The sequence below is a fragment of the Schistocerca piceifrons genome, chromosome 9, assembly GCF_021461385.2.
Source record: "Schistocerca piceifrons isolate TAMUIC-IGC-003096 chromosome 9, iqSchPice1.1, whole genome shotgun sequence".
Lineage (NCBI taxonomy): Eukaryota > Metazoa > Arthropoda > Insecta > Orthoptera > Acrididae > Schistocerca > Schistocerca piceifrons.
In genome coordinates, this window is record NC_060146.1 from 11,403,084 (window position 1) to 11,547,262 (window position 144,179).

The 144,179-nt window shown below is 38.8% G+C and overlaps 1 protein-coding gene across 1 annotated transcript; it reads left to right on the forward strand.

The window, feature by feature from the left end:
* The first annotated feature begins 39,804 nt into the window (after positions 1 to 39,804).
* LOC124717199 (piggyBac transposable element-derived protein 4-like) lies at positions 39,805 to 42,017 on the forward strand. The gene is made up of 3 exons (XM_047243977.1): positions 39,805 to 40,442; positions 40,596 to 41,462; positions 41,906 to 42,017. The coding sequence occupies exons 1-3, from the start codon at positions 39,805 to 39,807 to the stop codon at positions 42,015 to 42,017; spliced, it is 1,617 nt and encodes a 538-aa protein (XP_047099933.1).
* The last annotated feature ends 102,162 nt before the right edge of the window (positions 42,018 to 144,179 follow it).

Consider the following 144,179-nt stretch of genomic DNA (forward strand, 5'->3'; position numbering starts at 1 on the left):
GTCGGCATTGTGCATTTTTCTATTTAATTCCGATGCAATTTCTATGTTTCGTAGTCAATAAGAAGGTCCAGGGGATAGAGTAAACCTGAAGTGAAGCATCGGAATCTACAACTAGTGTCACATAAATCGTCGAAACATAGACAGTAAGAAGAGTCAGTCTTCTTGTACTTAAGTCGCCATTATGCCTTTTGTATTTAATTCCGATGCAATTTCTGTGCTTCATCGTCAATAAGAAGTTCAACTGGATACAGTAAACCTGAAGTGAAGCATCGGAATCTATAACTAGTGTCACAGGAATGGTTCAAAACATAGACAGTAAGAAGAGCCAGTCTTCTTGTACTTGAGTCGGCATTTTGCCTTTTGTATCCAATTAAGATGCAATATCTGTGTTTCATCGTCAATAAGGAAGTCAGAGGGATACAGTATCCTGGAGTGAAGCATCGGAATCTAAAACTAGAGTCACAGTAATTGTTCAAATCATAGACAGTAAGAAGAGTCAGTCTTCTTGTACTTAAGTTGCCATTGTGCATTTTGTATTTAATTCCGATGCAATATCTGTGTTTCATCGTCAATAAGATGTTCAGCTGGATACAGTAAACCTGAAGTGAAGCATCGGAATCTATAACTAGTGTCACAGGAACGGTTTAAAACATAGACAGGAAGAAGAGCCAGTTTAGTTGCACTTAAGTCGGCATTGTGCCTTTTCTATTTAATTCCAATGCTTATTCTGTGTTTCGTCGTCAATAAGAGGGTCCAATGGATACAGTAAACCTGAAGTCAAGCATCGGAATCTAAAACTTGTCTTACAGGTAACGTTCAAACATAGACAGTAAGAAGAGCCAGTCTACTTGTACATGAGTCGGCATTGTGCCATTTGTATTTAATTCCGATGCAATTTCTGTGTTTCATCGTCAAAAAGATGGTCAGAGGGATAAAGTAAAACTCAAGTGAAGCATTGGAATCTAAAACTAGTGTCGCAGGAATGGTTCAAAACATAGACAGTAAGAAGAGTCAGTCTTCTTGTACTTGAGCCGGCATTGTGCCTTTTGTGTTTAAATAGGATGTATTTTCTGTGTTTCATCGTTAATAAGAAGGTCAGAGGGATACAGTAAACCTGAAGTGAAGCATCGGAATCTATAAGTAGTGTCACAGGAATGGTTCAAAGCATAGACAGTAAGAAAAGTCATTCCTCTTGTACTTAGGTCAGCATTGTGCTTTTTGTATATTATTCCGATGCAATTTCGGTGTTTCGTCGACAATATGAAGGTCAGGGGGATACAGTAAACCTGAAGTGAAGCATCGGAATCTATATCTAGTGTCACAGGAATGGTTCAGAACATAGACAGTAAGAAGCGTCAGTCTTCTTGTACTTAAGTCAGCATTGTGCCTTTTGTATTTGATTAAGATGCAATTTCTGTGTTTCATCGTCAATACGGAGGTCAGAGGTATACAGTAAACCTGAAGAGAAGCATCGGAAACTATAACTAGTGTCACAGGAATGGTTCAAAACATAGACAGAATTAAGAGTCAGTCTTCTTGTACTTAAGTCGGCATTGTGCCCTTTGTATATAATTCCGATGCAATTTCTGTATTTCATCGTCAATAAGAAGGTCAGAGGGATACAGTAAACCTGAAGTGAAGCATCGGAATCCATAACTAGTGTCACAGGAATGGTTCAAAACATAAACAGTAAGGAGAGTCAGTTTTCTTGTACTTAAGCCGGCATTGTGCCTTTTGTATTAAATTCCGGTGCATTTTCTGTGTTTCATCCTCAGTAAGAAGGCCAGAGGGATACAGTAAACCTCAAGTGATGCATCGGAATCTATAACTAGTGTCACAGGAATGGTTCAAAATATAGATATTAAGAAGAGTCTGTTTTCTTTTACTTAAGTCGGCATTGTGCATTGTCTATTTAATTCCGATGCAATTTCTGTGTTTTGTAGTCAATAAGAAGGTGCAAGGGATACGGTAAACCTGAAGTGAAGCATCGGAATCAATAACTAGTGTCACAGGAGTGGATCAAAACATAGAGAGTAAGAACAGTCAGTCTTCTTGTACTTAAGTCGCCATTGTGACTTTTGTATTTAATTCCGATGCAATTTCTGTGTTTCATCGTCAATAAGAAGGTCAGCTGGATACAGTAAACATGAAGTGAAGCATCGGAATTTATAACTAGTGTCACAGGAATGGTGCAAAAATTAGACAGTAAGAAGAGTCGGTTTTCTTGTACGTAAGTCGGCATTGTGCCTTTTATATTTAATTCCGATGCAATTTCTGTGTTTCATCGTCAAAAAGAAGGTCACAGGGATACAGTAGACCTGAAGTGAAGCATCGGAATCTAAAACTAGAGTCACAGTAATTGTTCAAATCATAGATAGTAAGAAGAGTCAGTCTTCTTGTACTTAAGTTGCCATTGTGCATTTTGTATTTAATTCCGATGCAATATCTGTGTTTCATCGTCAATAAGATGTTCAGCTGGATACAGTAAACCTGAAGTGAAGCATCGGAATCTATAACTAGTGTCACAGGAACGGTTTAAAACATAGACAGGAAGAAGAGCCAGTTTTCTTGCACTTAAGTCGGCATTGTGCCTTTTCTATTTAATTCCAATGCTTATTCTGTGTTTCGTCGTCAATAAGAGGGTCCAACGGATACAGTAAACCTGAAGTCAAGCATCGGAATCTAAAACTTGTCTTACAGGTAACGTTCAAACATAGACAGTAAGAAGAGCCAGTCTACTTGTACATGAGTCGGCATTGTGCCATTTGTATTTAATTCCGATGCAATTTCTGTGTTTCATCGTCAAAAAGATGGTCAGAGGGATAAAGTAAAACTGAAGTGAAGCATTGGAATCTATAACTAGTGTCGCAGTAATGGTTCAAAACATAAACAGTAAGAAGAATCAGTCTTCTTGTACTTGAGCCGGCATTGTGCCTTTTGTGTTTAATTAGGATGTATTTTCTGTGTTTCATCGTTAATAAGAAGGTCAGAGGGATACAGTAAACCTGAAGTGAAGCATCGGAATCTATAAGTAGTGTCACAGGAATGGTTCAAAGCATAGACAGTAAGAAAAGTCATTCCTCTTGTACTTAGGTCGGCATTGTGCCTTTTGTATATAATTCCGATGCAATTTCGGTGTTTCGTCGACAATATGAAGGTCAGAGGGATACAGTAAACCTGAAGTGAAGCATCGGAATCTATAACTAGTGTCACAGGAATGGTTCAAAATATAGACAGTAAGAAGAGTCAGTGTTCTTGAACTTAAGTCGGCATTGTGCCTTTTGTTAATAATTCCGATGCAATTTCTGTATTTCATCGTCAATAAGAAGGGCAGAGGGATACACTAAACCTGAAGTGAAGCATCGGAATCCATAACTAGTGTCACAGGAATGGTTAGAAACATAAACAGTAAGGAGAGTCAGTTTTCTTGTACTTAAGTCGGCATTGTGCCTTTTGTATTTAATTACGGTGCATTTTCTGTGTTTCATCCTCAGTAAGAAGGTCAGAGGGACACAGTAAACCTCAAGTGATGCATCGGAATCTATAACTAGTGTCACAGGGATAATTCGAATCATAGATATTAAGAAGAGTCGGTTTTCTTGTACTTAAGTGGGCATTGTGCCTATTCTATTTAGTTCCGATGCAATTTCTGTGTTTCGTCGACAATAAGAAGGTGCAAGGGATACAGTAAACCTGAAGTGAAGCATCGGAATCTAAAACCGGTCTCACAGGAATGGTTCAACACATTAACAGTAAGAAGAGCCAGACCTCTTGTACCTGAGTCGGCATTGTGCCTTATGTATTTAATTCCGATGCAATCTCTGTGTTTCATCATTAATAAGACGGTCAGTGGGATACAGTAAAACTGAAGTGAAGCATCGGCATCGGTAACTAGTGTCACAGGAATGGTTCAAAACATAGACAGGAAGAAGAGTCAGTTTTCTTGTACTTAAGTCGGCATTGTGCCTTTTCTATTTAATTCCAATGCTTATTCTGTGTTTCGTCGTCTATAAGAGGGTCCAGTGGATACAGTAAACCTGAAGTCAAGTATCGGAATCTAAAACTGGTCTTACAGGTAACGTTCAAACATAGACAGTAAGAAGAGCCAGTCTACTTGTACATGAGTCGGCATTGTGCCATTTGTATATAATTCCGATGCAATTTCTGTGTTTCATCGTCAAAGAGACGGTCAGAGGGATAAAGTAAAACTGAAGTGAAGCATTGGAATCTATAACTAGTGTCGCAGGAATGGTTCAAAACAAAGACAGTAAGAAGGGTCAGTCTTCTTGTACTTGAGCCGGCATTGTGCCTTTTGTGTTTAATTAGGATGTATTTTCTGTGTTTCATCGTTAATAAGAAGGTCAGAGGGATACAGTAAACCTGAAGTGAAGCATCGGAATCAATAACTAGTGTCACAGGAGTGGATCAAAACATAGAGAGTAAGAAGAGTCAGTCTTCTTGTACTTAAGTCGCCATTGTGACTTTTGTATTTAATTCCGATGCAATTTCTGTGTTTCGTCGACAATATGAAGGTCAGAGGGATACAGTAAACCTGAAGTGAAGCATCGGAATCCATAACTAGTGTCACAGGAATGGTTCAAAACATAGACAGTAAGAAGAGTCAGTCTTCTTGTACTTAAGTCAGCATTGTGAATTTTGTATTTGATTAAGATGCAATTTCTGTGTTTCATCGTCAATAAGGAGGTCAGAGGGATACAGTACACCTGAAGAGAAGCATCGGAATCTAAAACTAGTGTCACAGGAATGGTTCAAAACATAGACAGTAAGAAGAGTCAGTCTTCTTGTACTTAAGTCGGCATTGTGCCTTTTGTATATAATTCCGATGCAATTTCTGTATTTCGTCGTCAATAAGAAGGTCAGAGGGATACTGTAAACCTGAAGTCAAGCATCGTAATCGAAAACTAGTGTCACAGGAATGGTTCAAAACATAGAAAGTAAGAAGAGCCAGTCCTCTTTTACTCGAGTCGGCATTGTGCCTTTTGTATTTAATTCTGATACAATTTCTGTGTTTCATCGTCATTACGACGGTCAGAGGGATACAGTAAACCTGAAGTGAAGCAACGGAATCAATAACTAGTGTCACAGGAATGGTTCAAAACATAGACAGTAAGAAGAGTCAGTCTTCTTGTACTTAAGTCAGCTTTGTGCCTTTTGTATTTAATTAAGATGCAATTTCTGTGTTTCATCGTCAGTAAGAAGGTCAGAGGGATACAGTATACCTGAAGTGAATCATCGGAATCTATAACTTGTGTCACAGGAATGGTTCAAAACATAGACAGTATGAAGAGTCAGTTTTCTTGTACTTAAGTCGGCATTGTGTCTTTTGTATTTAATTCCGATGCATTTTCGGGGCTTCATCGTCAATAAGAAGGTCAGAGGGATACAGTAAACCTCAAGTGATGCATCGGAATCTATTACTAGTGTCACAGGAATGGTTCAAAACATAGATATTTATAAGAGTCTGTCTTCTTGTACTTAAGTCGGCATTGTGCATTTTTCTATTTAATTCCGATGCAATTTCTATGTTTCGTAGTCAATAAGAAGGTCCAGGGGATACAGTAAACCTGAAGTGAAGCATCGGAAACTACAACTAGTGTCACATAAATGGTCGAAACATAGACAGTAAGAAGAGTCAGTCTTCTTGTACTTAAGTCGCCATTATGCCTTTTGTATTTAATTCCGATGCAATTTCTGTGCTTCATCGTCAATAAGAAGGTCAACTGGATACAGTAAACCTGAAGTGAAGCATCGGAATCTATAACTAGTGTCACAGGAATGGTTCAAAACATAGACAGTAAGAAGAGCCAGTCTTCTTGTACTTGAGTCGGCATTTTGCCTTTTGTATCCAATTAAGATGCAATATCTGTGTTTCATCGTCAATAAGGAAGTCAGAGGGATACAGTATCCTGGAGTGAAGCATCGGAATCTAAAACTAGAGTCACAGTAATTGTTCAAATCATAGACAGTAAGAAGAGTCAGTCTTCTTGTACTTAAGTTGCCATTGTGCATTTTGTATTTAATTCCGATGCAATATCTGTGTTTCATCGTCAATATGATGTTCAGCTGGATACAGTAAACCTGAAGTGAAGCATCGGAATCTATAACTAGTGTCACAGGAACGGTTTAAACATAGACAGGAAGAAGAGCCAGTTTTCTTGCACTTAAGTCGGCATTGTGCCTTTTCTATTTAATTCCAATGCTTATTCTGTGTTTCGTCGTCAATAAGAGGGTCCAATGGATACAGTAAACCTGAAGTCAAGCATCGGAATCTAAAACTTGTCTAACGGGTAACGTTCAAACATAGACAGTAAGAAGAGCCAGTCTACTTGTACATGAGTCGGCATTGTGCATTTGTATTTAATTCCGATGCAATTTCTGTGTTTCATCGTCAAAAAGATGGTCAGAGGGATAAAGTAAAACTGAAGTGAAGCATTAGAATCTATAACTAGTGTCGCAGGAATGGTTCAAAATATAGACAGTAAGAAGAGTCAGTCTTCTTGTACTTGAGCCGGCATTGTGCCTTTTGTGTTTAATTAGGATGTATTTTCTGGGTTTCATCGTTAATAAGAAGGTCAGAGGGATACAGTAAACCTGAAGTGAAGCATCGGAATCTATAACTAGTGTCACAGGAATGGTTCAAAACATAGACAGTAAGAAGAGTCATTCCTCTTGTACTTAGGTCGGCATTGTGCCTTTTGTATATAATTCCGATGCAATTTCGGTGTTTCGTCGACAATAAGAAGGTCAGAGGGATACAGTAAACCTGAAGTGAAGCATCGGAATCGAAAACTAGTGTCACAGGAATGATTCAAAACATAGACAGTAAGAAGAGCCAGGTCTCTTTTACTCGAGTCGGCATTGTGCCTTTTGTATTTAATTCTGATACAATTTCTGTGTTTCATCGTCAATACGACGGTCAGAGGGATACAGTAAACCTGAAGTGAAGCATCGGAATCTATATCTAGTGTCACAGGAATGGTTCAAAACATAGACAGTAAGAAGCGTCAGTCTTCTTGTACTTAAGTCAGCATTGTGCCTTTTGTATTTGATTAAGATGCAATTTCTTTGTTTCATCGTCAATACGGAGGTCAGAGGGATACAGTAAACCTGAAGAGAAGCATCGGAAACTAAAACTAGTGTCACAGGAATGGTTCAAAACATAGACAGTATTAAGAGTCAGTCTTCTTGTACTTAAGTCGGCATTGTGCCCTTTGTATATAATTCCGATGCAATTTCTGTATTTCATCGTCAATTAGAAGGTCAGAGGGATACAGTATCCTGGAGTGAAGCATCGGAATCTAAAACTAGAGTCACAGTAATTGCTCAAATCATAGACAGTAAGAAGAGTCAGTCTTCTTGTACTTAAGTCGCCATTGTGACTTTTGTATTTAATTCCGATGCAATTTCTGTGTTTCATCGTCAATAAGAAGGTCAGCTGGATACAGTAAACATGAAGCGAAGCATCGGAATTTATAACTCGTGTCATAGGAATGGTGCAAAAATTAGACAGTAAGAAGAGTCGGTTTTCTTGTACTTAAGTCGGCATTGTGCCTTTTATATTTAATTCCGATGCAATTTCTGTGTTTCATCGTCAAAAGGAAGGTCACAGGGATACAGTAGACCTGAAGTGAAGCATCGGAATCTATAACTAGTGTCACAGGAATGGTTCAAAACATAAACAGTATGAAGAGTCAGTTTTCTTGTACTTATGTCGGCTTTGTGTCTTTTGTATTTAATTCCGATGCAATTTCTGTGTTTCATCGTCAATAAGAAGTCAGGGGGATACAGTAAACCTGAAGTGAAGCATCGGAATCAATAACTAGTGTCACAGGAATGGTTCAAAACATAGACAGTAAGAAGAGTCAGTCTTCTTGTACTTAAGTCGGCATTGTGCCTTTTGTATTTAATTCCGATGCAATTTCTGTGTTACATCGTCAATAAGAATGTCAGCTGGATACAGTAAACCTGAAGTGAAGCATCGGAATCTATAACTAGTGTCACAGGAATGGTTCAAAACATAGATATTTATGAGAGTCTGTCTTCTTGTACTTAAGTCGGCGTTGTGCCTTTTCTATTTAATTCCAATGCTTATTCTGTGTTTCGTCGTCAATAAGAGGGTCCAATGGATACAGTAAACCTGAAGTCAAGCATCGGAATCTAAAACTTGTCTTACAGGTAACGTTCAAACATAGACAGTAAGAAGAGCCAGTCTACTTGTACATGAGTCGGCATTGTGCCATTTGTATTTAATTCCGATGCAATTTCTGTGTTTCATCGTCAAAAAGATGGTCAGAGGGATAATGTAAAACTGAAGTGAAGCATTGGAATCTAAAACTAGTGTCGCAGGAATGGTTCAAAACATGGACAGTAAGAAGAGTCAGTCTTCTTGTACTTGAGCCGGCATTGTGCCTTTTGTGTTTAATTAGGATGTATTTTCTGTGTTTCATCGTTAATAAGAAGGTCAGAGGGATACAGTAAACCTGAAGTGAAGCATCGGAATCTATAAGTAGTGTCACAGGAATGGTTCAAAGCATAGACAGTAAGAAAAGTCATTCCTCTTGAACTTAGATCAGCATTGTGCTTTTTGTATATAATTCCGATGCAATTTCGGTGTTTCGTCGACAATATGAAGGTCAGAGGGATACAGTAAACCTGAAGTGAAGCATCGGAATCTATATTTAGTGTCACAGGAATGGTTCAAATCATAGACAGTAAGAAGCGTCAGTCTTCTTGTACTGAAGTCAGCATTGTGCCTTTTGTATTTGATTAAGATGCAATTTCTGTGTTTCATCGTCAATACGGAGGTCAGAGGGATACAGTAAACCTGAAGAGAAGCATCGGAAACTAAAACTAGTGTCACAGGAATGGTTCAAAACATAGACACTATTAAAAGTCAGTCTTCTTGTACTTAAGTCGGCATTGTGCCCTTTGTATATAATTCCGATGCAATTTCTGTATTTCATCGTCAATACGAAGGTCAGAGGGATACAGTAAACCTGAAGAGAAGCATCGGAATCCATAACTAGTGTCACAGGAATGGTTCAAAACATAAACAGTAAGGAGAGTCAGTTTTCTTGTACTTAAGCCGGCATTGTGCCTTTTGTATTTAATTCCGGTGCATTTTCTGTGTTTCATCCTCAGTAAGAAGGCCAGAGGGATACAGTAAACCTCAAGTGATGCATCGGAATCTATAACTAGTGTCACAGGAATGGTTCAAAATATAGATATTAAGAAGAGTCCTGTTTTCTTTTACTTAAGTCGGCATTGTGCATTGTCTATTTAATTCCGATGCAATTTCTGTGTTTTGTAGTCAATAAGAAGGTGCAAGGGATACGGTAAACCTGAAGTGAAGCATCGGAATCAATAACTAGTGTCACAGGAGTGGATCAAAACATAGAGAGTAAGAACAGTCAGTCTTCTTGTACTTATGTCACCATTGTGACTTTTGTATTTAATTCCGATGCAATTTCTGTGTTTCATCGTCAATAAGAAGGTCAGCTGGATACAGTAAACATGAAGTGAAGCATCGGAATTTATAACTAGTGTCACAGGAATGGTGCAAAAATTAGACAGTAAGAAGAGTCGGTTTTCTTGTACTTAAGTCGGCATTGTGCCTTTTATATTTAATTCCGATGCAATTTCTGTGTTTCTTCGTCAAAAAGAAGGTCACAGGGATACAGTAGACCTGAAGTGAAGCATCGGAATGTAAAACTAGAGTCACAGTAATTGTTCAAATCATAGACAGTAAGAAGAGTCAGTCTTCTTGTACTTAAGTTGCCATTGTGCATTTTGTATTTAATTCCGATGCAATTTCTGTGTTTCATCGTCAATAAGAAGGTCAGCTGGATACAGTAAACATGAAGTGAAACATCGGAATCTATAACTAGTGTCACAGGAATGGTGCAAAAATTAGACAGTAAGAAGAGTCGGTTTTCTTGTACTTAAGTCGGCATTGTGCCTTTTCTATTTAGTTCCGTTGCAATTTCTGTGTTTCGTCGACAATAAGAAGGTCCAAGGGAAACAGTAAACCTGAAGTGAAGCATCGGAATCTAAAACCGGTCTCACAGGAAAGGTTCAAAACATTGACAGTAAGAAGAGCCAGACTTCTAGTACCTGAGTCGGCATTGTGCCTTATGTATTTAATTCCGATGCAATCTCTGTGTTTCATCATCAATAAGACGGTCAGAGGGATACAGTAGACCTGAAGTGAAACATCGGAATCTATAACTAGTGTCACAGGAATGGTTCAAAACATAAACAGTATGAAGAGTCAGTTTTCCTGTACTTATGTCGGCATTGTGCCTTTTGTATTTAATTCCGATGCAATTTCTGTGTTTCATCGTCAATAAGAAGGTCAGGGGGATACAGTAAAACTGAAGTGAAGCATCGGAATCAATAACTAGTGTCACAGGAATGGTTCAAATAATAGACAGTAAGAAGAGTCAGTCTTCTTGTACTTATGTCGGCATTGTGCCTTTTGTATTTAATTCCGATGCAATTTCTGTGTTACATCGTCAATAGGAAGGTCAGCTGGATACAGTAAACCTGAAGTGAAGCATTGGAATCTATAACTAGTGTCACAGGAATCATTTGAAACATAAATATTAAGAAGAGTCTGTTTTCTTGTACTTAAGTCGGCATTGTGCCTTTTCTATTTAGTTCCGATGCAATTTCTGTGTTTCGTCGACAATAAGAAGGTCGAAGGGAAACAATAAACCTGAAGTGAAGCATCGGAATCTAAAACCGGTCTCACAGGAAAGGTTCAAATCATTGACAGTAAGAAGAGCCAGACTTCTTGTACTTAAGTCGGCATTGTGCCTTTTGTATTTAATTCCGATGCAATTTCTGTGTTTCGTCGTCAATAAGAAAGTCCCAGGGGTACAGTAAACCTGAAGTGAAGCATCGGAATCGAAAACCCGTCTCACAGGAAAGGTTCAAAAATAGACAGTAAGAACAGCCAGTCTACTTGTACTTCAGTCGGCATTGTGCCTTTTGTATTTAATTCCGATGCAATTTCGGTGTTTCATCGGCAATACGACGGTCAGAGGGATACAGTAAACCTGAAGTGAAGCATCGGAATCTATAACTAGTCTCACAGGAATGGTTCAAACATAGACAGTAAGAAGAGTCAGTCTTCTTGTACTTAAGTCAGCTTTGTGCCTTTTGTATTTGATTAAGATGCAATTTCTGTGTTTCATCGTCAGTAAGAAGGTCAGAGGGATACAGTATACCTGAAGTGAAGCATCGGAATCTATAACTAGTGTCACAGGAATGGTTCAAAACATAGACAGTATGAAGAGTCAGTTTTCTTGTACTTAAGTCGGCATTGTGTCTTTTGTATTTAATTCCGATGCATTTTCTGGGCTTCATCGTCAATAAGAAGGTCAGAGGGATACAGTAAACCTCAAGTGATGCATCGGAATCTATAACTAGTGTCACAGGAATGGTTCAAAACATAGATATTTATAAGAGTCTGTCTTCTTGTACTTAAGTCGGCATTGTGCATTTTTCTATTTAATTCCGATGCAATTTCTATGTTTCGTAGTCAATAAGAAGGTCCAGGGGATACAGTAAACCTAAAGTGAAGCATCGGAATCTACAACTAGTGTCACATAAATGGTCGAAACATAGACAGTAAGAAGAGTCAGTCTTCTTGTACTTAAGTCGCCATTATGCCTTTTGTATTTAATTCCGATGCAATTTCTGTGCTTCATCGTCAATAAGAATGTCAACTGGATACAGTAAACCTGAAGTGAAGCATAGGAATCTATAACTAGTGTCACAGGAATGGTTCAAAACATAGACAGTAAGAAGAGCCAGTCTTCTTGTACTTGAGTCGGCATTTTGCCTTTTGTATCCAATTAAGATGCAATATCTGTGTTTCATCGTCAATAAGGAAGTCAGAGGGATACAGTATCCTGGAGTGAAGCATCGGAATCTAAAACTAGAGTCACAGTAATTGTTCAAATCATAGACAGTAAGAAGAGTCAGTCTTCTTGTACTTAAGTTGCCATTGTGCATTTTGTATTTAATTCCGATGCAATATCTGTGTTTCATCGTCAATAAGATGTTCAGCTGGATACAGTAAACCTGAAGTGAAGCATCGGAATCTATAACTAGTGTCACAGGAACGGTTTAAAACATAGACAGGAAGAAGAGCCAGTTTTCTTGCACTTAAGTCGGCATTGTGCCTTTTCTATTTAATTCCAATGCTTATTCTGTGTTTCGTCGTCAATAAGAGGGTCCAATGGATACAGTAAACCTGAAGTCAAGCATCGGAATCTAAAACTTGTCTTACAGGTAACGTTCAAACATAGACAGTAAGAAGAGCCAGTCTACTTGTACATGAGTCGGCATTGTGCCATTTGTATTTAGTTCCGATGCAATTTCTGTGCTTCATCGTCAAAAAGATGGTCAGAGGGATAAAGTAAAACTGAAGTGAAGCATTGGAATCTATAACTAGTGTCGCAGGAATGGTTCAAAACATAGACAGTAAGAAGCGTCAGTCTTCTTGTACTTGAGCCGGCATTGTGCCTTTTGTGTTTAATTAGGATGTATTTTCTGTGTTTCATCGTTAATAAGAAGGTCAGAGGGATACAGTAAACCTGAAGTGAAGCATCGGAATCTATAAGTAGTGTCACAGGAATGGTTCAAACATAGACAGTAAGAAAAGTCATTCCTCTTGTACTTAGGTCGGCATTGTGCCTTTTGTATATAATTCCGATGCAATTTCGGTGTTTCGTCGACAATATGAAGGTCAGAGGGATACAGTAAACCTGAAGTGAAGCATCGGAATCTATAACTATTGTCACAGGAATGGTTCAAAACATAGACAGTAAGAAGAGTCAGTCTTCTTGTACTTAAGTCAGCATTGTGAATTTTGTATTTGATTAAGATGCAATTTCTGTGTTTCATCGTCAATAAGGGGGTCAGAGGGATACAGTAAACCTGAAGAGAAGCATCGGAATCTAAAACTAGTGTCACAGGAATGGTTCAAAACATAGACAGTAAGAAGAGTCAGTCTTCTTGTACTTAAGTCGGCACTGTGCCTTTTGTATATAATTCCGATGCAATTTCTGTATTTCATCGTCAATAAGAAGGTCAGAGGGATACAGTAAACCTGAAGTGAAGCATCGGAATCGAAAACTAGTGTCACAGGAATGTTTCAAAACATAGACAGTAAGAAGAGCCAGGCCTCTTTTACTCGAGTCGGCATTGTGCCTTTTGTATTTAATTCTGATACAATTTCTGTGTTTCATCGTCAATACGACGGTCAGAGGGATACAGTAAACCTGAAGTGAAGCATCGGAATCTATATCTAGTTTCACAGGAATGGTTCAAAACATAGACAGTAAGAAGCGTCAGTCTTCTTGTACTTAAGTCAGCATTGTGCCTTTTGTATTTAATTCCGGTGCATTTTCAGTGTTTCATCCTCAGTAAGCAGGCCAGAGGGATACAGTAAACCTCAAGTGATGCATCGGAATCTATAACTAGTGTCACAGGATTGGTTCAAAAGATAGATATTAAGAAGAGTCTGTTTTCTTTTACTTAAGTCGGCATTGTGCGTTGTCCTATTTAATTCCGATGCAATTTCTGTGTTTTGTAGTCATTAAGAAGGTGCAAGGGATACGCTAAACCTGAAGTGAAGCATCGGAATCAATAACTAGTGTCACAGGAGTGGATCAAAACATAGAGAGTAAGAAGAGTCAGTCTTCTTGTGCTTAAGTCGCCATTGTGACTTTTGTATTTAATTCCGATGCAATTTCTGTGTTTCGTCGTCAATAAGAAGGTCAGCTGGATACAGTAAACATGAGTGAAGCTTCGGAATTTATAACTAGTGTCATGGGAATGGTGCAAAAATTAGACAGTAATAAGAGTCGGTTTTCTTGTACTTAAGTCGGCATTGTGCCTTTTATATTTAATTCCGATGCAATTTCTGTGTTTCATCGTCAAAAGAAGGTCACAGGGATACAATAGACCTGAGGTGAAGCATCGGAATCTAAAACTAGAGTCACAGTAATTGTTCAAATCATAGACAGTAAGAGAGTCAGTCTTCTTGTACTTAAGTTGCCATTGTGCATTTTGTATTTAATTCCGATGCAATATCTGTGTTTCATCGTCAATAAGATGTTCAGCTGGATACAGTAAACCTGAAGTGAAGCATCGGAATCTATAACTAGTGTCACAGGAACGGTTTAAAACATAGACAGTAAGAAGAGCCAGTCGACTAGTACATGAGTCGGCATTGTGCCATTTGTATTTAATTCCGATCCAATTTCTGTGTCTCATCGTCAAAAGATGGTCAGAGGGATAAAGTAAAACTGAAGTGAAGCATTGGAATCTATAACTAGTGTCGCAGGAATGGTTCAAAACATAGACAGTAAGAAGAGTCAGTCTTCTCGTACTTGAGCCGGCATTGTGCCTTTTGTGTTTAATTAGGATGTATTTTCTGTGTTTCATCGTTAATAAGATGGTCAGAGGGATACAGTAAACCTGAAGTGAAGCATCGGAATCTACAAGTAGTGTCACAGGAATGGTTCAAAGCATAGACAGTAAGAAAAAGTCATTCCTCTTGTACTTAGGTCGGCATTGTGCCTTTTGTATATAATTCCGATGCAATTTTGGTGTTTCGTCGACAATATGAAGGTCAGAGGGATACAGTAAACCTGAAGTGAAGCATCGGAATCTATAACTAGTGTCACAGGAATGGTTCAAAACATAGACAGTAAGAAGAGTCAGTCTTCTTGTACTTAAGTCAGCATTGTGAATTTTGTATTTGATTAAGATGCAATTTCTGTGTTTCATCGTCAATAAGGGGGGTCAGAGGGATACAGTAAACCTGAAGAGAAGCATCGGAATCTAAAACTAGTGTCACAGGAATGGTTCAAGACATAGACAGTAAGAAGAGTCAGTCTTCTTGTACTTAAGTCGGCATTGTGCCTTTTGTATATAATTCCGATGCAATTTCTGTATTTCATCGTCAATAAGAAGGTCAGAGGGATACAGTAAACCTGAAGTGAAGCATCGGAATCGAAAACTAGTGTCACAGGAATGATTCAAAACATAGACAGTAAGAAGAGCCAGGCCTCTTTTACTCGAGTCGGCATTGTGCCTTTTGTATTTAATTCTGATACAATTTCTGTATTTCATCGTCAATAAGAAGGTCAGAGGGATACAGTAAACCTGAAGTGAAGCATCGGAATCTACAAGTAGTGTCACAGGAATGGTTCAAAGCATAGACAGTAAGAAAAGTCATTCCTCTTGTACTTAGGTCGGCATTGTTCCTTTTGTATATAATTCCGATGCAATTTTGGTGTTTCGTCGACAATATGAAGGTCAGAGGGATACAGTAAACCTGAAGTGAAGCATCGGAATCCATAACTAGTGTCACAGGAATGGTTCAAAACATAAACAGTAAGGAGAGTCAGTTTTCTTGTACTTAAGCCGGCATTGTGCCTTTTGTATTTAATTCCGGTGCATTTTCTGTGTTTCATCCTCAGTAAGAAGGCCAGAGGGATACAGTAAACCTCAAGTGATGCATCGGAATCTATAACTAGTGTCACAGGAATGGTTCAAAAGATAGATATTAAGAAGAGTCTGTTTTCTTTTACTTAAGTCGGCATTGTGCATTGTCTATTTAATTCCGATGCAATTTCTGTGTTTTGTAGTCAATAAGAAGGTGCAAGGGATACGGTAAACCTGAAGTAATGCATCGGAATCAATAACTAGTGTCACAGGAGTGGATCAAAACATAGAGAGTAAGAAGAGTCAGTCTTCTTGTACTTAAGTCGCCATTGTGACTTTTGTATTTAATTCCGATGCAATTTCTGTGTTTCATCGTCAATAAGAAGGTCAGCTGGATTCAGTAAACATGAAGTGAAGCATCGGAATTTATAACTAGTGTCACAGGAATGGTGCAAAAATTAGACTGTAAGAAGAGTCGGTTTTCTTGTACTTAAGTCGGCATTGTGCCTTTTATATTTAATTCCGATGCAATTTCTGTGTTTCATCGTCAAAAAGAAGGTCACAGGGATACAGTAGACCTGAAGTGAAGCATCGGAATCTAAAACTAGAGTCACAGTAATTGTTCAAATCATAGACGGTAAGAAGAGTCCGTCTTCTTGTACTTAAGTTGCTATTGTGCATTTTGTATTTAATTCCGATGCAATATCTGTGTTTCATCGTCAATAAGATGTTCAGCTGGATACAGTAAACCTGAAGTGAAGCATCGGAATCTATAACTAGTGTCACAGGAACGGTTTAAAACATAGACAGGAACAAGAGCCAGTTTTCTAGCACTTAAGTCGGCATTGTGCCTTTTCTATTTAATTCCAATGCTTATTCTGTGTTTCGTCGTCAATAAGAGGGTCCAACGGATACAGTAAACCTGAAGTCAAGCATCGGAATGTAAAACTTGTCTTACAGGTAACGTTCAAACATAGACAGTAAGAAGAGCCAGTCTACTTGTACATGAGTCGGCATTGTGCCTTTTGTATATAATTCCGATGCAATTTCGGTGTTTCGTCGACAATATGAAGGTCAGAGGGATACAGTAAACCTGAAGTGAAGCATCGGAATCTATAACTAGTGTCACAGTAATGGTTCAAAATATAGACAGGAAGAAGAGTCAGTCTTCTTGTACTTAAGTCGGCATTGTGCCTTTTGTATTTAATTCCGGTGCATTTTCTGTGTTTCATCCTCAGTAAGAAGGCCAAAGGGATACAGTAAACCTCAAGTGATGCATCGGAATCTATAACTAGTGTCACAGGAATGGTTCAAAAGATAGATATTAAGAAGAGTTTGTTTTCTTGTACTTAAGTCGGCATTGTGCATTGTCTATTTAATTCCGATGCAATTTCTGTGTTTTGTAGTCAATAAGAAGGTGCAAGGGATACGGTAAACCTGAAGTGAAGCATCGGAATCAATAACTAGTGTCACAGGAATTTTGCAAAAATTAGACAGTAAGAAGAGTCGGTTTTCTTGTACTTAAGTCGGCATTGTGCCTTTTATATTTAATTCCGATGCAATTTCTGTGTTTCATCGTCAAAAAGAAGGTCACAGGGATACAGTAGACCTGAAGTGAAGCATCGGAATCTATAACTAGTGTCACAGGAATCATTCGAAACATAAATATTAAGAAGAGTCTGTTTTCTTCTACTTAAGTTGGCATTGTGCCTTTTCTATTTAGTTCCGATGCAATTTCTGTGTTTCGTCGACAATAAGAAGTTCCAAGGGAAACAGTAAACCTTAAGTGAAGCATCGGAATCTAAAACCGGTCTCACAGGAAAGGTTCAAAACATTGACAGTAAGAAGAGCCAGACTTCTTGTACCTGAGTCGGCATTGTGCCTTATGTATTTAATTCCGATGCAATCTCTGTGTTTCATCATCAATAAGACGGTCAGAGGGATACAGTAAAACTGAAGCGAAGCATCGGCATCTGTAACTAGTGTCACAGGAATGGTTCAAAACATAGACAGGAAGAAGAGTCAGTTTTCTTGCACTTAAGTCGGCATTGTGCCTTTTCTATTTAATTCCGATGCAATTACTGTGTTTCGTCGTCAATAAGAAAGTCCCAGGGGTACAGTAAACCTGAAGTGAAGCATCGGAATCGAAAACCCGTCTCACAGGAAAGGTTCAAACATAGACAGTAAGAAGAGCCAGTCTACTTGTACTTCAGTCGGCATTGTGCCTTTTGTATTTAATTCCGATGCAATTTCTGTGTTTCATCGTCAATACGACGGTCAGAGGGATACAGTAAACCTGAAGTGAAGCATCGGAATCTATAACTAGTGTTACAGGAACGGTTTAAAACATAGACAGGAAGAAGAGCCGGTTTTCTTGCACTTAAGTCGGCATTGTGCCGTTTCTATTTAATTCCAATGCTTATTCTGTGTTTCGTCGTCAATAAGAGGGTCCAATGGATACAGTAAACCTGAAGTCAAGCATCGGAATCTAAAACTGGTCTTACAGGTAACGGTCAAACATAGACAGTAAGAAGAGCCAGTCTACTTGTACATGAGTCGGCATTGTGGCATTTGTATTTAATTCCGATGCAATTTCTGTGTTTCATCGTCAAAAAGATGGTCAAAGGGATAAAGTAAAACTGATGTGAAGCATTGGAATCTATAACTAGTGCGCCGGAATGGTTCAAAACATAGACCGTAAGAAGAGTCAGTCTTCTTCTACTTAAGTCAGCATTGTGCCTTTTGTATTTGATTAAGATGCAATTTCTGTGTTTCATCGTCAATACGGAGGTCAGAGGGATACAGTAAACCTAAAGAGAAGCATCGGAATCTAAAACTAGTGTCACAGGAATGGTTGAAAACATAGACAGTAAGAAGAGTCAGTGATCTTCTACTTAAGTCAGCATTGTGCCTTTTGTATTTGATTAAGATGCAATTTCTGTGTTTCATCGTCAATACGGAGGTCAGAGGGATACAGTAAACCTGAAGAGAAGCATCGGAATCTAAAACTAGTGTCACAGGAATGGTTCAAAACATAGACAGTAAGAAGAGTAGTCTTCTTGTACTTAAGTCGGCATTGTGCCTTTTGTATTTAATTCCGGTGCATTTTCTGTGTTTCATCCTCAGTAAGAAGGTCAGAGGGATACAGTAAACATCAAGTGATGCATCGGAATCTATAAGTAGTGTCACAGGAATGTTTCAAAAGATAGATATTAAGAAGAGTCTGTTTGCCTGTATTTAAGTCGGCATTGTGCATTTTCTATTTAATTCCGATGCAATTTCTGTGTTTTGTAGTCAATAAGAAGGACAAGGGATACAGTAAAACTGAAGTGAAGCATCGGAATCAATAACTAGTGTCACAGGAGTGGATCAAAACATAAAGAGTAAGAAGAGTCAGTCTTCTTGTACTTAAGTCGACATTGTGACTTTTGTATTTAATTCCGATGCATTTTCTGTGTTTCATCGTCAATACGAAGGTCAGGGGGATACAGTAAACCTGAAGTGAAGCATCGTAATTAAAAACCGGGCTCACAGCAAAGGTTCAAAACATAGACAGTAAGAAGAGCCAGACTTTTTGTACTTGAGTCGGCATTGTGCCTTTTGTATTTAATTCCGATGCAATTTCTGTGTTTCATCGTCAATAAGAAGGTCAGCTGAATACAGTAAACCTGAAGTGGAGCATCGGAATCTATAACTAGTTTCACAGTGAACGGTTCGAAACGTAGACAGGAAGAAGAGCCAGTCTTCTTGTACTTGAGTCGGCATTGTGCCTTTTGTATTTAATTCCGATGCAATTTCTGTGTCCATCGTCAATACGACGGTCAGGTTGATTCAGTAGATCTGAAGTGAAGCATCGGAATCTAAAACCGGTCTCACAGGAAAGGTTCAAAACATATACAGTAAGAAGAGCTAGACTTCTTGTACCTGAGTCGCCATTGTGCCTTTTGTATTTAATTCCGATGCAATCTCTGTGTTTCATCGTCAATAAGACGGTCAGAGAGATACAGTGAACCTGAAGTGCAGCATCAGAATTTATAACTAGTGTCACAGGAATGGTTCAAAACATAGACAGTAGGAAGAGTCAGTCTTCTTGTACTTAAGTCAGCATTTTGCCTTTTGTATTTAATTCCGATGCAATTTCTGTGTTTCATCGTCAATAAGAAGGTCAGCTGGATACAGTAAACCTGAAGTGAAGCATCGGAATCTATAACTAGTGTCACAGGAACGGTTCAAAACATAGACAGTAAGAAGAGCCAGTCTTCTTGTACTTAAGCCGGCATTGTGCCATTTGTATAAAAATTCCGATGAATTTTCTGTGTTTGATCGTCAATAAGAAGGTCAGAGGGATAAAGTAAACCTGAAGTGAAGCATCGGAATCTTTAACTAGTGGCACAGGAATGGTTCAAAACATAAACAGTAAGAAGAGACAGTGTTCTTGTACAGAAGTCGGCATTGTGCCCTTTGTATTTAATTAAGATGCAATTTCATGTGTTTCATCGTCAATAAGAAGGTCAGAGGGATACAGTAAACCTGAAGTGAAGCATCGGAATCTATTCCTAGTGTCACAGGAATGGTTCAAACATGGACAGTAAGAAGAGTCAGTCTTCTTGTACTTAAGTCGGCATTGTGCCTTTTGTATATAATTCCGATGCAATTTCTGTGTTTCATCGTCAATAAGAAGGTCAGCTGGTCAGCTGGATACAGTAAACCTGAAGGGAAGTATCGGAATCTATAACTAGGGCCACAGGAATGGTTCAAAACATAGGCAGTAAGAAGAGCCAGTCTTCTTGTAATTGAGTCGGCATTGTGCCTTTTGTATTTAATTCCGATGAATTTTCTGTGTTTGATCGTCAATAGGAAGGTCAGAGGGATACAGTAACCCTGAAGTGAAGCATCGGAATCTATAACTAGTGTCACAGGAATAGCAGAAAACATTGACAGTAGGAAGAGTCAGTCTTCTTGTACTTAAGTCGGCATTGTGCCTTTTGTATCCAATTAAGATGCAATATCTGTGTTTCATCGTCAATAAGGAAGTCAGAGGGATACAGTATCCTGGAGTGAAGCATCGGAATCTAAAACTAGAGTCACAGTAATTGTTCAAATCATAGACAGTAAGAAGAGTCAGTCTTCTTGTACTTAAGTTGCCATTGTGCATTTTGTATTTAATTCCGATGCAATATCTGTGTTTCATCGTCAATAAGATGTTCAGATGGATACAGTAAACCTGAAGTGAAGCATCGGAATCTATAACTAGTGTCACAGGAACGGTTTAAAACATAGACAGGAAGAAGAGCCAGTTTCCTTGCACTTAAGTCGGCATTGTGCCTTTTCTATTTAATTCCAATGCTTATTCTGTGTTTCGTCGTCAATAAGAGGGTCCAATGGATACAGTAAACCTGAAGTCAAGCATCGGAATCTAAAACTTGTCTTACAGGTAACGTTCAAACATAGACAGTAAGAAGAGCCAGTCTACTTGTACATGAGTCGGCATTGTGCCATTTGTATTTAATTTCCGATGCAATTTCTGTGTTTCATCGTCAAAAGATGGTCAGAGGGATAATGTAAAACTGAAGTGAAGCATTGGAATCTAAAACTAGTGTCGCAGGAATGGTTCAAAACATAGACAGTAAGAAGAGTCAGTCTTCTTGTACTTGAGCCGGGATTGTGCCTTTTGTGTTTAATTAGGATGTATTTTCTGTGTTTCATCGTTAATAAGAACGTCAGAGGGATACAGTAAACCTGAAGTGAAGCATCGGAATCTATAAGTAGTGTCACAGGAATGGTTCAAAGCATAGACAGTAAGAAAAGTCATTCCTCTTGAACTTAGATCAGCATTGTGCTTTTTGTATATAATTCCGATGCAATTTCGGTGTTTCGTCGACAATATGAAGGTCAGAGGGATACAGTAAACCTGAAGTGAAGCATCGGAATCTATATCTAGTGTCACAGGAATGGTTCAAAACATAGACAGTAAGAAGCGTCAGTCTTCTTGTACTTAAGTCAGCATTGTGCCTTTTGTATTTGATTAAGATGCAATTTCTGTGTTTCATCGTCAATACGGAGGTCAGAGGATACAGTAAACCTGAAGAGAAGCATCGGAAACTAAAACTAGTGTCACAGGAATGGTTCAAAAAATAGACACTATTAAAAGTCAGTCTTCTTGAACTTAAGTCGGCATTGTGCCCTTTGTATATAATTCCGATGCAATTTCTGTATTTCATCGTCAATAAGAAGGTCAGAGGGATACAGTAAACCTGAAGAGAAGCATCGGAATCCATAACTAGTGTCACAGGAATGGTTCAAAACATAAACAGTAAGGAGAGTCAGTTTTCTTGTACTTAAGCCGGCATTGTGCCTTTTGTATTTAATTCCGGTGCATTTTTCTGTGTTTCATCCTCAGTAAGAAGGCCAGAGGGATACAGCAAACCTCAAGTGATGCATCGGAATCTATAACTAGTGTCACAGGAATGGTTCAAAATATAGATATTAAGAAGAGTCTGTTTTCTTTTACTTAAGTCGGCATTGTGCATTGTCTATTTAATTCCGATGCAATTTCTGTGTTTTGTAGTCAATAAGAAGGTGCAAGGGATACGGTAAACCTGAAGTGAAGCATCGGAATCAATAACTAGTGTCACAGGAGTGGATCAAAACATAGAGAGTAAGAACAGTCAGTCTTCTTGTACTTAAGTCGCCATTGTGACTTTTGTATTTAATTCTGATGCAATTTCTGTGTTTCATCGTCAATAAGAAGGTCAGCTGGATACAGTAAACATGAAGTGAAGCATCGGAATTTATAACTAGTGTCACAGGAATGGTGCAAAAATTAGACAGTAAGAAGAGTCGGTTTTCTTGTACTTAAGTCGGCATTGTGCCTTTTATATTTAATTCCGATGCAATTTCTGTGTTTCTTCGTCAAAAAGAAGGTCACAGGGATACAGTAGACCTGAAGTGAAGCATCGGAATCTACAACTAGAGTCACAGTAATTGTTCAAATCATAGACAGTAAGAAGAGTCAGTCTTCTTGTACTTAAGTTGCCATTGTGCATTTTGTATTTAATTCCGATGCAATATCTGTGTTTCATCGTCAATAGATGTTCAGCTGGATACAGTAAACCTGAAGTGAAGCATCGGAATCTATAACTAGTGTCACAGGAACGGTTTAAAACATAGACAGGAAGAAGAGCCAGTTTTCTTGCACTTAAGTCGGCATTGTGCCTTTTCTATTTAATTCCAATGCTTATTCTGTGTTTCGTCGCCAATAAGAGGGTCCAACGGATACAGTAAACCTGAAGTCAAGCATCGGAATCTAAAACTTGTCTTACAGGTAACGTTCAAACATAGACAGTAAGAAGAGCCAGTCTACTAGTACATGAGTCGGCATTGTGCCATTTGTATTTAATTCCGATGCAATTTTCTGTGTTTCATCGTCAGAAAGATGGTCAGAAGGATAAAGTAAAACTGAAGTGAAGCATTGGAATCTATAACTAGTGTCGCAGGAATGGTTCAAAACATAAACAGTAAGAAGAGTCAGTCTTCTTGTACTTGAGCCGGCATTGTGCCTTTTGTGTTTAATTAGGATGTATTTTCTGTGTTTCATCGTTAATAAGAAGGTCAGAGGGATACAGTAAACCTGAAGTGAAGCATCGGAATCTATAACTAGTGTCACAGGAATGGTTCAAAATATAGACAGTAAGAAGAGTCAGTGTTCTTGAACTTAAGTCGGCATTGTGCCTTTTGTTAATAATTCCGATGCAATTTCTGTATTTCATCGTCAATAAGAATGTCAGAGGGATACAGTAAACCTGAAGTGAATCATCGGAATCCATAACTAGTGTCACAGGAATGGTTCAAAACATAGACAGTAAGAAGAGTCAGTCTTCTTGTACTTAAGTCAGCATGTGAATTTTGTATTTGATTAAGATGCAATTTCTGTGTTTTATCGTCAATAAGGAGGTCAGGGGGATACAGTACACCTGAAGAGAAGCATCGGAATCTAAAACTAGTGTCACAGGAATGGTTCAAAACATAGACAGTAAGAAGAGTCAGTCTTCTTGTACTTAAGTCGGCATTGTGCCTTTTGTATATAATTCCGATGCAATTTCTGTATTTCGTCGTCAATAAGAAGGTCAGAGGGATACTGTAAACCTGAAGTGAAGCATCGTAATCGAAAACTAGTGTCACAGGAATGGTTCAAAACATAGAAGTAAGAAGAGCCAGTCCTCTTTTACTCGAGTCGGCATTGTGCCTTTTGTATTTAATTCTGATACAATATCTGTGTTTCATCGTCATTACGACGGTCAGAGGGATACAGTAAACCTGAAGTGAAGCAACGGAATCAATAACTAGTGTCACAGGAGTGGATCAAAACATAGAGAGTAAGAAGAGTCAGTCTTCTTGTACTTAAGTCGCCATTGTGACTTTTGTATTTAATTCCGATGCAATTTCTGTGTTTCATCGTCAATAAGAAGGTCAGCTGGATACAGTAAACATGAAGTGAAACATCGGAATCTATAACTAGTGTCACAGGAATGGTGCAAAAATTAGACAGTAAGAAGAGTCGGTTTTCTTGTACTTAAGTCGCATTGTGCCTTTTCTATTTAGTTCCGATGCAATTTCTGTGTTTCGTCGACAATAAGAAGGTCCAAGGAAACAGTAAACCTGAAGTGAAGCATCGGAATCTAAAACCGGTCTCACAGGAAAGGTTCAAAACATTGACAGTAAGAAGAGCCAGACTTCTTGTACCTGAGTCGGCATTGTGCCTTATGTATTTAATTCCGATGCAATCTCTGTGTTTCATCATCAATAAGACGGTCAGAGGGATACAGTAGACCTGAAGTGAAACATCGGAATCTATAACTAGTGTCACAGGAATGGTTCAAAACATAAACAGTATGAAGAGTCAGTTTTCCTGTACTTATGTCGGCATTGTGCCTTTTGTATTTAATTCCGATGCAATTTCTGTGTTTCATCGTCAATAAGAAGGTCAGGGGGATACAGTAAAACTGAAGTGAAGCATCGGAATCAATAACTAGTGTCACAGGAATGGTTCAAATCATAGACAGTAAGAAGAGTCAGTCTTCTTGTACTTATGTCGGCATTGTGCCTTTTGTATTTAATTCCGATGCAATTTCTGTGTTACATCGTCAATAGAAGGTCAGCTGGATACAGTAAACCTGAAGTGAAGCATTGGAATCTATAACTAGTGTCACAGGAATCATTTGAAACATAAATATTAAGAAGAGTCTGTTTTCTTGTACTTAAGTCGGCATTGTGCCTTTTCTATTTAGTTCCGATGCAATTTCTGTGTTTCGTCGACAATAAGAAGGTCCAAGGGAAACAATAAACCTGAAGTGAAGCATCGGAATCTAAAACCGGTCTCACAGGAAAGGTTCAAATCATTGACAGTAAGAAGAGCCAGACTTCTTGTACCTGAATCGGCATTGTGCTTTATGTATTTAATTCCGATGCAATCTCTGTGTTTCATCATCAATAAGACGGTCAGAGGGATACAGTAAAACTGAAGCGAAGCATCGGCATCTGTAACTAGTGTCACAGGAATGGTTCAAAACATAGACAGGAAGAAGAGTCAGTTTTCTTGCTCTTAAGTCGGCTTTGTGCCTTTTCTATTTAATTCCGATGCAATTTCTGTGTTTCGTCGTCAATAAGAAAGTCCCAGGGGTACAGTAAACCTGAAGTGAAGCATCGGAATCGAAAACCCGTCTCACAGGAAAGGTTCAAATCATAGACAGTAAGAAGAGCCAGTCTACTTGTATTTCAGTCGGCATTGTGCCTTTTGTATTTAATTCCGATGCAATTTCGGTGTTTCATCGTCAATACGACGGTCAGAGGGATACAGTAAACCTGAAGTGAAGCATCGGAATCTATAACTAGTCTCACAGGAATGGTTCAAACATAGACAGTAAGAAGAGTCAGTCTTCTTGTACTTAAGTCAGCTTTGTGCCTTTTGTATTTCATTAAGATGCAATTTCTGTGTTTCATCGTCAGTAAGAAGGTCAGAGGGATACAGTATACCTGAAGTGAAGCATCGGAATCTATAACTAGTGTCACAGGAATGGTTCAAAACATAGACAGTATGAAGAGTCAGTTTTCTTGTACTTAAGTCGGCATTGTGTCTTTTGTATTTAATTCCGATGCATTTTCTGGGCTTCATCGTCAATAAGAAGGTCAGAGGGATACAGTAAACCTCAAGTGATGCATCGGAATCTATAACTAGTGTCACAGGAATGGTTCAAAACATAGATATTTATAAGAGTCTGTCTTCTTGTACTTAAGTCGGCATTGTGCATTTTTTCTATTTAATTCCGATGCAATTTCTATGTTTCGTAGTCAATAAGAAGGTCCAGGGGATACAGTAAACCTGAAGTGAAGCATCGGAATCTACAACTAGTGTCACATAAATGGTCGAAACATAGACAGTAAGAAGAGTCAGTCTTCTTGTACTTAAGTCGCCATTATGCCTTTTGTATTTAATTCCGATGCAATTTCTGTGCTTCATCGTCAATAAGAATGTCAACTGGATACAGTAAACCTGAAGTGAAGCATAGGAATCTATAACTAGTGTCACAGGAATGGTTCAAAACATAGACAGTAAGAAGAGCCAGTCTTCTTGTACTTGAGTCGGCATTTTGCCTTTTGTATCCAATTAAGATGCAATATCTGTGTTTCATCGTCAATAAGGAAGTCAGAGGGATACAGTATCCTGGAGTGAAGCATCGGAATCTAAAACTAGAGTCACAGTAATTGTTCAAATCATAGACAGTAAGAAGAGTCAGTCTTCTTGTACTTAAGTTGCCATTGTGCATTTTTATTTAATTCCGATGCAATATCTGTGTTTCATCGTCAATAAGATGTTCAGCTGGATACAGTAAACCTGAAGTGAAGCATCGGAAACTATAACTAGTGTCACAGGAACGGTTTAAAACATAGACAGGAAGAAGAGCCAGTTTCTTGCACTTAAGTCGGCATTGTGCCTTTTCTATTTAATTCAATGCTTATTCTGTGTTTCGTCGTCAATAAGAGGTTCCAATTAATACAGTAAACCTGAAGTCAAGCATCGGAATCTAAAACTTGTCTTACAGGTAACGTTCAAACATAGACAGTAAGAAGAGCCAGTCTACTTGTACATGAGTCGGCATTGTGCCATTTGTATTTAATTCCGATGCAATTTCTGTGTTCATCGTCAAAAAGATGGTCAGAGGGATAAAGTAAAACTGAAGTGAAGCATTGGAATCTATAACTAGTGTCGCAGGAATGGTTCAAAACATAGACAGTAAGAAGCGTCAGTCTTCTTGTACTTGAGCCGGCATTGTGCCTTTTGTGTTTAATTAGGATGTATTTTCTGTGTTTCATCGTTAATAAGAAGGTCAGAGGGATACAGTAAACCTGAAGTGAAGCATCGGAATCTATAAGTAGTGTCACAGGAATGGTTCAAACATAGACAGTAAGAAAAGTCATTCCTCTTGTACTTAGGTCGGCATTGTGCCTTTTGTATATAATTCCGATGCAATTTCGGTGTTTCGTCGACAATATGAAGGTCAGAGGGATACAGTAAACCTGAAGTGAAGCATCGGAATCTATAACTATTGTCACAGGAATGGTTCAAAACATAGGACAGTAAGAAGAGTCAGTCTTCTTGTACTTAAGTCAGCATTGTGAATTTTGTATTTGATTAAGATGCAATTTCTGTGTTTCATCGTCAATAAGGGGGTCAGAGGGATACAGTAAACCTGAAGAGAAGCATCGGAATCTAAAACTAGTGTCACAGGAATGGTTCAAAACATAGACAGTAAGAAGAGTCAGTCTTCTTGTACTTAAGTCGGCACTGTGCCTTTTGTATATAATTCCGATGCAATTTCTGTATTTCATCGTCAATAAGAAGGTCAGAGGGATACAGTAAACCTGAAGTGAAGCATCGGAATCGAAAACTAGTGTCACAGGAATGTTTCAAATCATAGACAGTAAGAAGAGCCAGGCCTCTTTACTCGAGTCGGCATTGTGCCCTTTGTATATTATTCCGATGCAATTTCTGTATTTCATCGTCAATAAGAAGGTCAGAGGGATACAATAACCCTGAAGTGAAGCATCGGAATCCATAACTAGTGTCACAGGAATGGTTCAAAACATAAACAGTAAGGAGAGTCAGTTTTCTTGTACTTAAGCCGGCATTGTGCCTTTTGTATTTAATTCCGGTGCATTTTCTGTGTTTCATCCTCAGTAAGAAGGCCAGAGGGATACAGTAAACCTCAAGTGATGCATCGGAATCTATAACTAGTGTCACAGGAATGGTTCAAAAGATAGATATTAAGAAGAGTCTGTTTTCTTTTACTTAAGTCGGCATTGTGCATTGTCTATTTAATTCCGATGCAATTTCTGTGTTTTGTAGTCAATAAGAAGGTGCAAGGGATACGGTAAACCTGAAGTGAAGCATCGGAATCAATAACTAGTGTCACAGGAGTGGATCAAAACATAGAGAGTAAGAAGAGTCAGTCTTCTTGTACTTAAGTCGCCATTGTGACTTTTGTATTTAATTCCGATGCAATTTCTGTGTTTCATCGTCAATAGAAGGTCAGCTGGATACAGTAAACATGAAGTGAAGCATCGGATTTATAACTAGTGTCACAGGAATGGTGCAAAAATTAGACAGTAAGAAGAGTCGGTTTTCTTGTACTTAAGTCGGCATTGTGCCTTTTATATTTAATTCCGATGCAATTTCTGTGTTTCATCGTCAAAAAGAAGGTCACAGGGATACAGTAGACCTGAAGTGAAGCATCGGAATCTAAAACTAGAGTCACAGTAATTGTTCAAATCATAGACAGTAAGAAGAGTCAGTCTTCTTGTACTTAAGTTGCTATTGTGCATTTTGTATTTAATTCCGATGCAATATCTGTGTTTCATCGTCAATAAGATGTTCAGCTGGATACAGTAAACCTGTAGTGAAGCATCGGAATCTATAACTAGTGTCACAGGAACGGTTTAAAACATAGACAGGAACAAGAGCCAGTTTTCTAGCACTTAAGTCGGCATTGTGCCTTTTCTATTTAATTCAATGCTTATTCTGTGTTTCGTCGTCAATAAGAGGGTCCAACGGATACAGTAAACCTGAAGTCAAGCATTTGGAATGTAAAACTTGTCTTACAGGTAACGTTCAAACATAAACAGTAAGAAGAGCCAGTCTACTTGTACATGAGTCGGCATTGTGCCTTTTGTATATAATTCCGATGCAATTTCGGTGTTTCGTCGACAATATGAAGGTCAGAGGATACAGTAAACCTGAAGTGAAGCATCGGAATCTATAACTAGTGTCACAGGAATGGTTCAAAATATAGACAGGAAGAAGAGTCAGTCTTCTTGTACTTAAGTCGGCATTGTGCCTTTTGTATTTAATTCCGGTGCATTTTCTGTGTTTCATCCTCAGTAAGAAGGCCAAAGGGATACAGTAAACCTCAAGTGATGCATCGGAATCTATAACTTGTGTCACAGGAATGGTTCAAAAGATAGATATTAAGAAGAGTCTGTTTTCTTGTACTTAAGTCGGCATTGTGCATTGTCTATTTAATTCCGATGCAATTTCTGTGTTTTGTAGTCAATAAGAAGGTGCAAGGGATACGGTAAACCTGAAGTGAAGCATCGGAATCAATAACTAGTGTCACAGGAGTGGATCAAAACATAGAGAGTAAGAAGAGTCAGTCTTCTTGTACTTAAGTCGCCATTGTGACTTTTGTATTTAATTCCGATGCGATTTCTGTGTTTCATCGTCAATAAGAAGGTCAGCTGGATACAGTAAACATGAAGTGAAGCATCGGAATCTATAACTAGTGTCACAGGAATTTTGCAAAAATTAGACAGTAAGAAGAGTCAGTTTTCTTGTACTTAAGTCGGCATTGTGCCTTTTATATTTAATTCCGATGCAATTTCTGTGTTTCATCGTCAAAAAGAAGGTCACAGGGATACAGTAGACCTGAAGTGAAGCATCGGAATCTATAACTAGTGTCACAGGAATCATTCGAAACATAAATATTAAGAAGAGTCTGTTTTCTTGTACTTAAGTTGGCATTGTGCCTTTTCTATTTAGTTCCGATGCAATTTCTGTGTTTCGTCGACAATAAGAAGTTCCAAGGGAAACAGTAAACCTTAAGTGAAGCATCGGAATCTAAAACCGGTCTCACAGGAAAGGTTCAAAACATTGACAGTAAGAAGAGCCAGACTTCTTGTACCTGAGTCGGCATTGTGCATTATGTATTTAATTCCGATGCAATCTCTGTGTTTCATCATCAATAAGACGGTCAGAGGGATACAGTAAAACTGAAGCGAAGCATCGGCATCTGTAACTAGTGTCACAGGAATGGTTCAAAACATAGACAGGAAGAAGAGCCAGTTTTCTTGCACTTAAGTCGGCATTGTGCCTTTTCTATTTAATTCCGATGCAATTACTGTGTTTCGTCGTCAATAAGAAAGTCCCAGGGGTACAGTATACCTGAAGTGAAGCATCGGAATCGAAAACCCGTCTCACAGGAAAGGTTCAAACATAGTCAGTAAGAAGAGCCAGTCTACTTGTACTTCAGTCGGCATTGTGCCTTTTGTATTTAATTCCGATGCAATTTCTGTGTTTCATCGTCAATACGACGGCCAGAGGGATACAGTAAACCTGAAGTGAAGCATCGGACTCTATAACTAGTGTTACAGGAACGGTTTAAAACATAGACAGGAAGAAGGGCCAGTTTTCTTGCACTTAAGTCGGCATTGTGCCGTTTCTATTTAATTCCACTGCTTATTCTGTGTTTCGTCGTCAATAAGAGGGTCCAATGGATACAGTAAACCTGAAGTCAAGCATCGGAATCTAAAACTGGTCTTACAGGTAACGTTCAAACATAGACAGTAAGAAGAGCCAGTCTACTTGTACATGAGTCGGCATTGTGGCATTTGTATTTAATTCCGATGCAATTTCTGTGTTTCATCGTCAAAAAGATGGTCAAAGGGATAAAGTAAAACTGATGTGAAGCATTGGAATCTATAACTAGTGCGCCGGAATGGTTCAAAACATAGACCGTAAGAAGAGTCAGTCTTCTTCTACTTAAGTCAGCATTGTGCCTTTTGTATTTGATTAAGATGCAATTTCTGTGTTTCACCGTCAATACGGAGGTCAGAGGGATACAGTAAACCTGAAGAGAAGCATCGGAATCTAAAACTAGTGTCACAGGAATGGTTCAAAACATAGACAGTAAGAAGAGTCAGTGATCTTCTACTTAAGTCAGCATTGTGCCTTTTGTATTAGATTAAGATGCAATTTCTGTGTTTCATCGTCAATACGGAGGTCAGAGGGATACAGTAAACCTGAAGAGAAGCATCGGAATCTAAAACTAGTGTCACAGGAATGGTTCAAAACATAGACAGTAAGAAGAGTCAGTCTTCTTGTACTTAAGTCGGCATTGTGCCTTTTGTATTTAATTCCGGTGCATTTTCTGTGTTTCATCCTCAGTAAGAAGGTCAGAGGGATACAGTAAACATCAAGTGATGCATCGGAACCTATAAGTAGTGTCACAGGAATGTTTCAAAAGATAGATATTAAGAAGAGTCTGTTTGCCTGTATTTAAGTCGGCATTGTGCATTTTCTATTTAATTCCGATGCAATTTCTGTGTTTCATCGTCAATACGAAGGTCAGGGGGATACAGTAAACCTGAAGTGAAGCATCGTAATTAAAAACCGGGCTCACAGCAAAGGTTCAAAACATAGACAGTAAGAAGAGCCAGACTTTTTGTACTTGAGTCGGCATTGTGCCTTTTGTATTTAATTCCGATGCAATTTCTGTGTTTCATCGTCAATAAGAAGGTCAGCTGAATACAGTAAACCTGAAGTGGAGCATCGGAATCTATAACTAGTTTCACAGGAACGGTTCGAAACGTAGACAGGAAGAAGAGCCAGTCTTCTTGTACTTGAGTCGGCATTGTGCCTTTTGTATTTAATTCCGATGCAATTTCTGTGTCCATCGTCAATACGACGGTCAGGTTGATTCAGTAGATCTGAAGTGAAGCATCGGAATCTAAAACCGGTCTCACAGGAAAGGTTCAAAACATAGACAGTAAGAAGAGCCAGACTTCTTGTACCTGAGTCGCCATTGTGCCGTTTCTATTTAATTCCAATGCTTATTCTGTGTTTCGTCGTCAATAAGAGGGTCCAATGGATACAGTAAACCTGAAGTCAAGCATCGGAATCTAAAACTGGTCTTACAGGTAACGTTCAAACATAGACAGTAAGAAGAGCCAGTCTACTTGTACATGAGTCGGCATTGTGGCATTTGTATTTAATTCCGATGCAATTTCTGTGTTTCATCGTCAATAAGAAGGTCAGCTGAATACAGTAAACCTGAAGTGAAGCATCGGAATCTATAACTAGTGTCACAGGAACGGTTCAAAACATAGACAGTAAGAAGAGCCAGTCTTCTTGTACTTAAGCCGGCATTGTGCCATTTGTATAAAAATTCCGATGAATTTTCTGTGTTTGATCGTCAATAAGAAGGTCAGAGGGATAAAGTAAACCTGAAGTGAAGCATCGGAATCTTTAACTAGTGGCACAGGAATGGTTCAAAACATAAACAGTAAGAAGAGACAGTGTTCTTGTACAGAAGTCGGCATTGTGCCCTTTGTATTTAATTAAGATGCAATTTCATGTGTTTCATCGTCAATAAGAAGGTCAGAGGGATACAGTAAACCTGAAGTGAAGCATCGGAATCTATTCCTAGTGTCACAGGAATGGTTCAAAACATGGACAGTAAGAAGAGTCAGTCTTCTTGTACTTAAGTCGGCATTGTGCCTTTTGTATATAATTCCGATGCAATTTCTGTGTTTCATCGTCAATAAGAAGGTCAGCTGGATACAGTAAACCTGAAGGGAAGTATCGGAATCTATAACTAGTGTCACAGGAATGGTTCAAAACATAGACAGTAGGAAGAGTCAGTATTCTTTTACTTTAGTCGGCATTGTGCCTTTTGTATTTAATTCCGACGCAATTTCTGTGTTTCATCGTCAATTAGAAGGTGAAGCATCGGAATCTATAACTAGTGTCACAGGAATGGTTCAAAATATAGACAGTAAGAAGAGCCGGTCTTCTTGAACATGAGTCGGTCTTGTGCCTTTTGTATTTAATTCCGATGAATTTTCAGTGTTTGATCGTCAATAAGAAGGTCAGAGCGATACAGTAAACCTGAGGTGAAGCATTGGAGTCTATTACTGGTGTCACAGGAATGGTTCAAAACGTAGACAGTAAGAAGAGTCAGTCTTCTTGTACTTACGTCAGCATTGTGCCTTTTGTATTTAATTAAGATGCAATATCTAAGTTTCATCGTCAATAATAAGGTCAGAGGGATACAGTAAACCTGAAGTGAAGCATCGGAATCTATAACTAGTGTCACAGGAATGTCTCAAAGCAGAGACAGTAAGAAAAGTCAGTCTTCTTGTACTTAAGTCGGCATTTTGCCTTTTGTATTTAATTCCGATGCAATTTCTGTGTTTCATCGTCAATAAGAAGGTGAAAGGGATACAGTAAACCTGAAGTGAAGCGTGGAATCTATAACTAGTGTCACAGGAATGGTTCAAAAGATAGACAGTAAGATGAGTCAGTCTTTTTGTACTTAAGTCGGCATTGAGCATTTAGTATTTAATTCCGATGCAATTTCTGTGTTTCATCGTCAATAATAAGGTCAGAGACATACAGTAAACCTGAAGTGAAGCATCGGAATTTATAACTAGTGTCACAGGGATGGTTCAAAACATAGACAGTAAGAAGAGCCAGACTTCTTGTACTTGAGTCGGCATTGTGCCTTTTGTATTTAATTCCGATGCAATTTCTGTGTTTCATCGTCAATAAGAAGATCAGAGGGATACAGTAAACCTGAAGTGAAGCAACGGAATCTATAACTAGTGTCACAGGGATGGTTCAAAACATAGACAGTAAGAAGAGCCAGTCTTCTTGTACTTGAGTCGGAATTGTGCCTTTTGTATTTAATTGCGATGAAATTTCTGTGTTTGACCGTCAATGAGAGGGTCAGAGGGATACAGTAAACCTGAAGTGAAGCATCGGAATCAAAAATTAGTGTCACTGGAATGGTTCAAAGCATAGACAGTAAGAATCGTCAGTCTTCTTGTACTTAAGTCGGCATTGTGCCTTTTGTATTTAATTCCGATGCATTTTCTGTGTTTCATCGTCGATAAGGAGCTCTGAGGGATACAGTAGACCTGAAGTGAAGCATAGCAATCTATAACTAGTGTCACAGGAATGGTTCAAAACATAGACAGTAAGAAGAGCCAGTCTTCTTGTACTTGAGTCGGCATTGTGCATTTTGTATTTAATTCCGATGCAATTTCTGTGTTTCATCGTCAATAAAAATATCAGAGGGATACAGTTAACCTGAAGTGAAGCAACCGAATCTATAACTAGTGTCACAGGAATGGTTCAAAACATAGACAGTAAGAAGAGCCAGTCTTCTTGTACTTGAGTCGGCATTGTGCCTTTTGTATTTAATTCTGATGCAATTTCTGTGTTTCATCGCCAATAAGAAGGTCAGAGGGATACAGTAAACCGGAAGTGAAGCATCGGAACCTATGACTAGTTTCACCGGAATGGTTCAAAACATAGACAATAGAAAGAGTCAGTCCTCTTGTACTTCAGTCGGCATTGTGCCTTTTGTATTTAATTCCGATGCAATTTCTGTGTTTCATCGTCAATACGAAGGTCAGGGGGATACAGTAAACCTGAAGTGAAACATCGGAATCTATAACAAGTGTCACAGGAATGGTTCAAAACATAGAGAGTAAGAAGTGTCAGTCTTATTGTACTTAAGTCGGCATTGTGCCTTTTGTATTTAATTCCGATGCAATTTCTGTGTTTCATCGTCAATAAGAATATCAGAGGGATACAGTAAACCTGAAGTGAAGCAACGGAATCTATAACTAGTGTCACAGGAATGGTTCAAAACATAGACAGTAAGAAGAGCCAGTCTTGTTGTACTTGAGTCGGCATTGTGCCTTTTGTATTTAATTCCGATGCAATTTCTGTGTTTCATCGTCAATAAGAAGGTCAGAGGGATACAGTAAACCTAAGGTGAAGCATCGGAAACTATAACTAGTTTCACCGGAATGGTTCAAAACATAGACAATAGAAAGAGTCAGTCTTCTTGTACTTCAGTCGGCATTGTGCCTTTTATATTTAATTCCGATGCAATTTCTGTGTTTCATCCTCAATACGAAGGTCAGGGGGATACAGTAAACCTGAAGTAAAGCATCGGAATTTATAACTAGTGTCACAGGAATCGTGCAAATCATAGACAGTATAAAGAGTCGGTTTTCTTGTACTTAAGTTGGCATTGTGCTTTTTGTATTTAATTCCGATGCAACTTCTGTGTTTCATTGTCAAAAAGAAGGTCTTAGGGATACTGTAGACCTGAAGTGAAGCATTGGAATCTATAACTAGTGTCACAGGAATGGTTCAAAGCATATACAGTAAGAAGAGTCAGTTTTCTTGTACTTAAGTCGGCATTGTGCCTTTTGTATTTAATTCCGATGCAATTTCTTTGTTTCATCGTAGATAAGAAGGTCTGAGGGATACAGTGAGCCTAAAGTGAAGCATCGGAATCTATAACTAGTGTCACAGGATTGGTTCAAAACATAGACAGTAAGAAGAGTTAGTTTTCTTGTACTTATGTCGGCATTGTGACTCATAAATTTAATTCCGAAACAATATGTGTGCTTCATCGTCAATAAGACGGTCAGCTGGTTACAGTAAACCTGAAGTGAAGCATCGGAATCTATAAATAGTGTCACAGGATTGGTTCAAAACATAGACAGTAAGAAGAGTTAGTTCTCTTGTACTTAAGTCGGCATTGTGCCTTTTGTATTTCATTCCGACGCAATTTCTGTGTTTCATCGTCAATAAGAAGGTGAGCTGGATACAGTAAACCTGAAGTGAATCATCGGAATCTATAACTAGTGTCACAGGAACGGTTCAAAATATAGACAGTAAGAAGAGCCAGTCTTCTTGTACTTGAGCCGGCATTGTGCCATTTGTATAACAATTCCGATGAATTTTCTGTGTTTGATCGTCAATAAGAAGGTCAGAGGGATAAAGTAAACCTGAAGTGAAGCATCGGAATCCTTAACTAGTGGCACAGGAATGGTTCAAAACATAGACAGTAAGAAGAGACAGTGTTCTTGTACAGAAGTCGGCATTGTGCCTTTTGTATTTAATTAAGATGCAATTTCATGTGTTTCATCGTCAATAAGAAGGTCAGAGGGATACAGTATACCTGAAGTGAAGCATCGGAATCTATTCCTAGTGTCACAGGAATGGTTCAAAACATGGACAGTAAGAAGAGTCAGTCTTCTTGTACTTAAGATGGCACTGTGCCTTTTGTATATAATTCCGATGCAATTTCTGTGTTTCATCGTCAATAAGAAGGTCAGCTGGATACAGTAAACCTGAAGGGAAGTATCGGAATCTATAACTAGTGCCACAGGAATGGTTCAAATCATAGGTAGTAAGAAGAGCCAGTCTTCTTGTAATTGAGTCGGCATTGTGCCTTTTGTATTTAATTCCGATGAATTTTCTGTGTTTGATCGTCAATAGGAAGGTCAGAGGGATACAGTAACCCTGAAGTGAAGCATCGGAATCTATAACTAGTGTCACAGGAATAGCAGAAAACATTGACAGTAGGAAGAGTCAGTCTTCTTGTACTTAAGTCGGCATTGTGCCTTTTGTATTTAATTAAGATGCAATTTCTGTGTTTCATCGTCAATAAGGAGGTCAGAGGGATACAGAAAACCTGAAGTGAAGCATCGGAATCTATAACTAGTGTCACAGGAATGGTTCAAAACATAGACAGTAGGAATAGTCAGTATTCTTTTACTTTAGTCGGCATTGTGCCTTTTGTATTTAATTCCGACGCAATTTCTGTGTTTCATCGTCAATAAGAAGGTGAGCTGGATACAGTAAACCTGAAGTGAAGCATCGCAATCTATAACTAGTGTCACAGGAATGGTTCAAAAAATAGACAGTAAGAAGAGCCGGTCTTCTTGAACATGAGTCGGTCTTGTGCCTTTTGTATTTAATTCCGACGAATTTTCTGTGTTTGATCGTCAATAAGAAGGTCAGAGCGATACAGTAAACCTGAGGGGAAGCATCGGAGTCTATTACTAGTGTCACAGGAATGGTTCAAAGCGTAGACAGTAAGAAGAGTCAGTCTTCTTGTACTTACGTCTGCATTGTGCCTTTTGTATTTAATTAAGATGCAATATCTGTGTTTCATCGTCAATAATAAGGTCCGAGGGATACAGTAAACCTGAAGTGAAGCATCGGAATCTATAACTAGTGTCACAGGAATGTCTCAAAGCAGAGACAGTAAGAAGAGTCAGTCTTCTTGTACTTAAGTCGGCATTTTGCCGTTTGTATTTAATCCCGATGCAATTTCTGTGTTTCATCGTCAATAAGAAGGTGAAAGGGATACAGTAAACCTGAAGTGAAGCGTGGAATCTATAACTAGTGTCACAGGAATGGTTCAAAAGATAGACAGTAAGAAGAGTCAGTCTTTTTGTACTTAAGTCAGCATTGAGCATGTAGTATTTAATTCCGATGCAATTTCTGTGTTTCATCGTCAATAATAAGGTCAGAGATATACAGTAAACCTGAAGTGAAGCATCGGAATCTATAATTAGTGTCTCTGGAATGGTTCAAAGCATAGACAGTAAGAATCGTCAGTCTTCTTGTACTTAAGCCGGCATTGTGCCTTTTGTATTTAATTCCGATGCATTTTCTGTGTTTCATCGTCAATAAGGAGCTCAGAGGGATACAGTAAACCTGAAGTGAAGCATAGCAATCTATAACTAGTTTCACAGGAATGGTTCAAAACATAGATAGTAAGAAGAGCCAGTCTTCTTGTACTTGAGTCGGCATTGTGTTTTTTGTATTTAATTCCGATGCAATTTCTGTGTTTCATCGTCAATAAGAAGGTCAGAGGGATACAGTAAACCGGAAGTGAACCATCGGAACCTATAACTAGTTTCACCGGAATGGTTCAAAACATAAACAATAGAAAGAGTCAGTCTTCTTGTACTTCAGTCGGCATTGTGCCTTTTGTATTTAATTCCGATGCAATTTCTGTGTTTCATCGTCAATACGAAGGTCAGGGGGATACAGTAAACCTGAAGTGAAGCATCGGAATTTATAACTAGTGTCACAGGAATGGTGCAAAACATAGACAGTAAGAAGAGTCGGTTTTCTTGTACTTAAGTCGGCATTGTGCCTTTTGTAATTAATTCCGATGCAATTTCTGTGTTTCATTGTCAAAAAGAAGGTCACAGGGATACAGTAGACCTGAAGTGAAGCATCGGAATCTATAACTAGCGTCACAGGAATGGTTCAAAACATAAAAAGTAAGAAGAGTCAGTTTTCTTGTACTTAAGTCGGCATTGTGCCTTTAGTATTTAATTCCGATGCAATTTCTGTGTTTCATCGTCGATAAGAAGGTTTGAGGGATACAGTGAGCCTGAAGTGAAGCATCGGAATCTATAACTAGTGTCACAGGAATGGTTCAAAACATAGGCAGTAGGAAGAGTCAGTATTCTTTTACTTTAGTCGGCATTGTGCCTTTTGTGTTTAACTCCGACGCAATTTCTGTGTTTCATCGTCAATAAGAAGGTGAGCTCGATACAGTAAACCTGAAGTGAAGCATCGGAATCTATAACTAGTGTCACAGGAATGGTTCAAAATATAGACAGTAAGAAGAGCCGGTCTTCTTGAACATGAGTCGGTCTTGTGCCTTTTGTATTTAATTCCGATGAATTTTCTGTGTTTGATCGTCAATAAGAAGGTCAGAGCGATACAGTAAACCTGGGGGGAAGCATCGGAGTCTATTACTAGTGTCACAGGAATGGTTCAAAACGTAGACAGTAAGAAGAGTCAGTCTTCTTGTACTTACGTCTGCATTGTGCCTTTTGTATTTAATTAAGATGCAATATCTGTGTTTCATCGTCAATAATAAGGTCAGAGGGATACAGTAAACCTGAAGTGAAGCATCGGAATCTATAACTAGTGTCACAGGAATGTCTCAAAGCAGAGACAGTAAGAAGAGTCAGTCTTCTTGTACTTAAGTCGGCATTTTGCCTTTTGTATTTAATTCCGATGCAATTTCTGTGTTTCATCGTCAATAAGAAGGTGAAAGGGATACAGTAAACCTGAAGTGAAGCGTGGAATCTATAACTAGTGTCGCAGGGATGGTTCAAAATATAGACAGTAAGAAGAGCCAGACTTCTTGTACTTGAGTCGGCATTGTGCCTTTTGTATTTAATTCCGATGCAATTTCTGTGTTTCATCGTCAATAAGAAGATCAGAGAGATACAGTAAACCTGAAGTGAAGCAACGGAATCTATAACTAGTGTCACAGGAATGGTTCAAAACATAGACAGTAAGAAGAGTCAGTCTTCTTGTACTTGAGTCGGCATTGTGCCTTTTGTATTTAATTGCGATGAAATTTCTGTGTTTGACCGTCAATGAGAAGGTCAGAGGGATACAGTAAACCTGAAGTGAAGCATCGGAATCTACAATTAGTGTCACTGGAATGGTTCAAAGCATAGACAGTAAGAATCGTCAGTCTTCTTGTACTTAAGTTGGCATTGTGCCTTTTGTATTTAATTCCGATGCATTTTCTGTGTTTCATCGTCAATAAGGAGCTCAGAGGGATACAGTAAACCTGAAGTGAAGCATAGCAATCTATAACTAGTTTCACAGGAATGGTTCAAAACATAGACAGTAAGAAGAGCCAGTCTTCTTGTACTTGGGTCGGCAATATCCTTTTGTATTTAACCCTGCTGTTCTGTTCGGGTCTATATGACCCGAAACGAATATGAACGTTATTTTACATTATGTAAATACCAATATATATTTATGAAACTTTGTGACTTTGTCTGAAAATGGATGAGCAGCATGTGTTTTAAAAGGTTTTAAAAAAGTTTAAGAAGTTTGGGCTTCAACTGTAATAGTTGCATATGTAATGTTCGGGTCATAATGACCCGACACAAATATGTTTAGTGTAACTCGTATTTATTTCTAAAATCTGGAAATGGCGAAAATTATTTTTGTTGTGTTGTGTGGGAATAGTGACTGCATCATTCCAACTTACTCTCAACAATCACCTAAAGCTCCATGCGTTCACAACAATGGGCTTGTTTGTTGCTTTCCCCAGGAAATAATAATTGGCAGTTCTCAATAATTGGAATGCTTTGTTTCTGCCCAGTTTGACTTGTGACACCATGGCGATGAGACCATTGAATGATCGTGAGTTGGAAGAAATAGTAAATGCCTCACCAGATGAAGGATCACTTTCTGAGTTTGAAGATCACATCAGCAATGCATCTGAAAGCGAGTGTTCCGATGACAGTTACGACAGTCCACAGCCCATACAAAATAGTGTAGAGACTTTTCTTTCTAAAAATGGGAATATAGAATGGCAGTTGCATCCACCAGCACAACATGGTCGCCTACCAGCTTCGAACATCATCAAGAGTACCCCAGGAGTTACCAGGTATGCAGTCAGCAGAATATCTGATGTAAAATGTTCATTTGAAGCAGTATTTCACACAGCGCTTCAAAATGAAATAATAGAGATGACAAATATTGAAGGGCAGCGAGTTTATGGTGAACAGTGGACAGATATTGATGGTTCTGTTTTCCATGCATACTTAGGACTCTTACTCCTAGCGGGTGTATATCGATCTCATGGGGAGTCTACAAAAAGTTTGTGGGATAAAGATACTGGGCGAAACATATTTCGAGCAACCATGTCTCATGAAACATTCTGTAAGATATCACGTGTCCTGCGATTTGACAAGAAATCTACTAGAGAGGAAAGACGACGTACTGACAAACTTGCCGCAATTCGTAGTATTTGGGAGAAGTGGGTAGAGGTCCTTCCTAAACTGTATAATCCAGGAGAAAATGTTACTGTTGACGAGCAGTTAGTAGCATTTAGAGGTCGCTGTCCATTCAAGCAGTATATCCCAAGTAAACCGGCAAAATATGGGATCAAAATATGGACCATGTGTGACAGCAAAACTTCATACGTACTGAAAGCCCAAATTTATACAGGAAAGGTGAGTGGAGCGGCACCAGAAAGAAATCAGGGAATGAGGGTGGTATCTGATCTCACTTCTGAGTTACGTGGTCAGAATATCACGTGTGACAACTTTTTTACGTCGTACAATTTGGGGCAGCTGCTTCTGAAAAGGAAATTGACTATGTTGGGAACTATACGGAAAAATAAGCCGGAGCTTCCACACAAAATGACCAACAAGGAGGTACACAGCTCTTCATTTTACTTCACAAATGACACTACTGTGGTTAATTATATTCCTAAGAGACACAAGAATGTTGTACTTATGAGCACTCTCCACCATGATGCGGAAATCAGTGACAGGGCTGATAAGAAGCCAAAAATGATTTTGGACTATAATTCAACCAAAGGTGCTGTAGACACGCTTGATCAGTTATTAGGTACATATACATGCAAACGAAAAAGTAATAGGTGGCCAATGATAGTTTTCTACAATATTCTTGATGTTTCTGCTTATAATGCATACGTTTTGTGGATTTCGGTTGACCCTAATTGGAATGCAAGCAAATTGACTAGAAGGAGAATATTCTTGGAGGAACTTGGAAAGTCACTGATAAAAGAACATATTGCATCAAGAACGCATTTCCCAAGAACAGAAGATTCTTTGAGAATGGTCACAAGCATCCAAAACCCGAATGATGTGGGTGGTGTGTCAGAATCGGTAACAACAAGAAAATCTACAAAACGTGCACGCTGTAAGTTCTGTCCATCAAGTAATGACAATAAAACAAACATGGTGTGTGGAAAATGTAGTAAACATATTTGCAAGAAACATGTAACCTACTTGTGTCCACAGTGCAAGCAGTAAGAAAAGAACTGTAGTATTTTATAAGATGATTGTATTGAAAATTCTGTTGTTTCAAATTTATGTGAATACTTGTGCCTAAACTACAATCAGTAAGAAGAGAGGATTCTAAAGTTGTAGTGCTTTCTATGTTGGAATGTAATAAAAAAACTGTAGTGTGTTCTGTACTGTAGTGTGCTCTAAGATGAATATCTGTAATGACAACTGTCTGTTGTTAGAAAATGTCAATACTTACGTCTAAACTGTCAACAATAAGAATAGAAGTATGGAAAAACTGTAGTGCTTTCTAAGTTGAATGCCTGTAATGGAAACTGTCTGTTGTTTCAAATTTATGTGCATATTTAAATGAAAAATATCCCTCAATAAAGTTGTATGCATTGTTATTATTATTATTATTACCATTATTATTATTATTATTATTATTATTATTATTACTAACAAGGTACTGGAATAGAACAACAATGTCGATAGCTAAAACTGTACCAAAATTTATGTTTCTAAAGCATTTTGATATGTCGGGTCATATTGACCCGAACAGTATATATGTCAAGTAAAAGTGAACAGAACAGCAGGGTTAATTCCGATGCAATTTCTGTGTTTCATCGTCAATAAGAAGGTCAGAGGGATACAGTAAACCGGAAGCGAACCATCGGAACCTATAACTAGTTTCACTGGATTGGTTCAAATCATACACAATAGAAAGAGTCAGTCTTCTTGTACTTCAGTCGGCATTGTGCCTTTTGTATTTAATTCCGATGCAATTTCTGTGTTTCATCGTCAATACGAAGGTCAGGGGGATACAGTAAACCTGAAGTGAAGCATCGGAATTTATAACTAGGGTCACAGGAATGGTGCAAAACATAGACAGTAAGAAGAGTCGGTTTTCTTGTACTTAAGTCGGCATTGTGCCTTTTGTATTTAATTCCGATGCAATTTCTGTGTTTCATTGTCAAAAAGAAGGTCACAGGGATACAGTAGACCTGTAGTGAAGCATCGGAATCTGTAACTAGCGTCACAGGAATGGTTCAAAACATAAAAAGTAAGAAGAGTCAGTTTTCTTGTACTTAAGTCGGCATTGTGCCTTTAGCATTCAATTCCGTGCAATTTCTGTGTTTCATCGTCGATAAGAAGGTCTGAGGGATACAGTGAGCCTGAAGTGAAGCATCGGAATCTATAACTAGTGTCACAGGATTGATTCGAAACATAGACAGTAAGAAGAGCCAGTCTTCTTGTACTTGAGTCGGCATTGTGCCATTTGTATTTAATTCCGATGCAATTTCTGTGTTTCATCGTTAATATGAAGGTCAGAGGGATACAGTAAACCTGAAGTGAAGCAACGGAATCTATAACTAGTGTCACAGGAATGGTTCAAAAGATAGACAGTAAGAAGAGCCAGTCTTGTGTACTTGAGTCGGCATTGTGCCTTTTGTATTTAATTCCGATGCAATTTCTGTGTTTCATCGTCAATAAGAAGGTCAGAGGGATACAGTAAACCTGAAGTGAAGCATTGGAACCTATAACTAGTTTCACCAGAATGGTTCAAAACATAGACAATAGTAAGAGTCAGTCTTCTTGTACATCAGTCGGCATTGTGCCTTTTGTATTTAATTCCGATGCAATTTCTGTGTTTCATCATCAATACGAAGGTCAGGGTGATACAGTAAACCTGAAGTAAAGCATCGGAATTTATAACTAGTGTCACAGGAATGGTGCAAATCATTGACAGTAAGAAGAGTCGGTTTTCTTGTACTTAAGTCGGCATTGTGCCTTTTGTATTTAATTCCGATGCAACTTCTGTGTTTCATTGTCAAAAAGAAGGTCACAGGGATACTGTAGACCTGAAGTGAAGCATTGGAATCTATAACTAGTGTCACAGGAATGGTTCAAAACATAAACAGTAAGAAGAGTCAGTTTTCTTGTACTTAAGTCGGCATTGTGCCTTTTGTATTTAATTCCGATGCAATTTCTGTGTTTCATCGTCGATAAGAAGGTCTGAGGGATACAGTGAGCCTAAAGTGAAGCATCGGAATCTATAACTAGTGTCACAGACTTGGTTCAAAACATAGACAGTAAGAAGAGTTAATTTTCTTGTACTTATGTCGGCATTGTGACTCATGAATGTAATTCCGAAACAATATGTGTGTTTAATCGTCAATAAGAAGGTCAGCTGGATACAGTAAACCTGAAGTGAAGCATCGGAATATATAACTAGTGTCACAGGAATGGTTCAAAACATAGACAGTAAGAAGAGCCAGTCTTCTTGTACTTGAGCCGGCATTGTGCCTTTTGTATTTAATTCCGATGAATTTTCTGTGTTTGATCGTCAATAAGAAGATCAGAGGGATACAGTAAATCTGAAGTGAAGCATCGGAATCTATAACTGGTGGCACAGGAGTGGTTCAAACCATACACAGCAAGAAGAGACAGTGTTCTTGTACTGAAGTCGGCATTGTGCCTTTTGTATTTAATTAAGATGCAATTTCGGTGTTTCATCGTCAATACGAAGGTCAGGGGGATACAGTAAACCTGAAGTGAAGCATCGTAATCTATACCTAGTGTCACAGGAATGGTTCAAAGCATAGACAGTAAGAAGAATCAGTCTTCTTGTACTTGAGTCGGCATTGTGCCTTTTGTATTTAATTCAGATGAATTTTCTGTGTTTGATCGTCAAAGGGAAGGTCAGAGGGATACAGTAAACCTGAAGTGAAGCATCGGAATCTATAACTAGTATCACAGGAATGGTAGAAATCATTGACAGTAGGAAGAGTCAGTCTTCTTGTACTTAAGTTGGCACTGTGCCTTTTTTATTTAATTAAGATGCAATTTCTGTGTTTCATCGTCAATAAGGAGGTCATAGGGATGCAGAAAACATGAAGTGAAGCATCGGAATCTATAACTAGTATCACAGGAATGGTTCAAAACATAGACAGTAAGAAGAGTCAGTCTTCTTGTACTTAAGTCGGCATTGTGCCGTATGTATATAATTCCGATGCAATTTCTGTAATTCATCGTCAATAAGAAGGTCAGCTGGATGCAGTAAACCTGAAGGGAAGCATCGGAATCTATAACTAGTGTCACAGGAATAATTCAAAGCATAGACAGTAGGAAGAGTCAGTATTCTTGTTTTTAAGTCGGCATTGTGCCTTTTGTAATTAATTCCGATGCAATTTCTGTGTTTCATCGTCAATAAGAAGGTGAGCTGAATACAGTAAACCTGAAGTCAATCATCAGAATCTATAACTAGTGTCACAGGAATGGTTCAAAACATAGACAGTAAGAAGAGCCAGTCTTCTTGTACTTACGTCTGCATTGTGCCTTTTGTATTTAATTCCGATGAATTTTCTGTGTTTGATCGTCAATAAGAATTGCAGAGGGATACAGTAAACCTGAGGTGAAGCATCGGAATCTATAACTAGTGTCACAGGAATGGTTCAAAACATAGTCAGTAAGAGGAGTCAGTCTTCTTGTACTTACGTCTGCATTGTGCCTTTTGTATTTTTTTAAGATGCAATATCTGTGTTTCATCGTCAATAATAAGGTCAGAGGGATACAGTAAACCTGAAGTGAAGCATCGGAATATATAATTAGTGTCAATGGTTCAAAACATAGACAGTAAGAAACGTCAGTCTTCTTGTACTTGAGTCGGCATTGTGCCTTTTGTATTCAACTAAGATGCAATTTCTGTGTTTCATCGTCAATAAGAAGGTCAGGGGGATACAGTAAACCTGAAGTGAAGAATCGGAATCTATAACTAGTGTCACAGGAATGGTGCAAAACATAGACAGTAAGAAGAGTCGGTTTTCTTGTACTTAAGTCGGCATTGTGCATTTTGAATTTAATTCCGATGCAATTTCTGTGTTTCATCGTCAAAAAGAAGGTCACAGGGATACAGTAGACCTGGAGTGAAGCATCGGAATCTACAACTAGTGTCACAGGAATAGTTCAAAACATGAACAGTAAGAAGAGTCAGTTTTCTTGTACTTAAGTCGGCATTGTGCCTTTTGCATTTAATTCCGATGCAATTTCGGTGTTTCATCGTCAATAAGAAGGTCAGCGGGATACTGTAAGCCTGAAGTGAAGCATCGGAATCTATAACTAGTGTCACAGGAATGGTTCAAAACATAGACAGTAAGAAGAGTTAGTTTTCTTGTACTTATGTCGGCATTGTGACTTATGAATTTAATTTCGATGCAATTTCTGTGTTTCATCGTCAATAAGAAGGTCAGCTGTATACAGTAAACCTGAAGTGAAGCATCAGAATATATAACTTGTGTCACAGGAATGCTTCAAAACATAGACAGTAAGAAGAGTCAGTCTTCTTGTACTTAAGTCGGCATTGTGCCTTTTTTTATTTAATTAAGATGCAATTTCTGTGTTTCATCGTCAATAAGAAGGTCAGAGGGATACGGTAAAACTGAAGTGAAGAATCGGAATCGATAACTAGTGTCACAGGAGTGGTTCAAAACATAGACAGTAAGTTGAGTCAGTCGTCTTGTACTTAAGTCGGCATTGTGCCTTTTGTATTAAATTCCGATGCAATTTCTGTGCTTCATCGTCAATAAGAAGGTGAGCTGGATACAGTAAACCTGAAGTGAAGCATCGGAATCTATAACTAGTGTCACAGGAATGGTTCAGAGCATAGACAGTAAGAAGAGCCAGTCTTCTTGAACAAGAGTCGGCATTGTGCCTTTTGTATTTAATTACGATGAATTTTCTGTGTTTGGTCGTCAATAAGAAGGTCAGAGGGATACACTAAACCCGAGGTGAAGCATTGGAATCAATTACTAGTGTCACAGGAATTGTTCAAAACATAAACAGTAAGAAGAGTCAGTTTTCTTGTACTTAAGTCGGCATTGTGCCTTTTGTATTTAATTCCGATCCAATATCTGTGTTCCATCGTCAATAAGAAGGTCAGAGTGATACAGTGAGCCTGAAGTGAAGCATCGGAATCTATAACTAGTGTCACAGGAATGGTGCAAATCATAGACAGTAAGAAGAGTCGGATTTCTTGTACTTAAGTCGGCATTGTGCCTTTTGTATTTAATTCCGATGCAACTTCTGTGTTTCATTGTCAAAAAGAAGGTCACAGGGATACTGTAGACCTGAAGTCAAGCATTGGAATCTATAACTAGTGTCACAGGAATGGTTCAAAACATAAACAGTAAGAAGAGTCAGTTTTCTTGTACTTAAGTCGGCATTGTGCCTTTTGTATTTAATTCCGATGCAATTTCTGTGTTTCATCGTCGATAAGAAGGTCTGAGGGATACAGTGAGCCTAAAGTGAAGCATCGGAATCTATAACTAGTGTCACAGGATTGGTTCAAAACATAGCCAGTAAGAAGAGTTAGTTTTCTTGTACTTATGTCGGCATTGTGACTCATGAATGTAATTCCGAAACAATATGTGTGTTTAATCGTCAATAAGAAGGTCAGCTGGATACAGTAAACCTGAGGTGAAGCATCGGAATATATAACTAGTGTCACAGGAATGGTTCAAATCGTAGACAGTAAGAAGAGCCAGTCTTCTTGTACTTGAGCCGGCATTGTGCCTTTTGTATTTAATTCCGATGAATTTTCTGTGTTTGATCGTCAATAAGAAGATCAGAGGGATACAGTAAACCTGAAGTGAAGCATCGGAATCTATAACTGGTGGCACAGGAGTGGTTCAAACCATACACAGCAAGAAGAGACAGTGTTCTTGTACTTAAGTCGGCATTGTGCCTTTTGCATTTAATTAAGATGCAATATCGGTGTTTCATCGTCAGTACGAAGGTCAGGGGGATACAGTAAACCTGAAGTGAAGCATCGGAATCTATAACTAGTGTCACAGGAATGGTTCAAAGCATAGACAGTAAGAAGAGTCAGTCTTCTTGTACTTAAGTCGGCATTGTGCCTTTTGTATATAATTCCGATGCAATTTCTATGTTTCATCGTCAATAAGAAGGTCAGCTGGATACAGTAAACCAGAAGGGAAGCATCGGAATCTCTAACTAGTGCCACAGGAATGGTTCAAAGATTAGGCAGTAAGAAGAGCCAGTATTCTTGTACTTGAGTCGGCATTGTGCTTTTTGTATTTAATTCCGATGAATTTTCTGTGTTTGATCGTCAATAGGAAGGTCAGAGGGATACAGTAAACCTGAAGTGGAGCATCGGAATCTATAACTAGTGTCACAGGAATGGTAGAAATCATTGACAGTAGGAAGAGTCAGTCTTCTTGTACTTAAGTTGGCATTGTGCCTTTTTTATTTAATTAAGATGCAATTTCTGTGTTTCATCGTCAATAAGGAGGTCATAGGGATACAGAAAACCTGAAGTGAAGCATCGGAATCTATAACTAGTGTCACAGGAATGGTTCAAAACATAGACAGCAAGAAGAGTCAGTCTTCTTGTACTTAAGGCGGCATTGTGCCTTTTGTATATAATTCCGATGCAATTTCTGTAATTCATCGTCAATAAGAAGGTCAGCTGGATACTGTAAACCTGAAGGGAAGCATCGGAATCTATAACTAGTGTCACAGGAATAATTCAAAGCATAGACAGTAGGAAGAGTCAGTATTCTTGTACTTAAGTCGGCATTGTGCCTTTTGTAATTAATTCCGATGCAATTTCTGTGTTTCGTCGACAATAAGAAGGTGAGCTGAATACAGTAAACCTGAAGTCAATCATCAGAATCTATAACTAGTTTCACAGGAATGGTTCAAAACATAGACAGTAAGAAGAGCCAGTCATCTTGAACATGAGCCGGCATTGTGCCATTTGTATTTAATTCCGATGAATTTTCTGTGTTTGATCGTCAATAAGAAGGTCAGAGGGATACAGTAAACCTGAGGTGAAGCATCAGAATCTATAACTAGTGCCACAGGAATGGTTCAAAACATAGACAGTAAGAGGAGTCAGTCTTCCTATACTTACGTCTGCATTGTGCCTTTTGTATTTTTTTAAGATGCAATATCTGTGTTTCATCGTCAATAATAAGGTCAGAGGGATACAGTAAACCTGAAGTGAAGCATCGGAATATATAACTAGTGTCACAGGAATTGTTCAAAACATAAACAGTAAGAAGAGTCAGTTTTCTTGTACTTAAGTCGGCATTGTGCCTTTTGTATGTAATTCCGATGCATGTTCTGAGTTTCATCGTCAATAAGAAGGTCAGCTGGATACAGTAAACCTGAAGGGAAGCATCGGAATCTATAACTAGTGTCACAGGAATGGTTCAAAACATAGACAGTAGGAAGAGTCAGTATTCTTGTACTTAAGTCGGCATTGTGATTTTTGTATTTAATTCCGATGCAATTTCTGTGTTTCATCGTCAATAAGAAGGTGAGCTGGATACAGTAAACCTGAAGTGAAGCATCACAATCTATAACTAGTGTCACAGGAATGGTTCAAACATAGACAGTAAGAAGAGCCAGTCTTCTTGAAGATGAGCCGGCATTGTGCCTTTTGTATTTAATTCCGACGAATTTTCTGTGTTTGATCGTCAACAAGAAGGTCAGAGGGATACAGTAAACCTGAGGTGAAGCATCGGAATCTATTACTAGTGTCACAGGAATGGTGCGAAACATAGACAGTAACAAGAGTCAGTCTTCTTGTACTTACGTCTGCATTGTGCCCTTTGTATGTATTTAAGATGCAATATCTGTGTTTCATCGTCAATAATATTGTCAGAGGGATACAGTAAACCTGAAGTGAAGCATCGGAATCTATAACTAGTGTCACAGAAATGGTTCAAAACATAGACAGTAAGAAGAGTCAGTCTTCTTGAACATGAGTTGGCATTGTGCCTTTTGTATTTAATTCCGATGAATTCTCTGTGTTTGACCGTCAATATGAAGGTCAGAGGGATACAGTAAACCTGAGGTGAAGCATCGGAATCTATTACTAGTGTTACAGGAATGGTTCAAAACATAGACAGCAAGAAGAGTCAGTCTTCTTGTACTTACGTCTGCATTGTGCCTTTTGTATTTAATTAAGTTGAAATATCTGTGTTTCATCGTCAATATGAAGGTCGGAGGGATACAGTTAAAGTGAAGTGAAGCATCGGAATCTATAACTAGTGCCACAGGAATGGTTCAAAACATAGAGATTAAGAAGAGTCAGTCTTTTTGTACTTAAGTCGGCAGTGTGCCTTTTGTATTTAATTCCGATGCAATTTCTGTGTTTCATCGTCAATAAGAAGGTGAAAGGGATACAGTAAACCTGAAGTGAAGCGTGGAATCTATAACTAGTGTCACAGGAATGGTTCAAAAGATAGACAGTAAGAAGAGTCAGTCTTTTTGTACTTAAGTCGGCATTGAGCATTTGGTATTTAATTCCGATGCAATTTCTGTGTTTCATCGTCAATAATAAGGTCAGAGATATACAGTAAACCTGAAGTGAAGCATCGGAATCTATAACTAGTGTCACAGGGATGGTTCAAAACATAGACAGTAAGAAGAGCCAGACTTCTTGTACTTGAGTCGGCATTGTGCCTTTTGTATTTAATTCCGATGCAATTTCTGTGTTTCATCGTCAATAAGAAGATCAGAGGGATACAGTAAACCTGAAGTGAAGCAACGGAATATATAACTAGTGTCACAGGAATGGTTCAAAACATAGACAGTAAGAATCGTCAGTCTTCTTGTACTTAAGTCGGCATTGTGCCTTTTGTATTTAATTCCGATGCATTTTCTGTGTTTCATCGTCAATAAGGAGCTCAGAGGGATACAGTAAACCTGAAGTGAAGCATAGCAATCTATAACTAGTTTCACAGGAATGGTTCAAAACATAGACAGTAAGAAGAGCCAGTCTTCTTGTACTTGAGTCGGCATTGTGCCTTTTGTATTTAATTCCGATGCAATTCCTGTGTTTCATCGTCAATAAGAAGGTCAGAGGGATACAGTAATCCGGAAGTGAAGCATCGGAACCTATAACTAGTTTCACCGGAATGGTTCAAAACATAGACAATAGAAAGAGTCAGTCTTCTTGTACTTCAGTCGGCATTGTGCCTTTTGTATTTAATTCCGATGCAATTTCTGTGTTCCATCGTCAATACGAAGGTCAGGGGGATACAGTAAACCTGAAGTGAAGCATCGGATTTTATAACTAGTGTCACAGGAATGGTGCAAAACATAGACAGTAAGAAGAGTCGGTTTTCTTGTACTTAAGTCGGCATTGTGCCTTTTGTATCTAATTCCGATGCAATTTCTGTGTTTCATTGTCAAAAAGAAGGTCACAGGGATACAGTAGACCTGAAGTGAAGCATCGGAATCTATAACTAGCGTCACAGGAATGGTTCAAAACATAAAAAGTAAGAAGAGTCAGTTTTCTTGTACTTAAGTCGGCATTGTGCCTTTAGTATTTAATTCCGATACAATTTCTGTGTTTCATCGTCGATAAGAAGGTCTGAGGGATACAGTGAGCCTGAAGTGAAGCATCGGAATCTATAACTAGTGTCACAGGATTGGTTCAAAACATAGACAGTAAGAAGAGCCAGTCTTCTTGTACTTGAGTCGGCATTGTGCCTTTTGTATTTAATTCCGATGCAATTTCTGTGTTTCATCGTTAATATGAAGGTCAGAGGGATACAGTAAACCGGAAGTGAAGCATCGGAATCTATAACAAGTGTCACAGGAATGGTTCAAAACATAAAGAGTAAGAAGAGTCAGTCTTATAGTACTAAAGTCGGCATTGTGACTTTTGTATTTAATTCCGATGCAATTTCTGTGTTTCATCGTCAATATGAATATCAGAGGGATACAGTAAACCTGAAGTGAAGCAACGGAATCTATAACTAGTGTCACAGGAATGGTTCAAAACATAGACAGTAAGAAGAGCCAGTCTTGTTGTACTTGAGTCGGCATTGTGCCTTTTGTATTTAATTCCGATGCAATTTCTGTGTTTCATCGTCAATAAGAAGGTCAGAGGGATACAGTAAACCTGAAGTGAAGCATCGGAACCTATAACTAGTTTCACCGGAATGGTTCAAAACATAGACAATAGAAAGAGTCAGTCTTCTTGTACTTCAGTCGGCATTGTGCCTTTTGTATTTAATTCCGATGCAATTTCTGTGTTTCATCATCAATACGAAGGTCAGGGGGATACAGTAAACCTGAAGTAAAGCATCGGAATTTATAACTAGTGTCACAGGAATGGTGCAAATCATAGACAGTAAGAAGAGTCGGTTTTCTTGTACTTAAGTCGGCATTGTGCTTTTTGTATTTAATTCCGATGCAACTTCTGTGTTTCATTGTCAATAAGAAGGTCACAGGGATACTGTAGACCTGAAGTGAAGCATTGGAATCTATAACTAGTGTCACAGGTATGGTTCAAAACATAAACAGTAAGAAGTGTCAGTTTTCTTGTACTTAAGTCGGCATTGTGCCTTTTGTATTTAATTCCGGTGCAATTTCTGTGTTTCATTGTCGATAAGAAGGTCTGAGGGATACAGTGAGCCTAAAGTGAAGCATCGGAATCTATAACTAGTGTCACAGGATTGGTTCAAAACATAGACAGTAAGAAGAGTTAGTTTTCTTGTACTTATGTCGGCATTGTGACTCATGAATTTAATTCCGAAACAATATGTGTGTTTCATCGTCAATACGAAGGTCAGCTGGATACAGTAAACCTGAAGTGAAGCATCGGAATATATAACTGGTGTCACAGGAATGGTTCATACATAGACAGTAAGAAGAGCCAGTCTTCTTGTACTTGAGCCGGCATTGTGCCTTTCGTATTTAATTCCGATGAATTTTCTGTGTTTGATCGTCAATAAGAAGATCAGAGGGATACAGTAAACCTGAAGTGAAGCATCGGAATCTATAACTGGTGGCACAGGAGTGGTTCAAACCATACACAGCAAGAAGAGACAGTGTTCTTGTACTGAAGTCGGCATTGTGCCTTTTGTATTTAATTAAGATGCAATTTCGGTGTTTCATCGTCAATACGAAGGTCAGGGGGATACAGTAAACCTGAAGTGAAGCATCGGAATCTATAACTAGTGTCACAGGAATGGTTCAAAGCATAGACAGTAAGAAGAGTCAGTCTTCTTGTACTTAAGTCGGCATTGATCCTATTGTATATAATTCCGATGCAATTTCTGTGTTTCATCGTCAATAAGAAGGTCAGCTGGATACAGTAAACCAGAAGGGAAGCATCAGAATGTATAACTAGTGCCACAGGAATGGTTCAAAACATAGGCAGTAAGAAGAGCCAGTATTCTTTTACTTGAGTCGGCATTGTGCCTTTTGTATTTAATTCCGATGAATTTTCTGTGTTTGATCGTCAATAGGAAGGTCAGAGGGATACAGTAAACCTGAGTGAAGCATCGGAATCTATAACTAGTGTCACAGGAATGGTAGAATTCATTGACAGTTGGAAGAGTCAGTCTTCTTGTACTTAAGTTGGCATTGTGCCTTTTTTATTTAATTAAGATGCAATTGCTGTGTTTCATCGTCAATAAGGAGGTCATAGGGATACAGAAAACCTGAAGTGAAGCATCGGAATCTATAACTAGTGTCACAGGAATGGTTCAAAACATAGACAGTAAGAAGAGTCAGTCTTCTTGTACTTAAGTCGGCATTGTGCCTTTTGTAAATAATTCCGATGCAATTTCTGTAATTCATCGTCAATAAGAAGGTCAGCTGGATACAGTAATCCTGAAGGGAAGCATCGGAATCTATAACTAGTGCCACAGGAATGGTTCAAAACATAGGCAGTAAGAAGAGCCAGTATTCTTTTACTTGAGTCGGCATTGTGCCTTCTGTAATTAATTCCGATGCAATTTCTGTGTTTCATCGTCAATAAGAAGGTGAGCTGAATACAGTAAACCTGAAGTCAATCATCAGAATCTATAACTAGTGTCACAGGAATGGTTCAAAACATAGACAGTAAGAAGAGCCAGTCTTCTTGAACATGAGCCGGCATTGTGCCTTTTGTATTTAATTCCGATGAATTTTCTGTGTTTGATCGTCAATAAGTAGGTCAGAGGGATACAGTAAACCTGAGGTGAAGCATCGGAATCTATAACTAGTGTCACAGGAATGGTTCAAAACATAGACAGTAAGAGGAGTCAGTCTTCTTGTACTTACGTCTGCATTGTGCCTTTTGTATTTTTTTAAGATGCAATATCTGTGTTTCATCGTCAATAATAAGGTCAGTGGGATACAGTAAACCTGAAGTGAAGCATCGGAATATATAACTAGTGTCACAGGAATGTTTCAAAACATAGACAGTAAGAAACGTCAATCTTCTTGTACTTGAGTCGGCATTGTACCTTTTGTATTATACTAAGATGCAATTTCTGTGTTTCATCGTCAATAAGAAGGTCAGGGGGATACAGTATACCTGAAGTGAAGCATCGGAATCTATAACTAGTGTCACAGGAATGGTGCAAAACACAGACAGTAAGAAGAGTCGGTTTTCTTGTACTTAAGTCGGCATTGTGCATTTTGAATTTAATTCCGATGCAATTTCTGTGTTTCATCGTCAAAAAGAAGGTCACAGGGATACAGTAGACCTGGAGTGAAGCATCGGAATCTACAACTAGTGTCACAGGAATAGTTCAAAACATAAACAGTAAGAAGAGTCAGTTTTCTTGTACTTAAGTCGGCATTGTGCCTTTTGTATTTAATTCCGATGTAATTTCGGTGTTTCATCGTCAATAAGAAGGTCAGCGGGATACTGTAAGCCTGAAGTGAAGCATCGGAATCTATAACTAGTGTCACAGGAATGGTTCAAAACATAGACTGTAAGAAGAGTTAGTTTTCTTGTACTTATGTCGGCATTGTGACTTATGAATTTAATTTCGATGCAATTTCTGTGTTTCATCGTCAATAAGAAGGTCAGCTGTATACAGTAAACCTAAAGTGAAGCATCGGAATATATAACTTGTGTCACAGGAATGGTTCAAATCATAGACAGTAAGAGGAGTCAGTCTTCTTGTACTTAAGTCGGCATTGTGCTTTTTTTATTTTATTAAGATGCAATTTCTGTGTTTCATCGTCAATAAGAAGGTCAGAGGAATACAGTAAAACTGAAGTGAAGAATCGGAATCGATAACTAGTGTCACAGGAGTGGTTCAAAACATAGACAGTAAGAAGAGTCAGTCGTCTTGTACTTAAGTCGGCATTGTGCCTTTTGTATTAAATTCCGATGCAATTTCTGTGCTTCATCGTCAATAAGAAGGTGAGCTGGATACAGTAAACCTGAAGTGAAGCATCGGAATCTATAACTAGTGTCACAGGAATGGTTCAGAGCATAGACAGTAAGAAGAGCCAGTCTTCTTGAACAAGAGTCGGCATTGTGCCTTTTGTATTTAATTCCGATGAATTTTCTGTGTTTGGTCGTCAATAAGAAGGTCAGAGGGATACACTAAACCCGAGGTGAAGCATTGGAATCTATTACTAGTGTCACAGGAATTGTTCAAAACATAAACAGTAAGAAGAGTCAGTTTTCTTGTTTTTAAGTCGCATTGTGCCTTTTGTATTTAATTCCGATCCAATTTCTGTGTTCCATCGTCAATAAGAAGGTCAGAGTGATACAGTGAGCCTGAAGTGAAGCATCGGAATCTATTACTAGTGTCACAGGAATGGTTTAAAGCATAGACAGTAAGAAGAGTCAACTTCTTGTATTTAAGTCGGCATTGTGCCTTTTGTATATAATTCCGATGCAATTTCTGTGTTTCATCGTGAATAAGAGGGTCAGCTGGATACAGTAAACCTGAAGGGAAGCATCGGAATCTATAACTAGTGTCACAGGAATGGTTCAAAACATAGACAGTAGGAAGAGTCAGTATTCTTGTACTTAAGTCGGCATTGTGATTTTTGTTTTTAATTCCGATGCAATTTCTGTGTTTCATCGTCAATAAGAAGGTGAGCTGGATACAGTAAACCTGAAGTGAAGCATCACAATCTATAACTAGTGTCACAGGAATGGTTCAAAACATAGACAGTAAGAAAAGAAGAGCCAGTCTTCTTGAAGATGAGCCGGCATTGTGCCTTTTGTATTTAATTCCGATGAATTTTCTGTGTTTGATCTTCAACAAGAAGGTCAGAGGGATACAGTAAACCTGATGTGAAGCATCGGATTCTATTACTAGTGTCACAGGAATGGTTCGAAACATAGACAGTAACAAGAGTCAGTCTTCTTGTACTTAAGTCAGCATTTTGCTTTTTGTATTTAATTCCGATGCAATTTCTGTGTTTCATCGTCAATAAGACAGTCAGCTGGATACAGTAAACCTGAAATGAAGCATCGGAATCTATAACTAGTGTCACAGGAGGGGTTCAAAACATAGACAGTAAGAATCGTCAGTCTTCTTGTACTTAATTCGGCATTGTGCCTTTTGTATTCAATTAAGATGCAATTTCTGTGTTTCATCGTCAATAAGGAGGTCAGAGGGATACAGTAAACCTTAAGTGAAGCATAGGAATCTATAACTAGTGTCACAGGAATGGTTCAAAACATAGACAGTTAGAAGAGCCAGTCTTCTTGTACTTGAGTCGGCATTGTGCCATTTGTATTTAATTCCGATGCAATATCTGTGTTTCATCGTCAAAATGAAGGTCAGAGGGATACAGTAAACCTGAAGTGAAGCATCGGAATCTATAACTAGTGTCACAGGAATGGTTCAAAACATAGACGGTAAGAAGAGCCAGTCTTCTTGAACATGAGTTGGCATTGTGCCTTTTGTATTTAATTCCGATGAATTCTCTGTGTTTGACCGTCAATAAGAAGGTCAGAGGGATACAGTAAACCTGAGGTGAAGCATCGGAATCTATTACTAGTGTTACAGGAATGGTTCAAAACATAGACAGCAAGAAGAGTCAGTCTTCTTGTACTTACGTCTGCATTGTGCTTTTTGTATTTAATTAAGATGCAATATCTGTGTTTCATCGTCAATATGAAGGTCAGAGGGATACAGTTAACCTGAAGTGAAGCATCGGAATCTATAACTAGTGTCACAGGAATGGTTCAAAACATAGAGATTAAGTAGAGTCAGTCTTTTTGTACTTAAGTCGGCATTGTGCCTTTTGTATTTAATTCCGATGCAATTTCTGTTTTTCATCGTCAATAAGAAGATCAGAGGGATACAGTAAACCTGAAGTGAAGCAATGGAATCTATACCTAGTGTCACAGGAATGGTTCAAAACATAGACAGCAAAAAGTGCCAATCTTCTTGTACTTGAGTCGGCATTGTGCCCTTTGTATTTAATTCCGATGCAATTTCTGTGTTTCATCGTCATTAAGAAGGTCAGGGGGATACAGTAAACATGAAGTGAAGCATCGAAATATATAACTAGTGTCACAGGAATGGTGCAAAACATAGACAGTAAGAAGAGGAAGTCTTCTTGTAATTGTGCCGGCATTGTGCCTTTTGTATTTAATTCCGATGAATTTTCTGTGTTTGATCGTCAATAGGAGGGTCAGAGAGATACAGTAAACCTGAAGTGAAGCATCGGAATCTATAACTAGTGTCACAGGAATGGTAGAAAACGTTGACAGTAGGAAGAGTCAGTCTTCTTGTACTTAAGTGCGCATTGTGCCTTTTGTATTTAATTAAGATGCAATTTCTGTGTTTCATCGTCAATAAGAAGGTCAAAGGGATACAGTTAAATTGAAGTGAAGCATCGGAATCTATAACTAGTGTCACAGGAGTGGTTCAAAGCATAGACAGTAAGAAGAGTCAGTCGTCTTGTACTTCAGTCGGCATTGTGCCTTTTGTATTAAATTCCGATGCAATTTCTGTGCTTCATCGTCAATAAGAAGGTAGGCTGGATACAGTAAACCAGAAGTGAGACATCGGAATCTATAACTAGTGTCACAGGAATGGTTCAGATCATAGACAGTAAGAAGAGCAAGTCTTCTTGTACTTGGGTCGGCATTGTGCCATTTGTATTTAATTCCGATGCAATTTCTGTGTTTCATCGTCATTACGAAGGTCAGAGGGATACAGTAAACCTGAAGTGAAGCATCGGACCCTTTAACTAGTTTCACCGGGATGGTTCAAATCATAGACAATTGAAAGAGTCAGTCTTCTTGTACTTCAGACGGCATTGTGCCTTTTGTATTTAATTCCGATGCAATTTCTGTGTTTCATCGTCAATAAGGAGGTCAGGGGGATACAGTAAACCTTAAGTGAAGCATCGGAATCTATAACTAGTGTCACAGGAATGGTGTAAAACATAGACAGTAAGGAGAGTCGGTTTTTTTGTACTTAAGTCGGCATTGTGCCTTTTGTATTTAATTCCGATGCAACTTCTGTGTTACATTGTCAAAAAGATGGTCACAGGGATACTGTTGACCTGAAGTGAAGCATTGGAATCTATAACTAGTGTCACAGGAATGGTTCAAAGCATAAACAGTAAGAAGAGTCAGTTTTCTTGTACTTTAGTCGGCATTGTGCCTTTTGTATTTAATTCCGATGCAATTTCTGTGTTTCATCGTCGATAAGAAGGTCTGAGGGATACAGTGAGCCTAAAGTGAAGCATCGGAATCTATAACTAGTGTCACAGGATTGGTTCAAAACATAGACAGTAAGAAGAGTTAGTTTTCTTGTACTTATGTCGGCATTGTGACTCATGAATTTAATTCCGAAACAATATGTGTGTTTCATCGTCAATAAGAAGGTCAGCTGGATACAGTAAACCTGAAGTGAAGCATCGGAATCTATAAATAGTGTCACAGGATTGGTTCAAAACATAGACAGTAAGAAGAGTTACTTCTCTTGTACTTAAGTCGGCATTGTGCCTTTTGTATTTAATTCCGACGCAATTTCTGTGTTTCATCGTCAATAAGAAGGTGAGCTGGATACAGTAATCCTGAAGTGAAGCATCGGAATCTATAACTAGTGTCACAGTAACGGTTCAAAACATATACAGTAAGAAGAGCCAGTCTTCTTGTACTTGAGCCGGCATTGTGCCATTTGTATAAAAATTCCCATGAATTTTCTGTGTTTGATCGTCAATAAGAAGGTCAGAGGGATAAAGTAAACCTGAAGTGAAGCATCGGAATCTTTAACTAGTGGCACAGGAATGGTTCAAAACATAGACAGTAAGAAGAGACAGTGTTCTTGTACAGAAGTCGGCATTGTGCCTTTTGTATTTAATTAAGATGCAATTTCATGTGTTTCATCGTCAATAAGAAGGTCAGAGGGATACAGTAAACCTGAAGTGAAGCATCGGAATCTATTCCTAGTGTCACAGGAATGGTTCAAAAAATGGACAGTAAGAAGAGTCAGTCTTCTTGTACTTAAGTCGGCATTGTGCCTTTTGTATAAAATTCCGATGCAATTTCTGTGTTTCATCGTCAATAAGAAGGTCAGCTGGATACAGTAAACCTGAAGGGAAGTATCGGAATCTATAACTAGTGCCACAGGAATGGTTCAAATCATAGGCAGTAAGAAGAGCCAGTCTTCTTGTAATTGAGTCGGCATTGTGCCTTTTGTATTTAATTCCGATGAATTTTCTGTGTTTGATCGTCAATAGGAAGGTCAGAGGGATACAGTAAACCTGAAGTGAAGCATCGGAATCTATAACTAGTGTCACAGGAATAGCAGAAAACATTGACAATAGGAAGAGTCAGTCTTCTTGTACTTAAGTCGGCATTGTGCCTTTAGTATTTAATTAAGATGCAATTTCTGTGTTTCATCGTCAATGAGGAGGTCAGAGGGATACAGAAAACCTGAAGTAAAGCATCGGAATCTATAACTAGTGTCACAGGAATGGTTCAAAACATAGACAGTAGGAAGAGTCTGTATTCTTTTACTTTAGTCGGCATTGTGCCTTTTGTATTTAATTCCGACGCAATTTCTGTGTTTCATCGTCAATAAGAAGGTGAGCTGGATACAGTAAACCTGAAGTGAAGCATCGGAATCTATAACTAGTGTCACAGGAATGGTTCAAAATATAGACAGTAAGAAGAGCCGGTCTTCTTGAACATGAGTCGGTCTTGTGCCTTTTGTATTTAATTCCGATGAATTTTCTGTGTTTGATCGTCAATAAGAAGGTCAGAGCGATACAGTAAACCTGAGGGGATGCATCGGAGTCTATTACTAGTGGCACAGGAATGGTTCAAAACGTAGACAGTAAGAAGAGTCAGTCTTCTTGTACTTACGTCTGCATTGTGCCTTTTGTATTTAATTAAGATGCAATATCTGTGTTTCATCGTCAATAATAAGGTCAGAGGGATACAGAAAACCTGAAGTGAAGCATCGGAATCTATAACTAATGTCACAGGAATGTCTCAAAGCAGACACAGTAAGAAGAGTCAGTCTTCTTGTACTTAAGTCGGCATTTTGCTTTTTGTATTTAATTCCGATGCAATTTCTGTGTTTCATCGTCAATAAGAAGGTGAAAGGGATACAGTAAACCTGAAGTGAAGCGTGGAATCTATAACTATTGTCACAGGAATGGTTCAAAAGATAGACAGTAAGAAGAGTCAGTCTTTTTGTACTTAAGTCGGCATTGAGCATTTAGTATTTAATTCCGAAGCAATTTCTGTGTTTCATCGTCAACAATAAGGTCAGAGATATACAGTAAACCTGAAGTGAAGCATCGGAATCTATAACTAGTGTCACAGGGATGGTTCAAAACATAGACAGTAAGAAGAGCCAGACTTCTTGTACTTGAGTCGGCATTGTGCCTTTTGTATTTAATTCCGATGCAATTTCTGTGTTTCATCGTCAATAAGACGATCAAAGGGATACAGTAAACCTGAAGTGAAGCAACGGAATCTATAACTAGTGTCACAGGAATGGTTCAAAACATAGACAGTAAGAAGAGCCAGTCTTCTTGTACTTGAGTCGGCATTGTGCCTTTTGTATTTAATTCCGATGCAATTTCTGTGTTTCATCGTCAATAAGAAGGTCAGAGGGATACAGTAAACCGGAAGTGAAGGATCGGAACCTATAACTAGTTTCACCGGAATGGTTCAAAACATAGACAATAGAAAGAGTCAGTCTTCTTGTACTTCAGTCGGCATTGTGCCTTTTGTATTTAATTCCGATGCAATTTCTGTGTTTCATCGTCAATACGAAGGTCAGGGGGATACAGTAAACCTGAAGTGAAGCATCGGAATTTATAACTAGTGTCACAGGAATGGTGGAAAACATAGACAGTAAGAAGAGTCGGTTTTCTTGTACTTAAGTCGGCATTGTGCCTTTTGTATTTAATTCCGATGCAATTTCTATGTTTCATTGTCAAAAAGAAGGTCAGAGGGATACAGTAAACCTGAGGTGAAGCATCGGAATCTATAACTAGTGTCACAGGAATGGTTCAAAACATAGACAGTAAGAGGAGTCAGTCTTCTTGTACTTACGTCTGCATTGTGCCGTTTGTATTTTTTTAAGATGCAATATCTGTGTTTCATCGTCAATAATAAGGTCAGAGGGATACAGTAAACCTGAAGTGAAGCATCGGAATGTATAACTAGTGTCACATAAATGGTTCAAAACATAGACAGTAAGAATCGTCAGTCTTCTTGTACTTGAGTCGGCATTGTGCCTTTTGTATTCAACTAAGATGCAATTTCTGTGTTTCATCGTCAATAACAAGGTCACGGGGATACAGTAAACCTGAAGTGAAGCATCGGAATCTATAACTAGTGTCACAGGAATGGTGGAAAACATAGACAGTAAGAAGAGCCAGTCTTCTTGAACATGAGTCGGCATTGTGCCTTTTGTATTTAATTCCGATGAATTTTCTGTGTTTGGTCGTCAATAAGAAGGTCAGAGGGATACACAAAACCCGAGGTGAAGCATTGGAATCTATTACTAGTGTCACAGGAATTGTTCGAAACATAAACACTAAGAAGAGTCAGTCTTCTTGTAATTGAGTCGGCATTGTGCCTTTTGTATTTAATTCCGATGAATTTTCTGTGTTTGATCGTCAATAGGAAGGTCAGAGGGATACAGTAAACCTGAAGTGAAGCATCGGAATCTATAACTAGTGTCACAGGAATAGCAGAAAACATTGACAATAGGAAGAGTCAGTCTTCTTGTACTTAAGTCGGCATTGTGCCTTTTGTATTTAATTAAGATGCAATTTCTGTGTTTCATCGTCAATGAGGAGGTCAGAGGGATACAGAAAACCTGAAGTAAAGCATCGGAATCTATAACTAGTGTCACAGGAATGGTTCAAAACATAGACAGTAGGAAGAGTCTGTATTCTTTTACTTTAGTCGGCATTGTGCCTTTTGTATTTAATTCCGACGCAATTTCTGTGTTTCATCGTCAATAAGAAGGTGAGCTGGATACAGTAAACCTGAAGTGAAGCATCGGAATCTATAACTAGTGTCACAGGAATGGTTCAAAATATAGACAGTAAGAAGAGCCGGTCTTCTTGAACATGAGTCGGTCTTGTGCCTTTTGTATTTAATTCCGATGAATTTTCTGTGTTTGATCGTCAATAAGAAGGTCAGAGCGATACAGTAAACCTGAGGGGATGCATCGGAGTCTATTACTAGTGGCACAGGAATGGTTCAAAACGTAGACAGTAAGAAGAGTCAGTCTTCTTGTACTTACGTCTGCATTGTGCCTTTTGTATTTAATTAAGATGCAATATCTGTGTTTCATCGTCAATAATAAGGTCAGAGGGATACAGAAAACCTGAAGTGAAGCATCGGAATCTATAACTAATGTCACAGGAATGTCTCAAAGCAGACACAGTAAGAAGAGTCAGTCTTCTTGTACTTAAGTCGGCATTTTGCTTTTTGTATTTAATTCCGATGCAATTTCTGTGTTTCATCGTCAATAAGAAGGTGAAAGGGATACAGTAAACCTGAAGTGAAGCGTGGAATCTATAACTATTGTCACAGGAATGGTTCAAAAGATAGACAGTAAGAAGAGTCAGTCTTTTTGTACTTAAGTCGGCATTGAGCATTTAGTATTTAATTCCGAAGCAATTTCTGTGTTTCATCGTCAACAATAAGGTCAGAGATATACAGTAAACCTGAAGTGAAGCATCGGAATCTATAACTAGTGTCACAGGGATGGTTCAAAACATAGACAGTAAGAAGAGCCAGACTTCTTGTACTTGAGTCGGCATTGTGCCTTTTGTATTTAATTCCGATGCAATTTCTGTGTTTCATCGTCAATAAGACGATCAAAGGGATACAGTAAACCTGAAGTGAAGCAACGGAATCTATAACTAGTGTCACAGGAATGGTTCAAAACATAGACAGTAAGAAGAGCCAGTCTTCTTGTACTTGAGTCGGCATTGTGCCTTTTGTATTTAATTCCGATGCAATTTCTGTGTTTCATCGTCAATAAGAAGGTCAGAGGGATACAGTAAACCGGAAGTGAAGGATCGGAACCTATAACTAGTTTCACCGGAATGGTTCAAAACATAGACAATAGAAAGAGTCAGTCTTCTTGTACTTCAGTCGGCATTGTGCCTTTTGTATTTAATTCCGATGCAATTTCTGTGTTTCATCGTCAATACGAAGGTCAGGGGGATACAGTAAACCTGAAGTGAAGCATCGGAATTTATAACTAGTGTCACAGGAATGGTGGAAAACATAGACAGTAAGAAGAGTCGGTTTTCTTGTACTTAAGTCGGCATTGTGCCTTTTGTATTTAATTCCGATGCAATTTCTATGTTTCATTGTCAAAAAGAAGGTCAGAGGGATACAGTAAACCTGAGGTGAAGCATCGGAATCTATAACTAGTGTCACAGGAATGGTTCAAAACATAGACAGTAAGAGGAGTCAGTCTTCTTGTACTTACGTCTGCATTGTGCCGTTTGTATTTTTTTAAGATGCAATATCTGTGTTTCATCGTCAATATGAAGGTCAGAGGGATACAGTAAACCTGAAGAGAAGCATCGGAATCTATAACTAGTGTCACAGGAATGGTTCAAAACATAGACGATATGAAGAGCCAGTCTTCTTGAACATGAGTTGGCATTGTGCCTTTTGTATTTAATTCCGATGAATTCTCTGTGTTTGACCGTCAATAAGAAGGTCAGAGGGATACAGTAAACCTGAGGTGAAGCATCGGAATCTATTACTAGTGTTACAGGAATGGTTCAAAACATAGACAGCAAGAAGAGTCAGTCTTCTTGTACTTACGTCTGCATTGTGCCTTTTGTATTTAATTAAGATGCAATATCTGTGTTTCATCGTCAATATGAAGGTGAGAGGGATACAGTTAACCTGAAGTGAAGCATCGGAATCTATAACTAGTGTCACAGGAATGGTTCAAAACATAGACAGTAAGAAGAGAAAGTCTTCTTGTAATTGTGCCGGCATTGTGCCTTTTGTATTTAATTCCGATGAATTTTCTGTGTTTGATCGTCAATAGGAGGGTCAGAGGGATTCAGTAAACCTGAAGTGAAGCATCGGAATCTATAACTAGTGTCACAGGAATGGTAGAAATCATTGACAGCAGGAAGAGTCAGTCTTCTTGTACTTAAGTGCGCATTGTGCCTTTTGTATTTATTTAAGATGCAATTTCTGTGTTTCATCGTCAATAAGAAGGTCAAAGGGATACAGTTAAATTGGAGTGAAGCATCGGAATCTATAACTAGTGTCACAGGAGTGGTTCAAAACATAGACAGTAAGAAGAGTCAGTAGTCTTGTACTTCAGTCGGCATTGTGCCTTTTGTATTAAATTCCGATGCAATTTCTGTGCTTCATCGTCAATAAGAAGGTAGGCTGGATACAGTAAACCAGAAGTGAAACATCGGAATCTATAGCTAGTGTCACAGGAATGGTTCAGAACATAGACAGTAAGAAGAGCAAGTCTTCTTGTACTTGAGTCGGCATTGTGCCATTTGTCTTATTTTCCGAAGCAATTTCTGTGTTTCATCGTCATTAAGAAGGTCAGAGGGATACAGTAAAGCTGAAGTGAAGCATCGGACCTTTAACTAGTTTCACCGGGATGGTTCAAATCATAGACAATTGAAAGAGTCAGTCTTCTTGTACTTCAGACGGCATTGTGCCTTTTGTATTTTATTCCGATGCAATTTCTGTGTTTCATCGTCAATAAGGAGGTCAGGGGGATACAGTAAACCTTAAGTGAAGCATCGGAATCTATAACTAGTGTCACAGGAATGGTGCAAAACATAGACAGTAAGGAGAGTCGGTTTTCTTGTACTTAAGTCGGCATTGTGCCTTTTGTATTTAATTCCGATTCAATTTCTGTGTTTCATCGTCAAAATGGAGGTCACAGGGATACAGTAGACAAGGAGTGAAGCATCGGAATCTATAAGTAGTGTCACAGGAATTTTACAAAACATAAACAGTAATAAGAGTCAGTTATCTTGTACTTAAGTCGGCATTGTGCCTTTTGTATTTAATTCCGATGCAATTTCTGTGTTTCATCGTCAATAAGAAGGTCAGAGGGATACAGTAAGCCAGAAGTGAAGCATCGGAATCTATAACTAGTGTCACAGGAATGGTTCAAAACATAGACAGTAAGAAGAGTTAATTTTCTTGTACTTATGTCGGCATTGTGACTTATGAATTTAATTTCGATGCAATTTCAGTGTTTCATCGTCAATAAGAAGGTCAGCTGTATACAGTAAACCTGAAGTTAAGCATCGGAATATATAACTAGTGTCACAGGAATGGTTCAAAGCATAGACAATAAGAAGAGTCAGTCTACTTGTACTTAAGTCGGCATTGTGCCTTTTGTATTTAATTCCGATGCAATTTCTGTGATTCATCGTCAATAAGAAGGTCAGCTGGATACAGTAAACCTGAAATGAAGCATCTGAATCTATAGCTAGTGTCACAGGAATGGTTCAAAACATAGACAGTAAGAAGAGCCAGTCTTCTTGTACTTGAGCCCGCATTGTGCATTTTGTACATAATTCCGAAGAATTTTCTGTGTTTGATCGTCAATAAGTAGGTCAGAGGGATACAGTAAACGTGAAGTGAAGCTTCGGAATCTATAACTAGTGGCACAGGAATGGTTCAAACCATAGACAGTAAGAAGAGACAGTGTTCTTGTACTGAAGTCGGCATTGTGGCTTTTGTATTTAATTAAGATGCATTTTCGGTGTTTCATCGTCAATGAGAAGGTCCGAGGTATACAGTAAACCTGAAGTGAAGCGACGGAATCTATAACTAGTGTCACAGGAATGGTTCAAAACATAGACAGTAAGAAGAGTCAGTCTTCTTGTACTTAAGTCGGCATTGTGCCTTTTGTATATAATTCCGATGCAATATCTGTGTTTCATCGTCAATAAGAAGGTCAGCTGGATACAGTAAACCTGAAGGGAAGCATCGGAATCTATAACTAGTGTCACAGGAATGGTTCAAAACATAGACAGTAAGAAGAGTCAGTGCTCTTGTACTGAAGTCGGCATTGTGCCTTTTCTATTTAATTAAGATGCAATTTCTGTGTTTCATCGTCAATAAGAAGGTCAAAGGGGTACAGTAAACCTGACGTGAAGCATCGGAATCTATAACTCGTGTCACTGGAATGGTTCAAAACATAGACAGTAGGAAGAGTCAGTCATCTTCTACTTAAGTGGGCATTGTGCCATTAGTATTTAAATCCCATGCTATTTCTGTGTTTCATCGTCAATACGAAGGCCACATGGATACAGTAACCCTGAAGTGAAGCATCGGAATCTATAACTAGTGTCACAGGAATGGTTCAAAACATAGACAGTAAGAAGAGTCAGTTTTCTTGTACTTAAGTCGGCTTTGTGCCTTTTCTATTTAATTCCGATGCAATTTCTGTGTTTCATCGTCAATAAGAAGGTCAGAGGGATACAGTAAACCTGAAGTGATGCATCGGAATCTACAACTAGTGTAACAGGAATGGTTCAAAACATAGGTAGTAAGAAGAGTCAGTTTTCTTGTACTTAAGTCGGAATTGTGCCTTTTGTATGTAATTCCGATGCAATATCTGTGTTTCATCGTCAATAAGAAGGTCAGAGGGATACAGTAAACCTGAAGTGAAGCATCGGAATCTATAACTAGTGTCACAGGAATGGTTCAAACATAGACAATAAGAAGAGTCAATTTTCTTGGACATAAGTCGGCATTGTGCCGTTTCTACTTCATTCCGATGCAATTTCTGTGTTTCAGCGTCAATAAGAAGGTTCAAGGGATACAGTAAACCCGAAGTGAGGCATCGGAATCTAAAACCGGTCTCAGAGGAAAGGTGCAAAGCATAGACAGTAAGAAGAGCCAGTCTTCTTGTACATGAGTCGGCATTGTGCATTTTGTATCTAATTCCGATGCAATTTCTGTGTTTCATCGTCAATAAGAACGTCAGCTGGATAAAGTAAACCTGAAGTGAAGCATCGGAATCTATAACTAGTGTCACAGGAATGGTTCAAAACATAGACAGTAAGATGAGTCAGTTTTCTTGTTCTTAAGTAGGCATTGTGCCTTTTGTATTTAATTCCGATGCAATTTCTGTGTTTCATCGTCAATAAGAAGGTCAGAGGGATACAGTTAATCTGAAGTGAAGCATCGGAATCTATAACTAGTGTCACAGGAATGGTTCAAGTCATAGACAGTAAGAAGAGTCAGTCATCTTTTACTTAAGTCGGCATTGTGCCTTTTGTATTTAACTGCGATGCAATTTCTGTGTTTCATCGTCAATACGAAGGTCAGAGGGATACTGTAAACCTGAAGTGAAGCATCGGAATCTATAACTAGTGTCATAGGAATGGTTCAAAACATAGACAGTAAGAAGGGTCAGTCTTCTTGTACTTAAGTCGGCATTGTGCCTTTTGTATTTAATTCCGATGCGATATCTGTGTTTCTTCGTCAATAAGAAGGTCAGAGGGATACGGTAAACCTGAAGTGAAGCATCGGATTCTATAACTAGTGTCACAGGAATGGTTCAAACCATAGACAGTAAGAAGAGTTAGTGCTCTTGTACTGAAGTCGGCATTGTGCCTTTTCTATTTAATTAAGATGCAATTTCTGTGTTTCATCGTCAATAATAAGTTCAGAGGGATACAGTAAACTTGAAGTGAAGCATCTTAATCCATAACTAGTGTCACAGGAATGGTTCGAAACATAGACAGTAAGAAGAGTCTGTCTCCTTGTACTTAAGTCGGCATTGTGCCTTTTCTATATAATTAAGATGCAATTTCTGTGTTTCATCGTCAATAAGAAGGTCAAAGGGATACAGTAAACCTGATTTGAAGCATCGGAATCTATAACTCGTGCCACTGGAATGGTTCAAAACATAGACAGTAGGAAGAGTCAGTCATCTTGTACTTAATTCGGCATTGTGCCTTTAGTATTTAAATCCGATGCTATTTCTGTGCTTCATCGTCAATACGTAGGTCACATGGATACAGTAAACCTGAAGTGAAGCATCGGAATCTATAACTAGTGTCACAGGAATGGTTCACAGCATAGACAGTAAGAGGAGTCAGTCTTCTCGTACTTATGTCGGCACTGTGCCTTTTGTATTTAATTCCGATGCAATTTACGTGTTTCATCGTCAATAAGAAGGTCAGAGGGAAACAGTAAACGTGAAGTGAAGTATCGGAATCTATAACTAGTGTCACAGGAATGGTTCAAAACATAGACAGTAAGAAGGGTCAGTTTTCTTGTACTTAAGTCGGCATTGTGCCTTTTGTCTTTAATTCCGATGCAATTTCAGTGTTTCATCAACAATAAGAAGGTCACAGGGAAACAGTAAACCTGAAGTGAAGCATCGGAATCTATAACTAGTGTCAGAGGAACGGTTCAAACAGAAACAGTCAGAAGAGTCAGTTTTCTTGTATTTAGGTCGGCATTGTGCCTTTTTTAATTTATTCCGATGCAATTTCTGTGTTTCATCGTCAATAAGAAGGTCAGAGGGATACAGTAAACATTAAGTGAAGCATCGGAATCTATAACTAGTGTCACAGGAATGGTTCAAAACATAGACAGTAGGAAGGGTCAGTCTTCTTGTACCTAAGTCGGCATTGTGCCTTTTGTATTTAATTCCGATGCAATACCTGTATTTCTTCGTCAATAAGAAGGTCAGAGGGATACAGTAAACCTGAAGTGAAGCATCGGAATGTATAACTAGCGTCACAGAAATGGTTCAAAACATAGACTTTAAGAAGAGCCAGTCTTCTTGTACTTGAGTCGGCATTGTGCCTTTTGTATTTAATTCCAATGCAATCTCTGTGTTTCTCCGTCAGTACGACGGTCAGAGGGATACAGAAAACCTGAAGTGAAGCATCGGAATCTATAACTAGTGTCACAGGAATGGTTCAAACATAGACAGTAAGATGAGTCAGTCTTCTTGTACTTGAGTCGGCATTGTGCTTTTTGTATTTAATTCCGATGCAATTTCTGTGTTTCATCGTCTATAAGAAGGTAGAGGGATACAGTAAAACTGAAGTGAAGCATCGGAATCTAAAACTAGTGCCACAGGAATAGTTCAAAACATAAAAAGTAAGAAGAGTCAGTTTCTTGTACTTATGTCGGCATTGTGCCTTTTGTATTTAATTCCGATGCAATTTCTGTGTTTCATTGTCAATTAGAAGGTCAGAGGGATACAGTAAACCTGAAGTGAAGCATCGGAATCTATAACTAGTGTCACAGGAATGGTTCAAAACATAGACAGTAGGTAGGGGCAGTCTTCTTGTACTTATGTCGGCATTGTGCCTTTTGCATTTAATTCCGATGCAATTTCTGTGTTTCATTGTCAATTAGAAGGTCAGAGGGATACAGTAAACCTGAAGTGAAGCATCGTAATCTATAACTAGTGTCACAGGAATGATTCAAAACATAGACAGTAAGAAGGGTCAGTTTTCTTGTACTTGAGTCGGCATTGTGCCTTTTGTATTTAATTCCGATGCAATTTCTGTGTTTCATCGTCAATAAGAAGGTAAGCTGGATACAGTAAACCTGAAGTGAAGCTTCGGAATCTATAACTAGTGTCACAGGAATGGTTCAAATCATAGATGTTAAGAAGAGTCTTTTTTCTTGTACTTAAGTCGGCATTGTGCTTTTTCTATTTAATTCCGATGCAATTTCTGTGTATCATCGTCAATAAGATGTTCCAAGGGATACAGTAACCCTGATGTGAAGCATCGGAATCGAAAACCGGTCTCACAGGAAAGGTTCAAAACATAGACAGTTAGAAGAGCCAACTTCTTGTACCTGAGCCGGCATTGTGCCTTTTGTATTTAATTCCAATGCAATTTCTGTGTTTCATCGTCAAAAAGACAGTCAGAGGGATACAGTAAACCTGAAGTGAAGCATCGGCATCTAAAACCGGACTCAGAGGAAAGATTCAAAACATTGACAGTAAGAAGAGCCAGTCTTCTTGTACATGAGTCAGCATTGTGCCTTTTGTATTTAATTCCGATGCAATTTCTGTGTTTCATCGTCAATGTGAAGGTTAGCTGGATACAGTAATTCTGAAGTGAAGCATCGTAATCTATAACTAGTGTCACAGGAATGGTTCAAAACATAGACAGGAAGTATAGCCAGTCTCCTCGTACTTGAGTCGGCATTGTGCCTTTTGTATTTTATTCTGATGCAATATCTGTGTTTCATCGTCAATATGACGGTCAGAGGGATACAGTAAACCTGAAGTGAAGCATCCGAATCTTTAACTAGTGTCACAGGATTGGTTCATAACATAGACAGTAAGAAGTGACAGTCTTCTTGTACTTGAGTCGGCATTGTGCATTTTGTATTTTATTCTGATGCAATATCTGTGTTTCATCGTCAATACGACGGTCAGAGGGATACAGTAAACCTGAAGTGATGCTTCGGAATCTATAACTAGTGTCACAGGAATTGTTCAAAACATAGATATTAAGAAGAGTCTGTTTACTTGTACATAAGTCGGCATTGTGCCTCTTGTGTTTAAATCCGATGCAATTTCTGTGTTTCGTCGTCAATAACAAGGTCCAAAGGATACAGTAATCCTGAAGTGAAGCATCGGAATGTAAAACCGGTCTCACAGCAAAGGTTCAAAACATAGACAGTAAGAAGAGCCAGTCTTCTAGTACTTAAGTCGGCATTGTGGCTTTTGTATTTTATTCCGATGCAATTACTGTGTTTCATCGTCAATAAGAAGGTCAGAGGGATACAGTAAACCTGAAGTGAAGCATCGGAATCTATAACTAGTGTCACAGAAATGGTTCACAACATATACTTTAAGAAGAGTCAGTTTTCTTGTACTTATGTCGCCATTGTGCTTTTGTATTTAATTCCCATGCAATTTCTGTGTTTCGTCGCCAATAAGAAGGTCCAAGGGATACAGTAAACCTGAAGTGAAGTATCGGAATCTAAAACCGGACTCACTGGAAAGGTTCAAATCATAGACAGTAGAAGAGCCAGACTTCTTGTACTTGAGTCGGCATTGTGCTTTTTTATTTAATTCCGATGCAATTTCTGTGATTCATCGTCAATACGAAGGTCAGAGGAATACAGTAAACCTGAAGTGAAGCATCGGAATCTATAACTAGTGTCACAGGAATGGTTCAAAGCATAGACAGTAAGATGAGTCAGTCTTCTTGTACTTATGTCGACATTGTGCCTTTTGTATTTAATTCCGATGCAATTTACGTGTTTCATCGTCAATAAGAAGGTCAGAGGGATACAATAAAACTGAAGTGAGGCATCGGAATCTATAACTAGTGTCACAGAAATGGTTCAAAACATAGACGGTAAGAAGCGTCAGTCTTCTTGTACTTGAGTCGGCATGGTGCCTTTTGTATTTAATTACGATGCAATTTCTATGTTTCATCGTCAATATGAAGGTAAGCTGGATACAGTAAACCTGAAGTGAAGCATCGGAATCTAGAACTAGTGTCACAGGAATGGTTCAAACATAGAAAGGAAAAAGTATCAGTTATTTTGTACTGAAGTCGGCATTGTGCATTTTCTATTTAATTCCGATGCAATTTCTGTGTTTCATCGTCAACAAGAGGGTCAGAGGGTTACAGTAAACCTGAAGTGATGCATCGGAATCTATAACTAGTGTCACAGGAACAGTTCAAAACATAGACAGTTAGATGTGCCAGACTTCTTGTACTAGAGCCGGCATTGTGCCTTTTGTATTTAATTCCGATGCAATTTCTGTGTTTCATCCTCAATAAGACGGTCAGAGGGATACAGTGAAGCTGAAGTGATGCTTAGGAATCTATAACTAGTGTCACAGGAATGCTACAAAGCATAGATATTAAGAAGAGTCTGTTTTCTTGTACATAAGTCGGCATTGTGCCTCTTCTATTTAATTCCGATGCAATTTCTGTGTTTCGTCGTCAATAACAATGTCCAAAGGATACAGTAAACCTGAAGTGAAGCATCGGAATCTATAACTAGTGTCACAGGAATTTTTCAAATCATAAACAGTAAGAAGAGTCAGTTTTCTTGTACTTAGGTCGGCATTGTGCCTTTTCTATTTATTTCCGATGCAGTTTCTGTGTTTCATCGTCAATAAGAAGGTCAGAGGGATACAGTATACATGAAGTGAAGCATCGGAATCTATAACTAGTGTCACAGGAATGGTTCAAAACGTAGACAGTAGGAATGGTCTGTCATCTTGTACTCAAGTCGGCATTGTGCCTTTTGTATTTAATTCCGGTGCTATATCTGTATTTCTTCGTCAATAAGAAGGTCAGAGGGATACAGTAAAACTGAAGTGAAGCATCGGAATCTACAACTAGTGTCACAGGAATGGTTAAAATCATAGACAGTAAGAAGAGTCAGTCGTCTTGTACTTGACTCGGCATTGTGCCTTTTGTATTTAATTCCGATGCAATTTCTGTGTTTCATCGTCAATAAGAAGGTAAGCTGGATACAGTATACCTGAAGTGAAGCATCGGAATCTATAACTAGTGTCACAGGAATGGTTCTAAACATAGATGTTAAGAAGAGTCTTTTTTCTTGTACATAAGTCGGCATTGTGCTTTGTGTATTTAATTCCGATGCAATTTCTGTGTATCGTCGCCAATAAGATGGTCCAAGGGATACAGTAAATCTGATGTGAAGCATCGGAATCGAAAACCTGTCTCACAGGAAAGGTTCAAAACATAGACAGTTAGAAGAGCCTACTTCTTGTACCTGAGCCGGCATTGTGCCTTTTGTATTTAATTCCGATGCAATTTCTGTGTTTCATCGTCAATACGACGGTCAGAGGGATACAGTAAACCAGAAGTGAAGCATCGGAATCTATAACTAGTGTCACAGGAATGGTTCAAAACATAGACAGTAAGAAGTGTCAGTCTTCTTGTACTTGAGTCGGCATTGTGCCTTTTGTATTTAATTCCGATGCAATTTCTGTGTTTCATCGTCAATAAGAAGGTAAGCTGGATACAGTAAACCTGAAGTGAAGCATCGGAATCTATAACTAGTGTCACAGGATTGGTTCAAAACATAGATATTAAGAAGAGTCTGTTTTCTTGTACATAAGTCGGCATTGTGCCTTTTTTATTTAATTCCGATGCAATTTCTGTGTTTCATCGTCAAGAAGAGGGTCAGAGGTATACAGTAAACCTGAAGTGTAGCATCTGAATCTATAACTAGTGTCACAGGAATGGTTCAAAGCATAGACAGTAAGAAGGGTCAGTCTTCTTGTACTTATGTCGGCATTGTGCCTTTTATATTTAATTCCGATGCAATTTACGTGTTTCATCGTCAATAAGAAGGTCAGAGGGATACAGTAAACATGAAGTGAAGCATCGGAATCTATAACTAGTGTCACAGGAATGGTTCAAACATAGACAGTAGGAAGGGTCAGTCTTCTTGTACTTAAGTCGGCATTGTGCCTTTTGTATTTAATACCGACGCAATATCTGTACTTCTTCGTCAACAAGAAGGTCAGAGGGTTACAGTAAACCTGAAGTGAAGCATCGGAATCTATAAATAGTGTCACAGAAATGGTTCAAAACATCATCTTTAAGAAGAGCCAGTCTTCTTGTACTTGAGTCGGCATTGTGCCCTTTGTATTTAATTCCAATGCAATTTCTGTGTTTCACCGTCAGGACGACGGTCAGAGGGATACAGTAAACCTGAAGTGAAGCATCGGAATCTATAACTAGTGTCACAGGAATGGTTCAAACATAGACAGTATGAAGAGTCAGTCTTCCTGTACTTGAGTCGGCATTGTGCCTTTTGTATTTGATTCCGATGCTATTTCTGTGTTTCATCGTCAATAAGGAGGTCAGAGGGATACAGTAAAATTGAAGTGATGCATCGGAATCTATAACTAGTGTCACAGGAATGGTTCAAAACATAGACAGTAAGAAGAGTCAGTCTTCTTGTACTTGACTCAGCATTGTGCCTTTTGTATTTAATTCCGATGCAATTTCTGTGTTTCATCGTCAATAAGAAATTAAGCTGGATACAGTAAACCTGAAGTGAAGCATCGGAATCTATAACTAGTGTCACAGGAATGGTTCAAAACATAGATGTTAAGAAGAGTCTTTTTTCTTGTACTTAAGTCGGCATTGTGCTTTTTGTATTTAATTCCGATTCAATTTCTGTGTATCGTCGCCAATAACATGGTCCAAGGGATACAGTAATCCTGATGTGAAGCATCGGAATCGAAAACCGGTCTCACAGGAAAGGTTCAAAACATAGACAGTTAGAAGAGCCAACTTCTTGTACCTGAGCCGTCATTGTGCCTTTTGTATTTAATTCCGATGCAATTTCTGTGTTTCATCGCCAATAAGACGGTCAGAGGGATACAGTAAACCTGGAGTGAAGCATCGGAATCTATAACTAGTGTCACAGGAATGGTTCAAAACATAGACAGTACGAAGTGTCAGTCTTCTTGTACTTGAGTCGGAATTGTGCCTTTTGTATTTAATTCCGATGCAATATCTGTGTTTCATCGTCAATAAGAAGGTAAGCTGGATACAGTAAACCTAAAGTGAAGCATCGGAATCTAAAACTAGTGTCACAGGATTGGGTCAAAACATAGACAGTAGGAAGAGTCAGTCTTCTAGTACGTAACTCGGAATTATGCCTTTTGTATTTAATTCCGATGCATTTTCTGTGTTCATCGTCCATACGAGAGTCAGAGGGATACAGTAAACCTGAAGTGATGCTGCGGAATCTATTACTAGTGTCACAGGAATGGTTCAAAACATAGGTATTAAGAAGAGTCTGTTTTCTTGTACATAAGTCGGCATTGTGCCTCTTCTGTTTAAATCCGATGCAATTACTGTGTTTCATCGTCAATAAGAAGGTCAGAGGGATACAGTAAACCTGAAGTGAAGCATCGGAATCTATAACTAGTGTCACAGAAATGGTTCACAACATATACTTTAAGAAGAGTCAGTTTCCTTGTACTTATGTCGCCATTGTGCTTTTGTATTTAATTCCCATGCAATTTCTGTGTTTCGTCGCCAATAGGAAGGTCCAAGGGATACAGTAAACCTGAAGTGAAGTATCGGAATCTAAAACCGGACTCACTGGAAAGGTTCAAATCATAGACAGTAGAAGAGCCAGACTTCTTGTACTTGAGTCGGCATTGTGCTTTTTTATTTAATTCCGATGCAGTTTCTGTGTTTCATCGTCAATAAGAAGGTCAGAGGGATACAGTAAACATGAAGTGAAGCATCGGAATCTATAACTAGTGTCACAGGAATGGTTCAAAACGTAGACAGTAGGAATGGTCTGTCATCTTGTACTTAAGTCGGCATTGTGCCTTTGGATTTAATTCCGGTGCTATATCTGTATTTCTTCGTCAATAAGAAGGTCAGAGGGATACAGTAAAACTGAAGTGAAGCATCGGAATCTACAACTAGTGTCACAGGAATGGTTAAAATCATAGACAGTAAGAAGAGTCAGTCTTCTTGTACTTGACGCGGCATTGTGCCTTTTGTATTTAATTCCGATGCAATTTCTGTGTTTCATCGTCAATAAGAAGGTAAGCTGGATACAGTAAACCTGAAGTGAAGCATCGGAATCTATAACTAGTGTCACAGGAATGGTTCTAAACATAGATGTTAAGAAGAGTCTTTTTTCTTGTACATAAGTCGGCATTGTGCTTTTTGTATTTAATTCCGATGCAATATCTGTGTATCGTCGCCAATAAGATGGTCCAAGGGATACAGTAAATCTGATGTGAAGCATCGGAATCGAAAACCTGTCTCACAGGAAAGGTTGAAAACATAGACAGTTAGAAGAGCCAACTTCTTGTACCTGAGCCGGCATTGTGCCTTTTGTATTTAATTCCGATGCAATTTCTGTGTTTCATCGTCAATACGACGGTCAGAGGGATACAGTAAACCAGAAGTGAAGCATCGGAATCTATAACTAGTGTCACAGGAATGGTTCAAAACATAGACAGTAAGAAGTGTCAGTCTTCTTGTACTTGAGTCGGCATTGTGCCTTTTGTATTTAATTCCGATGCAATTTCTGTGTTTCATCGTCAATAAGAAGGTAAGCTGGATACAGTAAACCTGAAGTGAAGCATCGGAATCTATAACTAGTGTCACAGGAATGGTTCAAAACATAGACAGTAAGAAGCGTCAGTCTTCTTGTACTTGAGTCGGCATGGTGCCTTTTGTATTTAATTACGATGCAATTTCTATGTTTCATCGTCAATAAGAAGGTAAGCTGGATACAGTAAACCTGAAGTGAAGCATCGGAATCTATAACTAGTGTCACAGGATTGGTTCAAATCATAGATATTAAGAAGAGTCTGTTTTCTTGTACATAAGTCGGCATTGTGCCTTTTTTATTTAATTCCGATGCAATTTCTGTGTTTCATCGTCAATAAGAGGGTCAGAGGTATACAGTAAACCTGAAGAGAAGCATCTGAATCTATAACTGGTGTCACAGGAATGGTTCAAAGCATAGACAGTAAGAAGAGTCAGTCTTCTTGTACTTATGTCGGCATTGTGCCTTTTATATTTAATTCCGATGCAATTTACGTGTTTCATCGTCAATAAGAAGGTCAGAGGGATACAGTAAACATGAAGTGAAGCATCGGAATCTATAACTAGTGTCACAGGAATGGTTCAAACATAGACAGTAGGAAGGGTCAGTCTTCTTGTACTTAAGTCGGCATTGTGCCTTTTGTATTTAATACCGACGCAATATCTGTACTTCTTCGTCAACAAGAAGGTCAGAGGGTTACAGTAAACCTGAAGTGAAGCATCGGAATCTATAAATAGTGTCCCAGAAATGGTTCAAAACATCATCTTTAAGAAGAGCCAGTCTTCTTGTACTTGAGTCGGCATTGTGCCCTTTGTATTTAATTCCAATGCAATTTCTGTGTTTCACCGTCAGGACGACGGTCAGAGGGATACAGTAAACCTGAAGTGAAGCATCGGAATCTATAACTAGTGTCACAGGAATGGTTCAAACATAGACAGTATGAAGAGTCAGTCTTCTTGTACTTGAGCCGGCATTGTGCCTTTTGTATTTGATTCCGATGCAATTTCTGTGTTTCATCGTCAATAAGGGGGTCAGAGGGATACAGTAAAATTGAAGTGATGCATCGGAATCTATAACTAGTGTCACAGGAATGGTTCAAAACATAGACAGTAAGAAGAGTCAGTCTTCTTGTACTTGACTCAGCATTGTGCCTTTTGTATTTAATTCCGATGCAATTTCTGTGTTTCATCGTCAATAAGAAATTAAGCTGGATACAGTAAACCTGAAGTGAAGCATCGGAATCTATAACTAGTGTCACAGGAATGGTTCAAAACATAGATGTTAAGAAGAGTCTTTTTTCTTGTACTTAAGTCGGCATTGTGCTTTTTGTATTTAATTCCGATGCAATTTCTGTGTATCGTCGCCAATAACATGGTCCAAGGGATACAGTAATCCTGATGTGAAGCATCGGAATCGAAAACCGGTCTCACAGGAAAGGTTCAAAACACAGACAGTTAGAAGAGCCAACTTCTTGTACCTGAGCCGTCATTGTGCCTTTTGTATTTAATTCCGATGCAATTTCTGTGTTTCATCGCCAATAAGACGGTCAGAGGGATACAGTAAACCTGGAGTGAAGCATCGGAATCTATAACTAGTGTCACAGGAATGGTTCAAAACATAGACAGTACGAAGTGTCAGTCTTCTTGTACTTGAGTCGGAATTGTGCCTTTTGTATTTAATTCCGATGCAATTTCTGTGTTTCATCGTCAATAAGAAGGTAAGCTGGGTACAGTAAACCTAAAGTGAAGCATCGGAATCCTAAACTAGTGTCACAGGATTGGGTCAAAACATAGACAGTAGGAAGAGTCAGTCTTCTAGTACGTAACTCGGAATTGTGCCTTTTGTATTTAATTACGATGCATTTTCTGTGTTCATCGTCCATACGAGAGTCAGAGGGATACAGTAAACCTGAAGTGATGCTGCGGAATCTATTACTAGTGTCACAGGAATGGTTCAAAACATAGGTATTAAGAAGAGTCTGTTTTCTTGTACATAAGTCGGCATTGTGCCTCTTCTGTTTAAATCCGATGCAATTTCTGTGTTTCGTCGTCAATAACAAGGTCCAAATGATACAGTAAACCTGAAATGAAGCATCGGAATCTAAAACCGGTCTCACAGGAATGGTTCAAAACATAGACAGTAAGAAGAGCCAGTCTTCTTGTCCTTAAGTCGGCATTGTGCCTTTTGTATTTTATTCCGATGCAATTTCTGTGTTTCATCGTCAATAAGAAGGTCAGAGGGATACAGTAAACCTGAAGTGAAGCATCAGAATCTATAACTAGTGTCACAAAAATGGTTCAAAACATAGACTTTAAGAAGAGCCAAACTTCTTGTACTTGAGGGCATTGTGTCTTTTTTATTTAATTCCGATGCAATTTCTGTGTTTCATCGTCAATAAGAGGGTCAGAGGGATACAGTAAATCTGAAGTGAAGCATCGGAATCTATAACTAGTGTCACAGGAATGGTTCAAAGCATAGACAGTAAGAAGAGTCAGTCTTCTTGTACTTATGTCGGCATTGTGAATTTTATATTTAATTCCGATGCAATTTACGTGATTCATCGTCAATAAGATGGTCAGGGGGATACAGTAAACATGAAGTGAAGCATCGGAATCTATAATTAGTGTCACACGAATGGTTCAAACATAGACAGTAGGAAGGGTCAGTCCTCTTGTACTTAAGTCGGCATTGTGCCTTTTGTATTTAATACCGATGCAATATCTGTATTTCTTCGTCAATAAGAAGGTCAGAGGGATACAGTAAACCTGAAGTGAAGCGTCGGAATCTATAAATAGTGTCACAGAAATGGTTCAAAACATAGTCTTTAAGAAGAGCCAGTCTTCTTGTACTTGAGTCGGCATTGTGGCTTTTGTATTTAATTCCGATGCAATTTCTGTGTTTCATCGTCAATAAGAAGGTCATAGGGATACAGTAAAACTGAAGTGAGGCATCGGAATCTATAACTAGTGTCACAGGAATGGTCCAAACATAGACAGTAAGAAGTGTCAGTCTTCTTGTACTTGAGTCGGCATTGTGCCTTTTGTATTTAATTCCGATGCAATTTCTGTGTTTCATCGTCAATAAGAAGGTAAGCGGGATACAGTAAACCTGAAGTGAAGCTTCGGAATCTATAACTAGTAGATGTTAAGAAGAGTCTGTTTTCTTGTACTTAAGTCGGCATTGTGCTTTTTCTATTTAATTCCGATGCAATTTCAGTGTATCGTCGTCAACAAGATGGTCCAAGGGATACAGTAAACCTGATGTGAAGCATTGGAATCTTAAACCGGTCTCACAGGAAAGGTTCAAAACACAGACAGTTAGAAAAGCCAGACTTCTTGTACCTGAGCCGTCATTGTGCCTTTTGTATTTAATTCCGATGCAATTTCTGTGTTTCATCGTCAATAAGACCGTCAGAGGGATAGAGTAAACATGAAGTGAAGCATCGGAATCCATAACTAGTGTCACAGGAATGGTTCAAAACATAGACAGTAGGAATGGTCAGTCATCTTGTACTTAAGTCGCCATTGTGCCTTTTGTATTTTATTCCGATGCAATATCTGTATTTGTTCGTCAATAAGAAGGTCAGAGGTATACAGTAAACCTGAAGTGAAGCATCGGAATCTATAACTAGTGTCACAGAAATGGTTCAAAACATAGACAGGAAAAAGAATCAGTTATCTTGTACTTAAGTCGGCATTGTGCCTTTTGTATTTAATTCCGATGCAATTTCTGTGTTTCATCGTCAATACGAAGGTCAGAGTGATACAGTAAACCTGAAGTTAAGTTTCGGAATCTATAACTAGCATCACAGAAACGGTTCAAAACATAGACAGTAAGAAGGGTCAGTTTTCTTGGACTTAAGTCAGCATTGTGCCTTTTGTATTTAATTCCGATGCAATTTCAGTGTTTCATCAACAATAAGAAGGTCACAGGGATACAGTAAACCTGAAGTGAAGCATCGGAATCTATAACTAGTGTCACAGGAATGGTTCAAAACATAAACAGTAAGAAGAGTCAGTTTTCTTGTGCTTAGGTCGGCATTGTGCCTTTTGTATTTAATTCCGATGCAATTTCTGTGTTTCATCGTCAATAACAAGGTCAGAGGAATACAGTAAACATGAAGTGAAGCATCGGAATCTATAACTAGTGTCACAGGAATGGTTCAAATCATAGACAGTAGGAATGGTCAGTCTTCTTGTACTTAAGTCGGCATTGTGCCTTTTGTATTTAATTCCGATGCAATATCTGTGTTTCATCGTCAATAAGAAGGTAAGCTGGATACAGTAAACCTGAAGTGAAGCATCGGAATCTATAACTAGTGTCACAGGAATGGTTCAAAACATAGATGTTAAGAAGAGTCTTTTTTCTTGTACTTAAGTCGGCATTGTGCTTTTTCTATTTAATTCCGATGCAATTTCTGTGTATCGTCGCCAATAACATGGTCCAAGGGATACAGTAAACCTGATGTGAAGCATCGGAATCGAAAACCGGTCTCACAGGAAAGGTTCAAAACATAGACAGTTAGAAGAGCCAACTTCTTTTACCTCAGCCGACATTGCGCCTTTTGAATTTAATTCCGATGCAATTTCTGTGTTTCACCGTCAGACGTCGGTCAGAGGGATACAGTAAACCTCAAGTGAAGCATCGGCATCTAAAACCGGACTCAGAGGAAAGGTTCAAAACATAGACAGTAAGAAGAGCCAGTCTTCTTGTACATGAGTCACCATTGTGCCTTTTGTATTTAATTCCGATGCAATTTCTGTGTTTCATCGGCAATAAGATGGTCAGCTGGATACAGTAATTCTGAAGTGAAGCATCGTAATCTATAAGTAGTGTCACAGGATTGGTTCAAACATAGACAGGAAGTATAGCCAGTCTCCTTGTACTTAAGTCGGCATTGTGCCTTTTGTATTTAATACCGATGCAATATCTGTATTTCTTCGTCAATAAGAAGGTCAGAGGGATACAGTAAACCTGAAGTGAAGCATCGGAATCTATAAATAGTGTCACAGAAATGGTTCAAAACATAGTCTTTAAGAAGAGCCAGTCTTCTTGTACTTGAGTCGGCATTGTGGCTTTTGTATTTAATTCCGATGCAATTTCTGTGTTTCATCGTCAATAAGAAGGTCAGAGGGATACAGTAAAACTGAAGTGAGGCATCGGAATCTATAACTAGTGTCACAGGAATGGTCCAAACATAGACAGTAAGAACTGTCAGTCTTCTTGTACTTGAGTCGGCATTGTGCCTTTTGTATTTAATTCCGATGCAATTTCTGTGTTTCATCGTCAATAAGAAGGTAAGCTGGATTCAGTAAACCTGAAGTGAAGCTTCGGAATCTATAACTAGTAGATGTTAAGAAGAGTCTGTTTTCTTGTACGTAAGTCGGCATTGTGCTTTTTCTATTTAATTCCGATGCAATTTCAGTGTATCGTCGTCAATAACATGGTCCAAGGGATACAGTAAACCTGATGTGAAGCATTGGAATCTTAAACCGGTCTCACAGGAAAGGTTCAAAACACAGACAGTTAGAAAAGCCAGACTTCTTGTACCTGAGCCGTCATTGTGCCTTTTGTATTTAATTCCGATGCAATTTCTGTGTTTCATCGTCAATAAGACCGTCAGAGGGATACAGTAAACATGAAGTGAAGCATCGGAATCTATAACTAGTGTCACAGGAATGGTTCAAAACATAGACAGTAGGAATGGTCAGTCATCTTGTACTTAAGTCGCCATTGTGCCTTTTGTATTTAATACCGATGCAATATCTGTATTTCTTCGTCAATAAGAAGGTCAGAGGTATACAGTAAACCTGAAGTGTTGCATCGGAATCTATAACTAGTGTCACAGAAATGGTTCAAAACATAGACAGGAAAAAGAATCAGTTATCTTGTACTTAAGTCGGCATTGTGCCTTTTGTATTTAATTCCGATGCAATTTCTGTGTTTCATCGTCAATACGAAGGTCAGAGTGATCCAGTAAACCTGAAGTGAAGTTTCGGAATCTATAACTAGCATCACAGAAATGGTTCAAAACATAGACAGTAAGAAGGGTCAGTTTTCTTGGACTTAAGTCAGCATTGTGCCTTTTGTATTTAATTCCGATGCAATTTCAGTGTTTCATCAACAATAAGAAGGTCACAGGGATACAGTAAACCTGAAGTGAAGCATCGGAATCTATAACTAGTGTCACAGGAATGGTTCAAAACATAAACAGTAAGAAGAGTCAATTTTCTTGTACTTAGGTCGGCATTGTGCCTTTTGTATTTAATTCCGATGCAATTTCTGTGTTTCATCGTCAATAAGAAGGTAAGCTGGATACAGTAAACCTGAAGTGAAGCATCGGAATCTATAACTAGTGTCACAGGAATGGTTCAAAACATAGATGTTAAGAAGAGTCTTTTTTCTTGTACTTAAGTCGGCATTGTGCTTTTGCTATTTAATTCCGATGCAATTTCTGTGTATCGTCGCCAATAACATGGTCCAAGGGATACAGTAAACCTGATGTGAAGCATCGGAATCGAAAACCGGTCTCACAGGAAAGGTTCAAAACATAGACAGTTAGAAGAGCCAACTTCTTGTACCTGAGCCGACATTGTGCCTTTTGAATTTAATTCCGATTTAATTTCCGTGTTTCATCGTCAATAAGACGGTCAGAGGGATACAGTAAACCTGAAGTGAAGCATCGGAATCTATAACTAGTGTCACAGGAATGGTTCAAAACATAGACAGTAAGAAGTGTCAGTCTTCTTGTACTTGAGTCGGCATTGCGCCTTTTGTATTTAATTCCGACGCAATTTCTGTGTTTCATCGTCAATAAGAAGGTAAGCTGGATACAGTAAACCTGAAGTGAAGCATCGGAATCTAAAACTAGTGTCACAGGAATAGTTCAAAACATAAACAGTAAAAAGAGCCAGTTTTCTTGTACTTAAGTCGGCATTGTGCCTCTTGTATGTAATTCCGATGCAATTTCTGTGTTTCATCGTCAATAAGAAGGTCAGAGGGAGACAGTGTACCTGAAGTGAAGCATCGGAATCTGTAACTTGTGTCACAGGAATGGTTCAAACATAGACAGTAAGAAGAGTCAATTTGCTTGTACTTAAAACGGCATTGTGCTTTTTCTATTTAATTCCGATGCAATTTTTGTGCTTCGGCGTCCATAAGAAGGTCCAAGGGATACAGTAAACCTGAAGTGAAGCATCGGCATCTAAAACCGGACTCAGAGGAAAGGTTCAAAACATAGACAGTAAGGAGAGCCAGTCTTCTTGTACATGAGTCACCATTGTGCCCTTTGTATTTAATTCCGATGCAATTTCTGTGTTTCATCGTCAATAAGAAGGTCAACTGGATACAGTAATTCTGAAGTGAAGCATCGTAGTCTATAACTATTGTCACAGGATTGGTTCAAAGCATAGACAGGAAGTATAGCCAGTCTCCTTGTACTTGAGTCGGCATTGTGCCTTTTGTATTTTATTCCGATGCAATATCTGTGTTCCATCGTCAATACGACGGTCAGAGGGATACAGTAAACCTGAAGTGAAGCATCCGAATCTATAACTAGTGTCACAGGATTGGAACAAAACATAGACAGTAGGAAGAGTCAGTCTTCTAGTACTTAACTCGGCATTGTGCCTTTTGTATTTAATTCCGATGCATTTTCTGTGTTTAATCGTCAATACGAGAGTCAGAGGGATACAGTAAACCTGAAGTGATGCTGCGGAATCTATTACTAGTGTCACAGGAATGGTTCGAAACATAGATATTAAGAAGAGTCTGTTTTCTTGTCCATAAGTCGACATTGTGCCTCTTCTGTTTAAATCCGATGCATTTTCTGTGTTTCGTCGTCAATAACAAGGTCTAAAGGATACAGTAAACCTGAAGTGAAGCATCGGAATCTAAAACCGGTCTTACAGGAAAGGTTCAAAACATAGACAGTAAGAGGGGCCAGTCTTCTTGTACTGAAGCCGGCATTGTGCTTTTTGTATTTTATTCCGATGCAATTTCTGTGTTTCATCGTCAATAAGAAGGTCAGAGGGATACAGTAACCCTGAAGTGAAGCATCGGAATCAATAACTAGTGTCACAAAAATGGTTCAAAACATAGACTTTAAGAAGAGCCAGTCTTCTTGCACTTGAGTCGGCATTGTGCCTTTTTTATTTAATTCCGATGCAATTTCTGTGTTTCACCGTCAGACGTCGGTCAGAGGGATACAGTAAACCTGAAGTGAAGCATCGGCATCTAAAACCGGACTCAGAGGAAAGGTTCAAAACATAGACAGTAAGAAGAGCCAGTCTTCTTGTACATGAGTCACCATTGTGCCTTTTGTATTTAATTCCGATGCAATTTCTGTGTTTCATCGTCAATAAGAAGGTCAGCTGGATACAGTAATTCTGAAGTGAAGCATCGTAATCTATAACTAGTGTCACAGGATTGGTTCAAACATAGACAGGAAGTATAGCCAGTCTCCTTGTACTTAAGTCGGCATTGTGCCTTTTGTATTTTATTCCGATGCAATATCTGTGTTTCATCGTCCATACGAGAGTCAGAGGGATACAGTAAACCTGAAGTGATGCTGCGGAATCTATTACTAGTGTCACAGGAATTTTTCAAAACATAGATATTAAGAAGAGTATGTTATCTTGTACATAAGTCGGCATTGTGCCTCTTCTGTTTAAATCCGATGTAATTTCTGTGTTTCGTCGTCAATAACAAGGTCCAAAGGATACAGTAAACCTGAAGTGAAGCATCGGAATCTAAAACCGGTCTCACAGGAATGGTTCAAAACATAGACAGTATGAAGAGCCAGTCTTCTAGTACTTAAGTCGGCATTGTGCCTTTTGTATTTTATTCCGATGCTATTTCTGTGTTTCGTCGTCAATAAGAAGGTCAGAGGGATACAGTAAACCTGAAGTGAAGCATCGGAATCTATAACTAGTGTCACAAAAATGGTTCAAAACATAGACTTTAAGAAGAGCCAGACTTCTTGTACTTGAGTCGGCATTGTGCCTTTTTTATTTAATTCCGATGCAATTTCTGTGTTTCATCGTCAATAAGAGGGTCAGAGGGATACAGTAAATCTGAAGTGAAGCATCGGAATCTATAACTAGTGTCACAGGAATGGTTCAAAGCATAGACAGTAAGAAGAGTCAGTCTTCTTGTACTTATGTCGGCATTGTGCCTTTTATATTTAATTCCGATGCAATTTACGTGTTTCATCGTCAATAAGATGGTCAGAGGGATACAGTAAACATGAAGTGAAGCATCGGAATCTATAACTAGTGTCACACGAATGGTTCAAACATGGACAGTAGGAAGGGTCAGTCTTCTTGTACTTAAGTCGGCATTGTGCATTTTGTATTTAATACCGATGCAATATCTGTATTTCTTCGTCAATAAGAAGGTCAGAGGGATACAGTAAACCTGAAGTGAAGCATCGGAATCTATAAATAGTGTCACATAAATGGTTTAAAACATAGTCTTTAAGAAGAGCCAGTCTTCTTGTACTTGAGTCGGCATTGTGCCCTTTGTATTTAATTCCAATGCAATTTCTGTGTTTCACCGTCAGTACGACGGTCAGGGGGATACAGTAAACTTGAAGTGAAGCATCGGAATCTATAACTAGTTTCACAGGAATGGTTTAAACATAGACAGTATGAAGAGTCAGTCTTCTTGTACTTGAGTCGGCATTGTGGCTTTTGTGTTTAATTCCGATGCAATTTCTGTGTTTCATCGTCAATAAGAAGGTCAGAGGGATACAGTAAAACTGAAGTGAGGCATCGGAATCTATAACTAGTGTCACATGAATGGTTCAAAACATAGACAGTAAGAAGTGTCAGTCTTCTTGTACTTGAGTCGGCATTTTGCCTTTTGTATTTAATTCCGATGCAATTTCTGTGTTTCATCGTCAATAAGAAGGTAAGCTGGATACAGTAAACCGGAAGTGAAGCTTCGGAATCTATAACTAGTGACACAGGAATGGTTCAAAACATAGATGTTAAGAAGAGTCTTTTTTCTTGTACTTAAGTGGGCATTGTGCTTTTTCTGTTTAATTCCGATGCAATTTCAGTGTATCGTCGTCAATAAGATGGTATAAGGGATACAGTAAACCTGATGTGAAGCATCGGAATCTTAAACCGGTCTCACAGGAAAGGTTCAAAACACAGACAGTTAGAAGAGCCAGACTTCTTGTACCTGAGCCGGCATTGTGCCTTTTGTATTTAATTCCGATGCAATTTCTGTGTTTCATCGTCAATAAGACGGTCAGAGGGATACAGTAAACGTGAAGTGAAGCATCGGAATCTGTAACTAGTGTCACAGGAATGGTTCAAAACATAGACAGTAGGAAGAGTCAGTCTTCTTGTACTTAAGTCGGCTTTGTGCCTTTTGTATTTAATTCCGATGCAATTTCTGTGTTTCATCGTCAATAAGACGGTCAGAGGGATACAGTAAACGTGAAGTGAAGCATCGGAATCTGTAACTAGTGTCACAGGAATGGTTCAAAACATAGACAGTAGGAAGAGTCAGTCTTCTTGTACTTAAGTCGGCTTTGTGCCTTTTGAATTTAATTCCGATGCAATTTCTGTGTTTCATCGTCAATAAGAAGGTCAGCTGGATACAGTAAACCTGAAGTGAAGCATTGGAATCTATAACTAGTGTCACAGGAATGGTTCAAACATAGTCAGGAAAAAGTATCAGTTATTTTGTACTGAAGTCGGCATTGTTCATTTTCTATTTAATTCCGATGCAATTTCTGTGTTTCATCGTCAATAAGAGGGTCAGAGGGATACAGTAAACCTGAAGGGATGCTTCGGAAACTATAACTAGTGTCACAGGAACGGTTCAAAACATAGACAGTTAGAAGAGCCAGACTTCTTGTACCAGAGCCGGCATTGTGCCTTTTGTATTTAATTCCGATGCAATTTCTGTGTTTCATCCTCAATAAGACGGTCAGAGGGATACAGTAAACCTGAAGTGATGCTTCGGAATCTGTAACTAGTGTCACAGGAATGGTTCAAAACATAAACAGTAAGAAGAGTCAGTTTTCTTGTACTTAGGTCGGCATTGTGCCTTTTGTATTTAATTCCGATGCAATTTCTGTATTTCTTCGTCAATAAGAAGGTCAGAGGGATACAGTAAACCTGAAGTGAAGCATCGGAATCTATGACTAGTGTCACAGAAATGGTGCAAAACCTAGACTTTAAGAGGAGCCAGTCTTCTTGCGCTTGAGTCAGCATTGTGCCTTTTGTATTTAATTTCAATGCAATTTCTGTGTTTCACCGTCAGTACGACGGTCAGAGGGATACAGTAAACCTGAAGTGAAGCAACGGAATGTATAACTAGTGTCACAGGAATTGTTCAAACATAGAGAGTAAGAAGAGTCAGTCTTCTTGTACTTGAGTCGGCATTGTTCCTTTTGTATTTAATTCCGATGCAATTTCTGTGTTTCATCATCTATAAGAAGGTCAGAGGGATACAGTAAAACTGAAGTGAAGCATCGTAATCTATAACTAGTGTCACAGGATTGGTTCAAACATAGACAGGAAGTATAGCCAGTCTCCTTGTACTTAAGTCGGCATTGTGCCTTTTGTATTTAATTCCGATGCAATTTCTGTGTTTCATCGTCAATAAGACGATCAGAGGGATACAGTAAACATGAAGTGAGGCATCGGAATCTATAACTAGTGTCACAGGAATGGTTCAAAACATAGACAGGAATAAGAATCAGTTATATTGTACTGAAGTCGGCATTGTGCATTTTCTATTTAATTCCGATGCAATTTACGAGTTTCATCGTCAATACGAAGGTCAGAGGGATACAGTAAACCTAAAGTGAAGTTTCGGAATCTATAACTAGCATCACAGAAATGGTTCAAAACATAGACAGTAAGAAGGGTCAGTTTTCTTGTACTTAAGTCGGCATTGTGCCTTTTGTATTTAATTCCGATGCAATTTCAGTGTTTCATCAACGATAAGAAGGTCACAGGGATACAGTAAACCTGAAGTGAAGCATCGGAATCTGTAACTAGTGTCACAGGAATGGTTCAAAACATAAACAGAAAGAAGAGTCAGTTTTCTTGTACTTAGGTCGGCATTGTGCCTTTTGTATTTAGTTCCGATGCAATTTCTGTGTCTCATCGACAATAAGAAGGTAAGCTGGATACAGTAAACCTGAAGTGAAGCATCGGAATCTAAAACTAGTGTCACAGGAATAGTTCAAAACATAAACAGTAAAAAGAGCCAGTTTTCTTGTACTTAAGTCGGCATTGTGCCTCTTGCATGTAATTCCGATGCAATTTCTGTGTTTCATCGTCAATAAGAAGGTCAGAGGGAGACAGTGTACCTGAAGTCAAGCATCGGAATCTGTAACTAGTGTCACAGGAATGGTTCAAAACATAGACAGTAAGAAGAGTCAATTTGCTTGTACTTAAGTCGGCATTGTGCTTTTTCTATTTAATTCCGATGCAATTTTTGTGTTTCGGCGTCTATAAGAAGGTCCAAGGGATACAGTAAACCTGAAGTGAAGCATCGGCATCTAAAACCGGACTCAGAGGAAAGGTTCAAAACATAGACAGTAAGGAGAGCCAGTCTTCTTGTACATGAGTCACCATTGTGCCTTTTGTATTTAATTCCGATGCAATTTCTGTGTTTCATCGTCAATAAGAAGGTCAGCTGGATACAGTAATTCTGAAGTGAAGCATCGTAATCTATAACTAGTGTCATAGGATTGGTTCATAACATAGACAGGAAGTATAGCCAGTCTCCTTGTACTTGAGTCGGCATTGTGCCTTTTGTATTTTATTCCGATGCAATATCTGTGTTTCATCGTCAATACGACGGTCAGAGGGATACAGTAAACCTGAAGTGAAGCATCCGAATCTATAACTAGTGTCACAGGATTGAGTCAAAACATAGACAGTAGGAAGAGTCAGTCTTCTAGTACTTAACTCGGCATTGTGCCTTTTGTATTTAATTCCGATGCAGTTTCTGTGTTTCATCGTCAATACGAGAGTCAGAGGGATACAGTAAACCTGAAGTGATGCTGCGGAATCTATTACTAGTGTCACAGGAATGGTTCAAAACATAGATGTTAAGAAGAGTCTGTTTTCTTGTACATAAGTCGGCATTGTGCCTCTTCTGTTTAAATCCGATGCAATTTCTGTGTTTCGTCGTCAATAACAAGGTCCAAAGGATACAGTAAACCTGAAGTGAAGCATCGGAATCTAAAACCGGTCTCACAGGAAAGGTTCAAAACATAGACAGTCAGAAGAGCCAGTCTTCTTGTACTTAAGTCGGCTATGTGCGTTTTGTATTTTATTCCGATGCACTTTCTGTGTTTCATCGTCAATAAGAAGGTCAGAGGGATACAGTAAACCTGAAGTGAAGCATCGGAATCTACAATTAGTGTCACAAAAATGGTTCAAAACATAGTCATTAAGAAGAGCCAGTCTTCTTGTAATTGAGTCGGCATTGTGCCATTTTTATTTAATTCCGATGCAATTTCTGTGTTTCATCGTCAATAAGAGGGTCAGAGGGATACAGTAAATCTGAAGTGAAGCATCGGAATCTATAACTAGTGTCACAGGAATGGTTCAAAGCATAGACAGTAAGAAGAGTCAGTCTTCTTGTACTTATGTCGGCATTGTGCCTTTTATATTTAATTCCGATGCAATTTACGTGTTACATCGTCAATAAAATGGTCAGAGGGATACAGTAAACATGAAGTGAAGCATCGGAATCTATAACTAGTGTCACACGAATGGTTCAAACATAGACAGTAGGAAGGGTCAGTCTTCTTGTACTTCAGTCGGCATTGTGCCTTTTGTATTTAATACTGATGCAATATCTGTATTTCTTCGTCAATAAGAAGGTCAGAGGGATACAGTAAATATGAAGTGAAGCATCGGAATCTATAAATAGTGTCACAGAAATGGTTCAAAACATAGTCTTTAAGAAGAGCCAGTCTTCTTGTACTTGAGTCGGCATTGTGCCCTTTGTATTTAATTCCAATGCAATTTCTATGTTTCACCGTCAGTACGACGGTCAGAGGGATACAGTAAACCTGAAGTGAAGGATCGGAATCTATAACTAGTGTCACAGGAATGGTTCAAACATAGACAGTATGAGGAGTCAGTCTTCTTGTACTTGAGTGGGCATTGTGGCTTTTGTATTTAATTCCGATGCAATTTCTGTGTTTCTTCGTCAATAAGAAGGTCAGAGGGATACAGTAAAACTGAAGTGAGGCATCGGAATCTATAACTAGTGTCACAGGAATGTTTCAAAACATAGACAGTAAGAAGTGTCAGTCTTCTTGTACTTGAGTCGGCATGTTGCCTTTTGTATTAAATTCCGATGCAATTTCTGTCTTTCATCGTCAATAAGAAGGTAAGCTGGATACAGTAAACCTGAAGTGAAGCTTCGGAATCTATAACTAGTGACACAGGAATGGTTCAAAGCATAGATGTTAAGAAGAGTCTTTTTTCTTGTACTTAAGTCGGCATTGTGCTTTTTTTATTTAATACCGATGCACTTTTTCAGTGTATCGTCGTCAATAAGATGGTCCAAGGGATACAGCAAACCTGATGTGAAGCATCGGAATCTTAAACCGGTCTAACAGGAAAGGTTCAAAACACAGACATTTAGAAGAGACAGACTTCTTGTACCTGAGCCGGCATTGTGCCTTTTGTATTTAATTCCGATGCAATTTCTGTGTTTCATCGTCAATAAGACCGTCAGAGGGATACAGTAAACCTGAAGTGAAGCATCGGAATCTATAACTAGTGTCACAGGAATGGTTCAAAACATAGACAGTAGGAATGGTCAGTCATCTTGTACTTAAGTCGGCATTGTGCCTTTTGTATTTAATTCCGATGCAATATCTGTATATCTTCGTCAATAAGAAGGTCAGAGGGATACTGTAAACCTGAAGTGAAGCATCGGAATCTATAACTAGTGTCACAGAAATGGTGCAAAACCTAGACTTTAAGAAGAGCCAGTCTTCTTGCGCTTGAGCCGGCATTGTGCCTTTTGTATTTAAATTCAATGCAATTTCTGTGTTTCGCCGACAGTACGACGGTCAGAGGGATGCAGTAAACCTAAAGTGAAGCAACGGAATGTATAACTAGTGTCACAGGAATTGTTCAAACATAGAGAGTAAGAAGAGTCAGTCTTCTTGTACTTGAGACGGCATTGTGCCTTTTGTATTTAATTCCGATGCAATTTCTGTGTTTCATCGTCTATAAGAATGTCAGAGGGATACAGTAAAGCTGAAGTGAAGCATCGGAATCTATAACTAGTGTCACAGGAATGGTTCAAAACATAGACAGTAAGAAGAGTCAGTCTTCTTGTACTTGACTCGGCATTGTGCCTTTTGTATTCAATTCCGATGCAATTTCTGTGTTTCATCGTCAACAAAAAGGTACGCTGGATACAGTAAACCTGAAGTGAAGCATCGGAATCTATAACTAGTGTCACAGGAATGGTTCAAAACATAGACAGTTTGAAAAGTCAGTCTTCTTGTACTTAAGTCGGCATTGTGCCTTTTGTATTTATTTCCGATGCAATTTCTGTGTTTCATCGTCAATAAGAAGGTCAGCTGGATACAGTAAACCTTAAGTGAAGCATCGGAATCTATAACTAGTGTCACTGGAATGGTTCAAAACATAGACAGGAAAAAGAATCAGTTATCTTGTACTGAAGTCGGCAATGTGCATTTTCTATTTAATTCCGATGCAATTTCTGTGTTCGTCGTCAATAAGAATGTCCAAGGGATACAGTAAACCTGAATGAAGAATCGGTATCTGAAACCGGTCTCACAGGAAAGGTTCAAAACATAGACAGTAAGAAGAGCCAGACTACTTGTACTTGAGTCGGCATTGTGCCTTTTGTATTTAATTCCGATGCAATTTCTGTGTTTCATCGTCAATAAGAAGGTAAGCTGGATACAGTAAACCTGAAGTGAGGCATCGGAATCTATAACTAGTGTCACAGGAATGGTTCAAAACATAGACAGTAAGAAATGTCAGTCTTCTTGTACTTGAGTCGATATTGTGCCTTTTGTATTTAATTCCGATGCAATTTCTGTGTTTCATCGTCAATAAGAAGGTAAGCTGGATACAGTAAACCTGAAGTGAAGCTTCGGAATCTATAACTAGTGACACAGGAATGGTTCAAAACATAGCTGTTAAGAAGAGTCTTTTTTCTTGTACTTAAGTCGGCATTGTGCATTTTCTATTTAATTCCGATGAAATTTCTGTGTTTCATCGTCAATAAGAGAGTCAGAGGGATACAGTAAACCTGAAGTGATGCTTCGGAATCTATAACTAGTGTCACAGGAACGGTTCAAAACATAGACAGTTAGAAGAGCCAGACTTCTTGTACCAGAGCCGGCATTGTGCGTTTTGTATTTAATTCCGATGCAATTTCTGTGTTTCATCCTCAATAAGACGGTCAGAGGGATACAGTAAACCTGAAGGGATGCTTCGGAATCTATAACTAGTGTCACAGGAATGGTTAAAACATAAACAGTAAGAAGAGTCAGTTTTCTTGTACTTAGGTCGGCATTGTGCCTTTTGTATTTATTTCCGATGCAATTTCTGTGTTTCATCGTCAATAAGAAGGTCAGAGGGATACAGTAAACATGAAGTGAAGCATCGGAATCTATAACTAGTGTCACAGGAATGGTTCAAAACATAGACATTATGAATGGTCAGTCATCTTGTACTTAAGTCGGCATTGTGCCTTTTGTATTTAATTCCGATGCAATATCTGTATTTCTTCGTCAATGAGAAGGTCAGAGGGATACAGTAAACCTGAAGTGAAGCATCGGAATCTATAACTAGTGTCACAGAAATGGTGCAAAACCTAGACTTTAAGAAGAGCCAGTCTTCTTGCGCTTGAGTCGGCATTGTGCCTTTTGTATTTAATTTCAATGCAATTTCTGTGTTTCACCGTCAGTACGACGGTCAGAGGGATACAGTAAACCTGAAGTGAAGCAACGGAATGTATAACTAGTGTCACAGGAATTGTTCAAACATAGAGAGTAAGAAGAGTCAGTCTTCTTGTACTTGAGTCGGCATTGAGCTTTTGTATTTAATTCTGATGCAATTTCTGTGTTTTATCGTCTATAAGAAGGTCAGAGGGATACAGTAAAACTGAAGTGAAGCATCTGAATCTACAACTAGTGTCACAGGAATGGTTCAAACATAGACAGTAAGAAGAGTCAGTCTTCTTGTACTTGACTCGGCATTGTGCCTTTTGTATTTAATTCCGATGCAATTTCTGTGTTTCATCGTCAATAAAAAGGTAAGCTGGATACAGTAAACCAGAAGTGAAGCATCGGAATCTATAACTAGTGTCACAGGAATGGTTCAAAACATAGATGTTAGGGAGGGTCTTTTTTCTTGTACTTCAGTCGGCATTGTGCTTTTTGTATTTAATTCCGATGCAATTTGTGTGTATCGTCGCCAATACGATGGTCCAAGGGATACAGTAAACCTGATGTGAAGCATCGGAATCTAAAACCGGTCTCACAGGAAAGGTTCAAAACATAGACAGTTAGAAGAGCCAGACTTCTTGTACCTGAGCCGGCATTGTGCCTTTTGTATTTAATTCCGATTCAATTTCTGTGTTTCATCGTCAATAAGACGGTGAGGGATACAGTAAACTTGAAGTGAAGCATCGGAATCTATAACTAGTGTCACAGGAATGGTTCAAAACATAGACAGTTGTAAAAGTCAGTCTTCTTGTACTTAAGTCTGCATTGTGCCTTTTGTACATAATTCCGATGACATTTCTGTGTTTCATCGTAAATAAGAAGGTCAGCTGGATACAGTAAACCTGAAGTGAGGGATCGGAATCTATAACTAGTGTCACAGGAATGGTTCAGAACATAGACTGGAATAAGAATCAGTTATCTTGTACTGAAGTCGGCATTGTGCATTTTGTATTTAATTCCGATGCAATCTACGTGTTTCATCGTCAATACGAAGGTCAGAGGGATACAGTAAACCTGAAGCGAAGTTTCGGAATATATAACTAGCATCACAGAAATGATTCAAAACATAGACAGTAAGAGGGGTCAGTTTTCTTGTACTTAAGTCGGCATTCTGCCTTTTGTATTGAATTCCGATGCAATTTCAGTGTTTCATCAACAATAAGAAGGTCACAGGGATACAGTAAACCTGAAGTGAAGCATCGGAATCTATAACTAGTGTCACAGGAATGGTTCAAAACATAAACAGTAAGAAGAGTCAGTTTTCTTGTACTTAGGTCGGCATTGTGCCTTTTGTATTTAATTCCGATGCAATTTCTGTGTTTCATCGTCAATAACAAAGTCAGAGGAATACAGTAAACAAGAAGTGAAGCATCGGAATCTATAACTAGTGTCACTGGAATGGTTCAAAACATAGACAGTAGGAATGGTCAGTCTTCTTGTACTTAAGTCGGCATTGTGCCTTTTGCATTTAATTCCAATGCAATTTCTGTGTTTCATCGTCAATAAGAAGGTCAGAGGGATACAGTAAAACTGAAGTGAAGCATCGGAATCTATAACTAGTGTCACAGGAATGGTTCAAAGCATAGACAGTAAGAAGAGTCAGTCTTCTTGTACTTGAGTCGGCATTGTGCCTTTTGTATTTAATCCCGATGCAATTTCTGTGTTTTGTCGTCAATAAGAAGGACCAAGGGATACAGTAAACCTGAAGTGAAGCATCGGAATCTAAAACCGGTCTCACAGGAATGGTTCCAAACATAGACAGTAGGAAGAGTCAGTCTTCTTGTACTTAAGTCGGCATTGTGCCTTTTGTATTTAATTCTGATGCAATTTCTGTGTTTCATCGTCAATAAGAAGGTCAGCTGGATACAGTAAACCTGAACTGAAGCATCGGAATCTATAACTAGTGTCACAGGAATGGTTCAAAACATAGACAGGAAAAAGAATCAGTTATCTTGTACTGAAGTCGGCATTGTGCCTATTGTATTTAATTCCGATGCAATTTCTGTGTTTCATCGTCAATTAGAAGGTCAGAGGGATACAGTAAACCTGAAGTGAAGCAACGGAATATATAACTAGTGTTACAGGAGTGGTTCAAAGCATAGACAGTAAGAAGAGCCAGTCTTCTTGTACTTGAGTCGGCGTTGTGCATTTTGTATTTAATTCAGATGCAATTTCTGTGTTCTATCGTCAATAAGAAGGTCAGAGGGATAAAGTAAACCTGAAGTGAAGCATCGGAATCTATAACTAGTGTCACAGGAATGGTTCAAAACATAGACAGTAAAAAGAGTCAGTTTTCTTGTACTTAAGTCGGCATTGTGCCTTTTGTATTTAATTCCGATGCAATTTCTGTGTTTTATCCTCAATAAGGAGGTCAGAGGGATACAGTAAACCTGAAGAGAAGCATCGGAATCCATAACTAGTGTACAGGAATGGTTCAAACATAGACAGGAAGAAGAGCCAGTCTTCTTGTACTTGAGTCGGCATTGTGCCTTTTGTATTTAATTCCGATGCAATTTCTGTGTTTCATCGTCAATAAGAAGGTCAGCTGGATACAGTAAACCTGTAGTGAAGCATCGGAATCTATAACTAGTGTCACAGGAATGGTTCAAATCATAGACAGTAAGAAGAGTCAGTTTTCTTGTACTTAAGTCAGCATTGTGCCTTTTGTATTTAACTCCGATGCAATTTCTGTGTTTCATCGTCAAAAAGAGGGTCACAGGGATACAGTAAACCTGAAGTGAAGCATCGGAATCTATAACTAGTGTCACAGGAATGGTTCAAAACATAAACAGTAAGTAGAGTCTGTTTTCTTGTACTGAAGTCGGAATTGTGCCTTTCGTATTTAATTCCGATGCAATTTCTGTGTTTCATCGTCAATAAGAAGGTCAGAGGAATGCAGTAAACCTGAAGTGAAGCATTGGAATCTATAACTTGTGTCACAGGAACGGTTATAAACATAGACAGTAAGAAGAGTCAGTTTGCATGTACCTAAGTCGGCAATGTGCATTTTCAATTTAATTCCGTTGCAATTTCTGTGTTTCGGCGTCAATAAAGAGGTCCAAGGGATACAGTAAACCTGAAGGGAATCATCGGAATCCTAAACCAGTCTCACAGGAAAGGTTCAAAGCATAGACAGTAAGATGAGCCAGTCTTCTTGTACTTGAGTCGGCATTGTGCCTTTTGTATTTAATTCAGGTGCAATTTCTGTGTTTCATCGTCAATAAGAAGGTCAGAGGGATACAGTTAACCTGAAGTGAAGCATCGGAATCCATAACTAGTGTCACAGGAATGGTTCAAAACATAGACAGTAGGAAGAGTCAGACTTCTTGTACTTAAGCCGGCTTTGTGCCTTTTGAATTTAATTCCGATGCAATTCCTGTGTTTCATCGTCAATAAGAAGGTCAGCTGGATACAGTAAACCTGAAGTGAAGCATTGGAATCTATAACTAGTGTCACAGGAAAGGTTCAAACATAGACAGGAAAAAGTATCAGTTATTTTGTACTGAAGTCAGTTTGCATGTACCTAAGTCGGCAATGTGCATTTTCTTTTTAATTCCGATGAAATTTCTGTGTTTCATCGTCAATAAGAGAGTCAGAGGGATACAGTAAACCTGAAGTGATGCTTCGGAATCTATAACTAGTGTCACAGGAACGGTTCAAAACATAGACATATAGAAGAGCCAGACTTCTTGTACCAGAGCCGGCATTGTGCCTTTTGTATTTAATTCCGATGCAATTTCTGTGTTTCATCCTCAGTAAGACGGTCAGAGGGATACAGTAAACCTGAAGTGATGCTTCGGAATCTATAACTAGTGTCACAGGAATGGTTCAAAACATAAACAGTAAGAAGAGTCAGTTTTCTTGAACTTAGGTCGGCATTGTGCCTTTTGTATTTAATTCCGATGCAATTTCTGTGTTTCATCGTCAATAAGAAGGTCAGAGGGATACAGTAAACATGAAGTGAAGCATCGGAATCCATAACTAGTGTCACAGGAATGGTTCAAAACATAGACATTAGGAATGGTCAGTCATCTTGTACTTAAGTCGGCATTGTGCCTTTTGTATTTAATTCCGATGCAATATCTGTATTTCTTCGTCAATGAGAAGGTCAGAGGGATACAGTAAACCTGAAGTGAAGCAACGGAATCTATAACTAGTGTCACAGAAATGGTGCAAAACCTAGACTTGAGAGAAGAGCCAGTCTTCTTGCGCTTGAGTCGGCATTGTGCCTTTTGTATTTAATTTCAATGCAATTTCTGTGTTTCACCGTCGGTACGACGGTCAGAGGGATACAGTAAACCTGAAGTGAAGCAACGGAATGTATAACTAGTGTCACAGGAATTGTTCAAACATAGAGAGTAAGAAGAGTCAGTCTTCTTGTACTTGACTCGGCATTGTGCCTTTTGTATTTAATTCCGATGCAATATCTGTGTTTCATCGTCAATAAAAAGGTAAGCTGGATACAGTAAACCTGAAGTGAAGCTTCGGAATCTAAAACTAGTGACACAGGAATGGTTCAAAACATAGCTGTTAAGAAGAGTCTTTTTTCTTGTACTTAAGTTGGCATTGTGCTTTTTCTATTAAATTCCGATGCAATTTCAGTGTATCATCGTCAATAAGATGGTCCAAGGGATACAGTAAACCTGATGTGAAGCATTGGAATCTTAAACCGGTCTCACAGGAAAGGTTAAAACACAGACAGTTGGAAGAGCCACACTTCTTGTACCTGAGCCAGCATTGTGCCTTTTGTATTTAATTCCGATGCAATTTCTGTGTTTCATCGTCAATAAGACGGTCAGAGGGATACAGTAAACCTGAAGTGAAGCATTGGAATCGATAACTAGTGTCACAGGGATGGTTCAAACATAGACAGGAAAAGGTATCAGTTTTTTTGTACTGAAGTCGGCATTGTGCATTTTCTATTTAATTCCGATGAAATTTCTGTGTTTCATCGTCAATAAGAGAGTCAGAGGGATACAGTAAACCTGAAGTGATGCTTCGGAATCTATAACTAGTGTCACAGGAACGGTTCAAAACATAGACAGTAAGAAGAGCCAGACGTCTTGTACCAGATCCGGCATTGTGCTTTTTGTATTTAATTCCGATGCAATTCCTGTGTTTCATCCTCAATAAGACGGTCAGAGGGATACAGTAAACCTGAAGTGATGTTTCGGAATCTATAACTAGTGTCACAGGAATGCTTCAAAACATAAACAGTAAGAAGAGCCAGATTTCTTGTACTTAGGTCGGCATTGTGCCTTTTGTATTTAATTCCGATGCAATTTCTGTGTTTCATCGTCAATAAGAAGGTCAGAGGGATACAGTAAACATGAAGTGAAGCATCGGAATCTATAACTAGTGTTACAGGAATGGTTCAAAACATAGACATTAGGAATGGTCAGTCATCTTGTACTTAAGTCGGCATTGTGCCTTTTGTATTTAATTCCGATGCAATATCTGTATTTCTTCGTCTATGAGAAGGTCAGAGGGATACAGTAAACCTGAAGTGAAGCATCGGAATCTATAACTAGTGTCACAGAAATGGTGCAAAACCTAGACTTTAAGAAGAGCCAGTCTTCTTGCGCTTGAGTCGGCATTGTGCCTTTTGTATTTAATTTCAATGCAATATCTGTGTTTCACCGTCAGTACGACGTTCAGAGGGATACAGTAAACCTGAAGTGAAGCAACGGAATGTATAACTAGTGTCACAGGAATTGTTCAAACATAGAGAGTAAGAAGAGTCAGTCTTCTTGTACTTGAGTCGGCATTGAGCTTTTGTTTTTAATTCTGATGCAATTTCTGTGTTTTATCGTCTATAAGAAGGTCAGAGGGATACAGTAAAACTGAAGTGAAGCATCGGAATCTATAACTAGTGTCACAGGAATGGTTCAAAACATAGAGCGTAAGAAGAGTCAGTCTTCTTGTACTTGACTCGGCATTGTGCCTTGTGTATTTAATTCCGATGCAATTTCTGTGTTTCATCGTCAATAAAAAGGTAAGCTGGATACAGTAAACCAGAAGTGAAGCATCGGAATCTATAACTAGTGTCACAGGAATGGTTCAAAGCATAGATGTTAGGAAGGGTCTTTTTTCTTGTACTTAAGTCGGCATTGTGCCTTTTGTATTTAATTCCGATGCAATTTCTTTGTTTCATCCTCAATAAGACGGTCAGAGGGATACAGTAATCTTGAAGTGAAGCATCGGAATCTATAACTAGTGTCACAGGAATGGTTCAAAACATAGACAGTTGGAAAAGTCAGTCTTCTTGTACTTACGTCGGCATTGTGCCTTTTGTACATAATTCCGATGCAATTTCTGTGTTTCATCGTAAATAAGAAGGTCAGCTGGATACAGTAAACCTGAAGTGAAGGATCGGAATCTATAACTAGTGTCACAGGAATGGTTCAAAACATAGACAGGAATAAGAATCAGTTATCTTGTACTGAAGTCGGCATTGTGCATTTTCTATTTAATTCCGATGCAATCTACGTGTTTCATCGTCAATACGAAGGTCAGAGGGATACAGTAAACCTGAAGCGAAGTTTCGGAATATATAACTAGCATCACAGAAATGTTTCAAAACATAGACAGTAAGAGGGGTCAGTTTTCTTGTACTTAAGTCGGCATTGTGCCTTTTGTATTTAATTCCGATGCAATTTCAGTGTTTCATCAACAATAAGAAGTTCACAGGGAGACAGTAAACCTGAAGTGAAGCATCCGAATCTATAACTAGTGTCACAGGAATGTTTCAAAACATAAACAGTAAGAAGAGTCAGTTTCCTTGTACTTAGGTCGGCATTGTGCCTTTTGTATTTAATTCCGATGCAATTTCTGTGTTTCATCGTCAATAACAAAGTCAGAGAAATACAGTAAACAAGAAGTGAAGCATCGGAATCAATAACTAGTGTCACAGGAATGGTTCAAAACATAGACAGTAGGAATGGTCAGTCTTCTTGTACTTAAGTCGGCATTGTGCCTTTTGTATTTAATTCCAATGCAATTTATGTGTTTCACCGTCAGTACGACTGTCAGAGGGATACAGTAAACCTGAAGTGAAGCATCGGAATCTATAAGTAGTGCCACAGGAATGGTTCAAAACATAGACAGTAAGAACAGTCAGTTTTCTTGTACTTAAGTCGGCATTGTGCCTTTTGTATCTAATTCGGATGCAATTTCTGTGTTTCATCGTCAATAAGACGGTCAGAGGGATACAGTAAACCTGAAGTGAAGCATCGGAATCTATAACTAGTGTCACAGGAATGGTTCCAAACATAGACAGTAGGAAGAGTCAGTCTTCTTGTACTTAAGTCGGCATTGTGCCTTTTGTATTTAATTCTGATGCAATTTCTGTGTTTCATCGTCAATAAGAAGGTCAGCTGGATACAGTAAACCTGAACTGAAGCATCGGAATTTATAACTAGTGTCACAGGAATGGTTCAAAACATAGACAGGAAAAAGAATCAGTTATCTTGTACTGAAGTCGGCATTGTGCATTTTCTATTTAATTCCGATGCAATTTCTGTGTTCGTCGTCAATAAGAATGTCCAAGGGATACAGTAAACCTGAACTGAAGAATTGGTATCTGAAACCGGTCTCACAGGAAAGGTTCAAAACATAGACAGTAAGAAGAGCCAGACTACTTGTACATGAGTCGGCATTGTGCCTTTTGTATTTAATTCCGATGCAATTTCTGTGTTTCATCGTCAATAAGACGGTCAGAGGGATACATTAAAACTGAAGTGAAGCATCGGATTCTATAACTAGTGTCACAGGAATGGTTCAAAACATAGACAGTAAGAAAAGTCAGTTATCTTGTACTGAAGTCGGCATTGTGCCTTTTGTAATTAATTCCGATGGAATTTCTGTGTCTCATCGTCAACAAGAAGGTTAGCTGGATACAGTATACCTGTAGTGAAGCATCGGAATCTATAACTAGTGTCACTGGAATGGTTCAAATCATAGACAGTAGGAAGAGTCTGTCTTCTTGTACTGAAGTCGGCATTGTGCCTATTGTATTTAATTCCGATGCAATTTCTGTGTTTCATCGTCAATAAGAAGGTCAGAGGGATACAGTAAACCTGAAGTGAAGCAACCTAATATATAACTAGTGTTACAGGAGTGCTTCAAAACATAGACAGTAAGAAGAGTAAGTTTTCTTGTACTTAAGTCGGCATTGTGCCTTTTGTATTTAATTCCAATGCAATTTCTGTGTTTCATCATCAATAAGAAGGTCACAGGGATACAGTAAACCTGAAGTGAAGCATCGGAATCAATAACTAGTGTCACAGGAATGGTTCAAAACATAAACAGTAAGAAGAGTCAGTTTTCTTGTACTGAAGTCGGAATTGTGCCTTTTGTACTTACTTCCGATGCAATTTCTGTGTCTCATCGTCAATAAGAAGGTCAAAGGGATACAGTAAACCTGAAGTGAAGCATCGGAATCTATAACTGGCGTCACAGGAATGGTTCAAAACATAGACAGTAAGAAGAGTCAGTTTTCTTGTACTTAAGTCGGCATTGTGCCTTTTGTATTTAATTCCGATGCAATTTCTGTGTTTCATCGTCAATAAGAAGGTCAGAGGAATACAGTAAACCTGAAGTGATGCATTGGAATCTATAACTAGTGTCACAGGAATGGTTCAAAACATAGACAGTAAGAAGAGTCAGTTTGCTTGTACTTAAGTTGGCATTGTGCCTTTTCTATTTAATTCCGATGCAATTTTTGTGTTTCGGCGTCAATAAGAAGGTCAAAGGGATACAGTAAACCTGAAGTGAAGCATCGGAATCTAAAACCGGTCTCTCAGGAAAGGTTCAAGACATAGACAGTAAGAAGAGCCAGTCTTCTTGTACTTGAGTCGGCATTGTGCATTTTGTATTTAATTCAGATGCAATTTCTGTGTTTTATCGTCAATAAGAAGGTCAGAGGGATAAAGTAAACCTGAAGTGAAGCATCGGAATCTATAACTAGTGTCACAGGAATGGTTCAAAACATAGACAGTAAGAAGAGTCAGATTTCTTGTACTTAAGTCGGCATTGTGCCTTTTGTATTTAATTCCGAAGCAATTTCTGTGTTTTATCCTCAATAAGGGGGTCAGAGGGATACAGTAAACCTGAAGAGAAGCATCGGAATCCATAAGTAGTGTCACAGGAATGGTTCAAACATAGACAGGAAGAAGAGCCAGTCTTCTTGTACTTGAGACGGCATTGTGCCTTTTGTATTTAATTCCGAAGCAATTTCTGTGTTTCATCGTCAATAAGAAGGTTAGCTGGATACAGTAAACTTGAAGTGAAGCATCGGAATCTATAACTAGTGTCACAGGAATGGTTCAAATCATAGATGTTAAGAAGAGTCTTTTCTCTTGTACTTAAGACGGCATTGTGCTTTTTCTATTCAATTCCGATGCAATTTCTGTGTTCGTCGACAATAAGAATGTCAAAGGGATACAGTAAACCTGAACTGAAACAGCGGTATCTGAAACTGGTCTCACAGGAAAGGTTCAAAACATAGACAGTAAGAAGAGCCAGACTACTATTACTTGAGTCGGCATTGTGGCTTTTGTATTTAATTCCGATGCAATTTCTGTGTTTCATCGTCAATAAGACGGTCAGTGGGAGACATTAAATCTGAAGTGAAGCATCGGAATCTATAACTAGTGTCACAGGAATGGTTCAAAACATATATGTTAGGAAGGGTCTTTTTTCTTGTACTTAAGTCGGCATTGTGCTTTTTGTATTTAATTCCGATGCAATTTCTGTGTATCGTCGCCAATACGATGGTCCAAGGGATACAGTAAACCTGATGTGAAGCATCGGAATCTAAAACCGGTCTCACAGGAAAGGTTCAAAACATAGACAGTTAGAAGAGCCAGACTTCTTGTACCTGAGCCGGCATCGTGCCTTTTGTATTTAATTCCGATGCAATTTCTGTGTTTCATCGTCAATAAGACGATCAGAGGGATACAGTAAACTTGAAGTGAAGCATCGGAATCTATAACTAGTGTCACAGGAATGGTTCAAAACATAGACAGTTGGAAAAGTCAGTCTTCTTGTACTTAAGTCGGCATTGTGCCTTTTGTACATAATTCCGATGCAATTTCTGTGTTTCATCGTAAATAAGAAGGTCAGCTGGATACAGTAAACCTGAAGTGAAGGATCGGAATCTATAACTAGTGTCACAGGAATGGTTCAAAATAAGAATCAGTTATCTTGTACTGATGTCGGCATTGTGCATTTTCTATTTAATTCCGATGCAATCTACGTGTTTCATCGTCAATACGAAGGTCAGAGGGATACAGTAAACCTGAAGCGAAGTTTCGGAATATATAACTAGCATCACAGAAATGTTTCAAAACATAGACAGTAAGAGGGGTCAGTTTTCTTGTACTTAAGTCGGCATTGTGCGTTTGTATTTAATTCCGATGCAATTTCAGTGTTTCATCAACAATAAGAAGGTCACAGGGATACAGTAAACCTGAAGTGAAGCATCGGAATCTATAACTAGTGTCACAGGAATGTTTCAAAACATAAACAGTAAGAAGAGTCAGTTTTCTTGTACTTAGGTCGGCATTGTGCCTTTTGTATTTAATTCCGATGCAATTTCTGTGTTTCATCGTCAATAACAAAGTCAGAGGAATACAGTAAACAAGAAGTGAAGCATCGGAATCTATAACTAGTGTCACTGGAATGGTTCAAAACATAGACAGTAGGAATGGTCAGTCTTCTTGTACTTAAGTCGGCATTGTGCCTTTTGTATTTAATTCCAATGCAATCTATGTGTTTCACCGTCAGTACGACTGTCAGAGGGATACAGTAAACCTGAAGTGAAGCATCGGAATCTATAACTAGTGTCACAGGAATGGTTCAAAACATAGACTTTAAGAAGAGCCAGTCTTCTTGTACTTGAGTCGGCATTGTTCCTTTTGTATTTAATTCCAATGCAATTTATGTGTTTCACCGTCAGTACGACGGTCAGAGGGATACAGTAAACCTGAAGTGAAGCATCGGAATCTATAACTAGTGTCACAGGAATGGTTCCAAACATAGACAGTAGGAAGAGTCAGTCTTCTTGTACTTAAGTCGGCATTGTGCCTTTTGTATTTAATTCTGATGCAATTTCTGTGTTTCATCGTCAATAAGAAGGTCAGCTGGATACAGTAAACCTGAACTGAAGCATCGGAATTTATAACTAGTGTCACAGGAACGGTTCAAAACATAGACAGGAAAAAGAATCAGTTATCTTGTACTGAAGTCGGCATTGTACATTTTCTATTTAATTCCGATGCAATTTCTGTGTTCGTCGTCAATAAGAATGTCCAAGGGATACAGTAAACCTGAACTGAAGAATTGGTATCTGAAACCGGTCTCACAGGAAAGGTTCAAAACATAGACAGTAAGAAGAGCCAGACTACTTGTACTTGAGTCGGCATTGTGCCTTTTATATTTAATTCCGATGCAATTTCTGTGATTCATCGTCAATAAGACCGTCAGAGGGATACATTAAAACTGAAGTGAAGCATCAGAATCTATAACTAGTGTCACAGGAATGGTTCAAAACATAGACAGTAAGAAAAGTCAGTTTTCTTGTACTGAAGTCGGCATTGTGCCTTTTGCAGGTAATTCAGATGGAATTTCTGTGTCTCATCGTCAACAAAAAGGTTAGCTGGATACAGTATACCTGTAGTGAAGCATCGGAACCTATAACTAGTGTCACAGGAATGGTTCAAATCATAGACAGTAGGAAGAGTCAGTCTTCTTGTACTTAAGTCGGCATTGTGCCTATTGTATTTAATTCCGATGCAATTTCTGTGTTTCATCGTCAATAAGAAGGTCAGAGGGATACAGTAAACCTGAAGTGAAGCAACCTAATATATAACTAGTGTTACAGGAGTGCTTCAAAACATAGTAAGAAGAGTCTGTTTTCTTGTACTTAAGTCGGCATTGTGCCTTTTGTATTTAATTCCAATGCAATTTCTGTGTTTCATCATCAATAAGAAGGTCACAGAGATACAGTAAACCTGAAGTGAAGCATCGGAATCTATAACTAGTGACACAGGAATGGTTCAATACATAAACAGTAAGAAGAGTCAGTTTTCTTGTACTGAAGTCGGAATTGTGCCTTTTGTATTTACTTCCGATGCAATTTCTGTGTCTCATCGTCAATAAGAAGGTCAAAGGGATACAGTAAACCTGAAGTGAAGCATCGGAATCTATAACTAGCGTCACAGGAATGGTTCAAAACATAGACAGTAAGAAGAGTCAGTTTTCTTGTACTTAAGTCGGCATTGTGCCTTTTGTATTTAATTCCGATGCAATTTCTGTGTTTCATCGTCAATAAGAAGGTCAGAGGAATACAGTAAACCTGAAGTGATGCATTGGAATCTATAACTAGTGTCACAGGAATGGTTCAAAGCATAGACAGTAAGAAGAGTCAGTTTGCTTGTACTTATGTTGGCATTGTGCCTTTTCTATTTAATTCCGATGCAATTTCTGTGTTTCAGCGTCAATAAGAAGGTCAAAGGGATACAGTAAACCTGAAGTGAATCATCGGAATCTAAAACCGGTCTCTCAGGAAAGGTTCAAGACATAGACAGTAAGAAGAGCCAGTGTTCTTGTACTTGAGTCGGCATTGTGCATTTTGTATTTAATTCAGATGCAATTTCTGTGTTTTATCGTCAATAAGAAGGTCAGAGGGATAAAGTAAACCTGAAGTGAAGCATCGGAATCTATAACTAGTGTCACAGGAATGGTTCAAAACATAGACAGTAAGAGGAGTCAGTTTTCTTGTACTTAAGTCGGCATTGTGCCTTTTGTATTTAATTCCGATGCAATTTCTGTGTTTTATCCTCAATAAGGAGGTCAGAGGGATACAGTAAACCTGAAGAGAAGCATCGGAATCCGTAACTAGTGTCACAGGAATGGTTCAAACATAGACAGGAAGAAGAGCCAGTCTTCTTGTACTTGAGTCGGCATTGTGCCTTTTGTATTTAATTCCGAAGCAATTTCTGTGTTTCATCGTCAATAATAAGGTTAGCTGGATACAGTAAACTTGAAGTGAAGCATCGGAATCTATAACTAGTGTCACAGGAATGGTTCAAATCATAGATGTTAAGAAGAGTCTTTTCTCTTGTACTTAAGTCGGCATTGTGCTTTTTCTATTCAATCCCGATGCAATTTCTGTGTTCGTCGACAATAAGAAGGTCAGAGGGATACAGTAAATCTGAAGTGAAGCATCGGACTCTAAAACCGGTCTCACAGGAAAGGTTCAAATTTTATACAGTAAGAAGAGCCAGACTTCTAGTACCTGGGTCGGCATTGTGCCTTTTGTATTCAATTCCGATGCAATTTCTGTGTTTCATCGTCAAAAAGAGGGTCACAGGGATACAGTAAACCTGAAGTGAAGCATCGGAATCTATAACTAGTGTCACAGGAATGGTTCAAAACATAAACAGTAAGTAGAGGCAGTTTTCTTGTACTGAAGTCGGAATTGTGCCTTTCGTATTTAATTCCGATGCAATTTCTGTGTCTCATGGTCAGTAAGAAGGTCAAAGGGATACAGTAAACCTGAAGTGAAGCATCGGAATCTATAACCAGTGTCACAGGAATGGTTCAAATCATAGACAGTAAGAAGAGTCAGTTTTCTTGTTCTTAAGTCGGCATTGTGCCTTTTGTATTTAATTCCGATGCAATTTCTGTGTTTCATCGTCAATAAGAAGGTCAGAGGAATACAGTAAACCTGCAGTGAAGCATTGGAATCTATAACTTGTGTCACAGGAACGGTTCAAAACATAGACAGTAAGAAGAGTCAGTTTGCTTGTACCTAAGTCGGCAATGTGCATTTTCTATTTAATTCCGATGCAATTTCTGTGTTTCGGCGTCAATAAAGAGGTCCAAGGGATACAGTAAACCTGAAGTGAAGCATCGGAATCCTAAACCGGTCTAACAGGAAAGGTTCAAAACATAGACAGTAAGATGAGCCAGTCTTCTTGTACTTGAGTCGGCATTGTGCCTTTTGTATTTAATTCAGGTGCAATTTCTGTGTTTCATCGTCAATAAGAAGGTCAGAGGGATACAGTAAACCTGAAGTGAAGCATCGGAATCTATAACTAGTGTCACAGGAATGGTTCAAAACATAGAGAGTAAGAAGAGTCAGGTTTCTTGTACTTAAGTCGGCATTGTGCCTTTTGTACTTAATTCCGATGCAATTTCTGTGTTTCATCGTCAATATGGAGGTCAGAGGGATACAGTAAACCTGAAGTGAAGCATCGGTATCCATAACTAGTGTCCCAGGAATGGTTCAAACATAGACAGTAAGAAGAGCCAGTCTTCCTGTACTTGGGTCGGCATTGTGCCTTTTGTATTTAATTCCGATGCTATTTCTGTGTTTCGTCGACAATAAGAAGGTCAGAGGGATACAGTAAATCTGAAGTGAAGCACCGGACTCTAAAACCGGTCTCACAGGAAAGGTTCAAATTTTATACAGTAAGAAGAGCCAGACTTCTAGTACCTGGGTCGGCATTTTGTCTTTTGTATTTAATTCCGATGCAATTTCTAAGTTTCATCGTCTATAAGACGGTCACAGGGATACAGTAAAACTGAAGTGAAGCATCGTAATCTATAACTAGTGTCACGGGAATGTTTCAAAACATTGACTGTAAGAAGAGCTAGTCTTCATGTACTTGAGTCAGCATTGTGCCTTTTGTATTTAATTCCGATGAAATTTCTGAGTTTGATCGTCAATGAGAATGTCAGAGGGATACAGTAAACCTGAAGAGAAGCATCGGAATCATAACTAGTGTCACAGGAATGGTTCAAAACATAGACAGTAAGAAGAGTCAGTCTTCTTGTACTTAAGTCGGCATTGTGCTTTTGGTATTCAATTAAGATGCAATTTCTGTGTTTCGTCGTCCATAAGGAGGTCAGCTAGATACAGTAAACCTGAAGTGAAGCATCGGAATCTATAACTGGTTTCACAGGAATGGTTCAAAATATAGACAGTAAGAAGAGTCAGTTTTCTTGTACTTATGTCGGCATTGTGCCTTTTGTATTTAATTCCGATGCAATATCTGTGTTTCATCGTCAATAAGGATGTCAGAGGGATACAGTAAACCTGAAGTGAAGTATCGGAAACTCTAACTAGTGTCACAGGAATGGTTCAAAACATAGACAGTAAGAACAGTCAGTTATCTTGTACTTAAGTCGGCATTGTGCCTTTTCTATTTAATTCCGATTCAATTTCTGTGTTTCATCGTCAATAAGGAGGTCAGAGGGATACAGTAAACCTGAAGTGAAGCATCGGAATCTATAACTAGTGTCACAGGAATGGTTCAAAACATAGATATTGAGAAGAGTCTGTTTTCTAGTACTGCAGCCGGCACTGTGCTTTTTCTATTTAATTCCGATGCAATTTCTGTGTTTCGTCGTCATTAAGAAGGTCCAAGGGATACAGTAAACCGGAAGTGAAGCATCGGAATCTAAAACCGGTCTCACAGGAAAGGTTCAAAACATAGACAGTAAGAAGAGCCAGTCGTCCTGTACTTGGGTCGGCATTGTGCCCGTTGTATTTAATTCCGATGCAATTTCTGTGTTTCGTCGTCAATAAGAAGGTCAGAGGGATACAGTAAACCTGAAGAGAAGCATCGGAATCCATAACTAGTGTCACAGGAATGGTTCAAAGCTTAGGCACGAAGAAGAGCCGGTCTTCTTGTACTTGAGTCGGCATTGTGCCTATTGTATTTAATTCCGATGCAATTTCTGTGTTTCATCGTCAAAACGACGGTCAGAGGGATACAGTAAGCCTGAAGTGAAGCATCGGAATCTCTAACTAGTGTCACAGGAATGGTTCAAAGCATAGACAGTGAGAAGAGTCAGTCTTCTTGTACTTAAGTCACCATTGTGCATTTTATATTTAATTGCGATGCAATTTCTGTGTTTCATCGTCAATTAGACAGTCAGCTGGATACAGTAAACCTGAAGTGAAGCATCGGAACCTATAACTAGTTTCACAGGAATGGTTCAAAACATAGACAGTAAGAAGAGTCAGATTTCTTGTACTTAAGTCGGCATTGTGCCTTTTGTATTTAATTCCGATGAAATTTTTGTGTTTGATCGTCAATGAGAGGGTCAGTGGGATACAGTAAACCTGAAGTGAAGCATCGGAATCTAAAACCGGTATCACAGGAATGGTTGAAAGCATAGACAGTAAGAACAGCCAGTCTTCATTTATTTGGGTCGGCATTGTGACCTTTGTATTTAATTCCGATGCAATTACTCTGTTTCATCAACAATACGACGGTCAGAGGGATACAGTAAGCCTGAAGTGAAGCATCGATATCTATAAAAAGTGTCAAAGGAATGGTTCAAGACATAGACAGTAAGAAGAGTCAGTCTTCGTGTACTTGAGTCTGCATTGTGCCTTTTGGATTTATTCCGATGCAATTTCTGTGTTTCGTCGTCAATAAGAAGATCAGAGGGATACAGTAAACCTGAAGAGAAGCATCGGAATCCATAACTAGTGTCACAGGAATGGTTCAAAACATAGACAGGAAGAAGAGCCAGTCTTCTTGTACTAGAGTCGGCTTTGTGCCTTTTGTATTTAATCCCCTAAGAAATTTTTGTGTTTGATCGTCAATGAGAAGGTCAGAGGGATACAGTAAACCTGAAGTGAAGCATCGGAACCTATAACTAGTGGCACAGGAATCGTTCAAATCATAGACAGTAAGAAGTGTCAGTCTTCTTGTACGTAGGTCGGCAATATGCCTTTTGTATTTGATTCCTATGCAATTTCTGTGTTTCATCGTCAATAAGACAGTCAGCTGGATACAGTAAACCTGAAGTGAAGCATCGGAACCTATAACTAGTGTCATAGGAATGGTTCAAAACATAGTCAGTAAGAAGAGCCAGTCTTCTTGTACTTGAGTCGGCATTGTGCCTTTTGTATTTAATTCCGATCAATTTTCTGTGTTTGATCGTCAATAAGAAGGCCAGAGGGATACAGTGAACCTGAAGTGAAGCATCGGAATCTATAACTAGTGTCACAGGAATGGTTCAAAACATAGACACTAAGAAGAGTCAGTTTTCTTGTGCTTAAGTCGGCATTGTGTCTTATGTATTTAATTCCGATGCAATTTCTGCGTTTCATCGTCAATAAGAAGGTCAGAGTGATACAGTAAACCTGAATTGAAGCATCGGAATTTATAACTAGTGTCACAGGAATCGTTCAAAACATAGACTGTAAGAAGAGTCAGTTTTCTTGTACTTCAGTCGGAATTGTGCCTTTTCTATTTAATTCCGATGCGATTTCTGTTTTTCGGCGTCAATATGAAGGTCCATGGGATACAGTAAAGCTGAAGTGAAGCATCGGAATCTAAAACCCGTCACACAGGAAAGGTTCAAAACATAGACAGTAAGAAGAGCCGGTCTTCTTGTACTTGAGTCGGCATTGTGCCTTTTGTATTTAATTCCGATGCAAGTTCTGTGTTTCATCGTCAATAAGAGTGTCAGCTGGATACAGTAAACCTGAAGTGTTGCATCGGAATCTATAACTAGTGTCACAGGAATGGTTCAAAACATAGACAGGAAAAAGAGGCAGTTTTCTTGTACTTAAGTCGGCGTTGTGCATTTTCTATTTAATTCCGATGCAATTTCTGTTCGTCGTCAATATGAAGGTCCAAGGAATACAGTAAACCTGAAGTGAAGCATCCGAATCTAAAACCGGGCTCACAGGAAAGGTTCAAACCATAGACAGTAAGAAGAACCAGACTTCTTGTACTTGAGTCGGCATTGTGATTTTTTTATTTAATTCCGATGCAATCTCTGTGTTTCATCGTCAATAAGACGGTCACATTGATACAGTAAAACTGAAGTGAAGCATCCGAATCTATAACTAGTGTCACAGGAATGGTTCAAACATAGGCAGTAAGAAGAGTCAGTCTTCTTGTACTTAAGTCGCCATTGTGCCATTTGTATTTAATTAAGATGGAATTTCTGTGTTTCATCGTCAATAAGGAGGTTAGAGGGATACAGTGTACCTCAAGTGAAGCATCGGAATCTAAAACTAGTGTCACAGGAATGGTTCAAAACATAGTCAGTAGGAAGAGACAGTCTTCTTCTACTTAAGTCGGGATTGTCCCTTTTGTATTTAATTTCGATGCAATTTCTGGATCTCATCCTCAATAAGATGGTCAGAGGGATACAGTAAAACTGAAGTGAAGCATCGGAATCTATAACTAGTGTCACTGGAATGGTTCAAATCATAGACAGTAGGAAGAGTCTGTCTTCTTGTACTGAAGTCGGCATTGTGCCTATTGTATTTAATTCCGATGCAATTTCTGTGTTTCATCGTCAATAAGAAGGTCAGAGGGATACAGTAAACCTGAAGTGAAGCAACCTAATATATAACTAGTGTTACAGGAGTGCTTCAAAACATAGACAGTAAGAAGAGTAAGTTTTCTTGTACTTAAGTCGGCATTGTGCCTTTTGTATTTAATTCCAATGCAATTTCTGTGTTTCATCATCAATAAGAAGGTCACAGGGATACAGTAAACCTGAAGTGAAGCATCGGAATCAATAACTAGTGTCACAGGAATGGTTCAAAACATAAACAGTAAGAAGAGTCAGTTTTCTTGTACTGAAGTCGGAATTGTGCCTTTTGTACTTACTTCCGATGCAATTTCTGTGTCTCATCGTCAATAAGAAGGTCAAAGGGATACAGTAAACCTGAAGTGAAGCATCGGAATCTATAACTGGCGTCACAGGAATGGTTCAAAACATAGACAGTAAGAAGAGTCAGTTTTCTTGTACTTAAGTCGGCATTGTGCCTTTTGTATTTAATTCCGATGCAATTTCTGTGTTTCATCGTCAATAAGAAGGTCAGAGGAATACAGTAAACCTGAAGTGATGCATTGGAATCTATAACTAGTGTCACAGGAATGGTTCAAAACATAGACAGTAAGAAGAGTCAGTTTGCTTGTACTTAAGTTGGCATTGTGCCTTTTCTATTTAATTCCGATGCAATTTTTGTGTTTCGGCGTCAATAAGAAGGTCAAAGGGATACAGTAAACCTGAAGTGAAGCATCGGAATCTAAAACCGGTCTCTCAGGAAAGGTTCAAGACATAGACAGTAAGAAGAGCCAGTCTTCTTGTACTTGAGTCGGCATTGTGCATTTTGTATTTAATTCAGATGCAATTTCTGTGTTTTATCGTCAATAAGAAGGTCAGAGGGATAAAGTAAACCTGAAGTGAAGCATCGGAATCTATAACTAGTGTCACAGGAATGGTTCAAAACATAGACAGTAAGAAGAGTCAGATTTCTTGTACTTAAGTCGGCATTGTGCCTTTTGTATTTAATTCCGAAGCAATTTCTGTGTTTTATCCTCAATAAGGGGGTCAGAGGGATACAGTAAACCTGAAGAGAAGCATCGGAATCCATAAGTAGTGTCACAGGAATGGTTCAAACATAGACAGGAAGAAGAGCCAGTCTTCTTGTACTTGAGACGGCATTGTGCCTTTTGTATTTAATTCCGAAGCAATTTCTGTGTTTCATCGTCAATAAGAAGGTTAGCTGGATACAGTAAACTTGAAGTGAAGCATCGGAATCTATAACTAGTGTCACAGGAATGGTTCAAATCATAGATGTTAAGAAGAGTCTTTTCTCTTGTACTTAAGACGGCATTGTGCTTTTTCTATTCAATTCCGATGCAATTTCTGTGTTCGTCGACAATAAGAATGTCAAAGGGATACAGTAAACCTGAACTGAAACAGCGGTATCTGAAACTGGTCTCACAGGAAAGGTTCAAAACATAGACAGTAAGAAGAGCCAGACTACTATTACTTGAGTCGGCATTGTGGCTTTTGTATTTAATTCCGATGCAATTTCTGTGTTTCATCGTCAATAAGACGGTCAGTGGGAGACATTAAATCTGAAGTGAAGCATCGGAATCTATAACTAGTGTCACAGGAATGGTTCAAAACATATATGTTAGGAAGGGTCTTTTTTCTTGTACTTAAGTCGGCATTGTGCTTTTTGTATTTAATTCCGATGCAATTTCTGTGTATCGTCGCCAATACGATGGTCCAAGGGATACAGTAAACCTGATGTGAAGCATCGGAATCTAAAACCGGTCTCACAGGAAAGGTTCAAAACATAGACAGTTAGAAGAGCCAGACTTCTTGTACCTGAGCCGGCATCGTGCCTTTTGTATTTAATTCCGATGCAATTTCTGTGTTTCATCGTCAATAAGACGATCAGAGGGATACAGTAAACTTGAAGTGAAGCATCGGAATCTATAACTAGTGTCACAGGAATGGTTCAAAACATAGACAGTTGGAAAAGTCAGTCTTCTTGTACTTAAGTCGGCATTGTGCCTTTTGTACATAATTCCGATGCAATTTCTGTGTTTCATCGTAAATAAGAAGGTCAGCTGGATACAGTAAACCTGAAGTGAAGGATCGGAATCTATAACTAGTGTCACAGGAATGGTTCAAAATAAGAATCAGTTATCTTGTACTGATGTCGGCATTGTGCATTTTCTATTTAATTCCGATGCAATCTACGTGTTTCATCGTCAATACGAAGGTCAGAGGGATACAGTAAACCTGAAGCGAAGTTTCGGAATATATAACTAGCATCACAGAAATGTTTCAAAACATAGACAGTAAGAGGGGTCAGTTTTCTTGTACTTAAGTCGGCATTGTGCGTTTGTATTTAATTCCGATGCAATTTCAGTGTTTCATCAACAATAAGAAGGTCACAGGGATACAGTAAACCTGAAGTGAAGCATCGGAATCTATAACTAGTGTCACAGGAATGTTTCAAAACATAAACAGTAAGAAGAGTCAGTTTTCTTGTACTTAGGTCGGCATTGTGCCTTTTGTATTTAATTCCGATGCAATTTCTGTGTTTCATCGTCAATAACAAAGTCAGAGGAATACAGTAAACAAGAAGTGAAGCATCGGAATCTATAACTAGTCTCACTGGAATGGTTCAAAACATAGACAGTAGGAATGGTCAGTCTTCTTGTACTTAAGTCGGCATTGTGCCTTTTGTATTTAATTCCAATGCAATCTATGTGTTTCACCGTCAGTACGACTGTCAGAGGGATACAGTAAACCTGAAGTGAAGCATCGGAATCTATAACTAGTGTCACAGGAATGGTTCAAAACATAGACTTTAAGAAGAGCCAGTCTTCTTGTACTTGAGTCGGCATTGTTCCTTTTGTATTTAATTCCAATGCAATTTATGTGTTTCACCGTCAGTACGACGGTCAGAGGGATACAGTAAACCTGAAGTGAAGCATCGGAATCTATAACTAGTGTCACAGGAATGGTTCCAAACATAGACAGTAGGAAGAGTCAGTCTTCTTGTACTTAAGTCGGCATTGTGCCTTTTGTATTTAATTCTGATGCAATTTCTGTGTTTCATCGTCAATAAGAAGGTCAGCTGGATACAGTAAACCTGAACTGAAGCATCGGAATTTATAACTAGTGTCACAGGAACGGTTCAAAACATAGACAGGAAAAAGAATCAGTTATCTTGTACTGAAGTCGGCATTGTACATTTTCTATTTAATTCCGATGCAATTTCTGTGTTCGTCGTCAATAAGAATGTCCAAGGGATACAGTAAACCTGAACTGAAGAATTGGTATCTGAAACCGGTCTCACAGGAAAGGTTCAAAACATAGACAGTAAGAAGAGCCAGACTACTTGTACTTGAGTCGGCATTGTGCCTTTTATATTTAATTCCGATGCAATTTCTGTGATTCATCGTCAATAAGACCGTCAGAGGGATACATTAAAACTGAAGTGAAGCATCAGAATCTATAACTAGTGTCACAGGAATGGTTCAAAACATAGACAGTAAGAAAAGTCAGTTTTCTTGTACTGAAGTCGGCATTGTGCCTTTTGCAGGTAATTCAGATGGAATTTCTGTGTCTCATCGTCAACAAAAAGGTTAGCTGGATACAGTATACCTGTAGTGAAGCATCGGAACCTATAACTAGTGTCACAGGAATGGTTCAAATCATAGACAGTAGGAAGAGTCAGTCTTCTTGTACTTAAGTCGGCATTGTGCCTATTGTATTTAATTCCGATGCAATTTCTGTGTTTCATCGTCAATAAGAAGGTCAGAGGGATACAGTAAACCTGAAGTGAAGCAACCTAATATATAACTAGTGTTACAGGAGTGCTTCAAAACATAGTAAGAAGAGTCTGTTTTCTTGTACTTAAGTCGGCATTGTGCCTTTTGTATTTAATTCCAATGCAATTTCTGTGTTTCATCATCAATAAGAAGGTCACAGAGATACAGTAAACCTGAAGTGAAGCATCGGAATCTATAACTAGTGACACAGGAATGGTTCAATACATAAACAGTAAGAAGAGTCAGTTTTCTTGTACTGAAGTCGGAATTGTGCCTTTTGTATTTACTTCCGATGCAATTTCTGTGTCTCATCGTCAATAAGAAGGTCAAAGGGATACAGTAAACCTGAAGTGAAGCATCGGAATCTATAACTAGCGTCACAGGAATGGTTCAAAACATAGACAGTAAGAAGAGTCAGTTTTCTTGTACTTAAGTCGGCATTGTGCCTTTTGTATTTAATTCCGATGCAATTTCTGTGTTTCATCGTCAATAAGAAGGTCAGAGGAATACAGTAAACCTGAAGTGATGCATTGGAATCTATAACTAGTGTCACAGGAATGGTTCAAAGCATAGACAGTAAGAAGAGTCAGTTTGCTTGTACTTATGTTGGCATTGTGCCTTTTCTATTTAATTCCGATGCAATTTCTGTGTTTCAGCGTCAATAAGAAGGTCAAAGGGATACAGTAAACCTGAAGTGAATCATCGGAATCTAAAACCGGTCTCTCAGGAAAGGTTCAAGACATAGACAGTAAGAAGAGCCAGTGTTCTTGTACTTGAGTCGGCATTGTGCATTTTGTATTTAATTCAGATGCAATTTCTGTGTTTTATCGTCAATAAGAAGGTCAGAGGGATAAAGTAAACCTGAAGTGAAGCATCGGAATCTATAACTAGTGTCACAGGAATGGTTCAAAACATAGACAGTAAGAGGAGTCAGTTTTCTTGTACTTAAGTCGGCATTGTGCCTTTTGTATTTAATTCCGATGCAATTTCTGTGTTTTATCCTCAATAAGGAGGTCAGAGGGATACAGTAAACCTGAAGAGAAGCATCGGAATCCGTAACTAGTGTCACAGGAATGGTTCAAACATAGACAGGAAGAAGAGCCAGTCTTCTTGTACTTGAGTCGGCATTGTGCCTTTTGTATTTAATTCCGAAGCAATTTCTGTGTTTCATCGTCAATAATAAGGTTAGCTGGATACAGTAAACTTGAAGTGAAGCATCGGAATCTATAACTAGTGTCACAGGAATGGTTCAAATCATAGATGTTAAGAAGAGTCTTTTCTCTTGTACTTAAGTCGGCATTGTGCTTTTTCTATTCAATCCCGATGCAATTTCTGTGTTCGTCGACAATAAGAAGGTCAGAGGGATACAGTAAATCTGAAGTGAAGCATCGGACTCTAAAACCGGTCTCACAGGAAAGGTTCAAATTTTATACAGTAAGAAGAGCCAGACTTCTAGTACCTGGGTCGGCATTGTGCCTTTTGTATTCAATTCCGATGCAATTTCTGTGTTTCATCGTCAAAAAGAGGGTCACAGGGATACAGTAAACCTGAAGTGAAGCATCGGAATCTATAACTAGTGTCACAGGAATGGTTCAAAACATAAACAGTAAGTAGAGGCAGTTTTCTTGTACTGAAGTCGGAATTGTGCCTTTCGTATTTAATTCCGATGCAATTTCTGTGTCTCATGGTCAGTAAGAAGGTCAAAGGGATACAGTAAACCTGAAGTGAAGCATCGGAATCTATAACCAGTGTCACAGGAATGGTTCAAATCATAGACAGTAAGAAGAGTCAGTTTTCTTGTTCTTAAGTCGGCATTGTGCCTTTTGTATTTAATTCCGATGCAATTTCTGTGTTTCATCGTCAATAAGAAGGTCAGAGGAATACAGTAAACCTGCAGTGAAGCATTGGAATCTATAACTTGTGTCACAGGAACGGTTCAAAACATAGACAGTAAGAAGAGTCAGTTTGCTTGTACCTAAGTCGGCAATGTGCATTTTCTATTTAATTCCGATGCAATTTCTGTGTTTCGGCGTCAATAAAGAGGTCCAAGGGATACAGTAAACCTGAAGTGAAGCATCGGAATCCTAAACCGGTCTAACAGGAAAGGTTCAAAACATAGACAGTAAGATGAGCCAGTCTTCTTGTACTTGAGTCGGCATTGTGCCTTTTGTATTTAATTCAGGTGCAATTTCTGTGTTTCATCGTCAATAAGAAGGTCAGAGGGATACAGTAAACCTGAAGTGAAGCATCGGAATCTATAACTAGTGTCACAGGAATGGTTCAAAACATAGAGAGTAAGAAGAGTCAGGTTTCTTGTACTTAAGTCGGCATTGTGCCTTTTGTACTTAATTCCGATGCAATTTCTGTGTTTCATCGTCAATATGGAGGTCAGAGGGATACAGTAAACCTGAAGTGAAGCATCGGTATCCATAACTAGTGTCCCAGGAATGGTTCAAACATAGACAGTAAGAAGAGCCAGTCTTCCTGTACTTGGGTCGGCATTGTGCCTTTTGTATTTAATTCCGATGCTATTTCTGTGTTTCGTCGACAATAAGAAGGTCAGAGGGATACAGTAAATCTGAAGTGAAGCACCGGACTCTAAAACCGGTCTCACAGGAAAGGTTCAAATTTTATACAGTAAGAAGAGCCAGACTTCTAGTACCTGGGTCGGCATTTTGTCTTTTGTATTTAATTCCGATGCAATTTCTAAGTTTCATCGTCTATAAGACGGTCACAGGGATACAGTAAAACTGAAGTGAAGCATCGTAATCTATAACTAGTGTCACGGGAATGTTTCAAAACATTGACTGTAAGAAGAGCTAGTCTTCATGTACTTGAGTCAGCATTGTGCCTTTTGTATTTAATTCCGATGAAATTTCTGAGTTTGATCGTCAATGAGAATGTCAGAGGGATACAGTAAACCTGAAGAGAAGCATCGGAATCATAACTAGTGTCACAGGAATGGTTCAAAACATAGACAGTAAGAAGAGTCAGTCTTCTTGTACTTAAGTCGGCATTGTGCTTTTGGTATTCAATTAAGATGCAATTTCTGTGTTTCGTCGTCCATAAGGAGGTCAGCTAGATACAGTAAACCTGAAGTGAAGCATCGGAATCTATAACTGGTTTCACAGGAATGGTTCAAAATATAGACAGTAAGAAGAGTCAGTTTTCTTGTACTTATGTCGGCATTGTGCCTTTTGTATTTAATTCCGATGCAATATCTGTGTTTCATCGTCAATAAGGATGTCAGAGGGATACAGTAAACCTGAAGTGAAGTATCGGAAACTCTAACTAGTGTCACAGGAATGGTTCAAAACATAGACAGTAAGAACAGTCAGTTATCTTGTACTTAAGTCGGCATTGTGCCTTTTCTATTTAATTCCGATTCAATTTCTGTGTTTCATCGTCAATAAGGAGGTCAGAGGGATACAGTAAACCTGAAGTGAAGCATCGGAATCTATAACTAGTGTCACAGGAATGGTTCAAAACATAGATATTGAGAAGAGTCTGTTTTCTAGTACTGCAGCCGGCACTGTGCTTTTTCTATTTAATTCCGATGCAATTTCTGTGTTTCGTCGTCATTAAGAAGGTCCAAGGGATACAGTAAACCGGAAGTGAAGCATCGGAATCTAAAACCGGTCTCACAGGAAAGGTTCAAAACATAGACAGTAAGAAGAGCCAGTCGTCCTGTACTTGGGTCGGCATTGTGCCCGTTGTATTTAATTCCGATGCAATTTCTGTGTTTCGTCGTCAATAAGAAGGTCAGAGGGATACAGTAAACCTGAAGAGAAGCATCGGAATCCATAACTAGTGTCACAGGAATGGTTCAAAGCTTAGGCACGAAGAAGAGCCGGTCTTCTTGTACTTGAGTCGGCATTGTGCCTATTGTATTTAATTCCGATGCAATTTCTGTGTTTCATCGTCAAAACGACGGTCAGAGGGATACAGTAAGCCTGAAGTGAAGCATCGGAATCTCTAACTAGTGTCACAGGAATGGTTCAAAGCATAGACAGTGAGAAGAGTCAGTCTTCTTGTACTTAAGTCACCATTGTGCATTTTATATTTAATTGCGATGCAATTTCTGTGTTTCATCGTCAATTAGACAGTCAGCTGGATACAGTAAACCTGAAGTGAAGCATCGGAACCTATAACTAGTTTCACAGGAATGGTTCAAAACATAGACAGTAAGAAGAGTCAGATTTCTTGTACTTAAGTCGGCATTGTGCCTTTTGTATTTAATTCCGATGAAATTTTTGTGTTTGATCGTCAATGAGAGGGTCAGTGGGATACAGTAAACCTGAAGTGAAGCATCGGAATCTAAAACCGGTATCACAGGAATGGTTGAAAGCATAGACAGTAAGAACAGCCAGTCTTCATTTATTTGGGTCGGCATTGTGACCTTTGTATTTAATTCCGATGCAATTACTCTGTTTCATCAACAATACGACGGTCAGAGGGATACAGTAAGCCTGAAGTGAAGCATCGATATCTATAAAAAGTGTCAAAGGAATGGTTCAAGACATAGACAGTAAGAAGAGTCAGTCTTCGTGTACTTGAGTCTGCATTGTGCCTTTTGGATTTATTCCGATGCAATTTCTGTGTTTCGTCGTCAATAAGAAGATCAGAGGGATACAGTAAACCTGAAGAGAAGCATCGGAATCCATAACTAGTGTCACAGGAATGGTTCAAAACATAGACAGGAAGAAGAGCCAGTCTTCTTGTACTAGAGTCGGCTTTGTGCCTTTTGTATTTAATCCCCTAAGAAATTTTTGTGTTTGATCGTCAATGAGAAGGTCAGAGGGATACAGTAAACCTGAAGTGAAGCATCGGAACCTATAACTAGTGGCACAGGAATCGTTCAAATCATAGACAGTAAGAAGTGTCAGTCTTCTTGTACGTAGGTCGGCAATATGCCTTTTGTATTTGATTCCTATGCAATTTCTGTGTTTCATCGTCAATAAGACAGTCAGCTGGATACAGTAAACCTGAAGTGAAGCATCGGAACCTATAACTAGTGTCATAGGAATGGTTCAAAACATAGTCAGTAAGAAGAGCCAGTCTTCTTGTACTTGAGTCGGCATTGTGCCTTTTGTATTTAATTCCGATCAATTTTCTGTGTTTGATCGTCAATAAGAAGGCCAGAGGGATACAGTGAACCTGAAGTGAAGCATCGGAATCTATAACTAGTGTCACAGGAATGGTTCAAAACATAGACACTAAGAAGAGTCAGTTTTCTTGTGCTTAAGTCGGCATTGTGTCTTATGTATTTAATTCCGATGCAATTTCTGCGTTTCATCGTCAATAAGAAGGTCAGAGTGATACAGTAAACCTGAATTGAAGCATCGGAATTTATAACTAGTGTCACAGGAATCGTTCAAAACATAGACTGTAAGAAGAGTCAGTTTTCTTGTACTTAAGTCGGAATTGTGCCTTTTCTATTTAATTCCGATGCGATTTCTGTTTTTCGGCGTCAATATGAAGGTCCATGGGATACAGTAAAGCTGAAGTGAAGCATCGGAATCTAAAACCCGTCACACAGGAAAGGTTCAAAACATAGACAGTAAGAAGAGCCGGTCTTCTTGTACTTGAGTCGGCATTGTGCCTTTTGTATTTAATTCCGATGCAAGTTCTGTGTTTCATCGTCAATAAGAGTGTCAGCTGGATACAGTAAACCTGAAGTGTTGCATCGGAATCTATAACTAGTGTCACAGGAATGGTTCAAAACATAGACAGGAAAAAGAGGCAGTTTTCTTGTACTTAAGTCGGCGTTGTGCATTTTCTATTTAATTCCGATGCAATTTCTGTTCGTCGTCAATATGAAGGTCCAAGGAATACAGTAAACCTGAAGTGAAGCATCCGAATCTAAAACCGGGCTCACAGGAAAGGTTCAAACCATAGACAGTAAGAAGAACCAGACTTCTTGTACTTGAGTCGGCATTGTGATTTTTTTATTTAATTCCGATGCAATCTCTGTGTTTCATCGTCAATAAGACGGTCACATTGATACAGTAAAACTGAAGTGAAGCATCCGAATCTATAACTAGTGTCACAGGAATGGTTCAAACATAGGCAGTAAGAAGAGTCAGTCTTCTTGTACTTAAGTCGCCATTGTGCCATTTGTATTTAATTAAGATGGAATTTCTGTGTTTCATCGTCAATAAGGAGGTTAGAGGGATACAGTGTACCTCAAGTGAAGCATCGGAATCTAAAACTAGTGTCACAGGAATGGTTCAAAACATAGTCAGTAGGAAGAGACAGTCTTCTTCTACTTAAGTCGGGATTGTCCCTTTTGTATTTAATTTCGATGCAATTTCTGGATCTCATCCTCAATAAGATGGTCAGAGGGATACAGTAAAACTGAAGTGAAGCATCGGAATCTATAACTTGTGTCACAGGAATGGTTCAAAACATAGACAGTACGAAGAGTCAGTCTTCTTGTACTTACGTCGGCATTGTGCCTTTTGTATTTAATTCCAATGCAATTTCTGTGTTTCATCGTCAATAAGAAGGTCACCTGGATACAGCAGCCCTGAAGTGAAGCATCGGAATCTATAACTAGTGTCATAGGAATGGCTCAGAACATAGACAGTAAGAAGAACCAGTCGTCTTGTACTTGAGTCGGCATTGTGCATTTTGTATTTAATTCCAATGCAAATTCTGGGTTTCATCGCCAATAACAAGGTCAGAGGGATACAGTAAACCTGAAGTGAAGAATCGCAATCTGTAGATAGTGTCACAGGAATGGATCTAATCATAGACAGTAAGAAAAGTCATATTTCTTGTACTTAAGTCGGCCTTGTGACTTTTGTGTTTAATTCCGATGCAATTTCTGTGTTTCATCGTCAAAAAGAGGGTCACAGGGATACAGTAAACCTGAAGTGAAGCATCGGAATCTATAACTAGTGTCACAGGAATGGTTCAAAACATAAACAGTAAGTAGAGTCAGTTTTCTTGTACTTAAGTCGGAATTGTGCCTTTCGTATTTAATTCCGATGCAATTTCTGTGTCTCATCGTCAGGAAGAAGGTCAAAGGGATACAGTAAACCTGAAGTGAAGCATCGGAATCTACAACCAGTGTCACAGGAATGGTTCAAAACATAGACAGTAAGAAGAGTCAGTTTGCTTGTACCTAAGTCGGCAATGTGCATTTTCTATTTAATTCCGATGCAATTTCTGTGTTTCGGCGTCAATAAAGAGGTCCAAGGGATACAGTAAGCCTGAAGTGAAGCATCGGAATCCTAAACCGGTCTCACAGGAAAGGTTCAAAACATAGACAGTAAGAAGAGCCAGTCTTCTTGTACATGAGTCGGCATTGTGCCTTTTGTATTTAATTCAGGTGCAATTTCTGTGTTTCATCGTCAATAAGATGGTCAGAGGGATACAGTAAACCTGAAGTGAAGCATCGGAATCTATAACTAGTGTCACAGGAATGGTTCAAAACATAGACAGTAAGAAGAGTCAGTTTTCTTGTACTTAAGTCGGCATTGTGCCTTTTGTATTTAATTCCGATGCAATTTCTGTGTTTCATCGTCAATATGGAGGTCAGAGGGATACAGTAAACCTGAAGTGAAGCATCGGTATCCTTAACTAGTGTCCCAGGAATGGTTCAAACATAGATAGTAAGAAGAGCCAGTCTTCCTGTACTTGGGTCGGCATTGTGCCTTTTGTATTTAATTCCGATGCTATTTCTGTGTTTCGTCGACAATAAGAAGGTCAGAGGGATACAGTAAATCTGAAGTGAAGTATCGGACTCTAAATCCGGTCTCACAGGAGAGGTTCAAATTTTATACAGTAAGAAGAGCCAGACTTCTAGTACCTGAGTCGGCATTGTGTCTTTTGTATTTAATTCCAATGCAATTTCTAAGTTTCATCGTCTATAAGACGGTCACAGGGATACAGTAAAACTGAAGCATCGTAATCTATAACTAGTGTCACGGGAATGTTGCAAAGCACTGACTGTAAGAAGAGCTAGTCTTCATGTACTTGAGTCAGCATTGTGCCTTTTGTATTTAATTCCGGTGCAATTTCTGTGTTTGATCGTCAATGAGAATGTCAGAGGGATACAGTAAACCTGAAGAGAAGCATCGGAATCTATAACTAGTGTCACAGGAATGGTACAAATCATAGACAGTAAGAAGAGTCAGTCTTCTTGTACTTAAGTCGGCATTGTGCTTTTGGTATTTAATTAAGATGCAATTTCTGTGTTTCGTCGTCCATAAGGAGGTCAGCTGGATACAGTAAACCTGAAGTGAAGCATCGGAATCTCTAACTAGTGTCACAGGAATGGTTCAAAACATAGACAGTAAGAACAGTCAGTTTTCTTGTACTTAAGTCGGCATTGTGCCTTTTGTATTTAATTCCGATGCAATTTCTGTGTTTCATCGTCAATAAGGAGGTCGGAGGGATACAGTAAACCTGAAGTGAAGCATCGGAATCTATAACTAGTGTCACAGGAATGGTTCAAACATAGACAGTAAGAAGAGTCAGTTTTCTTGTACTTCAGTCGGCATTGTGCCTTTTGTATTTAATTCCGATGCATTTTCTGTGTTTCATAGTCAATAAGAAGGTCAGAAGGATACAGTAAACGTGAAGTGATGCATCGGAATCTATAACTAGTGTCACAGGAATGGTTCAAACAAAGATATTGAGAAAAGTCTGTTTTCTAGTACTGCAGCCGGCATTGTGCCTTTTTCTATTTAATTCCGATGCAATTTCTGTGTTTCGTCGTCATTAAGAAGGTCCAAGGGATACAGTAAACCTGAAGTGAAGCATCGGAATCTAAAACCGGTCTAACAGGAAAGGTTCAAAACATAGACAGTAGGAAGAGCCAGTCTTCCTGTACTTGGGTCGGCAATGTGCCCGTTGTATTTAATTCCGATGCAATTTCTGTGTTTCGTCGTCAATAAGAAGGTCAGAGGGATACAGTAAACCTGAAGAGAAGCATCGGAATCCATAACTAGTGTCACAGGAATGGTTCAAAGCTTAGACACGAAGATGAGCCGGTCTTCTTGTACTTGAGTCGGCATTGTGCCTATTGTATTTAATTCCGATGCAATTTCTGTGTTTCATCGTCAAAACGACGGTCAGAGGGATACAGTAAGCCTGAAGTGAAGCATCGGAATCTATAACTAGTGTCACAGGAATCACTCAAAGCATAGACAGTGAGAAGAGTCAGTCTTCTTGTACTTAAGTCGGCATTGTGCATTTTATTTTCAATTGCGATGCAATTTCTGTGTTTCATCGTCAATTAGACAGTCAGCTGGATACAGTAAACCTGAAGTAAAGCATCGGAACCTATAACTAGTTTCACAGGAATGGTTCAAAACATAGACAGCAAGAAGAGTCAGTTTTCTTCTATGTAAGTCGGCATTGTGCCTTTTGTATTTAATTCCGATGAAATTTTTGTGTTTGATCGTCAATGAGAAGGTCAGTGGGATACAGTAACCCTGAAGTGAAGCATCGAAATCTATAACTAGTGTCACAGGAATGGTTCAAAACATAGACAGTAAGAAGAGTCAGTTTTCTTGTACTTAAGTCGGCATTGTGCCTTTTGTATTTAATTCCGATGCAATTTCTGTGTTTCATCGTCAAAAAGAGGGTCACAGGGATACAGTAAACCTGAAGTGAAGCATCGGAATCTATAACTAGTGTCACAGGAATGGTTCAAAACATAAACAGTAAGTAGAGTCAGTTTTCTTGTACTTAAGTCGGAATTGTGCCTTTCGTATTTAATTCCGATTCAATTTCTGTGTCTCATCGTCAGTAAGAAGGTCAAAGGGATACAGTAAACCTGAAGTGAAGCATCGGAATCTACAACCAGTGTCACAGGAATGGTTCAAAACATAGACAGTAAGAAGCTTGAGTCAGCATTGTGCCTTTTGTATTTAATTCCGGTGCAATTTCTGTGTTTGATCGTCAATGAGAATGTCAGAGGGATACAGTAAACCTGAAGAGAAGCATCGGAATCTATAACTAGTGTCACAGGAATGGTACAAAACATAGACAGTAAGAAGAGTCAGTCTTCTTGTACTTAAGTCGGCATTGTGCTTTTGGTATTTAATTAAGATGCAATTTCTGTGTTTCGTCGTCCATAAGGAGGTCAGCTGGATACAGTAAACCTGAAGTGAAGCATCGGAACCTATAACTGGTTTCACAGGAATGGTTCAAATCATAGACAGTGAGAAGAGTCAGTTTTCTTGTACTTATGTCGGCATTGTGCCTTTTGTATTTAATTCCGATGCAATTTCTGTGTTTCATCGTCAATAAGGAGGTCGGAGGGATACAGTAAACCTGAAGTGAAGCATCGGAATCTATAACTAGTGTCACAGGAATGGTTCAAACATAGACAGTAAGAAGAGTCAGTTTTCTTGTACTTCAGTCGGCATTGTGCCTTTTGTATTTAATTCCGATGCATTTTCTGTGTTTCATAGTCAATAAGAAGGTCAGAAGGATACAGTAAACGTGAAGTGATGCATCGGAATCTATAACTAGTGTCACAGGAATGGTTCAAAACATAGATATTGAGAAAAGTCTGTTTTCTAGTACTGCAGCCGGCATTGTGCCTTTTTCTATTTAATTCCGATGCAATTTCGGTGTTTCGTCGTCATTAAGAAGGTCCAAGGGATACAGTAAACCTGAAGTGAAGCATCGGAATCTAAAACCGGTCTAACAGGAAAGGTTCAAAACATAGACAGTAGGAAGAGCCAGTCTTCCTGTACTTGGGTCGGCAATGTGCCCGTTGTATTTAATTCCGATGCAATTTCTGTGTTTCGTCGTCAATAAGAAGGTCAGAGGGATACAGTAAACCTGAAGAGAAGCATCGGAATCCATAACTAGTGTCACAGGAATGGTTCAAAGCTTAGACACGAAGATGAGCCGGTCTTCTTGTACTTGAGTCGGCATTGTGCCTATTGTATTTAATTCCGATGCAATTTCTGTGTTTCATCGTCAAAACGACGGTCAGAGGGATACAGTAAGCCTGAAGTGAAGCATCGGAATCTATAACTAGTGTCACAGGATTCACTCAAAGCATAGACAGTGAGAAGAGTCAGTCTTCTTGTACTTAAGTCGGCATTGTGCATTTTATTTTCAATTGCGATGCAATTTCTGTGTTTCATCGTCAATTAGACAGTCAGCTGGATACAGTAAACCTGAAGTAAAGCATCGGAACCTATAACTAGTTTCACAGGAATGGTTCAAAACATAGACAGTAAGAAGAGTCAGTTTTCTTGTACGTAAGTCGGCATTGTGCCTTTTGTATTTAATTCCGATGAAATTTTTGTGTTTGATCGTCAATGAGAAGGTCAGTGGGATACAGTAACCCTGAAGTGAAGCATCGAAATCTATAACTAGTGTCACAGGAATGGTTCAAAACATAGACAGTAAGAAGAGTCAGTTTTCTTGTACTTAAGTCGGCATTGTGCCTTTTGTATTTAATTCCGATGCAATTTCTGTGTTTCATCGTCAATATGGAGGTCAGAGGGATACAGTAAACCTGAAGTGAAGCATCGGTATCCATAACTAGTGTCCCAGGAATGGTTCAAACATAGACAGTAAGAAGAGCCAGTCTTCCTGTACTTGGGTCGGCATTGTGCCTTTTGTATTTAATTCCGATGCTATTTCTGAGTTTCGTCGACAATAAGAAGGTCAGAGGGATACAGTAAATCTGAAGTGAAGTATCGGACTCTAAAACCGGTCTCACAGGAAAGGTTCAAATTTTATACAGTAAGAAGAGCCAGACTTCTAGTACCTGAGTCGGCATTGTGTCTTTTGTATTTAATTCCAATGCAATTTCTAAGTTTCATCGTCTATAAGACGGTCACAGGGATACAGTAAAACTGAAGCATCGTAATCTATAACTAGTGTCACGGGAATGTTGCAAAGCACTGACTGTAAGAAGAGCTAGTCTTCTTGTACTTGAGTCAGCATTGTGCCTTTTGTATTTAATTCCGATGCAATTTCTGTGTTTGATCGTCAATGAGAATGTCAGAGGGATACAGTAAACCTGAAGAGAAGCATCGGAATCTATAACTAGTGTCACAGGAATGGTTCAAAACATAGACAGTAAGAAGAGTCAGTCTTCTTGTACTTAAGTCGGCATTGTGCTATTGGTATTTAATTAAGATGCAATTTCTGTGTTTCGTCGTCCATAAGGAGGTCAGCTGGATACAGTAAACCTGAAGTGAAGCATCGGAACCTATAACTGGTTTCACAGGAATGGTTCAAAACATAGACAGTGAGAAGAGTCAGTTTTCTTGTACTTAAGTCGGCATTGTGCCTTTTGTATTTAATTCCGATGCAATATCTGTGTTTCATCGTCAATAAGGATGTCAGAGGGATATAGTAAACCTGAAGTGAAGCATCGGAATCTCTAACTAGTGTCACAGGAATGGTTCAAAACATAGACAGTAAGAACAGTCAGTTTTCTTGTACTTAAGTCGGCATTGTGCCTTTTGTATTTAATTCCGATGCAATTTCTGTGTTTCATCGTCAATAAGGAGGTCGGAGGGATACAGTAAACCTGAAGTGAAGCATCGGAATCTATAACTAGTGTCACAGGAATGGTTCAAACATAGACAGTAAGAAGAGTCAGTTTTCTTGTACTTCAGTCGGCATTGTGCCTTTGTATTTAATTCCGATGCATTTTCTGTGTTTCATCGTCAATAAGAAGGTCAGAAGGATACAGTAAACGTGAAGTGATGCATCGGAATCTATAACTAGTGTCACAGGAATGGTTCAAAACATAGATATTGAGAAAAGTCTGTTTTCTAGTACTGCAGCCGGCATTGTGCCTTTTTCTATTTAATTCCGATGCAATTTCTGTGTTTCGTCGTCATTAAGAAGGTTCAAGGGATACAGTAAACCTGAAGAGAAGCATCGGAATCCATAACTAGTGTCACAGGAATGGTTCAAAGCTTAGACACGAAGAAGAGCCGGTCTTCTTGTACTTGAGTCGGCATTGTGCCTATTGTATTTAATTCCGATGCAATTTCTGTGTTTCATCGTCAAAACGACGGTCAGAGGGATACAGTAAGCCTGAAGTGAAGCATCGGAATCTATAACTAGTGTCACAGGAATGGCTCAAAGCATAGACAGTGAGAAGAGTCAGTCTTCTTGTACTTAAGTCGGCATTGTGCATTTTATTTTCAATTGCGATGCAATTTCTGTGTTTCGTCGACAATAAGAGGGTCAGAGGGATACAGTGAACCTGAAGTGAAGCATCGGAACCTATAACTAGTTTCACAGGAATGGGTCAAAACATAGACAGTAAGAAGAGTCAGTTTTCTTGTACTTAAGTCGGCATTGTGCCTTTTGTATTTAATTCCGATGACATTTTTGTGTTTGATCGTCAATGAGAAGGTCAGTGGGATACAGTAAACCTGAAGTGAAGCATCGCAATCTATAACTAGTGTCACAGGAATGGTTCAAAACATAGATATTTAGTAGAGTCTGTTTTCTAGTACTGCAGTCGGCATTGTGCCTTTTCTATTTAATTCCGATGCAATTTCTGTGTTTCGCCGTCTATAAGAAGGCCCAAGGGATACAGTAAACCTGAAGTGAAGCTTCGGAATCTAAAACCGGTATCACAGGAATGGTTGAAAGCATAGACAATAAGAACAGCCAGTCTTCCTGTATTTGGGTCGGCATTGTGAACTTTGTATTTAATTCCGATGCAATTACTCTGTTTCATCAACAATACGACGGTCAGAGGGATACAGTAAGCCTGAAGTGAAGCATCGATATCTATAAAAAGTGTCACAGGAATGGTTCAAAACATAGACAGTAAGAAGAGCCAGTCTTCTTGTACTTGAGTCGGCATTGTGCCTTTTGTATTTAATTCCGATGCAATTTCTGTGTTTCGTTGTCAATAAGAAGGTCAGAGGGATACAGTAAACCTGAAGAGAAGCATCTGAATCCATAACTAGTGTCACAGGAATGGTTCAAAACATAGACAGGAAGAAGAGCCAGTCTTCTTGTACTTAAGTCGGCATTGTGCCTATTGTATTTAATTCCGATGCAATTTCTGTGTTTCATCGTCAATAAGAAGGTCAGAGGAATACAGCAAACCTGAAGTGAAGCATTGGAATCTATAACTTGTGTCACAGGAACGGTTCAAAACATAGACAGTAAGAAGAGCCAGTTTGCTTGTACCTAAGTCGGCAATGTTAATTTTCTATTTAATTCCCATGCAATTTCTGTGTTTCGGCGTCAATAAAGGGGTCCAAGGGATACAGTAAACCTGAAGTGAAGCATCGGAATCCTAAACCGGTCTCACAGGAAAGGTTCAAATCATAGACAGTAAGAAGAGCCAGTCTTCTTGTACTTGAGTCGGCATTGTGCCTTTTGTATTTAATTCAGGTGCAATTTCTGTGTTTCATCGTCAATAAAAAGGTCAGAGGGATACAGTAAACCTGAAGTGAGGCATCGGAATCTATAACTAGTGTCACAGGAATGGTTCAAAACATAGACAGTAAGAAGAGTCAGTTTTCTTGTACTTAAGTCGGCATTGTGCCTTTTGTATTTAATTCCGATGCAATTTCTGTGTTTCATCGTCAATATGGAGGTCAGAGGGATACAGTAAACCTGAAGTGAAGCATCGGTATCTATAACTAGTGTCCCAGGAATGGTTCAAACATAGACAGTAAGAAGAGCCAGTCTTCTAGTACTTAAGTCGGCATTGTGCATTTTATTTTCAATTGCGATGCAATTTCTGTATTTCATCGTCAATTAGACAGTCAGCTGGATACAGTAAACCTGAAGTGAAACATCGGAACCTATAACTAGTTTCACAGGAATGGTTCAAAACATAGACAGTAAGAAGAGTCAGTTTTCTAGTACTTAAGTCGGCATTGTGCCTTTTGTATTTAATTCCGATGAAATTTTTGTGTTTGATCGTCAATGAGAAGGTCAGTGGGATACAGTAAACCTGAAGTGAAGCATCGAAATCTATAACTAGTGTCACAGGAATGGTTCAAAACATAGATATTTAGTAGAGTCTGTTTTCTAGTACTGCAGTCGGCATTGTGCCTTTTCTATTTAATTCCGATGCAATTTCTGTGTTTCGCTGTCTATAAGAAGGCCCAAGGGATACAGTAAACCTGAAGTGAAGCTTCGGAATCTAAAACCGGTATCACAGGAATGGTTGAAAGCATAGACAATAAGAACAGCCAGTCTTCCTGTATTTGGGTCGGCATTGTGAACTTTGTATTTAATTCCGATGCTATTACTCTGTTTCATCAACAATACGACGGTCAGAGGGATACAGTAAGCCTGAAGTGAAGCATCGATATCTATAAAAAGTGTCACAGGAATGGTTCAAAACATAGACAGTAAGAAGAGCCAGTCTTCTTGTACTTGAGTCGGCATTGTGCCTTTTGTATTTAATTCCGATGCAATTTCTGTGTTTCGTTGTCAATAAGAAGGTCAGAGGGATACAGTAAACCTGAAGAGAAACATCGGAATCCATAACTAGTGTCACAGGAATGGTTCAAAACATAGACAGGAAGAAGAGCCAGTCTTCTTGTACTTGAGTCGGCATTGTGCATTTTGTATTTAATTTCGATGCAATTTCTGTGTTTCATCGTCAAAACGACGGTCAGAGGGATACAGTAAACCTGAAGCGAAGCATCGGAATCTATAACTAGTGTCACAGGAATGGTTCAAAACATAGACAGGAAGAAGAGTCAGTTTTCTTGTACTTAAGTCGGCATTGTGCTTTTGGTATTTAATTAAGATGCAATTTCTGTGTTTCGTCGTCCATACGGAGGTCAGCTGGACACAGTAAACCTGAAGTGAAGCATCGGAACCTATAACTGGTTTCACAGGAATGGTTCAAAACATAGACAGTAAGAAGAGTCAGTTTTCTTGTACTTAAGTCGGCATTGTGCCTTTTGTATTTAATTCCGATGCAATATCTGTGTTTCATCGTCAATAAGGATGTCAGAGGGATACAGTAAACCTGAAGTGAAGTATCGGAAACTCTAACTAGTGCCACACGAATGGTTCAAAACATAGACAGTAAGAACAGTCAGTTTTCTTGTACTTAAGTCGGCATTGTGCCTTTTGTATTTAATTCCGATGCAATTTCTGTGATTCATCGTCAATAAGGAGGTCAGAGGGATACAGTAAACGTGAAGTGATGCATCGGAATCTATAACTAGTGTCACAGGAATGGTTCAAAACATAAACAGTAAGTACAGTCAGTTTTCTTGTACTGAAGTCGGAATTGTGCCTTTCGTATTTAATTCCGATGCAATTTCTGTGTCTCATCGTCAGTAAGAAGGTCAAAGGGATACAGTAAACCTGAAGTGAAGCATCGGAATCTATAACCAGTGTCACAGGAATGGTTCAAAACATAGACAGTAAGAAGAGTCAGTTTTCTTGTTCTTAAGTCGGCATTGTGCCTTTTGTATTTAATTCCGATGCAATTACTGTGTTTCATCGTCAATAAGAAGGTCAGAGGAATACAGTAAACCTGAAGTGAAGCATTGGAATCTATAACTTGTGTCACAGGAACGGTTCAAAACATAGACAGTAAGAAGAGCCAGTTTGCTTGTACCTAAGTCGGCAATGTGCATTTTCTATTTAATTCCGATGCAATATCTGTGTTTCGGCGTCAATAAAGAGGTCCAAGGGATACAGTAAACCTGAAGTGAAGCATCGGAATCCTAAACCGGTCTCACAGGAAAGGTTCAAATCATAGACAGTAAGAAGAGCCAGTCTTCTTGTACTTGAGTCGGCATTGTGCCTTTTGTATTTAATTCTTGTGCAATTTCTGTGTTTCATCGTCAATAAGAAGGTCAGAGGGATACAGTAAACCTAACGTGAAGCATCGGAATCTATAACTAGTGTCACAGGAATGGTTCAAAACATAGACAGTAAGAAGAGTCAGTTTTCTTGTACTTAAGTCGGCATTGTGCCTTTTGTGTTTAATTCCGATGCAATTTCTGTGTTTCATCGTCAATATGGAGGTCAGAGGGATACAGTAAACCTGAAGTGAAGCATCGGTATCTATAACTAGTGTCCCAGGAATGGTTCAAACATAGACAGTAAGAAGAGCCAGTCTTCCTGTACTTGGGTCGGCATTGTGCCTTTTGTATTCAATTCCGATGCTATTTCTGTGTTTCGTCGACAATAAGAGGGTCAGAGGGATACAGTATATCTGAAGTGAAGCATCGGACTCTAAAACCGGTCTCACAGGAAAGGTTCAAATTTTATACAGTAAGAAGAGCCAGATTTCTAGTACCTGAGTCGGCATTGTGACTTTTGTATTTATTTCCGATGCAATTTCCAAGTTTCATCGTCTATAAGACGGTCACAAGGATACAGTAAAACTGAAGTGAAGCATCGTAATCTATAACTAGTGTCACAGGAATGGTTCAAAACATAGACAGGAAAAAGAGGCAGTTTTCTTGTACTTAAGTCGGCGTTGTGCATTTTCTATTTAATTCCGATGCAATTTCTGTGTTCGTCGTCAATAAGAAGGTCCAAGGAATACAGTAAACCTGAAGTGAAGCATCCGAATCTAAAACCGGGCTCACAGGAAAGGTTCAAAACATAGACAGTAAGAAGAGCCAGACTTCTTGTACTTGAGTCGGCATTGTGATTTTTTTATTTAATTCCGATGCAATCTCTGTGTTTCATCGTCAATAAGACGGTCACAGGGATACAGTAAAACTGAAGTGAAGCATCCGAATCTATAACTAGTGTCACAGGAATGGTTCAAAACATAGGCAGTAAGAAGAGTCAGTCTTCTTGTACTTAAGTCGCCATTGTGCCATTTGTATTTAATTAAGATGGAATTTCTGTGTTTCATCGTCAATAAGGAGGTTAGAGGGATACAGTGTACCTCAAGTGAAGCATCGGAATCTAAAACTAGTGTCACAGGAATGGTTCAAAACATAGTCAGTAGGAAGAGACAGTCTTCTTCCACTTAAGTCGGGATTGTCCCTTTTGTATTTAATTTCGATGCAATTTCTGGATCTCATCCTCAATAAGATGGTCAGAGGGATACAGTAAATCTGAAGAGAAGCATCGGAATCCATAACTAGTGTCACAGGAATGGTTCAAAACATAGACAGGAAGAAGAGCCAGTCTTCTTGTACTTAAGTCGGCATTGTGCCTATTGTATTTAATTCCGATGCAATTTCTGTGTTTCATCGTCAATAAGAAGGTCAGAGGAATACAGTAAACCTGAAGTGAGCCATTGGAATCTATAACTTGTGTCACAGGAACGGTTCAAAACATAGACAGCAAGAAGAGCCAGTTTGCTTGTACCTAAGTCGGCAATGTGAATTTTCTATTTAATTCCCATGCAATTTCTGTGTTTCGGCGTCAATAAAGAGGTCCAAGGGATACAGTAAACCTGAAGTGAAGCATCGGAATCCTAAACCGGTCTCACAGGAAAGGTTCAAATCATAGACAGTAAGAAGAGCCAGTCTTCTTGTACTTGAGTCGGCATTGTGCCTTTTGTATTTAATTCAGGTGCAATTTCTGTGTTTCATCGTCAATAAGAAGGTCAGAGGGATACAGTAAACCTGAAGTGAGGCATCGGAATCTATAACTAGTGTCACAGGAATGGTTCAAAACATAGACAGTAAGAAGAGTCAGTTTTCTTGTACTTAAGTCGGCATTGTGCCTTTTGTATTTAATTCCGATGCAATTTCTGTGTTTCATCGTCAATATGGAGGTCAGAGGGATACAGTAAACCTGAAGTGAAGCATCGGTATCTATAACTAGTGTCCCAGGAATGGTTCAAACATAGACAGTAAGAAGAGCCAGTCTTCTTGTACTTAAGTCGGCATTGTGCATTTTATTTTCAATTGCGATGCAATTTCTGTATTTCATCGTCAATTAGACAGTCAGCTGGATACAGTAAACCTGACGTGAAGCATCGGAACCTATAACTAGTTTCACAGGAATGGTTCAAAACATAGACAGTAAGAAGAGTCAGTTTTCTAGTACTTAAGTCGGCATTGTGCATTTTGTATTTAATTCCGATGAAATTTTTGTGTTTGATCGTCAATGAGAAGGTCAGTGGGATACAGTAAACCTGAAGTGAATTATCGAAATCTATAACTAGTGTCACAGGAATGGTTCAAAACATAGATATGTAGTAGAGTCTGTTTTCTAGTACTGCAGTCGGCATTGTGCCTTTTCTATTTAATTCCGATGCAATTTCTGTGTTTCGCTGTCTATAAGAAGGCCCAAGGGATACAGTAAACCTGAAGTGAAGCTTCGGAATCTAAAACCGGTATCACAGGAATGGTTGAAAGCATAGACAATAAGAACAGCCAGTCTTCCTGTATTTGGGTCGGCATTGTGAACTTTGTATTTAATTCCGATGCTATTACTCTGTTTCATCAACAATACGACGGTCAGAGGGATACAGTAAGCCTGAAGTGAAGCATCGATATCTATAAAAAGTGTCACAGGAATGGTTCAAAACATAGACAGTAAGAAGAGCCAGTCTTCTTGTACTTGAGTCAGCATTGTGCCTTTTGTATTTAATTCCGATGCAATTTCTGTGTTTCGTTGTCAATAAGAAGGTCAGAGGGATACAGTAAACCTGAAGAGAAGCATCGGAATCCATAACTAGTGTCACAGGAATGGTTCAAAGCATAGACAGGAAGAAGAGCCAGTCTTCTTGTACTTGAGTCGGCATTGTGCATTTTGTATTTAATTTCGATGCAATTTCTGTGTTTCATCGTCAAAACGACGGTCAGAGGGATACAGTAAACCTGAAGCGAAGCATCGGAATCTATAACTAGTGTCACAGGAATGGTTCACAACATAAACAGTAAGTACAGTCAGTTTTCTTGTACTGAAGTCGGAATTGTGCCTTTCGTATTTAATTCCGATGCAATTTCTGTGTCTCATCGTCAGTAAGAAGTTCAAAGGGATACAGTAAACCTGAAGTGAAGCATTGGAATCCATAACCAGTGTCACAGAAATGGTTCAAAACATAGACAGTAAGAAGAGTCAGTTTTCTTGTTCTTAAGTCGGCATTGTGCCTTTTGTATTTAATTCCGATGCAATTTCTGTGTTTCATCGTCAATAAGAAGGTCAGAGGAATACAGTAAACCTGAAGTGAAGCATTGGAATCTATAACTTGTGTCACAGGAACGGTTCAAAACATAGACAGTAAGAAGAGCCAGTATGCTTGTACCTAAGTCGGCAATGTGAATTTTCTATTTAATTCCGATGCAATTTCTGTGTTTCGGCGTCAATAAAGAGGTCCAAGGGATACAGTAAACCTGAAGTGAAGCATCGGAATCCTAAACCGGTCTCACAGGAAAGGTTCAAATCATAGACAGTAAGAAGAGCCTGTCTTCTTGTACTTGAGTCGGCATTGTGCCTTTTGTATTTAATTCAGGTGCAATTTCTGTGTTTCATCGTCAATAAGAAGGTCAGAGGGATACAGTAAACTTGAAGTGAGGCATCGGAATCTATAACTAGTGTCACAGGAATGGTTCAAAACATAGACAGTAAGAAGAGTCAGTTTTCTTGTACTTAAGTCGGCATTGTGCCTTTTGTATTTAATTCCGATGCAATTTCTGTGTTTCATCGTCAATATGGAGGTCAGAGGGATACAGTAAACCTGAAGTGAAGCATCGGTATCTATAACTAGTGTCCCAGGAATGGTTCAAACATAGACAGTAAGAAGATCCAGTCTTCCTGTACTTGGGTCGGCATTGTGCCTTTTGTATTTAATTCCGATGCTATTTCTGTGTTTCGTCGCCAATAAGAGGGTCAGAGGGATACAGTAAATCTGAAGTGAAGCATCGGACTCTAAAACCGGTCTCACAGGAAAGGTTCAAATTTTATACAGTAAGAAGAGCCAGACTTCTAGTACCTGAGTCGGCATTGTGTCTTTTGTATTTATTTCCGATGCAATTTCTAAGTTTCATCGTCTATAAGACGGTCACAGGGATACAGTAAAACTGAAGTGAAGCATCGTAATCTATAACTAGTGTCACGGGAATGTTTCAAAACATTGACTGTAAGAAGAGCTACTCTTCTTGTACTTGAGTCAGCATTGTGCCTTTTGTATTTAATTCCGATGAAGTTTCTGTGTTTGATCGTCAATGAGAATGTCAGAGGGATACAGTAAACCTGAAGAGAAGCATCGGAATCTATAACTAGTGTCACAGGAATGGTTCAAAACATAGACAGGAAGAAGAGTCAGTTTTCTTGTACTTAAGTCGGCATTGTGCTTTTGGTATTTAATTAAGATGCAATTTCTGTGTTTCGTCGTCCATACGGAGGTCAGCTGGATACAGTAAACCTGAAGTGAAGCATCGGAACCTATAACTGGTTTCACAGGAATGGTTCAAAGCATAGACAGTAAGAAGAGTCAGTTTTCTTGTACTTAAGTCGGCATTGTGCCTTTTGTATTTAATTCCGATGCAATATCTGTGTTTCATCGTCAATAAGGATGTCAGAGGGATACAGTAAACCTGAAGTGAAGTATCGGAAACTCTAACTAGTGCCACAGGAATGGTTCAAAACATAGACAGTAAGAACAGTCAGTTTTCTAGTCCTTAAGTCGGCATTGTGCCTTTTGTATTTAATTCCGATGCAATTTCTGTGATTCATCGTCAATAAGGAGGTCAGAGGGATACAGTAAACGTGAAGTGATGCATCGGAATCTATAACTAGTGTCACAGGAATGGTTCAAAACATAGACAGTAAGAAGAGTCAGTTTTCTTGTACTTAAGTCGGCATTGTGCCTTTTGTATTTAATTCCGATGCAATTTCTGTGTTTCATCGTCAATATGGAGGTCAGAGGGATACAGTAAACCTGAAGTGAAGCATCGGTATCTATAACTAGTGTCCCAGGAATGGTTCAAACATAGACAGTAAGAAGAGCCAGTCTTCTTGTACTTAAGTCGGCATTGTGCATTTTATTTTCAATTGCGATGCAATTTCTGTATTTCATCGTCAATTAGACAGTCAGCTGGATACAGTAAACCTGACGTGAAGCATCGGAACCTATAACTAGTTTCACAGGAATGGTTCAAAACATAGACAGTAAGAAGAGTCAGTTTTCTAGTACTTAAGTCGGCATTGTGCATTTTGTATTTAATTCCGATGAAATTTTTGTGTTTGATCGTCAATGAGAAGGTCAGTGGGATACAGTAAACCTGAAGTGAATTATCGAAATCTATAACTAGTGTCACAGGAATGGTTCAAAACATAGATATGTAGTAGAGTCTGTTTTCTAGTACTGCAGTCGGCATTGTGCCTTTTCTATTTAATTCCGATGCAATTTCTGTGTTTCGCTGTCTATAAGAAGGCCCAAGGGATACAGTAAACCTGAAGTGAAGCTTCGGAATCTAAAACCGGTATCACAGGAATGGTTGAAAGCATAGACAATAAGAACAGCCAGTCTTCCTGTATTTGGGTCGGCATTGTGAACTTTGTATTTAATTCCGATGCTATTACTCTGTTTCATCAACAATACGACGGTCAGAGGGATACAGTAAGCCTGAAGTGAAGCATCGATATCTATAAAAAGTGTCACAGGAATGGTTCAAAACATAGACAGTAAGAAGAGCCAGTCTTCTTGTACTTGAGTCAGCATTGTGCCTTTTGTATTTAATTCCGATGCAATTTCTGTGTTTCGTTGTCAATAAGAAGGTCAGAGGGATACAGTAAACCTGAAGAGAAGCATCGGAATCCATAACTAGTGTCACAGGAATGGTTCAAAGCATAGACAGGAAGAAGAGCCAGTCTTCTTGTACTTGAGTCGGCATTGTGCATTTTGTATTTAATTTCGATGCAATTTCTGTGTTTCATCGTCAAAACGACGGTCAGAGGGATACAGTAAACCTGAAGCGAAGCATCGGAATCTATAACTAGTGTCACAGGAATGGTTCACAACATAAACAGTAAGTACAGTCAGTTTTCTTGTACTGAAGTCGGAATTGTGCCTTTCGTATTTAATTCCGATGCAATTTCTGTGTCTCATCGTCAGTAAGAAGTTCAAAGGGATACAGTAAACCTGAAGTGAAGCATTGGAATCCATAACCAGTGTCACAGAAATGGTTCAAAACATAGACAGTAAGAAGAGTCAGTTTTCTTGTTCTTAAGTCGGCATTGTGCCTTTTGTATTTAATTCCGATGCAATTTCTGTGTTTCATCGTCAATAAGAAGGTCAGAGGAATACAGTAAACCTGAAGTGAAGCATTGGAATCTATAACTTGTGTCACAGGAACGGTTCAAAACATAGACAGTAAGAAGAGCCAGTTTGCTTGTACCTAAGTCGGCAATGTGAATTTTCTATTTAATTCCGATGCAATTTCTGTGTTTCGGCGTCAATAAAGAGGTCCAAGGGATACAGTAAACCTGAAGTGAAGCATCGGAATCCTAAACCGGTCTCACAGGAAAGGTTCAAATCATAGACAGTAAGAAGAGCCTGTCTTCTTGTACTTGAGTCGGCATTGTGCCTTTTGTATTTAATTCAGGTGCAATTTCTGTGTTTCATCGTCAATAAGAAGGTCAGAGGGATACAGTAAACTTGAAGTGAGGCATCGGAATCTATAACTAGTGTCACAGGAATGGTTCAAAACATAGACAGTAAGAAGAGTCAGTTTTCTTGTACTTAAGTCGGCATTGTGCCTTTTGTATTTAATTCCGATGCAATTTCTGTGTTTCATCGTCAATATGGAGGTCAGAGGGATACAGTAAACCTGAAGTGAAGCATCGGTATCTATAACTAGTGTCCCAGGAATGGTTCAAACATAGACAGTAAGAAGATCCAGTCTTCCTGTACTTGGGTCGGCATTGTGCCTTTTGTATTTAATTCCGATGCTATTTCTGTGTTTCGTCGCCAATAAGAGGGTCAGAGGGATACAGTAAATCTGAAGTGAAGCATCGGACTCTAAAACCGGTCTCACAGGAAAGGTTCAAATTTTATACAGTAAGAAGAGCCAGACTTCTAGTACCTGAGTCGGCATTGTGTCTTTTGTATTTATTTCCGATGCAATTTCTAAGTTTCATCGTCTATAAGACGGTCACAGGGATACAGTAAAACTGAAGTGAAGCATCGTAATCTATAACTAGTGTCACGGGAATGTTTCAAAACATTGACTGTAAGAAGAGCTACTCTTCTTGTACTTGAGTCAGCATTGTGCCTTTTGTATTTAATTCCGATGAAGTTTCTGTGTTTGATCGTCAATGAGAATGTCAGAGGGATACAGTAAACCTGAAGAGAAGCATCGGAATCTATAACTAGTGTCACAGGAATGGTTCAAAACATAGACAGGAAGAAGAGTCAGTTTTCTTGTACTTAAGTCGGCATTGTGCTTTTGGTATTTAATTAAGATGCAATTTCTGTGTTTCGTCGTCCATACGGAGGTCAGCTGGATACAGTAAACCTGAAGTGAAGCATCGGAACCTATAACTGGTTTCACAGGAATGGTTCAAAGCATAGACAGTAAGAAGAGTCAGTTTTCTTGTACTTAAGTCGGCATTGTGCCTTTTGTATTTAATTCCGATGCAATATCTGTGTTTCATCGTCAATAAGGATGTCAGAGGGATACAGTAAACCTGAAGTGAAGTATCGGAAACTCTAACTAGTGCCACAGGAATGGTTCAAAACATAGACAGTAAGAACAGTCAGTTTTCTAGTCCTTAAGTCGGCATTGTGCCTTTTGTATTTAATTCCGATGCAATTTCTGTGATTCATCGTCAATAAGGAGGTCAGAGGGATACAGTAAACGTGAAGTGATGCATCGGAATCTATAACTAGTGTCACAGGAATGGTTCAAAACATAGATATTGAGAAGAGTCTGTTTTCTAGTACTGCAGCCGGCATTGTGCCTTTTCTATTTAATTCCGATGCAATTTCTGTGTTTCGCCGTCTATAAGAAGGCCCAAGGGATACAGTAAACCTGAAGTGAAGCATCGGAATCTAAAACCGGTATCACAGGAATGGTTGAAAGCATAGACAATAAGAACAGCCAGTCTTCCTGTATTTGGGTCGGCATTGTGAACTTTGTAATTAATTCCGATGCAATTACTCTGTTTCATCAACAATACGACGGTCAGAGGGATACAGTAAGCCTGAAGTGAAGCATCGATATCTATAAAAAGTGTCACAGGAATGGTTCAAAACATAGATAGTAAGAAGAGCCAGTCTCTTTGTACTTGAGTCGGCATTGTGCCTTTTGTATTTAATTCCGATGCAATTTCTGTGTTTCGTTGTCAATAAGAAGGTCAGAGGGATACAGTAAACCTGAAGAGAAGCATCGGAATCCATAACTAGTGTCACAGGAATGGTTCAAAGCATAGACAGGAAGAAGAGCCAGTCTTCTTGTACTTGAGTCGGCGTTGTGCCTTTTGTATTTAATATCGATGCAATTTCTGTGTTTCATCGTCAAAACGACGGTCAGAGGGATACAGTAAACCTGAAGCGAAGCATCGGAATCTATAACTAGTGTCACAGGAATGGTTCAAAACATAAACAGTAAGTACAGTCAGTTTTCTTGTACTGAAGTCGGAATTGTGCCTTTCGTATTTAATTCCGATGCAATTTCTGTGTCTCATCGTCAGTAAGAAGGTCAAAGGGATACAGTAAACCTGAAGTGAAGCATCGGAATCTATAACCAGTGTCACAGGAATGGATCAAAACATAGACAGTAAGAAGAGTCAGTTTTCTTGTTCTTAAGTCGGCATTGTGCCTTTTGTATTTAATTCCGATGCAATTTCTGTGTTTCATCGTCAATAAGAAGGTCAGAGGAATACACTAAACCTGAAGTGAAGCATTGGAATCTATAACTTGTGTCACAGGAACGGTTCAAAACATAGACAGTAAGAAGAGCCAGTTTGCTTGTACCTAAGTCGGCAATGTGCATTTTCTATTTAATTCCGATGCAATATCTGTGTTTCGGCGTCAATAAAGAGGTCCAAGGGATACAGTAAACCTGAAGTGAAGCATCGGAATCCTAAACCGGTCTCACAGGAAAGGTTCAAATCATAGACAGTAAGAAGAGCCAGTCTTCTTGTACTTGAGTCGGCATTGTGCCTTTTGTATTTAATTCAGGTGCAATTTCTGTGTTTCATCGTCAATAAGAAGGTCAGAGGGATACAGTAAACCTGACGTGAGGCATCGGAATCTATAACTAGTGTCACAGGAATGGTTCAAAACATAGACAGTAAGAAGAGTCAGTTTTCTTGTACTTAAGTCGGCATTGTGCCTTTTGCATTTAATTCCGATGCAATTTCTGTGTTTCATCGTCAATATGGAGGTCAGAGGGATACAGTAAACCTGAAGTGAAGCATCGGTATCTATAACTAGTGTCCCAGGAATGGTTCAAACATAGACAGTAAGAAGAGCCAGTCTTCCTGTACTTGGGTCGGCATTGTGCCTTTTGTATTTAATTCCGATGCTATTTCTGTGTTTCGTCGACAATAAGAGGGTCAGAGGGATACAGTATATCTGAAGTGAAGCATCAGACTCTAAAACCGGTCTCACAGGAAAGGTTCAAATTTTATACAGTAAGAAGAGCCAGACTTCTAGTACCTGAGTCGGCATTGTGACTTTTGTATTTATTTCCGATGCAATTTCTAAGTTTCATCGTCTATAAGACGGTCACAGGGATACAGTAAAACTGAAGTGAAGCATCGTAATCTATAACTAGTGTCACAGGAATGGTTCAAAACATAGACAGGAAAAAGAGGCAGTTTTCTTGTACTTAAGTCGGCGTTGTGCATTTTCTATTTAATTCCGATGCAATTTCTGTGTTCGTCGTCAATAAGAAGGTCCAAGGAATACAGTAAACCTGAAGTGAAGCATCCGAATCTAAAACCGGGCTCACAGGAAAGGTTCAAAACATAGAGAGTAAGAAGAGCCAGACTTCTTGTACTTGAGCCGGCATTGTGATTTTTTTATTTAATTCCGATGCAATCTCTGTGTTTCATCGTCAATAAGACGGTCACAGGGATACAGTAAAACTGAAGTGAAGCATCCGAATCTATAACTAGTGTCACAGGAATGGTTCAAAACATAGGCAGTAAGAAGAGTCAGTCTTCTTGTACTTAAGTCGCCATTGTGCCATTTGTATTTAATTAAGATGGAATTTCTGTGTTTCATCGACAATAAGGAGGTTAGAGGGATACAGTGTACCTCAAGTGAAGCATCGGAATCTAAAACTAGTGTCACAGGAATGGTTCAAAACATAGTCAGTAGGAAGAGACAGTCTTCTTCCACTTAAGTCGGGATTGTCCCTTTTGTATTTAATTTCGGTGCAATTTCTGGATCTCATCCTCAATAAGATGGTCAGAGGGATACAGTAAAACTGAAGTGAAGCATCGGAATCTATAACTTGTGTCACAGGAATGGTTCAAAACATAGACAGTACGAAGAGTCACTCTTCTTGTACTTAGGTCGGCATTGTGCCTTTTGTATTTAATTCCGATGCAATTTCTGTGTTTCATCGTCAATAAGAAGGTCAGCTGGATACAGTAACCCTGAAGTGAAGAATCGGAATCTATAACTAGTGTCATAGGAATGGCTCAGAACATAGACAGTAAGAAGAACCAGTCGTCTTGTACTTGAGTCGGCATTGTGCATTTTGTATTTAATTCCGATGCAATTTCTGTGTTTCATCGTCAATAACAAGGTCAGAGGGATACAGTAAACCTGAAGTGAAGAATCGCAATCTGTAGATAGTGTCACAGTAATGGATCTAATCATAGACAGTAAGAAGAGTCATATTTCTTGTACTTAAGTCGGCCTTGTGCCTTTTGTGTTTAATTCCGATGCAATTTCTGTGTTTCATCGTCTAAAAGAGGGTCACAGGGATACAGTAAACCTGAAGTGAAGCATCGGAATCTATAACTAGTGTCACAGGAATGGTTCAAAACATAAACAGTAAGTACAGTCAGTTTTCTTGACTGAAGTCGGAATTGTGCGTTTCGTATTTAATTCCGATGCAATTTCTGTGTCTCATCGTCAGTAAGAAGGTCAAGAGGATACAGTAAACCTGAAGTGAAGCATCGGAATCTATAACCAGTGTCACAGGAATGGTTCAAAACATAGACAGTAAGAAGAGTCAGTTTTCTTGTTCTTAAGTCGGCATTGTGCCTCTTGTATTTAATTCCGATGCAATTTCTGTGTTTCATCGTCAATAAGAAGGTCAGAGGAATACAGTAAACCTGAAGTGAAGCATTGGAATCTATAACTTGTGTCACAGGAACGGTTCAAAACATAGACAGTAAGAAGAGCCAGTTTGCTTGCACCTAAGTCGGCAATGTGCATTTTCTATTTAATTCCGATGCAATATCTGTGTTTCGGCGTCAATAAAGAGGTCCAAGGGATACAGTAAACCTGAAGTGAAGCATCGGAATCCTAAACCGGTCTCACAGGAAAGGTTCAAATCATAGACAGTAAGAAGAGCCAGTCTTCTTGTACTTGAGTCGGCATTGTGCCTTTTGTATTTAATTCAGGTGCAATTTCTGTGTTTCATCGTGAGTAAGAAGGTCAGAGGGAAACAGTAAACCTGAAGTGAGGCATCGGAATCTATAACTAGTGTCACAGGAATGGTTCAAAACATAGACAGTAAGAAGAGTCGGTTTTCTTGTACTTAAGTCGGCATTGTGCCTTTTGTATTTAATTCCGATGCAACTTCTGTGTTTCATCGTCAATATGGAGGTCAGAGGGATACAGTAAACCTGAAGTGAAGCATCGGTATCTATAACTAGTGTCCCAGGAATGGTTCAAACATAGACAGTAAGATAAGCCAGTCTTCCTGTACTTGGGTCGGCATTGTGCCTTTTGTATTTAATTCCGATGCTATTTCTGTGTTTCGTCGACAATAAGAGGGTCAGAGGGATACAGTAAATCTGAAGTGAAGCATCGGACTCTAAAACCGGTCTCACAGGAAAGGTTCAAATTTTATACAGTAAGAAGAGCCAGACTTCTAGTACCTGAGTCGGCATTGTGTCTTTTGTATTTATTTCCGATGCAATTTCTAAGTTTCATCGTCTATAAGACGGTCACAGGGATACAGTAAAACTGAAGTGAAGCATCGTAATCTATAACTAGTGTCACAGGAATGGTTCAAAAGATAGACAGGAAAAAGAGGCAGTTTTCTTGTACTTAAGTCGGCGTTGTGCATTTTCTATTTAATTCCGATGCAATTTCTGTGTTCGTCGTCAATAAGAAGGTCCAAGGAATACAGTAAACCTGAAGTCAAGCATCCGAATCTAAAACCGGGCTCACAGGAAAGGTTCAAAACATAGACAGTAAGAAGAGCCAGACTTCTTGTACTTGAGTCGGCATTGTGAT

Coding starts and splice junctions, on each gene's coding strand:
- LOC124717199 (XM_047243977.1), top strand. CDS start 39,805: ATGAGACCATTGAATGATCGTGAGTTGGAAGAAATAGTAAATGCCTCA. Junction 40,443..40,595: donor ATTCGTAGTATTTGGGAGAA/GTGGGTAGAGGT, acceptor CATGTGTGACAG/CAAAACTTCATACGTACTGA. Junction 41,463..41,905: donor TTGTGTCCACAGTGCAAGCA/GTAAGAAAAGAA, acceptor ATTACTAACAAG/GTACTGGAATAGAACAACAA.